Source organism: Euleptes europaea, chromosome 1 (assembly GCF_029931775.1).
Source record: "Euleptes europaea isolate rEulEur1 chromosome 1, rEulEur1.hap1, whole genome shotgun sequence".
In the NCBI taxonomy this organism is placed as follows: Eukaryota; Metazoa; Chordata; class Lepidosauria; order Squamata; family Sphaerodactylidae; genus Euleptes; species Euleptes europaea.
Window position 1 is genome coordinate 128208467 of NC_079312.1, and position 119890 is coordinate 128328356.

At 43.4% G+C, this 119890-nt stretch overlaps 2 protein-coding genes across 2 annotated transcripts; both read left to right on the top strand.

The window, feature by feature from the left end:
• The first annotated feature begins 3464 nt into the window (after nt 1-3464).
• Nucleotides 3465-61738, top strand: GRB2 (growth factor receptor bound protein 2). The gene is made up of 5 exons (XM_056857652.1): nt 3465-3572; nt 49525-49622; nt 54914-55036; nt 56182-56350; nt 61189-61738. Exons 1-5 carry the CDS (start codon nt 3495-3497, stop codon nt 61372-61374), a joined length of 654 nt encoding a protein of 217 aa, XP_056713630.1. The 5' UTR covers nt 3465-3494; the 3' UTR covers nt 61375-61738.
• A 44947-nt stretch (nt 61739-106685) lies between these two features.
• SLC25A19 (solute carrier family 25 member 19) lies at nt 106686-118495 on the top strand. Its single transcript, XM_056857616.1, has 7 exons — nt 106686-106726; nt 109519-109690; nt 110618-110773; nt 112776-112946; nt 114978-115161; nt 117529-117659; nt 118295-118495. Exons 2-7 carry the CDS (start codon nt 109559-109561, stop codon nt 118493-118495), a joined length of 975 nt encoding a protein of 324 aa, XP_056713594.1. The 5' UTR covers nt 106686-106726; nt 109519-109558.
• The last annotated feature ends 1395 nt before the right edge of the window (nt 118496-119890 follow it).

Genomic DNA, 119890 nt, shown 5'->3' on the forward strand with positions numbered 1-119890 from the left:
AACCTGGCAGTTGTCACACTTTTTTTTTGCCTCGACTGTCATTCTTTCAGCTCTGCTACCCTCAACCATTTAAAGCAGGGGTCCCCAACATGGTGCTGTGGGCGCCATGGCACCCGCCAACACCTTTCCTGGCACCTACCAATGTTATTAGAAAGTGGGCAGGGCCTGAGAAGGCCTTCGCCCAGCAAGGCTTCTGATTGGCTGTGTAGATTTTTTTAAAATGCCGCTTCACTGTGACTGAAGGTAAACTGTGGGAGCCCTTCTGTGGCTGGCTCCACCTCCTGTGGCAGCCATTTTTTGGCTGTGCCTCCCACATGGTGTCAGAATTCCAAAGATGGCCGCCAGCTTAAAAAGGTTGCGGGACCCCTGATTTAAAGATTTCCTGCCACCATAAAGGGCTCTGCCGTTTCTCTGTGGTTGACGGTTATTCAAGAGAAGTGGTGCCACTTCTCTTGCTCGTTTCAGGTCCTTCCCCAAAACCCACTTTTCCCATGAAGGCTCTAGATCCCTTAGTCCCCCTCCCATATTGAAACTTATGTATTACTGAAATGGATGTATATTTTCCCCTGTTGTTCCCACCACCCTTGCACCTCTATATTGTATTCCTTGTCTCAAATGTTGCGTTATAAAAATGCAGGAGCATTTCTGTCTACCTTTTCAGTATTCCAGTTGTTGCAACAACAGTTCTATAGTACTTTTGCTGCTTTCATATTTAGCTGTTAAATATGAAAGCAGCAAAAGTACTATAAAGCTGTTGTTTCAGTAACAATCTAGGGTGCTTTCACACATGCCGAATAATGCACTTTCAATCCACTTTCAATGCACTTTGTAGCTGGACTTTACTGGGTGAAATGGCAAAATCCCTCTTTGTTGCCAAGTGTGAGGTTATAATCTTACCTTGGAGTAAGGTTTGTCTGATTACAGCAAGATTTTCTTTAACAGAAACATGGGTAGGATCTGCTTGCACTGGCTTCGGTAAGTAACGACTTTGGAAGGGGAGAGGAATCAGCACACACTTGCGATTCTTCTGATGTAGATAGGGTTGTCAAAACCGTGGAGATAAAATGCCCTGCTCCTTTAATAGATACTTAATGTGCTGAAACAAGCAGTTGATGCTTTTCATGACATGGAGGCCAGGAACACCTCATAAAGTCCATAGTAAGGAGACAGAATAACTTTTCTCTGCATTGTTGGCAACCCTAGAAGCGGGCCATAGAGGTGTATTATCTCCAAAATGTATTTCAGTTGCAGGCATATTTTACTGCATATAACTCAAAAATTGGCTGGTGGGGGGGGGTTCTTCACGCTAGCACAGCTAGAGTTTCTCTGATAGGGTTTTATCATATTTTTCATTCTGTTAAGGGTAAGCATTTCCCTGCTATACCACAAGAACTTTCATGTGAGCCTTTAAAAAATGCAATGATATTCTCTCCCATGCAGCAATGACATACCATTACATCAACCTTTTCCCCACCCCTTTGGTGTGTTTCACCTCCTTTTTAAAAAAACTGGAAGTGTTGTGAAGCTAACTGAAGCAGTGTTAAATGAACTTATAGGAAATACTTGACCTCTTAAAATTGTATTTGTACAGTGAAAATACTAGTAGTGTACAATAAGAATGTCTCTGAATGTGTATAATTTCTTATGGCATTTTGGGTTTTGTGTCTGTTTTCAGCTTGTCTGCTGAGTGAGAGACATTTCCCCCTAATAACTCTTCTTCACATGCAGTGTTCAATATTTGATCAGTACCCACAGTGTAAACACTACTGACCAGTTCCTCGAATTTTAAATTTGACTAAGCAAATAGCAATTTGATAGGGCGCACTGACATCCCTTGCTCTTAAAATATCGTGGAATTCATTACAGGTTTCTTCTATTTCAAAACTGAGTTTTGCTTTTTAGAATATGCACCTGTTTAAGGGCTCTCTTTTACACAGCTGTTCTGTTTTTTTTTGTAACTGGTGGTATGTAAGTATGACTTATGATTCTGTCTCCTGTGAGATCAGAAGTAAAATTGGGGTTTCCCCCTGTGAACAGCAGGGTTTGGTGTATCCAGTGTGGGGTAGTGGTTAGGGGACCCAGATCCAAATCCCCACTGTGCCACAGAATCTCACTGGATGAGCTTGAGCCTCTCAGCCTAACCTACTTCAGTCAGAGTAGTTTATCAAGAAATAAAGCTGTTCCCTGTCTTGCCATCTCCCTTCTTTTTAAGACAAGCTTCCTGAAAGCCTTTTAATTAATATTTTACTGGTGAATTAAGTAGCACCTCACAATCCGACTGTTTGTTCGAAGGTTGTTGGGTTTTTTTTTAAATGCAATTTAATATACTAACTCTTCATGCTTAAGATTCTTACGTTAGTCTCCTAATAGAAACGAGGAACGCCCAGTCTACCTCGACAGAAACCAGGGGAAACCCCCCCCCCGTCGTGAATAAGAGACCATTTAGAGAGTGTCATGTGTTTCAGAAATCCAGAAACTGCACACGTGGGCGAAGATTGGTAGCTGCTTAAGATTTCTCTGGAAAAGACCAGACTCTGTGACTGACATAATGCCTTTTTTACTAAGTGATAGGGACCCCAAGGCGACATTGTCAGTGGCAAGATTTATATCCCTCCAACACTGGATCTGTGCTGCAAGTGGCAAGATTTATATCCCTCCAACACTAGATCTGTGCTGCTCAAGATCAATTGATCAAGGAGCTTCTAAGGGATAAAAGGAAAGGATTAAAAGGAAAAGACCAAGACTCCGTGCTGGACAGAAGTCGGAGGGTGGGGGTGGAAGTTAGGGTTAAAGGGGTATTGCGGCGTTTCTCCTGGGAAATGGTGGGTTGGGGAGCCTCAACGCATGTCTGGAGTTCAGAGAGCTCTGGATCTGTGGCTTGGAAGGACAGGGGACGGTCCCTGCAGCGATGGGGGAGCCGGCCAGCGTTTGCTTCTCTGCCGCCTGGCGATTGAAGCCCGGCTTTGTTTGCCTCTCCTCTGGAGGAAAAGGGTGAGCTTGCAGAGCAGCGCCCCGCTGCACAGGAAGGCTCGCTGGGGGGGCGGGGGCGGGGGCGGCGCCGGCCTGCGTTGCCCGTCTGTCGGGCTGGCCGAGCGGGGAGGGGAAATCCTCTGCTCGGCGCCGCGATTGGCCGCGGCGAGTGCCGCTCAGCGCTTCCCCGGGCTCCGCGCGGGCGAGGGGGAGAGGCTGCAGAAAGAGGAAGCGGCAGCGCGGAGTTGAGCCGGGGAAGGTGGGAGAGGCTCAGGGCGCGGCCTCTGTCATTGATTCCGGGCCGCTCGCTTCCATGTCCCCTCTCTTCCTTCCCTCCTAGGGAGGACGGGCCCTCGCTGCCGTCCCCTGCATGTGAAAGACCGGGGCCAGGAGTGGAGCGGAAAGCGGGAGCCCGGGAGAGAGAGAGAGAGCGCGCGGGCCGAACCGGGAGCGCCCGGAGAAGGATCCAGGGAGAGCCGGTCCCCCGCCCAGCCCCATCATTGCTGTCCCGGAGCGGCCCGAGCATGGAAGCCATCGCCAAATACGATTTCAAAGCCACCGCAGACGATGAGCTCAGCTTCAAGCGGGGGGATATCCTAAAGGTAAGGCTGAGCAAAGGTTGCCCTCTTCAGGCTTTCTCGGATACGATTGTCCTCTTTCTCTGGAGATTCCCACGGGATCATTCCTAGCGTTCGGTGTCAGGATGAAAAGGCTAAACTGGTCTGCTTGTCTGCACCTTTTTATAGAAGCGCTTTCCCGAGCACTTTGAATATTTAGCAGACCAAATTCCGGGAGATGAAGTAAAGCAATTGCAGCACTGTTTTGTAGATTTTTCTGTATCTTCGTTTATGATTGCTCATGTTTGTCTGGCTGCTGTTTCTCATATTTAATATCTGCTTGCTGCTTCTCTCTCTTCCTGTATTGCCAGTGCCAAACCTTTACAGGCTTAATCACCAATCACTGCTATTGTGAATGAATGACTGGGCTCTGCGTTAAAATATGAGAGATGCTTTTTTCTCTCTCACACACATGATTTTTTTTTGTTTTTGGTTCATAGATGGACAAGTTCCATGTTTCTAGTCACAGTACAACTAAATCCCATGCTCTCTGAAACTGTATCAAAGCTGTCTAGTACTCTTGTTCTGATATATTTATGTGGGTGGAATGAGGATCTGAAATGTCAGTGCGGAAGGTTTCCAGTTTATTTTTGTAAATTTGCTTTCTTCAGAAGTGTGACAATGCTTTCTTGGCAGTCTGGTATAGTGGTTAGTTTGATCTGGGTTGGCCAGGTTTCATATCCACATTTAAACATGAAGCTCACTGTGTGAGCTTGGGACAGTCATTATCTCTTACCTTAATATACTTGACAAGGATACAATGGAGGAAGTAGAACCATGTGTGTACTGTCCAGAGCTCTTTGCAGGAAGGGCAGAATAAAAATGTGGTCGGCACTGAGTTATATTAAATTGGAGGTATAGGGTTGATTTTTCAAACTTGATGAATGTGATAAAGCCCTCTCCTGCTCCCTGAAAGCTTAGTAAAATGGCAGGAAGATGTAGGTGGGTACTCAGTTGCGTATAATAGAATATGATGTGTAGCCACATCTTATTTGTAATTTCACATGAAGGCCCTCATTCGGAATCATTCCTGTGGAGGCTTGCAGTTAAAAACAATTAAAAATATATAGTGCCATAAAATTATAGGGAGGAGCACATCCAATGGATTGCCTTGGTTAATATTATTAGGAAGGGGGCAGGGGCTGGAAGGAGAGAGCTAGTCTAACATCCAATCACTTGCCTCTTGCTTGCTGGCTTCCTGCCTTCATGGAAGGCTGAATCTTAGCACTGTCATTTGGCATAATTCGGCTCTGCAGCACATATGGAATGTTTGTTGACTTTCTCATATGCCTTACCAACACAGTATAAGGCAACTTTAATTTTATTTTGTGTTTTATAAGAAGGCTTAATTAGTAGGGTTTAATATGCATAGATTCTATGCTGTTTTTGAAGGAAATAAGGCCAAGTAGATACACAGACACTGGGTGTTGAAAAGGAGTGTTCATTTCCAGTTCGCATCTGATACGATTTCTGTCTATGGTAATTGGTTATTGCAGTAGTAGTTGTCTTGGCGAAGGTGTTTAATTTCCTTTCTGAAGATAGTGAATTGAAATCTCAGCCTTGTACTGTACTGGTGCTGTTTTTCATCCTGCTGTAAATAGGAATCTGGCCCAGATGACATTGGGATGTGAAAAGAAGTATGGTGGTTAGAAAGTCGGACTGGGGAGAAATGGAATTAGATCCATGTTTGGCCTTGCAAACTTTTGTGAGAGTAGATTCACCTTGAAGATGATGGTTTGGATCCCATGGAATATTTCTTTGGATTGGAGGGGAAGTAATTTTTGCTAGTCTCCCCCATATTCTGTTCCTGAGGGTCCCATTTCCCCTAGGAGTAGCATTTGATGGAGCATTTTGGGCTGAAGAGAATGGGAGAAGTAGTCCTTCTCCATGAGCAGAAGCCCTTTCCTTCCATGGAAATCTGATGAATCCAAGCGAGTGACTTGATCAAAGACACTGATTTTTATGGCTGAGCAGGGATTGGGATCTATTGCTCTGCTATGCAAACTGAACATTTTGACACCCTCACTGATTCAGTAGGTAGAACATCCTTTTATGCTTCGCTGTTTGATATGTGTCTACATCAAGTTCAGAAAGTGTGATAGCCCCAGTCTTGCCTAATCTCGTCAGATCTCAGAAGCTAAGCAGGGCTGGCCTTGGCTAGTATTTGGGTGGGAGACCTCCAAGGAATATCAGGGTCACAGCGTGGAGGCAGCCAGGCAATGGCAAACCACTTCCCAACGTCTCTTGCCTTGAAAACCCTACAGCAGGGTTGTCAGACTCAGTTGTTACGAGGAACTGATCTGATATAAATGTCACTTGGTCAGGCTGGGCCATACCTCGCCAGCCCAGATCGAGAGCTGGGGGTGGGATGGCTGCCTTGTCTCGCTCGCAGGCCGGATATGAGCTCTCAAGGGGCTGGATCTGGCCCATGGGCCTAATGTTTGACACCCCTGCCCTACAGGGGCGCTGTAAGTCAGCTGTGACTTGACAGCACATACACAAAAACAACTAGTGCTGAGAGAGATGGAGGTTCAGTATTTTCTCCCACATGTTGAAACTGTGTAGCCTATACTGTTGCTGAAATATGAATACTGATTTCCAAAATTCAGTTAGGGCCTTGCATCCCTTATTCAATACTTCTGGAGAGAAATGACTATTGAAGTGGAACAACTTAGCCTCGCTGATTCAGATATAAAATATATAGTAGAATCTTAGTAAATTCAGAAATATTCTACTTCAATGAATAATTTTTTAAAAAAAATATAATCTAGTCAGTGTTTGCTGACTTTAACCTAGTGTTTTGTTTGAGATTCTAAAAAAGGTGTAGGTTCACCATGTCCTTTTGAAGTGATGACAGTTTCCACACTTTATATTAAAGAAACAGAAGTTTCTATTTAAGGTTTGGTAGCAAATTCAAAGTTCCAATTCCCATGCATTTCCATTTATTTATATCCCGCTTTTCTCCCCAGATGGAACTTAAACTGGGTTACAACATAATTCTCCCCACCTCCATTTCCTCACAACAACCCTACATGGTAGACCAGGCTGAGTGTTCTTGATGGGCCCAAAGTCATGCAGTGTGCTTCCATGGCAGAAGGGATTCAGACCCAGGTGTCCCAGGATCCTAGTCTGATTCTTAATCCACTAAACCACGCTGGCTCTTATGCCTTGTTAACAGTCATCTGTGTAGTGATAATAACCATTTCTCCTCATGCCAGAGATTAGTTCTCTTGTTCCTGAGCATGTCCTTGAGTTCTGGTGAGAACAGTAAGCGTTTATCAGTGTTTACTGCATATACAAGGAGCCCCGTGGTGCAGAGTGGTAAGCTCTTCAGTCCAAGCTCTGCTCACGACCTGAGTTCGATCCCAAAAGAAGTTGGTTTCAGGTAGCCGGCTCAAGGTTGACTCAGCCTTCCATTCTTCCAAGGTCGGTCAAATGTTGTTGGGAGTAAAGGGAAGATGACTGGGGAAGGCACTGGCAAACCACCCCGTAAACAAAGTCTGCCTAGTAAACGTCAGAATGTGACTTCACCCCATGGGTCAGGAATGACCCGGTGCTTGCACAGGGGACCTTTACCTTTTTTTTACTGCATATACAGAAGAACAAGACTGGGTAACTATCTGGATTATGGAAGTAACTGATATTAGATCCGTTAAACAACAAATGTAGCATACATATTTCTGGGAATTTTGCTGGTTGTAGCTTTATTGTTTTTTGCTTAATACTCTATAAACAAGGTAGAAAATGACTATGCATATTTGTAAACTGAAATGGGGGACAAATACAAATACATAGAAGTGAGTTCAGTGCTGGCTTAATGCTATCTGACAGGATTTCTCTCCCCTCCCCCAATATAGCTGCAGTGGAAGCAACTGGAGGAGATGTATATTACTTTTGCATACTTGATCATTTATTTCTTAAATGGATGTTTAGGAGTGTATATAATTGGTTTCTGATCGGGCAGAATCATGGTTCTTAAAATGCTGCCTGTATTAATAGTAGGTCCTGTTACTGTTCAAAGGATTTTTAAAGTATTAGTAACATACTGCTTTGGGGAGAAGGAAAGGTGCATGTTGACTCCTATCTGATTTTCAACAGTTAACTTGCCTATGATGTCATGGTACCATTACTGCAGTGTACTCATATATTCTGGACTTGATGGAGTTGCATTTGAACTACATCCATTAACTGCTTGCTTGTTAGTAACCTTATGGCTGTACGCCAAAAGTGAAAGAAGATAGTTAAGTTTTGACTCAAAACTGTATAAACCAGTTGTGTTAGAATGCAGTATGATAAATTTTGCTACTGATCTGGATAGTACTGGCACAATATATCTGTCTGTCTGTCTGTGTATCTTGCCTTTCCTGCATTCAGGGTGGCTCACAATAATATTGTATTTTCTTAATTTACCTATTTTATAAAAGTCACAACAACCAAGTTCGCAGCTGCTGAAATCTGTACATCAGCTCCGTAATGCTTTCTTGTAGATCTTGTGTGTGTGTGTAAAGTGCGTTCAAGTAACAGCCGACTTATGGCAACCCCTTTTGGGGTTTTCATGGCAAGAGACTAACAGAGGTGGTTTGCCAGTGCCTTCCTCTGCACAGCAACCCTGGTATTCCTTGGTGGTCTCCCATCCAAATACTAACCAGGGCCAACCCTGCTTAGCTTCTGAGATCTGATGAGATCAGGCTAGTCTGGGCCATCCAGGTCAGGGCGTTGTAGATCTTACATCCTGGTATAACAGCCATCAAATATGTGTTCTGCTCAGTCTCTTCTGAGAGACTGTTCCATAACCTCGGGGCAAGCACTAACACAGCTCTGCTTATGGCTAAGGTCATGCTGACCTCCAATGATAGAATGCAGATCTTGTAGAGACATGTATAAAGAAAGTCTCTTAGGCATGTGGATCCTTCAAAAGGCTAAAGCAGTGCAGTTGCTGCATAATAGCTTGAAAGTATGTAAAGGAGGTGAGCCACCTTCTGTGCCAGTAGATATTTTGAGTCCTCTTTAAGGGTAATACCATGTAAAGTGGTTAGTGGCATGGATGAAGATAATGACTTGCTGAGAGCCAGCGTGGTGTAGTGGTTAAGAGCGGTGGTTTGGAGCGGTGGAATCTAATCTGGAGAACCGAGTTTGATTTCCCACTCCTCCATATGAAGCCAGCTGGGTGACCTTGGGCTAGTCACAGCTCTCTTATAGTTCTCTCAGCCCCACCTACCTCACAGGGTGTCTGTTGTGTGGAAGGGAAGGTGATTGTAAGCTGGTTGGATTCTTCCTAAAGTGGTGAAGAAAGTCAGCATATAAAAACCAACTCCTCTTCTTTCTAAAGATGAGCACAACCTCCATGTTTCATCAGACTGATACAGGGTACCTCTGGCCAGTGATACCATGCCTCTAGGTTCAATACTGGATGCAACACCACCCCTCATCCTTAAGTTATTAGGATGCACCCGTAACCTTCAGTATATGCAAAAGATGTTTCCAAAGTAGTTGGATCATTTCCCTATATATATAGAGAGAGACAGCAGATAATTTATTGTCTGAGATATAGTAATATATTATGTGATTCTGTCTTAATGGTCTGTGTTCAGATGCCTGTGGTTTCTGTGTTTACCACTAAGGATCTGGCTATTTTATAACCCTAGTGTGTTAAAATATACTTAAAATAAACTTAGATTTCTCTGATGGCATATTGTTTTTTGTTAGCTATAGCAGGGATCCCACCTCTTAGTATCTGTGTTCACTATGAACCTACTACACACTGTCTTTGAGAAATTGTAGTATGCTTCTGGTAGATTTTTGTTCTGTGTGGTGTCTTTGCCAACTGGCAACTGTCCAAATACAAACTATGATACTTGGTTTTGGTTTGGAATCGGGTGGAGAAGAAACAATAGATGGTGTGAGTCCTTTGGCTGAAAATAAGGACTCATAATTCCATCCTCACTCTCCCCTTTAAATACAGCGTGCTAATGTTTATTATGTAAGTCATCTCATAACGGGAAAAGGTGGCAATCCTATTGTCTCTGCTTTATAATAACATAAATAAAGTTGGCTGGATCAGACCATCTAGTCCAGCATCCTGTGTCACGCAGGATGCTGGACTAGATGGTATAACAACATAAATAAAGTTGGCTGGATCAGTCCATCTAGTCCAGCAGCTTTGTCTTGGAGGGCCAACAACTGGGCACAGAGACCAAGCCCTTCCCCTGATGTTTCCTTCCAGCACTGGTATACAGACGTTTGCTACTTCTGTGTATGGAATTCCCCTTTACTCACCATGGCTACTAGCCACAGATGGACCTATCTGCCTTGCATCTGCCTAATCCTCTTTTAAAGCCTTCTAGGACTATGGCTATCCCTTGGTCCAGTGACAGTGAATGCCACAGTTTAACTACTCATTGAGTAAAGAAGTATTTCCGTTTGTTTGTCCTGAGCCTATTTCCCGTCAACTTCATTAGGTGCCTTCAAGTTCTAGTATTACAAGAGAGGGAGAAAAAGCTGTCTCCACCCCATGCATAATTTCATAAACCTCTGTCCTTAGCTGTTTTTCTCAGACCGAAAAGTTCTGGAATCTCTAGCCTTTGGTCTTAGGAATGGTGATCCAACCTCCTAATCATCTTAGTTGCCCCCTTCTGTACTTTTTCCAGCTCAGCAATATCCTTTTTGAGGTACGGAAACCAGAACTGCACGCAGTATTTCAAATGAGGCAGTCACCATAATGATGCAAGGGCATTACCATATTGGCTACCTTATTTTCCATCCTCTTCCTAGTAATTTCCAAAATGGAGAATATAGAATAATGCAATTAACACCATTTTTCACTGCCCAGCAAAAAATCATTAATTATATGGTCTCTTTTGTAAAGCAGTTGGAAGATAGCAAATTCTTTTCCTGACAGCTGTTTGAAAAGGTATTTAAGAGATGACCCCCCCGCCGCAACAAATCTCCACTGAAGACTTAGTTTTCCTGTACTTTATTTTATTGAACCCTTGGGGGTCATGTAATGTTCATCAGTGTAGAATATAAATCCCTTGTGGGCTCAAGGAAGGAGTGAAGAGTTATAATTTATGCAGTGTTGGTCCTCAGCCTGGCTTAATTGAATCCTCAGGGCTTCTTCCTATTCAGCACTCATACCAGCTACTCTTCTAAACTTCACAGTCAAGCGGAGTTCACGTGATTCTTTTTCAATAAGTCTGTTTGCCTTCCCCTTAGATCAATGTCAGATAAAATGGTGCAGTTCTAAAGAGATGGTGCTGATGCTGCATTTTCAGTTCCTGCACGAAAAACATTTCTGAAACTTCATTGTGAAAGAACATTTTTGTGCAGTGTGAGTTGAACGAGGTGAGCAAAGGGAAACGGGGCTTCCTATTTTTGCTTCCTCTCCCCCTCCCCAATAATATGATCTATGTGAATTTTTACAAAGTCATATTTAGGTTGGCCGCGATGTACACTCATTTCTATCTGACTGATGTTAAACTTAATGGCAAAACTAGCGTGTGTTCTGTGAAGCAAAACTATATGCTGACTCAATGAGAATTCTGTTGCATGCTTCCTCCATGTCAAAAACATTCTGCATATAACTTACTGGAAGGAATGAGGATCTAATCTTCTCGCTAACCTGCTTATTTCCAGTCACCACATGATTCAGTTCATTGAGTTGGATCCTATGGAAAAGCTCACAGAAGAAGTTGGAGGAGCAGGTAGTTCCCCAAGCAACTTCCTGTTTGCTCTGAAAATCCTCTGGGCAGTTTGAGAGAGCCTCACAGACAAAATGGATGACAGTACGGGGAGCTGCTTGTGGTGTGTGTGAGAGGGAGAATGGGTAAAATTGCCTCCTCTGCTGGAACAAGCTGCTAGCAAAGGATGAAGAACAAAAAAAATGCGTTTTTTACCAAACTCTCCTCTCTATTGCTGCAGTGCCCCTGTACTGTGGTGCATTTTGTTCACAAAGCTTTGTCAACCCTCCAAGAGGATTTTCAGAGCAAAGCTTGGTGAAGGCAGGGAAAGAACAGCTGAGCCAGCTCCTTCCGTGAACTTCTCTGCAAGGTCCAAGCCATAGTGTAGCTCAGCTTTGGGATTGGGAAAGTCTTTTGGGGCAGTGATTTGCTATAAATGTATATATTCTTGAAGAGCTGTTCTCTTAATGGGTGGAATTGCTAAACTGAAGTCTGGTTCATATATGTATATTCATCAGTTGATGATTAATCAAGTAGTGTTCTGTATGGATTGAGTCATCGATGAGAACTTCCATATCGATCCCGTTCAGACATACATCTCTGACTTGTGCATCAGTAGGAAGCTGAGTTGTACACACTCATGTGTGAGCTACCCCTGAAAATTTTCCATTATGTAACCTTTAGTTAATTAGGTTAGGTTTGAGACTAATGCAAATTCAGCTGTATTAGAGGTGCAAAAATGATCAAATAGCTATTCTGGGAGGTAGCTGAAATGTGATTTCTTTTGGCACAGAAAAATGATAAAATGAAGTAGATTTTATTGGGGACACTAAATAGGTCAGCTTTCAGACTCAGTGCATTGTCAATGAAATGAGTGTATAAACTGTTCAAAGTATACATTATGATTAGCTGTGTGTAGTAGTATTAGTAGTAATTTGAAGAAAGCATTGTCAATTTTTGTGAAGGCATAGCATACCTAAAAACATTAATCATATAAAGATATGATAAAACTTTCAGTGCCTTTCAGATTGAGCTTCTGTACCAAAATAGCAAAGGTTTTTCTATGATCTTAAACCTAAAAATGTGGTAGAACACATGAAAGCAACTTGAGTCAGACACAATACTTCCCTATTGGCTTATCTTTAAAAATCCTCATGGCAGTTAGTAAAATTATTTTAAGTACATTCCTTAAAGTAGGATTCCCACATTTTGACATTTCATGAAATCAGAGTAAGCAAAGGTATGGAATACTTGGTGTACTGGCCAGCTAATCTGAAAGAAGAAAATATGAAGTAACGTGCAGTGTAATCCTGTGTAGAATTAATTGCATAGCCTGCTGAAATCAAGTTAGTCTGTCAGCATGTTTCAGATCCAAAGTGTGAAGCAGCCTTTGTCTCAGAGTCTTGTATAGAAGTTGATTTCCATTCACAACTCTCATGGGAAAATGGCTGCTTTGTTCCTTTATTTAGGAGACCACTGTGTTGGCCCTCAAGGGCTGTCACTGAAAGCAGAACGATGTATTTGGATTCAGCTGGGCAGACAAACTCCAGGACTAGCAAAAACATAGTAGTGGTAAACAATACCTTGGTCTATATGCATAAGAACAACAGATTTAATTTTTAAAATTCGAGTGTGCAGGAACATATATGTATACCACAGTGCAGTCTGGTGTTTGGTATAAATTGGTGATGTGATAGAGATGTTTTACTTAAAATGAATGTAGTTTTTGCTTAAAGCCCTCTTTGATCAGCAGCTAAAATTTCTGTTTTGAATTGAGCCAGGGTTGTTAGGCCATAAAACTGGCTCTGTCCTTGACTAACCAAGCCAAAACACCAGCAAAATGCTCTATAAACTAGCCTTCAGATCCAGGAGATTAAAAACAGCATAATCAAGCGACAAAATGATTACTGAAGTCCTAATTGACTTTATTACTGTTTTAATGCTTCCCCAGTTATTCCCAGTTCATAGAGGAATATGTTGGAGAGAAAACAAGACTGAAATTTTCTCCCAGACAAATTAGTTTTTTAAGCGCGGGGTTTTGTTAATGAGTAAAAATTCATGTGTGCAGTTCCTCCTCTGCAGCCTGAAATGGTACAATCCAAGAAGAGCTTTACCATTTTTCACTGATTATATCAACCGGAGTAAGAATCCACTGGTGGAGAAAGACCCCAGACTCTAACGGAGCCTTGCTGCAATTTAAACTGAGGGGAGTGCTGAGGAAACCTTTGCGCCCATATCTCAGCTTGTCTTGCAGGGGAAGGGTGGCGGCAGATGAAGTTAATAATTAAAGAACAACTCTTGGGATTTGGGGCTGTATTAAGCCTTCTGAAAAGCCAATATCACCCGATTAAGGAATAAACGAATGACAAGCAAAATATTAAATGGAGTTTAACTTAGCTTTAGCCAAGTGAGCTAGAGGATATCAAATACTTAAAACTTGGATCCTGCCAGAAATTTCTGCTGGTGGGAAGATTTCAATCTGTGGAACATAATTTCCTCACTTCTCACTGCAATCCAGTGTGAACTCAGGAATGCTGTTCTTGGGAGGCAGGAGACCCCCTGGGGTGTGTGTGTGTGTGTGGGGAAACTGGTGAAAAATTGCTTCCCCATTAAAAACCCTCTGTTGGATCCAATCCTGTGGTAACTGGAACAGCATAATCATTTTGGCCAAGACTTTTACATATTAGAGGATAAAAGTTAACATTCAGTGTTCCACAGATGCGCTTGCTGATGGCAAAGGAACTTTCCCTCCCTGTTGATCTGCCTTTTAATGCGAAGGAATTTGCTGCACTGCACCTTTAAAAGCTCACAGCTCTTTTCATTTTAAGCAGAGCTTTTCTGTGTGTCAAAAGCATTGTCTTTGGCTGTCTTTTCTGCTTCTTTTTCCCTGCTGATATCTCCTAATTTGGGGGGGGGGGTAGTAGCCGGCCCGCACAAGTACAGCATTCTACTTACCCTCTGCTTTTGTGTATCTAGCAGAACAGAGTTTCTTTTAAAAAAACTGAAATCAGGTGTGATACTTTTTCAAATCCAGTGGCCAGGGAAGTTTCAGTGATGTTCAGGCAGATCATATGCATGTTTACTTAGAAGCAAGTCCCACTGGATTTTGTGGAGCTTACTCCCAGGCAATGTGCATAGGATTGCGTCCTTAAACATATGAAACTGCATTATACTGAGTCAGGCCATTGATCTGTCTAGCCCAGCATTGTCTTCACTGGTGGTACTCAACTCCATGGCTCACCCAGCCATATCAAGGTTAGCATCAGCCAAAAGAGCCATGCGACTGTTTGCCCTGTGTGCCACTGTAGCAAACACACATGTACAATGATAAAATGTGAGTCTGTGTAAACTGCCACCAAGTCACAATTATCAGAGTACCTCTGAGCATGTAGGGCTGTCCCTTGTCACCACCACTGAGCTTTAGCCAGCCCTTGTCCACCTGGAGATAATAAATGTTTTCCTACATTAAAAAGTTTACTTCCAAGTTGAACTCTAATGTTGCAGGAAATGTGGTGGTTTGAACCTCTCCCTGTGGAAAGCTTTCTACTTGCAAATAGTTTTGTTTTATGGGCTAGATTCACCAGTGGTGTTTTGCATTCATCCAATTCACTGAACTGCATATGTTGATTCACCATCTTACACAGAACCTGTACATCTCCATAACATTGATATAATCGTGACAGACATGTTGTGGTGTGGTTTAAAAAATGAAAGAGTTTTAATATTGGGCCCATATTAATGATGCAATAATCCCAGTTTCTGAAGAGATTTTCTTCCTCTCCTCATCATCATCCTGGATAGAGCTGGTTAGCTTGAAAAGGCACCAGATTCAAAGATTCCTTCCCCCAACCAGCTGCCCAATACCAGCACCTTGAACTGGGCCCAAAAACAGATTGGGAGCCAGTGTAGATGGAACAAGACTGGAGTGATACGCTCTGTATGACCCACTCCAGTTCAGTTCAGTTCAATTTGTTACCGTCCTTGACCAGCAAAGCCCACTTCGATCAATATTTTGGCTGCAGCATTCTCTACCAGCTGTAGTTTCTAGCCAGTCTCCAAGAGAAGCCTCCCATACAGCACATTGCGATAATCTAATCTAAATGTTACCGGAGCATGCACCACAGTGGCAAGATCCCCCCCAAGGAATGGCCACATCTTGCTCATCAGCCAAAGCTGGTGAAAGACTCCCCTGGTCACCCACTACTACCTTTTATCCAACAAAAGTCTGGGTTCCAGCTCCACCCCCAAACTGTGGACCTCATCCAGAACAGGAGATAACCCATTATGTGGGTCAGACCTTCTCCCTACCAGTAGTACCTCCATTTTGTCAGGATTGAGTTTCAATTTGTAGCCGTCATACATTCAAAAACTGCCTCTGTGTACAGTTTCTACAGCCTCCTTGAGATCTGCTGGAAGCACGAGATAGAGCTGAGTGTCATCTTCATATTAGCGACAACTCTGCCTAAATCTCAGAATGCCCTCTTCCAGTGGCTTTACACAGATGTTGAAAAGCATGGGGGATGAGTTGGAACCTTGTAAACATCCGTAGACCAGATACAAGTTTCAGAACAGTGGTCTGCCAGCACTGCACCCTGAAACCTACCTTTGAAGTAGGACCAGAACCACTGCAGAACAGGGCTGCCCAATCCCAATCTCAAAAAGCAGTCTGGAAGGTTGCAGTGATCAAGGATATTGAAAGCCACTGAGAAGTGCTGGAGAATTAACAGGATTGCACTCCTCCTGTACCATCTCGCAATGGATGTTGTACCCCAGGGTGACCAAGGCCGTTTCAGTCCCCCAGCTGTGCCTGAAACCAGATTGGAATGGATCCAAACAATATGTTTCATTCAGGAATCCCTTTGGTTGCTTGTCCACCACACTTGTTCAGTCACCTTGCTCAAGAATGGTGCATTTGAGACTGGACAGTAGTTATTCTTGTCTCTTGGGTACAGAGGATGTATCTGCCTCTTGTGGGCAGGAATTTAAGCATTATACTAGGCATTTCAGTAGCAAAACCATAGTATTCATAATTTTACATCCTGAACAGCTTGTACAGTTTGTGTTACAAACAAAGCCCCCAGTATAATGAAGTTACAGACTGACCTAAATTTCTTTACATATTTGAAAGAAACCTCTTTCACCAGAAAATACAGATGCCGTACAGTATTTGAGCATGTTGTAAAACTTATATATTCCCTGAACAAGAAAAAAATGAAATGGCAAATAGGTGGGGAAATTACATAATTAGATTAAAGGCAAAATTAACCTAAAAGGTATTCATTTATTTAGGTAGCAAGCACAGACAGTGGTGTGTTTTTAACACAGTATACTGTAAGGTCTGACCAGTCTAGGAGTTGTCTTATTACAGGTAATACTGTTGTGGTTGTAGGTTTTACAGCTGGCTAGTCAGTTGACTAATATTTGTTAAGATATTTGGTAGTAATATGGCATGTGTGACAGTATACTTTCGAAATGTTTCACTAGTATAAAACAATCAGCTGAGTGTGAGCCTAAACAGCCAACCCTACTGCTATTTTCTACTTTAAAAAGAAATCTTATTGACCAAGCCTGCAATGAGCCCTTTAACTTATCACATCACGCTTCACTGTGTGTCTAGTGCAAAATGGTTTAGATGATGCTGTAGAACCAAAAAAAAGGGGGGGAACTCAACCAAATATGTATACAGAGCTTCAAAGGTTGAGCTGCAAACTAGACAATATAAGAAAATAATTACATTTATTGCAAGGTGTACACAGTAAAATTGTTAACACAGGGCCGGGAATACAGGCTACGTATAAAAATCAGTTATAAAATTCTTATGCACAGTTGGTATACAATGTAAATGACCAGTGCTTGACCAGTTTTGGCCTGAGTAGGCCTTCCTCAGTGGCCATAAAATTATAAATGACCAGTGGTCATAAATACATAAAAAACACATCCAGAAATAAAACTTACAAAATATTTTTATCTAATATTTTGTGTGGCTTGATGTAAATTCTTAAGCCAAATTGTGGGTCTTGCCACATGGACAGTTGCTCACACAATCTGATTCAAAATGAACAATGCTTCCGGATCTGTGATGCATCTGAATTGGTACTTCTAGGCAAACCATTCTGCTTCTTTCTCTTTGAAGGATTTCCAGCTGTGTTTTGTATACTGCAGTATTCACCATAAGTAGGTCATCATAACTTGAATTGTAGAATGTTGGAATATCTCTCTTGTTCCATGGATGCAACTATCTTGGCAGGGGAATTCTATGTTCAAATGAACGTGAACGCTCAGTTTGGATGTTCTACACATTGCAAGGGGGATAGGGGAGGATGGATGGATGAGTTCCAGATACTTTTCGGATCTTGCTGGGTGCTGAAGTAAACAATTCTCCCTGAATCTCCCTACTTTTGCAAGTAATCAGCCATGAAGATGCAAGGATGACCTGGGAAACCTTCATTCAGAGATGGCTTATCCAAGTGTAAGCTAATTATTTGTTGCCTTGATTGATGTTGGTAAAATATTTGCATATTTGAAGTCTTTTTGCCAGCATCAGTTAAACTTTTGGTACATGCTAATTACTGATATTATTCTCTAAGAAGACAGTGTGATTTGGCAACCAGATTTTCACCCTCTTTAGATATTTAACATTATAGGCTAGTAGCAGCCCCCCTCCTATGAGTGTACTGATTGTTGACTCACACTGCAGTCTTTTCTTTTATGCTATGCATGCTTTTTGTGTTGTCTCAGAGTCTACAGTGGTTTTATGAGCAGTGGCCTTCTAAGAAGATGGACCTAATGCTTGACTAGCAGTGACTCTGCATATCCTTGAAGCTTTTATTATAAAATGAAATGAGGGTTCAGTTCTTAAATGCTATTACTAAAGTCACAGCTTTGTTACCTGACACTTGATTACTTAGTTATTGGGTACTGCCCAGAGGGCAAGTTCCTTCCCCTTAGCCCCCATACTCCTTCATCTTCAGGCGCATGTGTGCTCCGCTCCCACCTCTCCAACTGGCCAGCTTGATGCTTCTGGCAATTGCTTGGCTTCTGACAACTGGCACTACTAGCTGATGTCACCCTTGGGTGTCTCCTTCACACTGGGCCTGCCTCAAGCTGTTGGGAGCCACCTCTTGCCAGAGGGCTCCCAGGCAGGTAGTCCACTTGTCTGTCTGCTGCCTAGGATGGCTCAGGGGTGGCCTACTGGGTGTGGAAGCTGTCACCATGGTGTTAGCATTTGGTCACCACAGATTGCTCTGGTTAGGGACTGGGGCAGAGCCATTAGCTTGAGTATCCAGTGCTTCTGGTTAAGTGACAACCCTCATTCCCTGTGCTGGATAAGTGACAATCCTCATTTCCTGAGCTGAATAACATTTTTTTTTACTGTACTGCTGAATTTCCTTCATTCTTGACTGTCAAAATTTTCTACAGTATGCTACAATTTGAGTTAAAATGTCTGAGGAATCTAGTTCCCATGATGGGAGTCCGGGTACAACTTTTCCTAGTTTAAATGAGGCTCGTTATTAGTGGGGATGGGGAAGCTGGTTGGCACAGAAGCATTCCTCTTGGAAAAAAGTTACATCTGTTAAATTGCATCTGAGCCAGCAGGTTCTACTATTTATAGTGAACACAGATGAACACATGAAGCTGCCTTATACTGACTCAGACCCTTGGTCCATCAAAGTCAGTATTGTCTACTCAGACCGACAGCGGCTCTCCAGGGTCTCAGGCAGAGGTCTTTCACATCACCTACTTCCCTAGTCCCTTTAACTGGAGGTGCAGGGGATTGAACCAGGGACCTTCTGCATGCCAAGCAGATGCTCTACCACTGAGCCACAGCCCCTCCCCGATCTGAACAAATCTGTTCTTCTTTAATAGCAACAGTACTTTACCAACAGTGGCACTTCAGATGGATGTTTACTTGGTTCTTCTGTTAAGTTTTCAAACTAACTTTACCTGTTAGACATTTCTTCTAATTGTAGGGTTGCATATTTGTCAGTTTGGCTGCTTACTGTACTTGCCAAATATTACATAAAGCCAAGAATTCCACACTGTAAGTGGCATCCTTTCTTTTTTTTTACATTTCATTATGTTGTCACTTGTTAGCAAGGGTGGGAATGAGGGATGCTTTCCCTCTCAAGCCTGGCAGCAGTTCAGGGCAAGCATACCCACATAATAATTTTTTTGCTAGCCGCCTGCTTCGAATGCCGCCTTCTGCAAATAGGACCACAAGCGGATTTCTATCTCCAATTTGCTCCTTTCAGTTTGTTTCTAACCTCTGTTGCTGCATGGCTCATAATTCCTAAATCCCCAAAAGTTGGTCTTTATATTTAAAACATTCTGTGCTGGTTTCATGTTAGTCTTAATTAAAATGTAGCATGCAGTCTCCAAGCAGTTGTGTAGCCAGTGGGCTCTTAAGAAATTGGCTCATGATTTTTAAAATATCATTTTTAATCAAAGGCAGTATATTATGACAGTCTGAGGAATAAAAAACATTTACCGGTAAATCACCCCCTTCTCTGCCTGATGTCTGGAGGCTGCTCTTGCAGGGTTTTTTGGGAATGCAACTATAGAATAATTAAATTATTCAGCTGCAGTCTCATTATGAAATCAGGTGTCCTGCTTGCAAGATCGACCAACCTTTGTTCCCTGGAAGTGTTCTCTTATACACTTCACCCTACTAGGGCTTGTCTACCAATCTCTTAATATAGTACGAATCTCTTTAAAATTTCTTCTAGTGGAGATGGTGTGCCATGCTTGGGGTAACAGTGGTTAAATTATGTGTTAAATATGGAGTCTAGTATTAGAACCCAAGTACTATCTTTCTTAGCTTAAATGGCTCTTACAAAAAGCTTATTTTTCAAATGAGGCTATTAGTGACTAAGTAGGGACATTGAACTGAAGCTTTTGTAGAGGAACTGGCTCTCAGACAGCTGTTTGACACTCTGTTTAATTGTATAGCTATATTTCTAATGAGTTTTATTGTTGTGTATTAGCAATGTTGTGATTAAACCATCTGGGACCAACTGGCATCTTATCATAGTGTAAAATATAGATGTGTTCAGGGGTTTTATTTGGGTGAATGCAGATCCCTGCATTAGAAAGCTCCAGTGACGTGAACCTGGTGCATGTTTTTAAATTAAATATTTGCAAGAGTATACATGTTTAGTGAATATCCAGTGAAGAAAACTTGAATTGTCCATTTGAGAGCTATCAGTGAGCTTTTGAAGTTAAGGCAGGACCATGGGGCAAATTTAGTAACAAAAGGTTTAATTTTGCAGTGATATAATAGACGCCAATCCCCAAGCTAGAGTGGAAACGCTATTCTCATGTTATACCCTAAGTAAGCAATCTCCCCTTTAGTTGGGGGAATTAGCTGGGGAGATGGAGTGAGAGGGGGTAACTGGGATCGATAACCTATGTATACCAGGATAATCCTGCGTGAAAACTCTCAAATGAACCCTTTAATTTGAATAAGGTTTATTAAAGAATAAAGAATTGAATGGGTTTTATTAAAGAACAAAAATAGTAAAACAAGAAATATATTTCAACCAATGAACGTACACATGCAAAGCAAACAAGAGCTGAGTAAGAGAAAAGAGAGCAATTTGGATAGGGTTTCAAGGATGGGTGATATTTACCAGTCTTGAAGGGATGTCTAGGGAAAGCAGTGCTGAAGAGGAAAGCAACCAGCATTTCCAGGTGCAAAGGAAAGAGTCCACATGAAAATTAGAGTGCATGCACGGATCCAGAGCACACACTATGAATGGTCGAAGGACCAATATTTATACCCAAAAATGAGTCCTGAGGCAGTAAAAGGTAAGCTGAAATGAAAGCCAGAGACAAAGAATTGATTGCTTTTCTGTGATTCGAAGAGCAAGATGGAAGAGGTTTGATGAGTCATTAGGACCCAAGAGAATGCCTGGGCTATTCTCTTGAATAGTGATTGATTGCTGGGATGGGTGCAGATAGGATTAATAATGGTCTGCTTGGAGCGCTGATTAAATCACCTTAGGGTAACACAGTGAAATTAGCTGGCCCCATTGTCCAGCCAGGCACACCCTAGGGCCTGGGGAAAGGTTCAGCAGCCAACTGCCTTCCTGCCCAGGCTTGACTCACAAGATGGATCTCAAAACTCTCTGAGAAGCATCTGTTTTGCGGAGAGCAGTGTCTTGCTCTTATGCTAGTCTTTGGCCCTTGTGCCTCCGTGGCACCCCTTAGCAGGAGGAGGAGTCCAACTGCTTACAATATTGGCTATGTAGCTTGTGGTTATTGATTTGAATTCTGTCTAAAACAAAAGTCCAGTGGCACCTTAAAGATTGACAACATTTATTTCAATATCAGTTTTTATGAATCACAGCTCACTTCCTCAGGAAGGGAAATCAAACTGGAAATTCTATTTAAAGGGAAGATTACAGGGGGGCGGGAGATGACCCACCTCTCTGTCTCATCGTCTCTCCTCCCCTTGTAGCCTTCCCTTTAAATAAAACTATCAGCTTGCTTTCCCTCTGTATATCTGAGGAAGTGAGGTGCAATTCATGAAAGTTCTTATTTATGTTGTTAGTCTGTTGTAATGCTGTTAGCCTGTTATATTAAAATAAAACAAAAATTCAGGGGCACCTTGAAGACTTCTATGGCAACCCCTTTGAATGCTGACTACCAGAACTCAATTACTGCTTACATTTGAGAAATAAAAACTTTTATTAATGGATGTTTGTAATAGAAAATAATGGCTCCAAGCTTGCAGGTATGCATGTTTAAATGCCATGTTTATGGAATAAAGCCGAATTTACATATGTGCCCATTCCGCAAGCAAGCTTAGAATTTCAAATAAGTATTTTCAAGGTTATACACAGACAATGTATGTTCTCCACCATTGGCTTACAGCAGTGGCTCTTAAACTTTGGCAACTTTAGTTTTAAAAATTGTGCTGTTGATGGCGGTTGAATGGCATATATCTTTCTGCTGAAATCCTTTACATGCGAAAATAGAATGAGAAATCTCTTGAGTTTTATACCAGCTGCAGTGGATTGCATTACTGCTATACCTACTAGGAGCTGCTCAACCATTCCTAGGTCTGAACTATCGGTTTGTAGTAAACCATTAATGCCATTTCTGCCTCGTGTTCTGAGGTGCTATGGAAGCTGAATGACCCCAGGTGGGGACAGTTCTGTATGATCCTGGCCTTCAAAAGAGGGGAAGCTGGTTCATTCCAGTTCCCTGAGGAGGGGGAGTCCCTGTCCACATTCATAGAAAACTGACAGGGCTCTATTTTCATGTTATCCAGATGGGAGTGCACAGGGCTTTGCCCTCTGTCCTTACATAGGACTTGCCCCCAGGGGTCCATAAATCCCAGTTTGGAAAAAAAATTGGCCTAGGATACTTTGTGCTTTTGTTATGACCCTACCTGGTTTCTTAAGTGGAGGAATTAGTGGGCTCTTCTTTCGTAAGCAAGTTATCCAGTAGGAGAGCAATATAGCCTGCTGCTGCATAAATGTTGAATTGGCTCAGTTATGCTCTAAGAATTTGCTGCTTCATCTCTATGGCTAATCAGGCTCTTGTTTGTTTGGGTTATTATTTGTTTTTTGTTTTGTAAAACTTACACGCAGTCTCTCCTGAAACCTGCTTGAGGCAACTCACAAAGTAAAACCAAGACCATAAAATCATAAAAAAACAAACACAAAATGAACAATATTGAAGCAAGCCATTCATTGCCTGTGTTGCTGCATTGTTCAGTTAAGATCGATCATTTTGCATCTTGAAATTACAGCACAAGGTAGTGTATTATCTGGAAGTCTTATGGTACTGTTGATTCACAGATGTCTTTAAGTAGTCAACATATTTCTTCCCTGTAATTTTAATTTTTGTTCCTCTCACAGGTGTTGGGTGATAAGGGAGGACTGTTTTTATTACTTCTGTTGTTTTAAAACATCCTCCCATTATATTGAGCATCTTTGTTTTATTGGCTTTTCTATCTGTGTGTCACGGAAACGATATCTGTGGGTGTGTTTTGTGATAATTCTTATTGGCTTATTCAATAGTTGGCTGCTTGTAATATAAACTCAGTGTGTCGGTATGTTGCATATGAATGTACTTCCCGGTAGGCTGTTTGTTTGTCTTTTATTCCATTCGCTGTTAACGTGAAGGAAGAACTTTGTGCACAGGGAACGTTTTGCCAAAGCTCCTATTTAACCCATGTGTGTTGTCGGCCTGTAGAATACTGTTTTGCATAGTGTAAAAGCCTTGTACACTAAGCTCTTTTAAAACACAATGAAGTATTGAAACGGGTAATGGTGACGTTCTGTTTGCAACTCCTTTGTGAGTCTATGGGCTTTATTTTGTGTGCGTGTTATAAACTTTTGCAGCCATGTACTGTGGTAGCAGATTTGTTGAAAACATTGGACAAAGTGTTCTTGGGGCTTCTGCAGAGAAAAAACCATCACTACTATCAAGTCTCCTTCTGCATACGTACAGCATGAAATTGCCCCTGTGTTTGTTTGATCTAGGACAGATTCTCATTGTGTTGGTAGCAGAAGGTTTTATGCGCTCATCCAGCTCTTTTTTAGGGTTCAGCATCTGATCAGTCAAAGAATGGGTCAAGCATTAGCTTCATTTAAAGCAATAACAAAAATAGTTAACAGATTTGATACATAACAATAAATACAAAACATCAGTTCATTTTATTGTTTTACAGTTGTTAATTACAATTAAATATTTTACAGCTCTTAAAATAGTGGGTAACTTTTCTATAATGTGAATGATTCATTAGAACAGTTCAGCTGAAGCAAAATAATAGCTGGTGTTATTTATATAAAACATTTCTATACTGCCTTTCCAAATAGGATTCCCAAGGCAAACATCAAAATTCTATTTGAAATGTATATGTAAGCTGTTAAACAATACAATGACAACATATAGACATACAACCAACAAGGCTAAGGAGGAGGACCAATAAGAGTTTACTGGTGGGTACTCCAAGCAAAACAAAGTCTTCACCTGCTCGCGGAAGACAGTGACTGAGGGAGACAGACAGATCTTCCTGGGGAGGAAGTCCCAACATTTTGGTGCCACAACCAAGAAGGCTGTTTCTTGGGTTGCCGCCCCTCTAGCCTCAGATGGCGACAGTATCTGAAGCCAGGCCTCTGAAGGTGACGGGAGTGGACAGGTAGGTAGGTTCATATGGGAGTAGGCAGTCCTTAAGGTGTGCTGGCTCCAACCTGTATAGGGCTTTAAAGCTCAATACCAATACCTTGAATTGAAGAAGAAGAGTTGGTTTTAATACCCGGCTTTTTCTCTACCTTTTTAAAGGAGTCTCAAAGCGGCTTACCTTCCCTTCCTCACAGCAGACATCTTGTGAGGTAGGTGGGGCTGAGAGTGCCAGTTGACTTCAATAGACTTAGAAGGACGAAACATTTTTACTGTTTGCAGATACCTGCAGTTGGAAAAATCGAGGAACCCATTCACACAGTGGCATTCAGGGCATATTTGGCAGTATTTGGTTAGTTAACTGGATTGGGCCATGGCTTAGTGGTAGAGCATCTGCTTTGCATGGTGAAGGTTCCAGGTTAAATTCCTGGCACCTCTCGTTAAAAGACTTAGGTAGTAGGTGATGTGAAAGACCTCTGCCTGAGACCCTGGAAAACTGCTGAGAGTCAGAGTAGATAGCATTGACCTTGATAGACCAATGGTCTGACTCAGTATAAGGCAGCTTTCTGTGTGTGTGCGCACAGGAACTACCTTGCCTCATAACATATACTCTGAATTCTTTAAAACAAATACAGCAACTCTGTGGTTTACTGTGATGCCACTCTTTGTTCTAATGTTCCAGTTGTTTCTCTGTGCCTCCGGCTTAGTGCAGAACCATAGAAAACCAGCATGTGCTCTACTCTTCTACTTGACAGATTTTAGCATCTTGAAATTACCCTGATAGCTTCATTTAAATTTAAGATGCCTGTTAATGAATTAAATATTAAGCTAGACCACTGTAGTGGCCTTGATGTATATTTTAAACAAATTGTCTTATGTTTTCCCTTGCTTGAAAGACTAATATTAATATGCACGTACAATTTCAGAGCTGTTAAGAATATGAAAGAAATATCTAGACATTTTGGCTACTTGCTGAGCATGTATACTAACTGAGCTGTAGTTATATAGAATATTAGTTACACCATAGTGCTAAAATATCAAAGTAATGTTTTTCCTTTTAGTGTTTGTGTTAGCCTGGTGAGATCAGTTTTCACTTGAGGCTTCTTCCTTAAGCTGTTTGTTGATAAATATTCTGCTAAATTGTGCTTTGTTTAGGTCAGTGGTTCCCAACCTTTTCAGTATGAGGACCCCTTTTTAATATGAAACCCACACATGATATCAGCTGTACTATTGGTATTTGTTGATTGAGAAAATACATTGTGACAAAAAAACTAGTTTGAATTCAGGAACACTTTAAAATTAATTTGTATCTTATTAATCACAACATCCTCTACATACAACTGAAAAATTGTAGTACATATATTGCAAGGAATATTGCTTATTTGGGCTGCAGAAGGTATGTTTGGTTATTATACTGCATCATTTAATGAGACAGCTGGTGCTGTTTTGCAGCTTTTAGAGGTTGGAAGTCTGGTTGAAGCAATGAAAGTTGCACCTTTAGATCTGGTTCCATATCCAGCTTGTTTTGGTATTTAGATTTCAATACAACGAGTGCAGAAAGTCCCCTTTCACAAGCATGTGTTGTAGGAAAAAGCATCAGGTACTTCAAAGCTTTATCAGACAATTCTGATACCCAGAAGGAACATGTAGCCAGAAGTCAGTCAGCCAGGTGCTTTTGTGTGAATATTACTTTAAAAAAAAAGTCACATGAAAGTTCTTTTAACCTGTCTTGTTCTTTTAATGTCAGATCTAGGGGTATGCTGTCATTATCAACATTCACAATCTCCCATTTGCTCTGCTTACCAAGTCCTTCTCTTTCCCTCCTGCACTCGTGCTGGTGTAGGAGAAAGGCAGGCACATGCACCGAGGGCAGACCTGAGCAGGGGGTTTTCTGCCCTGGCCCCCGCCTGGCAGAATAGCCTCCCAAATGTGATCAGGGCCCTATGGGACCTTAAGGATTTCTGCAGGTCCTGCAAGATGGTGCTATTCCGCCAGGTGGGTGAGGACAGCTACAGTTTTCTGTCAGTGCTGGCCCCTCTATCCCCCCCCCACTTTTTAACATCTCTATTCAGTTTAATTACTAGGTGGGGGGATTTACTGCCTGTAGGCCCTGCAAGGCGTATACCACTGAAGAGCGCCATCCAATGCACTTATGTATTTTTATTCTGATCTTAGTGGCCTGTTGATTTGGGGGCTGGATTTTATTGTTACGTAATATTTTAAGAGCCCTGTGGCGCAGAGTGGTAAGCTGCAGTACTGCAGTCCAAGCTCTGCTCACTACCTGAGTTCGATCCCAATGGAAGTTGGTTTCAGGTAGCCGGCTGAAGGTTGACTCAGCCGTCCATCCTTCCCAGGTCGGTAAAATGAGTACCCAGCTTGCTGGGGGTAAAGTGTAGATGACTGGGGAAGGCAATAGCAAACCACCCCCGTAAACAAAGTGTGCCTAGTAAACGTCGGGATGTGACGTCACCTCATGGGTCAGGAATGACCCAGTGCTTGCACAGGGGACCTTTACCTTAATGTTTTAATACATTTTAATAATTTAATATGTTTTTTTGTAAGCCACTCTGAGCCCAGCTCCGCTGGGGAGAGCAGAATATAAGAATGATGAATTAATTTTAAAAATAAGACATGCTTGACATGGGAGGGATGATATTCCCCTCCTCCCACAGCTTCAGTTGCCCACAGGTAACGACAACAGAAAACCGGCAGGGTAGGGCTCCTGAAGTTTGCACTTAAAGGGCTTCCCTGGCTCCATCACCCCACCGTGCCGCTCCCTGTCCTGGAGGCACCTGTTCTTGTTCCAAATACAGACATGCTGAACAGGTACCTCTCACCAACAATATCTGAGCACTGCAATCGCTCCCATTGCTATGGTTGTGGGGCGAATCAAAGTTTGTAAAGGAATGTAGGCAGCGAACAGCTTCCCATGTATGCAAAGTTCCTCACATTCTGATCTCTACTATATGGGAGAAACCTGGTGAAATGCAGAATCGAACAATGCCAGAGGGGGGTAGTCCTGTTGGTCTGTTGTAGCATAATAAAGGGGAAAGTTCTGTGACTCCTTAAAGACTAACAATGTTTATTTTCAATAGGGGTTTTCCTAGGTTAGTGCTCTGGGGAAGGCACTGGCAAACCACCCCGCAAACAAAGTCTGCCTTGGGAATGTCGGGATGTGACGTCACCCCATGGGTCAGGAATGACCCAGTGCTTGCACAGGGGACCTTTACCTTACTTTACCTTTAGGTTAGTGCTCACTTCTTCAGGTTTGTGGAAAGGAAATCATTGTGTGAAAATTAGGGAAAATTACAGAAGGAGGGGGAAAGGAGGAGTTGAGGCAAATATATGGTGTGAATCATGTCATAAATATCTCTCCCCCTTCTGTAATTCTCCCTTAAAGAGTTCCCATAATGACATCTTCTTCACATAGCTGGGACTCAAGAAACGGCATGTTGAAGTAAACATTGTTAGTCTTTAAGGTGTCACTGGACTTGTCAATATCAAACAAGTCGGGCAAGTGTCTGTGTCTAGCATGAGAGTGGGAGCTCATAACATAATTTATTAATATGGTCACTGGCCAGCAAAAAAACACCAAAAAAAAAAAAAAAAAAACCCAGCCACAACAGATAATAAGAAAACCACAACAACAGCTACTACTTCTACTACAAATAATCTAAGCCTAAAAATCACATACCACATGCACAAACAAAATTCATACAAACATCGTATAACTTGGTGTGACCCCCTTAATACTGCGTAATAAAATATTTCTGTTACTCTTATCCTGTTAGGGTATGACGTATTTTAATAGCTGCAGCGCAGAATTTAGCAGTCAAGAGTGTAAACTGTGGTTTTTCATCAGTTAGGCGCTTCTTAGCCAGAAACTCATCTGGTTGGTCAGGGAAAATGTTAAGCAAAGGGGAAAGAACCTTTGTGCAGACTTCCTGGTAGAATGAACAGCGGATCAAGACATGTTCTGAAGTTTCTAGATTCCCTGACCCACAAGGGCAAAGCCTTTCTGCTATAGGGACCTTCTTATATCTTCCCTCCAATACCACCGAAGGTAAGACCTGGCACCTAGCAAAGGTGAAAGCTTTCCTATGATAAGTTCTAATTGGGAAAGATGTGCTGTGGGGGAGACGATGTACCTAGATTTTTCAGGTGATAGGAAAAAAGAGTGGGAGCTCCATCTCTTCTCTGCCAGTATTCATCAAACTTCACTCCATATGCATAAGGGTTTCCCTTTTATGGTAGAAAGCATCCCTCCAGATTGTGTGCTAGAAATGTCAAATATGCACCAAAATGACCAGCACAGTTTGTCCTTCAGTGTTACTCCTCTAAAGATGCCTGCCACAGCTGCTGGCGAAACGTCAGGAAAAAAAATACCAAGACTACGGTCACACAGCCCGGATAACCTACAAGAACCAATGAACTCTGACCGTGAAAGCCTTCGACAATATTTTGACCAGCACAGCTTCCATCAGCACAGTTTTGAGAACTGCTTCTTAGCTGAAGGGGTGTCGGTGGTGTGCGGACTCCATTTTTTGCGGCTATTTTGAACCTAGCCTTGCTTTCCCCACAGAAACATTAATTTAAACCCCCAACAACAAACATTTCCTTACAGTGTGTACAGCTTTCCCCACACAATAGCGACTTCTAGGCACTGCAAGGAAAAGGCACTGTCTTTAAGATGGCATGTTGTATAATCAGGCCTAGGTTGGCTGGTTTGTTTCTTAGTCAGATCTATCCTGAGGTTGGGGGGGAAGAGAAATAAACGGAGGCCTTTAAAGAGGAAAAAAGGAAGGCAGTGAACTAATAGCGGCGCCTGGGAGGACCCTGGGGTGAGCTACCTCAAGGTCATCTATTGAGGGTTAATGTTTTAAAATGAGTGCTGGGGTGTCTGGTTGCATGCAGTTCTTCTGATCCAAAAGGCCTCCTTGTGCTAGTCTGTGGGGGGGGGGGAGAGCCTGGTTTTTAATGGACAGTAGCTCTGCTCGCTATAAGTTCTGTGGCAAAGCACTGGCTTATTTCGTTTCAAGGGGAACGTGCACACACACAAGGGAGGAAATTGCAACCAAGACAAGCTGCCAGCTGCTGCTGTGCACGTCCAAGGGAGGAAGCCCACTGTGATGAGGAAAAGAATGCCTGCAATTGGGTGCATGTGCATACGCAGGAATCAGAGGGACAGAGACAGCTGCTATTGTTGCATAGGCTGCGTGCCATGCGGTAAAAGGTGCATATGACACACATGCTCTTTTTGTGCATGCTTGTCTGGAGAGGGATGGTTGGTGGCTGTTGGAGGGTCAGAGTCTGGAGCAGTGGGACTGAACAGATTGTATCGTAGTGCTGCAGTGGTCCAACTGGAGAGCCTTTCCAGCCAACATTTGACCTCATCCACTCTTATGGGGGGGGGGGAGCCCAAACTGCCACCACATGGGGTAGGTGGGGGGAGAGTGAGAGGAGGAACCTATTTTTCCTCTCACTTAGCTTAAGGCTAGAGAAGATGTGGTTCTCCTAGCCCAGTGGTTGGCAAACTCATTAATCAACAGAGCCAAATATCAACAGTACCACGATTGAGATTTCTTTTGAGAGCCAAATTTCTTAAACTTAAACTATATAGGTTGGTACACTGTTTATTAACTTAATAAACTTTAATTAAAGTTTTAACTCTTAATTAAACTATAGGTACACTGAATAAAGGGGCTTTAAGACGCCCCTTTTATCGCCGGCAAGGCACCCTGCGGACCACCCATGCAAGGCAAAGCCCAGACCTGTGGGCAGGAATGTAACAGCGCCTCATTGCGTGCCTGGCAGACGAGGAGACCAATTCCTTTCTCTCCCCTGCTTACTCAGAGCTCCAAGAAAGAGATGCAGAGCAGGAGCCGCCGCCGCCACTCCCTGTCGAGTTGTTGTCTCCACACGCGTCACAGTCTTCGGCTGGAGACTCCCGAGGAGTCTCAAAAGAGGGAGCTGGGACCACTTTCTCCATAGCATGGCAAATGCAGCTCCACTACGCGGTTCAGCAGTCAGCCGCTGCCATGACAGCAACAGCAGGAAGCCCGTGACCCTCACACGGCGCCTCCATAGGCTGCAGTGGAGGAAGCCATGGCAACAAGAGAAGCTCTACTGTACACTCAACTCGTGCATGAGTCGCGCGTGCCTTCCCCGCGCCGTGTACCCCACGGCCTGCCTGCGCCACGTCTCCCGACCGACACCCCTGCGCGTGGTCATTTGTGGCAGAGCCGCACTCAAGGGGCCAAAGAGCCGCATGCGGCGCGCTAGCCGCGGTTTGCCGACCACTGTCCTAGCCCCAACTGGCAGCCATGGACCCCTTGTGATAACTCCGTGGCCCACAGGTTTGGAGCCACTGGTTTAGATCATCAGCTTTTCTTCACGCTCATTTACTTGTAGGAGTGATATTTTAAAGCACAATCTGGAGACCAGCTGTATGTTCAGAAGTTGGTATAGGTTCCAGGGAAGTGAACCAAACCTCTGCATTAGGTTATCCATGCACTCTGTCTTACTTTTTCAAAGATACGATGTAGAGGTACTATTAACTAGGATTTTGGGCTTCGGGTAGTTTCAGAATATGCCCAGATTTCTTTAACTTAGATTGACTGTGGTGACATAAACATGCGGAAGAAGCCAGGAGCTGAGAAAGAATGCACATAGTCTAATCCCAATTGCTAAATTTGCTGTGGAGATATAATGGTGTTTGAGAGTTATATCTTTCTGGATGTGTGGGATACTCCAAAATCAGATAGAAATGAAACTTTATGATTCGAAGCCCCTACAGAATTTTTGGTTCTCTTGTATAGCAACATCCTGCTAATACATGTGGGCAGAACATCAGACTAAATATGTTTCTGCCTAGACAGCTTAGAGTCATCTTGAGTCTTTGCCCACCCCTAGCTGCTCGAGCAGTGCTACTGTGGTTTGTAGTCAATGAATTGACTTACTACACTATCAACCATCTTACACCTCCCTTTCAACATACCTGTGGTTTTCAATGTAAGAGCCACTGGGTTGGTTCTCTGACAATTGTCAGCTCATGCCTAATGTTAAATTATGGAAATACCTTTGCTTGTGTTCATCCCTCCCCTTTTTTTAAACGATCCTCCCTTTCTTCCACTGCCTCCACTGCTGTAAATGTAAATAGTCAGCTTCTTGGGGCAAACACTTACCTTACTCTGCAGTAAAATTAATAAATTCTAACTGCAATAAAATTACTGGCTTTACTGGCCTTTTGTTCTTCCCTTTAAACAAAATGCACTTTTTCCCATTTCTTCTGCCACAGAAGTTTTTATTACCACACCAGAATTTCATATGCTGAGTTGGTGTTTTTCCTTGATATGCTGCCACCCAACACACACAGTAGTTTAATTTGTACTGGGAAAGGAGTAGCATAGGAAAAACATGTTGGGTTTTCCGTATGATCCTTCTTGTAGAAATTTGGTGGTGCCTGACAGTTTAAACTAATTGCCTCTCTAACACAATAGTGTGAACAAGCATTTGTGACTGACAGTTTGTAGCTGAACAGTCTGCCATCCTGCTGATCTCCTCTAAAGTGCCATCTTAACATCTCTATGGATAAACTTACAGACTTTGCTTGCTAATATACTTTATTACTAATGTGTACAGAGGGACAGTGAGAGTAATAGCACTTGTGGTAACTTTTCTAGTCTTTTCCTGTGCCTTGGTGTGTGTTTTGCTTTCATGTGTTACTCTGGCCCTGGAAATTCCCAGATTGGCCTGAGTTAAGGTCTCCATCTTTACACTTATATTGCTTTGCCACTATTTTTATAGACCAGTGGTTCTTTTATATTGTAAACTGTCTCTGTTCCACAACGCGGTGTAGTTTATCAGTATGTAACCAGTGTGTCCTTTAATAACGTTCTTGCCTGAACTAAAGTCACTTTCTAATTGGGGAATCCATATTGGTATTTCAGTTCTTAGTTTTGTGTTGGACATATAAAAGAGAGCAGAAAAGTTAATAGCTCAGTATGTCCACACATTCCTGTGTTAGTTATCTGGGGCAAATTGACAGCCATGAAAGGAAAAGATCAAACTCTTCTGAACTAGCGTTATGCATTCTTTCCTGCTTGATCAGTAGCATGTTATAACTGGCATGTTATACATTCTTCCCTGCTTGATAAATATGGAGTGCGGAACTGATAGCATTAAAAAGAAATAGTTAACACTGGATAGACTTAAGTTCCACAGCTCCAGCAAGCAACTGCTCAGCAAATCTGCATATGAATTCTGCTATCAGACTTTGACTCAGTGGGAACTCCAATGGTTAGCACATTACAAGAAGTGATTGTTTATCCCTGCACTATTATCTACACTATTGAGATTCATCCAGCTTCGCCCAACCATCAGCAGTTGGAAGTGGCCCACACCCATTGTGACTGGATTGTTTATTTTTTGATTGAATCTCATTTTCACCTGTACTCTGCAATATAATGTAGCATACCTTGTCTAGAAAAATGGGCCTTCTGCCCTCTTCATGATAGTTTTTCTTCCACTCTCCATCACCTTCCTGAGCATAAATTTCTCTGCTAACATAATATAACACTCTATACATTTAATGGAGTGGGCTCCAGCTTGCAAAAGCTTATGCCATAATATATTTTTTTGTTCTTTAAGGGTTGTACAAGATATTTGACCTGGCTGCAGTTGACTAATGTGGATATCCCTCTAGAATTGAAATATCACTAGTAGGCAAAGAAGGTTCTATATTTGGTGGTGGGGGGAATTAAAAGTTTCATTCTATGAAAATACTGATGCTAATGAAGTTAGCAAGATTCAAGGAATGGTTTAACCTCCAGTAACTTACTTGTACTTCTTGTTTCTTTCTAATTATCATAGATTGTAAAGTTCAGTCTTGAGATTTGTCTTATTTGGCCTTAGTTGTAAACATCTACTCTGTTTAGCCAGTTTCTGTTTTACCTGTTTTATCTGGCATACTAGCCGCAAATAAAATTTATTTATTATTATTATTTATTTAACCTATATGGTCTATGCCAGGGGTGTCGAACTCATTTGTAAGGAGGGCCGGATATGACATAAATGTCACTTGGTCGGGCCGGGCCATGTGCAAATAAATAAATACTAAAGAAAGAAAGGGAGGGAGGGAGACAGAGAGAGAAAGAAAGAGAGAAAGAGAGAAAAGGAGGGAGACAGAGAAAGAAAGAAAAAGAGGGAGAGATAAAGAAAGAGGGAGAGAGAGAAAGAAAGGGAGAGAGGGACAGAAAAAGAGGAAGAAAGAGAGGGAGAGAAAAGAAGAGAGGGACAGAAAAAGAGGAAGAAAAGAAAAAAGCCTCACACACACACACACACACACAGCCAGGTTAGAGGCCCCACGGGCCAGCGCAGCCGCAGCAAAAGCTTCTACCCAACCCCCGGCTGCCCAGCGGCCCAGCACCGCCACAGCAAAACTTCCCTCCTCCCCCACCAGGTGCCCCGTGGCCCAGCGCAGCTGTGGCAAAACTCCCCCCCCCCGCGGCGCAGCCGCAGCAAAGCCTCCTTCCCCACTCCTTCCCCGGCCACACATGGGCCCTGGGAAGCCCAGAAAAGGCCGGTGGAAAGGGGGACTTGGTGCCTCGCCTCCACTGGCTGGATAAAAGCCCTCTGGGGGCCGGATCCGGCCTGCGGGCCACATGTTTGACACCCCTGGTCTATGCACCAACCGACCTTCTGGAATTCAGGAATTCCTTCTGGAATTCAGGAATTCTGTGGCATTTGATTACAATGGATGGCAACATATTAAAGGTTAAGTAAGAACCATTGCACTAGAGAATAGGACACATTTCACCTGGCTGTTAAGAGACATGGTGTCAGGCTAACATGCTTAACGAGAGTCTGTCAAAATCTGCGTACCGTCCCAGAAAAAGGCCACTCTGGAAAGCACCAGACTCACCGCTGCAAGTGAGGGTGCATGGAGAAAGGTCTTAAGCAATTATTTTAACTTGTAGGCAGGCTAGTACAGAAAGCAAACCCAAGACCGAAGCCATGAAGGGTTTTAAGTGTTAACACCAGCACATTCAGTGATTGCTTTTGTTTGTTCATATGGCTCACTCTGTTTTGAGAAGTTTCAGCAAATACAGAGCCCTTCTCATCATGCCTCTGCTCTATTGAGGTAGAAAATCTAAAATGGAGGTTAATTTGGCTCAACTTAAATAGTTCATGTTTTTCACCACGTTATTTTGCTTTTATTGACATAGATCTGTAACAGTCACAAGGGAGGAGTTACATGATACTGAGGAATGCCACACAAGCATGGCCATGATATAACACATTCAACACATGCATTATGAAACTGAACTACAAATTCCAAGAATCAGTGCTATAATGAGCATGCTTCCAAGTAATTAAATAGCAGTGAATGTAAAAATACAAAATCATATTTCCTAATGCTTATTTCATCGCAGATATAGCACTAACCTGCCTCAGCAGCTGGTAGGACATCTTCCATTGGAAGCTATCAGGAAGAGGTTGTAGAGACATCTATCACAAATACCTGTGGTGCCGGTTATCCGATCATAAGACAGGTAGCTAACTAGGTGATCCCATTTCTGTGGCTGTAGGATAGTCATGACTGACATATATATGCAGGAACCGTCACATGGCACTGTTTTCTTCCAATAGAGAAACTTGTGATTGTTTGTGGGTAGATATTTAATTTAATTTATTTACATCATTTATAGTCCACCTTTCTCACTTGGGCTCAAAGCGGATTACACACTGAGTCAACACAATCAGCAGGATGGAGTATTCAATATAAACAATACAAAAGCAATAGGGTTGCAGAACCAATCAGAAATCTAAAAACAGAACTGAAGCAAAGCATAAGTTTTAACATGACACATAAAAGATATAAAAATTTAACATAAAAGATATAAAAATTACATAGTAGGATCCTAGTTTCAGTAAGCTAAACACAGTAGCATAGACCACAGTCCCTAATAACTTATCTGAGTAACTTTGTGAATCATTTAGTACAGTGCAACTGTATTCCTGCATAGAAAAGCTCTCTTGAATAATTCAGTTTTGCATAGTTTGCGGAAAGCCAGGAGAGTGGGAGCCTTCCTGACCTCCTCAGGCATAAGGTGGGGGCCGCAACAGAGTACACATACATACACATGAAGCTGCCTTATACTGAATCAAACCCTTGGTCCATCAAAGTCAGTATTGTCTGCTCAGACCGGCAGTGGCTCTCTAAGGTCTCAGGCAAACGTCTTTCACATCACCTACTTGCCTGGTCCCTTTAACTGGAGATGCCGGGGATTGAACCTGGGATCTCCTGTATGCCAAGCAGATGCTCCACCACTGAGTTACGGCAGTTGTTGATTTTGCCCATTTGCAGGTTGTCACCTGCAGACAGACTTGCTCAGATGAGCGAAGCTGCCATGGCAGTGCACAGAAGGAGAGGCGGTCTTGTAAATATGAGGGTCCAGGACCTTTGTATGTAATATCCCAGTAACTGATGGGTAGATGCTCTACCACTCAAAAATTGTAGCTTATTTTTATAGTTCAGTATTTTAGAGCTATTTTTCTGCTATAACAAAGACAATAAATTATTTCTTGTTAAAATAAACGAAACCACCTGCTTTTTTCCTTTTTCAAAAATACAAATGCCCACTAATTCTCAAATAAAGGTAAAGGTCCCCTGTGCAAGCACCAGGTCATTCCTGACCCATGGGATGACTTCACATCCCGACTTTTACTTGGCAGACTTTGTTTACGGGGTGGTTTGCCAGTGCCTTCCCCAGTCATCTTCCCTTTACCCCCAGCAAGCTGGGTACTCATTTTACCGACCCCGGAAGGATGGAAGGCTGAGTCAGCCTTGAAACCAACTTCCATCGGGATCGAACTCAGGTCATGAGCAGAGCTTGGACTGCAGTACTGCATCCTAAAATTCTCAAATAGAAGGAGTTAAATAAGCTCTCTAGTAAGAGGGGGCCACCTAAACTAGCATTTGCTACACCAGAAACAATAAATCTCTAAATGACAGAGGAGAAAGGAGTATGTTGCTCTCCAGGACATCTGCTGCAAGTGGCTGACTAAAGAGATTGGTTCTCCTCAACAGTTTAATCATCAGTTATAAAGATGCTAATTTCTGCAGCAGTGTCACAACGTTATTTCTCCAGGAACAGCCAAAACCACTACTTCCAAAGAATAGAAGCAGATGATTCATCCCAAAAGGTGTTTAAAAAGAATTACTGATGTGTTTTAGTAAATCTTAGTTCCAAGTGTTCAGTAGTCTCTTAGAGTGTAGCTGTCATACTAGGAGCCCATTCCTGAGCCTTTGGCGGCTGGGGACGGCGTGGCCGAGGCGCCACCGCGATGCCTCCAAAGCCATTCCCCAGCCGCCAAAAGGCTTTGAAAAGCCTTTCGTGGGTTTTTATTTTTTAAATGGGGCATTTGTCCCATTGAAAACAGCGAGGCTGCTCCAGCAAAAAGCTGGCGCAGCAACACTGTTCTCTCCATCGGCATACCAGGCCGAAAGGGGTCAGGAAACTGCTTACTGGCAGCTCAGTCCCTCGAAACGCCCTGGGAATGCCCCCGGGTTGCGGGTGTGGGGCTTTGCGCCGGTGGGACGGCAGCGGAATGCCCAGCCGGCATCCCAGGCGGCGCTGCCGTAGCAGTGCTGGGAGAATGGTGTCCGGGTCCTCCCACTTCGTCTTGGCCACCCTGGTCGGCATAAGTGGCACGGTCGCAGGTGCAGGGGGCACGAACACTGGCGCAGCCCCTTCCTGGCCTCCTAAGGACTTTAGTCTTTGGGCTGTAAATCTAATGTAGAACGGGCTGTAAATCTAATGTACCACATGAAGGGAAACAAACTTTCCAACTGGTGCTCCAAACAGTTTATATATTTTTTAACAATTATGAAATTTATTAGTTTTCTAATTATATTAGATACAAAATACAGGTTTTCTTGTTTCAAATTGAAAATAAATTCCAACTTTATAATTGAATAGTATTAAGTGGAGGGGTAAATCTGCTGAAAATAAACATTCCATGTAAACATACCAGTCATTCTCACTCAGCCTAACCTATCTCACAAGGTGGTTGTGAGGATAAATAGAAGAGTGAATAGCCATGTATGCTGCCCTAAGCTCCTTGGAGGAAGGAAGAGATAAAGATGCAATTAATAATAAGATGCCAAGCAGTACAGAATGCATACGTTTTATTGTATAAAGCATTCCCTGTTGCAGTTTCCACATGCTCCCTCTTCTTCATTTGCTCAGTAGAAGCTTCATCCTTAATATGGCCTGTTCTAATGCAGCCATTTAACAGCAAATATGAAAGTATTCAACTTGTTGCTTGGCTGCAGATTTAAGGGCATGGATCTAAACGTTATCTTGTGCACGGAAGAGCGCTTTCGTTTGCATATCAGTCCAGTCTTGTTCCATCTACACTGATTCCCAATTTGTTTCCAGGCCCAATTCAAGTGTTTATATATAAAACAGAAATTAAAATGTGTGTTGTTTAAAGTTGGTTTAACTGTTTGCTGGCTTGAGGGCCCTAATTGGATAGAAAATTGGGATTAAAATGTTTTAAATAAGGAGGGGATTTCCCTTCCTTCTGTAGACTCGTGTGCCATGTTTCATACTGTCTTTAGGGGTCCCCCTGCCTTCAGCACCTGTTTTCAGAGCACACACGGGACTGCAGCAGGAAGAAGGTGGGGAAGCCACATTCCTTCAGTGGAGCTCCTCTCATTGATGTACACTAGTGTTTGACAAGCGATACCAGTCTCTTAGAAGCAATCCTTTCCATTGCTTAAATGTGTATATACCTAAAGCATCAGGAATAAGTATATTTTCTGTTTCAGACTGGTGATATGGGCAAGGAACTGGAAAACATGTTGATTTGCTTTGGGGGTGAACCTTGAAAAGCTGCTTATTCTAGGAAATTGGCTTATCTCTGTCATACTTCTCCATTTGTCTTGGAATGGATTGATTAGACAAGATACCAGCTGTATATGTGTGAGGCAGATTGTAGTAATCATATTATTCTAATCTCATTCCGTTAAATTTTCTAGGTTTGGGAAGGGGCGCCTTGTTTTAACCCTTTCCTAAATCCCTGTGAAAGTAGTGATAATCTAGGAGTGGCAAATTTAGTTCATGCTTCCTTTTAAAAATACATATGCAAGTAAACTCCCCCAGATTGTGTTGGTAGAGAGTGTCATGAAAATGTGCTGGGGAACTGTAGCACCTGTTACGGTGGGTAGATCAGTTCCAAAGGATGTTAGGTGATACTAACTTTTGAAGTCGTCCAAAGAATATATTTAAGAGTGTCACACTTTGCAGTGTGGTCCTGCATGGAAGGAGGGATAAGCAAGCAAAGCAGATCTCTCTTCAGACAAACTGTCAGAATGCAGTATCCAAACTGTAGAACTGGACGATGCATCCTTGGGTTGGGTATTAAAATCCAAAAACTGTTTGTGGGTCAGATACTATTCTATGTCTAGCTTACTCCATTGTGTAAAACTTGCAGATTGTTGGGGTGAGGTTGCTTGAAATGACACTTGATTAATGGTTGCCTTATGTGTAAGCATGCATGGCTCCTGAAATTTAATTTTTCAGCTTTCAGTTGTTGCACGTTATGGAATGCCCCTCCTTGTCTTTCCACCGAGCACTAAGCTTGTTATGCTTTTTGGCACCCTGTGAAAACTGGCTTATTTTATTCAGGCATTTTGAGTTTTTACATTCCCCCCCCCCCCCCACTGATTAAAGATCTGTGTAGATATAGTGTAACGTACAAAGACCACCAAAGACACCCATATCCCACATATTTAGCTTTGGGTGGTGTACATGAATTATTCTCCCCTCCTGCATCTTAAGCTCACAATAACCCTGTAAAGTAGGCTGGGATAGAAGAGACTGACTGGCGCAAGGTCATCCAGTGAGCTTCATTGTTGAATGGGAGTTTAAACCTGGATCTCCCAGGTCCCTGTCTGACAATGTAACCGCTACGCAATACTGATAAGAAGTACCAACCCCCTCCCCCAACAACAACAACTAAAGACACTTAAATTAGTGGCTCAATGCCATCTTCTTAAGGATATGGGTGGAAGGAGCTGGAGATGAGGGACAGGACACAAAAGATAAGTACTTTACATAGCTGTGCAAAAAGAGAATCTGATGACATCAGTGTCATCCCAAAAGTCACTGTGTTGGCAAGAGAAGATAGACAAGAGTTGCCGAAGCAAATGGGAAAGGCAAATCCCAGAGATTCACAGTGGTATCTGGAAGCGGGATAGCTGTTACCTGACCCAAGTATCCTTATTGCATGGACCAGCTGTTTTTTAATTAATTATATTAAATGAGCCTTCATTCCTGATGCAATCACTACAGATTATGGTGGCAGTGTCTTTTTCTCTAACCTGCATGTTCTGTCTTGTTGAAAATGCGCCACAAATCTGAATACTAGCCCCATCAAATACAAAACTGTAATAGAAAGTCTTTAATAAGGTCTAAGGGGAAAGACATTCTGGGCCTTTGCCACGATCAGCAGTCCAAAGGCCCCTAGGAAGCTGCACACTCTCCCTTTCCTTGAAGATCTTCATCTTGAGGGGAAGACCTCCTGGCTCCAGCCATTAGCCAGAAAAGTAGCAGCTGTTGGAAGCTTGCTTTTACGCCTCCTTACCAGGAAGAACTCTGCTCCAAATGCAAATTGCCCAGAGGATCCAGATGCGAGGAAGACAATCTGTTTTAATCTGTTGTCATTTGATTGAAAGTGGGATATAAATCTAAAACATACATTCTAGCAGGGAAAGGAGAGGTCAAGCATTCCGACTACTGAAATTAAGAGCTGGTAGGAAATGAGTTTGCCCTGACCTGGATGGCCCAGGTTAGCCTGATCTCGTCAGATCTCAGAAGCTAAGCAGGGTCAGCCCTGCTTAGTATTTAGATGGGAGACCACCAAGGAATACCAGGGTTGCTGTGCAGAGGAAGGCACTGGCAAACCACCTCTGTTAGGTTACTGCATTATGTATTCCCAGCGATGTAATAAGAGTTTGAAAAGGTTATAAAAAACATCACTTTAAAAGGGTTTTTGGATGCCACGGCTAAAAAATGGTTGGAAGACGTCTTCAGAGCCAAAGGGACCAAATAAAGTGCGAACAGTATTTTTTATAACAGTTTCAAACTCTTAATACATCGGTGGGAATACATAGAAAGTGCGAACAGTATTTTTTATAGCATTTTCAAACTCTTAATACATCACTGGGAATACATAATGCGGTAACCCAAGTCTCTTTAGTCTCTTGCCATGAAAACCCCAAAAGGGGTCGCCATAAGTCGGCTGCGACTTGACAGCACTTTACACACACACACACACACACACAGAGGAAATTAGTTTAACTAAGGGGGTTACCGCACTTTGTATTCCCAGCAATGTATTAAGAGTTTGAAAATGTTGTAAAAAACATCGCTTTAAAAGGGTTTTTGGATACCACGGCTTATAAATGGTTGGAAGACATCTTCACAGCTAAAGGGGCCAAACAAAGTGTGAACAGTATTTTTTATAACGTTTTCAAACTCTTAATACGTCAGTGGGAATACATAGAAAGTGGGAACAGTATTTTTTATAACATTTTCAAACTCTTAATACATCACTGTGAATACAAGTGCGGTAACCCCCTAACTTTGCAACTAACTGGTTTCAAGCAAGGAACTAAGAGCTTTAATTGCAATAAGCACATTTACAAATTTTAAAAATTGAGTAGATCTTCACAGTTTTAAAACGATCCTAAATGTATAGAATTAGTGTTGATTTCATGATGGTATTCATTTTCAGTTAGCAACTAAGCCTGGTTTCAATGTATAAAGTAAGATAAGATCTGTTTTATCCCCAGCTCATCTGCTTGTTTGCCTGTTTGTTACTTTTGCTGCTACTGTTGAGATAATGATTCTGCTGATAACTTACACTCATTGTTTTCATCTTGTAAATGAACAAAAAATAGATTCCCAGACAACACTGTCTTTTGGAGGATCTCGGTCTTTACGCAACTTGCATTTATTTATTTAAAATACTTACATGCCTGTTTTTCTCCTGAAAAAGTCAGGACTCAAGGCAGGTTACAGTAATGCATAGTAACAGCACACAATCAATCTTTTAAAAAACTACAGAAAAACACATCTAGAAAGACAAATCAGTGGGTTCTAGATCAGATCACACCTTGAACTCTCCCTAGATGCTAACATGACTACACTGAAGCTGTCGTACTTCTGCCATGTTATGAGAAGACAATAATGCTAGGAAAAGTTGAAGGCAGCGGGAAAAGAGGAAGACCCAACATGAGATGTATTGACTCAATAAAGGAAGCCATGGCCCTCCGTGTGCAAGATCTGAGCAAGGCTGTTAATGTAGGATGTTTTGGAGTTCATTCATTCATCAGGTTGCCATAGGTTGGAAGCGATTTGATTACACACACAGTATAAAAAACAGATATAATTAGCTAAACCTGGGAATAGATTCCTCATGGTGCTCCAGAGGACCTTTGGAACAATTCTGGTTTGCAACTTTGCTGGAAGGTCAGGAGAGCAGGAGTTTTCCTTACCTCTTCTGGGAAGCTGTTCCACAAAGAAGAGCAGTAACAGACCTCACCTTGGTTTGTTCCTCCAACAGGATACTAGGGCTCTCAATATTGAAATACAGTAACCCTTGCCTAAGGTTACTCATGTTGTGCACCAGTTTGTGTAGTCCAATGCTATCTCCTTGGCAGACAGGTGTGGAAGAGTATTTCAGCTATCCCTTTCTCATTTTTTCTGCTCTTCAGAGATTTAAAGTATGTATTGTGTCCCTTGCAATTTCAAAGCTGCAGAGGACTCAGTAGTCCTATTTTGGATAATAGTCTTCCACACTGTTTTGCTGGTTCTACCATCACTCCATTCATGAATCCCCTGAATCTCTTTGAAAGAGTTCCTTTCCACCCTCCCATTCCAGTCATCTCATTCACAATAGCCCCAGTGGCTAGTCTATTATATGACACTAAGTGGGAGATGCTGTCTTAAACTATGAGCAATAGTGTTGGGTCACCTACCTGCCCTAGGCCTAACCTGGCACCCATGGGAGAGGGGTGCAGGGATGGAGTGAAGCTGCCAGGGACAAAATGGAAGTCACTTGGCACCCATATCGGGATAGCTCTCAACAGGGGGCCAGATCAAACCTCCTTTGGGATTCACCCCAGGTCAATGCCAGGTGCAAACCTCACACAATAGAAAATATATTACCTCCTTTGCATTTGTGTTCGAGCTCTTCTTGCAATAGGAATGCTAATCATGCTGGAGTTTGGAAAACAATCAAACTTCCTTTAGTCTCCCTGAACCTCCCCCCTCAAGGCCAGAGGGCTTGGTAATCTCATCAGCACACCCATGACTCTTTGTCTCTGCCTGGGAACAGGTCTTAGAATATCTTTCTCCATCTAAAACTCTAAAAATACTTAACTATACTTAATCATAACCACTAGGGTATTGTCCCACACCTTCCCTGGTCTCCTGTGTCCATTCTCAGTGACCACCATTGCCTGTGTAGTCACCCTGCTCCAGGGCAGAAATTGGGTATAAATATAGCACCATTTGCGATGGTTCCTGTCACTTCGTTCTGATCCAAATGCTGTGCCCTGCACTACTGCTGTGCGGCTCTTTCCTAGCAAGAGACACTAGTCATTGATCACTCCAAGCAGCTGCTACCCCAGAAGTCCTCCTCCTTATTGGGTAGCTATAAATCCCCTGTATCCATTTTACCTATATACCTTGTGCATATGTATGCTTTTACATTGTGATTTGGTGTGTACCCCTTTAAATGCCTTTAATAAAACACTTTCTTTGGACACAAATGTTCCTTTATTGAGAGCTTTTTCCACTGAGCTAAGATTCTCCCCATGGTTAGTACCCCCTTCCTCAGTCTCAGAATAGCTTTCACCTCAATCCACTTTCAAACCATGCCAAAGGCTTTGTTAGCTGGATGTAACTCCCATACACCGTGGGCCTCTTGTCTATGCGTTTGTGGAGCCGCAGTTCCAGAGGACCCATTGCACTATATTTTATTCTGCCCTCTTTACACAGAGCCCCAGAACTAAATTTCTTACAGTGCTTTTAAATTACTTAAATCTCTTTTCAGATTCAGAGATTTCTCCTCTGAGATGTCGAGCCATTTGTTTCCTATAGAGTGTCACTCTTTTCCTTAGCTGCCAAGAAAATTGGCTGTATTTAATGAGGGCATTTAATGTATTTAATGACTAGCATTTTTTGGTCAGACTGTTTTAAAGTTATCATGTATGACTTGGTTTTATAAGTCAGGACCAAATTTTCCTCCAGGCCAGATTGGCCAGGGATCCTGGAGGGTTCCCCCCCCTCCATCTTCTGGGCATAGAGTAGGGGTCACTGGGTGTGTGGGGAGGAGGTACTTGTGAATTTCCTGCATTGTGCAGGGAGTTGGACTAGATGACCCTTCTGGTCCCTTCCAACTCTTATTATTATTCTATGATTCTAAGTATCTAGGGTAAACACTGCAAACATAGTATTTACTTAATAGTGTGACTATAGATTTAGACTTGAAAAAACATATAGACTGAAGAAAGGTGGGTATTTCAACAAAGACTGATTGCAGCATTCCCTAAGAATAAAAACAAGCTCTGTAAATTCTGTATCCCTCATTTCCACTGTTAAACAGAGACTGAAATAAGGAAGGATGTTCTGTCTTCTGTTTCCTTGATAACATCCTGAGCGCAAGTAGTAGCTAGTTATAAAGGGGCTGGTGGCTCTCAGTCAGCACTCACAGTAAACTCTGTTCTTTGTCCGCTGAAATGTCCTGCTTCCTCTTTTTTAAGAAGCTGCTGTGGGTTGGGGGAGCTCATGGGATTTAATCTGCAAGTATGATGAGTCACGCTACTTGAAAGTAAACCTGCACTAAAGGAATAAAAAGCTGGCGTGTATAAACAGGAGCAGAGTGCAGTGAAGAAAAATGGCTTGGCAGTTCTGTAACATCCAGGCGTATGCAAGACTTGTGGCCAGAAACAATTAAAAGTAGTAACTCACTGATCCTGATTTTTCCCAAATGTTAACAGCTAATGTGTGACCAGTGTATCATTATGTTCCTTGGTTATTACAAACTTTGCTCTAATCATATTCTGTAATTCTATAGTGTGAATACGAATTTTCTGTCCTTTACACGTGCTTGAGGTCATAATAAGAACAGGTATACATGCAACTGCACATTTCTAAATAGTGTTTTACCGAGCCTCCCTTAGTAACTGAAGCAAATTGGCTTTAAATATTACAACATGCTCTAACTATGCATGTGGCTTTCTTACACATGCGCACATGCATGCAAATGGCGTTGTTGGATTGTAGCTCTAGATATTTTCCCTCTGATAATTTATCACAAAATAGAGCAGTCCATTAACCAAAGCAGTGGAGTGTTGCTGAAGCTGAAGTCAATCACTTTTGTGATGTTTCTGTTGCGGCATTTGGAATACTCTGATTTTCAGTGTTAGTTATATGTCTACTTTTTGGTTGCTAATGAGCAACCCGCATCCAACAAAATATCTGCTACTTTGCAAGGTTTAAACCCCTCCAGACCAAAAGACTGATTTGAAAGACAAGCTGCCTCTTTATAGTGACATAAGCTTTCTTTGGCCAGTTAAGTTGAATGTGGGAGTTTTTTAATAGACTACATTTGGACTGGCACCAGTACAGCTGCATATATTGTAGGTAAGAGAAACTACATATACATTTCTCAGACACAGAAGTGCAAAATTTGAAAATACTATCAATCACGTTGTGATCTGTTTTTTGTTAAAAGTTTATAATAGCTAAAGCAATCTCTCTGATGGGAGTTGTTCTAAGCAGAGAAAGACACTCTCTCCTTTTTTCCCTCCTCAAACCTTTTCATGGTATATTTTTTTGAATGTGAAAATGTTTGTCGTGAGAAGCATTTTTTCCCCATTCTAAATGAGAAAATATTTCATAGGAGTTTCTTTTCAGAGTTCTCCCAAATTTTCCAGCGGTGTACATCTGCTAATGAGAGTATGTGGTGTGGTTAGGGTAGGGTGGAATAGAAATCAGATTTTAAAAAGCGAATTGTGTTACGCAAAACATATGATCCATTTGAATAAATTGAGCATAGAAATACATAGCTAGCGAGACTGCTTGGTTGAGGCATTCTGGTTTCTTTTCAAAATTTTTAGCATGTTGGAAATTGATAGGCTGGAGGAAGGGGGAAGAATGTAACTAGATTCAGAAGGACTTATGAATGCTACCAGTGCAATTTGCAGTCTTTAAGTGAACATCTTCCCTCAGCCCTGAGGGCTAGAAACATGTTTTTGAAAGAAAAATGCAGTGTGTGATGTTGGATTCTGCAGTCTTAATTCTACTGTTCACAGTACAACTTTGTCAGGCAGAGTTTCAGACTTCCCCATATGTGCCTCATTTCCCGGCTGAGGGGTTTGGCAATTTTGCAGCGAGGGTGACCTGCGCAGTTGAGTGGGGATGAGGATTTTTCTAGTTCATGATAAGAGTAAGAACCTCTTCAGTTTCTTTAGTGTGTTTTTTTGCTGAAAAAGCTGCCTTTTCTCTGTTGCCACGGAAGCAGATGGGTTTGTATTGATAATGGATCTCTTATCAAACTGAGAACTGACAGGCTGCCATCTTGAGCCTCTTTACTGCATTACTGTAGTGGAGGGCTGGATACAGACAGAGGCCATATCGTGGCGGTCTCTGTGTTGAAATGTTAACTGCTAAAAATAGCTGTCCCTTCAGCACAAATGTTCCAACATAAAAGAAACAGTTGCTTTATTTCCCATCAATTTGGCTAGATTAATTACTGACTTGGCTCTCAGCACCATAAGAATTTCAGCTTCGTGTCTGACGCCTACAAAGAGACGGGATTCTCTCCCACTGTTGATGAATCAGGATGTTTGGCTTTGAGATTTCTGCTGACACCTTCCGTCTGATCATAAAAATTTAGGCCTTGTCCTGAACAGGGCTATTAAGTACTTACTCCTGCTGTCAGGTTAATATATGATACAGGAATACCCATAGATTAACCTGTATGAAGTGCACATGAAATGAACTTAAAATACCCGTAGAAGAGAATTATTGCTGATGGGAGCTTTTCCTTACTTGCATTTTGTATGGGTAAAGTGATGCAGAATTTGTAGACACCAGCATTTGGGATATACCATATTTTTCGCTCCATAGGACGCACCTTTCCATAAGACGCACCTAGTTCTTAGCTCCTCTAAAAACTTGTCTTATGGAGCGAATGTCGGCTGGGCACATGCACGTTGGGACGGCGCGAGCTGGCGTTCCCCGCTCCGACGGCCAGCTGGGAGGCGGGCAGGGCCGCACAGAGCGAGCCGGTGCACACGCCCGCTGGCTCTGTGTGGCCCCGCCCGCCTCCCACCTGGCCGTCAGGGCGGGAAATGCCGGCTCGCGCCGTCCCGACGCGCACGCGCCCAGCCGGCTCTGTGCTCCCCACCTACCTCCCAGCTGGCCGTCGGGGCGGGGAACGCTGGGTCGCGCCGTCCCGACGCGCATGCGCCCAGCCGGCATTCACTCCATAAGAAGCATGGACATTTTCCCTCACTTTTGAGGAGGAAAAAAGTGCGTCTTATGGAGCGAAAAATACGGTACCTATAATAAGAGGAGATCAGAAAGCATTAATCTCTATCTGACCTCGATGCTGATACCGAGAAAATTTACCAGATTGCGCAATATCTAACACTTGTATTGGCCTTAAAGTTGTCTCAGTAAAATGGTTCTATTTTATACCACGCTTTAAGGGATCATGCTGTTTTTGTAAAACTTTTTCTATACAATGTAAATGCTTAAGATTCTGTCATTGAGCAATAAAGGTGGTGGTGGTTGAAAGCATTAATCAATTGCACCGTCAGCTAATTTTGCAGATTAAAATTGAGTAAAGCCCTTCTCAGGAGAAATCATTCATGGTTTTGGAGTAGGTTGTTGTCAATATGCTGATGACATCCAGCTCTATATTCTTTATCCAAATTGCCTGACATGCTGTTGAGATCATGAACAGGTGCCTTACTGTTGTGGTTAAGGGTAAACAAGTAATGTTGTTTGGGAAGGCTGCGGTACTGATGGGCACTTTGTTTTGCACATTCAGTGGGGTCCAGGTGATGTTCACCGACTCAGTTACGAGCCTTGGGGTTATACTGGATACAACATTATTGCTGGAGAAGCAAGTTAACACAGCTGCAAAAAAATGCATTCTTCCATCTTCATTTGCTTCCTACAGTGACTCGGCTAACCTGGCTATATGTACCCCTGCCATGGCGACCTTGAGGCTAGACTGTTGTAATATGCTATACACGGGTCCGCCCTTAAAGGCAACTTGGAAACTCTAGTTGATGCAGAACGCCACAGCTCGGTTGCTGTTGGGCACCAGATACAACCCATTCGGTAGACTCTGTTAGTTACCAGTTAGTTACGAAGTTCTGTTCAAGGTTCTGGTTTCACCTACAAAACCCTGAATGGACTTGGACCCTCATCCCTGCAGGACCATTTCCCCTGCTGTACTCTGATCTGAGCAAAGCCTTCTAAAGGGGCCACCCTACAAATGGCTAAGATCAGTAGCTGTCTGTTCACATACAATTAAGGCCCCTGCCTTGTGAAATGGCCTGCCTAGGATTTCAGGAACGCTCCCACGCTTCTGTCATTCCGCAGAATGTGCCGAATAGAAGTGTTCAAGGGGGCATTTTTTAAGAAGAGGTTAGAACTGTAGTAGAATGTAACATCCCAGAAGGTCACCTTTATAGTGGAATGGGATTGTAGTCCACTGCAGTTATTATTGTAGGCACCACCTGCTTTTTCTGCATTTGTCTTTACCTTGTCATCTACAGTATGTATTGTTTATAATGTACTTTGCCTTAGATAGTTTGTTGATTGCATAATTCTGTCATGGTAGTGCTGTTGCATTATTCATTGGTTGTGTTTTCCCCAGAGCGGCAAACATCAGAACATTAAAATGGCATTTAAAATAATATATAAAACAATTCAATAAAAACATGTAAACAAACACACAACATGAATCTTTTGATGTAGGTTTGCTTATTTGGAAAAGGAATTCCTTATGGGGAAGGGGCACAAATGTATGTGAGCTCTTAATTTCCCATGGGGAGGGCTGGAGGGACAGGGGAGATGAGCACGTTCCCACTCATTGAAACAAAAAAGCATCAATTGTGGTAGCAGTTTAAAGGCTTCTAGAATATAGGTTGAGAGCCAGTGTGGCATAGTGGTTAAGAGCGGCGGACTCTAATCTGGAGAACCAGGTTTGATTCCCCACTCCTCCACATGAGCAGCGGACTCTAATCTGGAGAACTGGGTTTGTTTCCCCACATGAAGCCTGCTGGGTGACCTTGGGCCAGTCACAGTTCTCTCAGAACTCTCTCAGCCCCACCTACCTCATAAGGTGTCTGTTGTAGGGAGGGGAAGGGAAGGCGATTGTAAGCCGCCTTGAGACTCCTTAGAGGTAGAGAAAAACGTGGTATAAAAACCAATTCTTTTTATTTCAGCACAATGACTAATTATTTTTTCTCTTGACTTGATTCTGTTTAATCCCACCCATTCTCCAAGGGGTTCAGGGGTACATGGCCTATCCTCCAATTGTTATCCTCCTAGCAACCCTTGAGGAATGTTAGGCTGAAACAGCGGCACCCAATCACCTTCATAGCAGAGCGGGGATTTGAACTCAGCTGCCCCGGGTACTAGTCTGACATTCTTAACTACTATACCACACCTGCTTTCTTAAAAGCTACAAAATGGAGCCTAGCATTTATGTGAGTGATGTATTGGTCTCTTTATTCTCTAAGAATATAGAAGATATGCTCTCTTACACCTAAGTTTCATAGTGAAGCGTCAGATCTACTTTAGACAAAGTTCAGTTGGAGACCTTTGTTGAAAGATTAAATATAGAATTGCCAAATTGTACTTTTTAAATAATTTAGTAGGATAATCTTAGACTAGCACATTTTGGTTGTCGGAGCAGGATGGGACAGAACTTGGAAACCACTATTTTTTAGCAAAGCATGTTTTAAAAAACTGTATCAAGGATATGTTATTCAGAAATATAACCTCCCCCTCCTACTCTCCCAGGTTTTGAATGAAGAATGTGATCAAAATTGGTACAAGGCAGAACTCAATGGCAAAGATGGCTTTATTCCCAAAAACTATATTGAAATGAAACCACATCCGTAAGTATACCATTGTGACTTTTGTGTTTCTGGTAAACATTATGTTTGTTGTAGTGGAAGGGATACTAGAGCTTTCCCCCTTTTGTTGAAAAGCAAAATTACAAACCTTGAAAGAAGTAAACAAATCCCTACTGAGGAGGATGTCAGAAGTGAGATGGGAAAAAATGTTTTCTTAATAGTAGGTATCTGAAGATGAAGTTAACCAAAATGTAGTGCAGTAACCACTGTTTTATAAATAACCATGAAACTACACAGGTTCTTAGTGGGAAATTCTGCTTGGTATAAAAAACTGGTGTTCATTTCAGCCATAGTAAATTACTTTGAAGTCCTGTTTATGTCAGCACAAGATACCAGGTACGTGCCTTCTGAACTGTACACCTCAAAAATGTGTCTCTATGGATATGAGAGTATAGTCTTGTATAGCATCATTCAAACATACAGTAACTATGTTTTTGGTGTCAGAGATGCCATCGAGCTAAATTAAGGTAGAGCAATGCTAATAGAAATGCCAGTTGTTGGTATTAGCTACAAAGAAATTGTTCATGTGTTCTCTGTCAGTGCATTCAGTGTAAGCCTTGCAGAATCAGCAGTAATGCCCAGATTTTTGTTGCTGTAGTTCTGATTAGACTTGCTTCACCCAGCACAGTGTTTTTGGTGTTGCTGTGGCAATTGTTCCAGCTTTAACTATTCAAAAAGAAACCTGTGAGAATGCTCCACACACCTGGAATAGGATCGCTAACCTACAAAAGGAGTTGAGTCTTTTTTTTCTTTTCACTGATTTTGGGCTGAATCAATATGGTCTATCTCAATATTAAACATATTTGGGTTAAGTTTATTGTATCTTTAATCTTGGGTTCTAGCAAATGATGCAGGTGTCAGTAAGAAATGGGTATAAATTAATTGAAACAATGCATAGAAATCACAGCATTGTTTAAAAAACTACTCACTTGTACCTTTTTACTTGTTGTCTTCTTCATGAACAGAGACGATAGAAAAACAGCTTGCCTAGATCTGCTTGTTAGTACTAAACCCCAAGGTCTTTGGCAATTCCACTATTTGTGGTGCGTTGTTGAAATGTGGTACTTTATCAATATAAGTGGCTGGCCTGTGACTCAGTCCTGTGTACATCATCTGTGTACAAACTGCTTTACAGAGTAATGTAAGCAAAAGAGAGATCCCTCTGAGCTTACAACCCAATTGACTGTGGGGGAGGGGGGAATAGGGCGAGAGACAGGCAAGGTTAACAGGAAGAATATGTGCAAGCGTGGTTAGGAGCCAGCATGGTATAGTGGTTAAGAGCAGTGGTTTAGAGTGGTGGACTCTAATCTGAAGAACCGGGTTTGATTCCCCACTCCTCCACAAGAGCAGCGGAGGCTAATCTGGTGAACTGGGTTGGTTTCCCCACTCCTGCTCATGAAGCCAGCTGGGTGACCTTGGGATAGTCACAGCTCTTAGAGCTCTCTCAGCCCCACCTACCTCACAGGGTGTCTGTTGTGGGGAGGGGAAGGGAAAGTGATTGTAAGACCGTTTGATTCTTCCTTAAGTGGTAGAGAAAGTCAGCATATAAAAACCAACTCTTCTTCTTACACTGGGATGGCTCCGACTCCTGTCCTGCCACTCCACTGAAGAAACCTTGAAGCCTTCCACCAGTAGACTCAGCAAATGTCTCCAGGTGCCAATAAGTTTTTTGGGCATTTGCTAAGAAGCCTTCCCTCTAATTGACTCAGAACAATTGCACTGTTAAGTCCACTCCACTCTTGTTTAGCTGAATTCAAACACTATTTCATTTGTAATGCCAAAGTCCTCCAGCTTCGTAATCTTCCACACCAGATCTTGGAGTGCCTCCATTTATAAGGGAAAGAATGGCTTTAAGGCATCACAAATGGGCCTAGTTAAAGCAGCTGAACACATCACAACCTCAGCCTCTCTTTTCATTTAATGCAGGGGTATAATTTTTGGCTTCCAAACTCTTTGCGTTGCCCAACAGTAAAGGAGTGTGCTGTGGTTTTGAATTGGCTGACTCCAGTAATAAGGAAGCATGCCTAAATTACATACCACTGACATGCTTCACATGCTGATTGTAAAACAAGTCAGGGTCTGCATAACATGGCTCCATAGCGACTGGCCAGATATTCCAGGGTACCATGGTGATAATTGGCTGAAAACTGTGGTTGTAGATCTTGCTGAGCCAGGAACTTAGGCCAACGTCTATATGGAGATGGAGCAACAGTATCTCCATAGGATTCTGGCTGAGAATCCCTCAGCTATATGTGCACCAGGGTTTTTTATTCACTTTCACAAACTTTAGCTTCTAGCATGATCATCTTGAAAAAGCCACTGTTTTGCCTGTTTTTAAGTAAGTGTAAAAAAAAAAGGGATTTGTCTAAGCCTGGTATGCTGGCAGCCAAGATGGATTTGATTTAAATCATGATTTAAATCAAATCCATCTTGGCTGCCAGCATACCAGGCTTAGACAAATCTAGACAGTAAGACTAGATTTAAATCATGGTTTTCTACACTCTTTTACAGCCTACTGCCATTATAGGTTTTCTGTTCCAGGGAAAGAATAATATGATAAACCTCAGGCTATACACACAGAGATCTCAAGACTTGTGGAATATTCTACTCCAAAAGTTTCACTGTCATTTTTACTGCTTGCCCCTCCCTCCTCAAACTTCGCTCCTTGTGCAGATCTATTCCACTCCAAACAATCTTCAGTTCATTGAATTTCTTGAAATTTAGCAATTAAGGGGTTGATTCTGTAAACATAAATTTGCAAAGGAACAATAGGATTATGGTCTTTTTCTCAACTTTGTATGTTTATTTTATAACATTCTTGCTGTGAAGAAGAGGTATGTTATCTCTGCAGACACAAATTCATAGTTTTGAGAACTGCAAAACCAAGCATCTGTGACAATATCTTCTAGACAGAAAAACTGCCTGAAATAATCTTACAGAAATCTTTGGAAAAGCATGACTTTGTGAATGGATTAATGGAATTCATTTACCAACAAATTTAAACATTGCATGAATATACAGCCTCATGCTACATAATTAAAAACTAATCCTTATTTTATTATGAATAACCCTTGGACTAAATAATTTATCTTAAGTAGAAAACTATATTTAAATACATTTTTTCCTCAAAAGGCATTTTTTTTATTTTTATTTTTTGATTATTATTTTTTAATGATTTTTATCCACTCTGCTGGCAGCTGCTTCCCTGGAATACTAAGGCATTTTAAAATGCATTTACAGAACTCCTCAACACACAGGCTCGCAACCAGTGGATGACATCACTCTTGAGTAGTCCGAACAGTTCATATATTTTGAAAGGAAGCTTTATTTTTGAAAGATTAAACCATTTTATGCAGCAGATATAAAAACCAGTTGGCTTCGTGGCAGTTCCTACACTCTCTGGCAGTGAAAGTGAAATGGGAGGTTGAACACATGCAGCGCTTTTTTGTAAGGCAGTGTGCCTCTCATTGTGTCCAGTAAGAGCCAGCCGTTTTAAAAACGCCTACAGAGTATACATATATATATAGTGATGAACTTCCATATTCAGTGCTGGTAACTCTTCAAAGGGAAGGAGATAAACCTTTAAGATGGATTTGTGCGACCTCCCTTCCATGAAAATGGGTCAGTTCCCACTATATGTCAGTGTAAGGCACTGATGTTGAACACATGAAGCTGCCTTATACTGAGTCAGACCCTTGGTCCATCAAAGTCAGCACTGTGTACTCAGACCGGCAGTGGCTTTCCAGGGTCTCAGGCAGAAGTCTTTCACATCACATACTTGCCTAGTCCCTTTAACTGGAGATGCCGGGGATCGAACTCGGGACCTTCTGCATGCCAAGCAGATGCTCTACAAACTGAGCCACAGCCCCTTCTCCTAATATTGTGGATTGTTTCCACATTCTCCTTCCAAACTCAGGAAAGTTGATTCCCAAGGACCTGTATGGATTAGTAGCCTCGCAGGCCGGGAGGTTGCAATGGGAAGGGGATGAAACCGGCCTTTCTGCCACTTCTGCTAGGTGCACTGCACTGATGGAAAAGGAGGTAGTGAGCAAGATCACCCTTCCCCCTGCTCAGCCTCCTCCCAGCTTGCATTGCTGTTAATCCGCAAGGATCCTGCAGCCCTGGGAATGAATTTTCCTGGGTGGGAGAGGGGGAACACTGGAAAGATTCATAGAATCATTGAGTTGGAAGGGGCCATGCAGGCCAACCCCCTGCTTAATGCAGGATCAGCCTAGAGCATCCCTGATAAGTGCTTGCCCAGCCTCTGCTTAAAGACTACCAGTGAGAGGGAGCTCACCACCTCCCTAGGTAACTGATTCCACTGTTGAACAACTCTTACTGTAAAAAACAGTTTCCTAATATCCAGCCGGTACCTTTCCGCCCGCTATTTAAACCTATTTTGCGAGTTCTATCCTCTGCTGCCACCAGGAACAGCTCCCTGCCCTCCTCTAAGTGGCAGCCCTTCAAATACTTAAAGAGAGCAATCACTTCCCCCTCAGCCTTCTCTTCTCCAGACTAAACATTCCCAACTCCCTCAACCTTTCCTCATAGGGCTTGGTCTCCAGGCCACTGTTCATCCTCGTATCTCTCCTCGGCACCCGCTCCATTCTGTCCACATCCTTTTTGAAGTGAGGCCTCCAGAACTGCACACAATACTCTAGGTGCGGCCTCAGCAATGCAGTGTACAATTCATAACCCTTGCATCTGTGGGTTGACCCAAGCCAGTGGATTGCCAGTTACTAAAATTGATAAGGCTTGAAAAATCATCTTAGTGGGACTTAAGAGACTAACAATTTATTCCAGCCTAGATTTTTGAGAATCAGAGCTCACTTCCTCAGATGTATCCATAAGGACAGCTTGTTTTATTAGCAAGGCTTTAAATTACACGTTTACCCGTGATTTCATTGGCTCTGAAAACTTATCGCCATCCTGTGAACTTATCCAGTGCCCCCCTCAATTTCATAGGTCATTCATCTTATGTTCAGCAGTATAATCATTAAAAGATAATTAATCTGATTCCATTAGGCAAATTGACCACATCTCCTTTCCTCCCAAGTCAGTGTTTTTCTGGCTTGGTTGCAAATTTTTATAAAAGTGCTTACCATCAGGAATTATAAGTTAACTACTGTGGATTTCAGCAAAGATTTGAAGAGGAGTCTCAGAACAGTTCAGTTGATTATATCTGGTGAAATTGTTTTCCAGCAGTGCAAATATCCATATTTGCCTCTTCCATGGTGTTTGAATTGAGCTTAATTTTCAACATTTCTGCACAGGTGGTTTTTTGGGAAGATTCCCCGAGCAAAGGCAGAGGAGATGTTGGGCAAACAGAGACACGACGGTGCCTTCCTCATCCGGGAGAGTGAGAGCGCTCCTGGGGACTTCTCCCTTTCTGTCAAGTGAGTACTGCACATGTAGTAGGTTGATGTGCATTCTGCACCCAATCCCAGTGAATTTAAGTACATTTGAATTGCTTCCCTAAGTGGTATAATTTTTGCCCCAAAACCTGGAGCTTTTTTCTGGCTGCAGTAGCTGGAATTTGGGGGGCAGATTTTAGCTGTGGTGGAAGAAAGTAGGACATCTTACATGATTATCACGCAGCGATATGGGATGCTTACTCATTGGCCTGAATCCTCTTTCTCCTTTTTTCCCTAGCTACTGAATGTTTTCCTTCTAGAAGCTCTAGCTTTTTAGCTTTCTGCTTTCACTGCTTGGACTTGGTGAGGTTGAAAATGCCTTTCAAAACTACAGTCCTTATTTACTCATCCTTTCTGGGAAAATTGGCATCTTGATCACAGTATTCTACATTTTTAATCACTTAACACGAGCAAAAGGTTGATTCTGATATGTTAACTTTAAAAAAAAAAAATTTCCTAAGTGCCCCTCTGGTTTAAAGCATTCTTATTTTTGGCTTAGTCACATGAAGCCCTTATCTTAGAAGTAGCCTGCAGCAATTGATACGTTGGCAAAAAAAGGTGCAGTGGCCACAGAGGTCCATTCAAAAAGTGTGGTTACAAATTTGGCAGTATACAAACAGATAAAATTGATATTCTCTTCCATGCAATCTCACATAGACTCTCAAATATTATTATCTAAGTGTAGGAGGGCTTTAGTGTTTTGTTTTTAGCTGCAAGTAGTCCTTCAGAAAGGCTATTTTGTTCTCAAGCTCCCCAAAAGAGTTCACTGTTACACAGTAATAGGTAAATCTTTGGTAGAAACTATAGTGCTGGGAGTTGGGAGTAACGAGAAACAAGATCCTCATTTCAGACCGCTTATGTCTTTACCACAAAACCAGTCATGCATTTGTGAGTATTGAGCACCACTGACACATACTGACTTCTGGTAGCACAGTACTGCCCCCTGCTGTTCAAGAATCCATTAAATTCACACTTGCATGCCTCTGTCTCAGGTAATATTAGCCAGGTATAATGTACAGCCTGACATATGTTTGTAACAACACAAGACCACACCTGTTGTGCATCTGACCTTAAAAGCTGGAGTTGATGCTAAGTTTGGGTATGTCCTTCCCTTTCCCTCTTCTTAGATTTGGCAACGATGTGCAACACTTCAAGGTGCTTCGAGACGGGGCTGGCAAGTATTTCCTCTGGGTGGTAAAGTTCAATTCTCTGAATGAGTTAGTAGACTATCACAGATCAACCTCTGTCTCCAGGAATCAGCAGATATTCCTCCGGGACATTGAGCAGGTGCCTCAGGTAAGGGAGAACAAGTAACTGCATTCATATCTGGCCTTTCTTCTATTGTGAAATCTAAGGCTTTCCTAGTAAGGGAAGAAGCTAAACTCAGATGTTCTGTATTTGTCAATAATAATTATATATGCATCTGTTTTTGAGCTATTTCATTTAGGATGTTAGGTTTTACACTAACTTTCTGTTTGGATTAAGAGTGCACTTTGTTAGGAAACTCATATTCTAGTATACATAGCACCACTCAAAAGTTCTGGTGATTCCTCTTGCTGGTTTCAAGGAGCTTCAAGTAAAATGCATAAACCAAGTTATTCAGACCTGCATGTTTCTAGTCTGGCAGTGCTATATTAAATTCTAATGGGCCTGAAACCTCAGATTCTAGATGGGTAAAGATTGAACTTGTCACTCATTGGTTCTTGTAGGTTATCCGGGCTGTGTAACCGTGGTCTTGGAATTTTCTTTCCTGACGTTTCGCCAGCAACTGTGGCAGGCATCTTCAGAGTAGTAACACTGAAGGACAGTGTCTCTCAGTGTCAAGGGTGTAGAAAGAGTAATATATAGTCAGAAAGGGGTTGGGTTTGAGCTGAGTATTGTCCTGCAAAAGTATTGTCCTGTAAGTATCAAGATAATGTGCTAATGAGGGTATGGTATGTTAATATGGAACCATTGTATCCTGAAGTGATCTGTTAATGTGTGTAATCCAAAACTAATCTGTATGGCTATTGTTGAATGTTGTCTTTGTCTGGAGGTGTTTCAGGGCAGGAAGCCAAGCCTTATTCATTCTTAAACTCTCCTCTTTTCTGTTAAAGTTGTGCTGATGTTTGTGAATTTCAATGGCTTCTTTGTGCAATCTGACAAAATAGTTGGTAGAATTGTCCAGTCTTTCAGTGTCTTGGAATAAGACCCTGTGTCCTGTTTGTGTCAGTCCATGTTCAGCCACTGCTGATTTCTCAGGTTGGCCAAGTCTGCAGTATCTTTCATGTTCTTTTATCCTTGTTTGTATGCTGCGTTTTGTGGTCCCGATGTAAACTTCTCCACAGCTGCAAGGTATACGATATACTCCTGCAGAGGTGAGGGGGTCTCTTTTGTCTTTTGCTGATCGTAGCATTTGTTGTATTTTCTTGGTGGGTTTAAACACTGTTTGTAGGTTATGTTTTTTCAAAAGTTTCTCCATCCTATCAGTGACTCCTTTAATAAATGGCAAGAATACCTTTCCTATGGGAGACTGTTTTTCTTGAGTTTTCTGATTTTTGTTTGGTTCAATGGCCCTTCTGATTTCATTCTTGGAGTAGCCGTTTGCTAGCAGTGCGTGATTTAGATGGTTAGTTTCTTCCTTGAGAAACTGTGGTTCACAGATCCGTCTTGCACGGTCCATTAATGTTTTGATTATTCCTCTTTTCTGTCGGGGGTGGTGGTTGGAGTTTTTGTGTAAGTAGCGATCTGTGTGAGTTGGTTTCCGGTAGACCTTGTGACCTAACTGAAGGTTTGATTTACGGATGACAAGGGTATCAAGAAATGGGAGTTTACCCTCAATTTCCTTTTCCATGGTAAACTGAATGTTTGGATGGATATTATTAAGATGGTTTAGAAAGTCCATTAATTTTTCTTCACCATGGCTCCAAATGGTAAATGTATCATCTACGAACCTGAACCAGACTGTAGGTTTGTAAGGTGCTGATTCTAATGCTGTCTTTTCAAAATATTCCATGTAAAAGTTTGCTATTACTGGACTGAGTGGACTTCCCATAGCTACTCCATCAATCTGTTCATAAAATTCTTGATCCCATAGGAAATAACTTGTTGTCAAACAATGGTGAAATAAGGCTGTTATATCTTCTGGAAAAATCTGGTTAATCAATGAGATTGTGTCTTTAACTGGAACCTTGGTAAAGAGGGATACAACATCAAAACTGATTAATATATCCTTTGGATTGAGTCTTAACGGACTGATTTTGTTGATGAAGTGAGTTGAATCTTTGATGTAAGAAGTGGTTTTTCCAATGTGGTCCTGTAGGAGGGTGGTCAAATATTTAGCTAATTCGTATGTTGGGGAACCAATGGCACTCACGATGGGTCGGAGTGGAACGGAATCCTTATGAATTTTAGGTAGTCCATATAATCGTGGTGGTTGTGCTTCAGTCTTGCATAGTTTTCTGTGTGTGTCGGGATGAAGAGTGGAATTCTTGATCAGAATGCTAGTTTTCCTGGTAATTTTGCAAGTTGGATCTCGTTTTAGTTTTTTGTATGTGGCAGGGTCCAGAAGTTCCTCAATCTTCTTTTTGTATTCTTCTGTTTTCATGATCACTGTGGCATTGCCTTTGTCAGCTGGTAGAATAATGATTTCTGGATCTGCATTGAGGGTCTTGATGGCGTTTCTCTCCTTGCGTGTTATATTGCTGGTAGGGGGCTTTGCTTTTCGTAGAATTCTTGCTGTCTCTCCTCTTATTTCCTCAGCATCTTCTTCAGGTAGATTACGAATGGCAGATTCTACATTTGCAATGATGTCTTCCACTGGAATTTGGGTGGGAGTGACTGCAAAGTTTCCTCCCTTAGCTAAGATGGAAGTTTCTTCAGGTGAGAGTTGTCGGTCTGTCAGATTGAAGATAATCCGTTTGTTGTCAAGTTTTGGACTGTTCTGTCTTCTTTCCTGTAATTTGTTAAACTTTTGCTTCTGTCTGGAAGTATGGCTGGTTAACCCCTGTTCCATTTTTCTGTAGTTATTTCCTATGGGATCAAGAATTTTATGAACAGATTGATGGAGTAGCTATGGGAAGTCCACTCAGTCCAGTAATAGCAAACTTTTACATGGAATATTTTGAAAAGACAGCATTAGAATCAGCACCTTACAAACCTACAGTCTGGTTCAGGTTCGTAGATGATACATTTACCATTTGGAGCCATGGTGAAGAAAAATTAATGGACTTTCTAAACCATCTTAATAATATCCATCCAAACATTCAGTTTACCATGGAAAAGGAAATTGAGGGTAAACTCCCATTTCTTGATACCCTTGTCATCCGTAAATCAAACCTTCAGTTAGGTCACAAGGTCTACCGGAAACCAACTCACACAGATCGCTACTTACACAAAAACTCCAACCACCACCCCCGACAGAAAAGAGGAATAATCAAAACATTAATGGACCGTGCAAGACGGATCTGTGAACCACAGTTTCTCAAGGAAGAAACTAACCATCTAAATCACGCACTGCTAGCAAACGGCTACTCCAAGAATGAAATCAGAAGGGCCATTGAACCAAACAAAAATCAGAAAACTCAAGAAAAACAGTCTCCCATAGGAAAGGTATTCTTGCCATTTATTAAAGGAGTCACTGATAGGATGGAGAAACTTTTGAAAAAACATAACCTACAAACAGTGTTTAAACCCACCAAGAAAATACAACAAATGCTACGATCAGCAAAAGACAAAAGAGACCCCCTCACCTCTGCAGGAGTATATCGTATACCTTGCAGCTGTGGAGAAGTTTACATCGGGACCACAAAACGCAGCATACAAACAAGGATAAAAGAACATGAAAGATACTGCAGACTTGGCCAACCTGAGAAATCAGCAGTGGCTGAACATGGACTGACACAAACAGGACACAGGGTCTTATTCCAAGACACTGAAAGACTGGACAATTCTACCAACTATTTTGTCAGATTGCACAGAGAAGCCATTGAAATTCACAAACATCAGCACAACTTTAACAGAAAAGAGGAGAGTTTAAGAATGAATAAGGCTTGGCTTCCTGCCCTGAAACACCTCCAGACAAAGACAACATTCAACAATAGCCATACAGATTAGTTTTGGATTACACACATTAACAGATCACTTCAGGATACAATGGTTCCATATTAACATACCATACCCTCATTAGCACATTATCTTGATACTTACAGGACAATACTTTTGCAGGACAATACTCAGCTCAAACCCAACCCCTTTCTGACTATATATTACTCTTTCTACACCCTTGACACTGAGAGACACTGTCCTTCAGTGTTACTACTCTGAAGATGCCTGCCACAGTTGCTGGCGAAACGTCAGGAAAGAAAATTCCAAGACCACGGTTACACAGCCCGGATAACCTACAAGAACCAATGAACTCTGACCGTGAAAGCCTTCGACAATATTTTGTCACTCATTAATTTGTCATTTCTGTAGAAGGGATAGGTGCTGTTATGAACCAAGAGAACAAAGACTAGCATTGGAATTTAGGTTTTTTGTTTGTTGTATCCTTTTTTGAATCACCGCAGAGGTGGAACATGTTGCCGGCTTGAGGGATCAAATAGAGAGTGATTAAATAATGGATCAGGAAATCGGAACAGAGTGTTAAAGTTGGAGCTAGCAAGTAATAGTTATTACAGCTGACATGTAAGTTGCAGTGATGTGAAGCAAAATAATACAAAGCTCCTCCTTTTTTAAATTAAGACAGTAAGCATCAGGAGAAGAAGAGCAAGGTAGATGTAGATAACAAAGATGCCAAGGACTGGCTCTCGCACCATCAATAGAACTGGCTTTCGCACCATCGTATCTATTTGAGTTTACACAAGTCCGCAATATGCCATAAAATGTCTGCTCCCTATGGAGATATTAATGGATGAAACTGGTACATTTTGAGTATCCTTCGTGTGAAAAGCAATTCATTTATGCACGTCTTGTCAGAAGCTAAGCAAGCATTTACTACTCATTACCGGACACTGAACAAAGGTTTATTTTATGTTTGAACATGTCATCCTGAGCCTAGTATGCAAAAAAAAAAAAGAGAGAGAGAGAGAAGAGAAGAGAAAAAAAGGTGAAATGTCAACAGCATGAATATCTCCTATCTTTTGTTTTCCTTGCAGCAACCCACATATGTCCAGGCTCTTTTTGATTTTGACCCTCAAGAGGAAGGTGAGCTGGGCTTCCGCCGTGGAGACTTTATCCAGGTCCTTGACAATTCTGACCCCAACTGGTGGAAGGGAGCCTGCCATGGACAAACAGGCATGTTTCCACGCAACTACGTGACCCCGGTGAACCAGAACATCTAGAGCAGATTATTAAAGATTATTTAAGGAACGAGAGAAACAATAAAGCACCCATTCAGAGTCTAACTGCAACCAGTGATCTCCAGTCGTCAGGCCATAAAATCTGAGTCACCTCTCTGGCACCAGGGGGGGAACACTTTTTTTTACTCAGTATGGAACTTTGTGGGGAGGGGGCAAGAGAAGGGTCCAATGTATGCGCCAAAACTTACCTTTTAAATTAAATAGATATTAACAGGTTTCTTCGTTGCTCCTGGATTGGCCCCTTTTGTTCACTCTTCCTTTCTCTCCCAACACTGACACACCAGTTCATCAGTGCATGAAGTTTTAACGCTATATGAAGTCTGTTCTGTGCCATTCAAGGAAGAGGGAGAAAACTCTGCTGGTGTTCGCTGTTTCTGTAAACAGTCTTCATGAAGGGACTAAGGGGAACAAATCCACAACCTAGTCTTTTAATGACAAAACATGCACTCAAACACACACACACACACACAGATCCCATTCCGCTTTTGCCTCTAATCGCCAGTGTTTTGCCTGGAAAACATAGATCCTCCATTTTCTTCTCCCTCTGGAATTGCAGCAGCCTTAGAGCAGAGGGAAGGGCTGATGCATTTTCTTCCCCCACGGGCTGCAGGGCTGTTCTGAGAAGTTCTAAACTGCAGCCAGATCATGTTCTCATCAGTGACCGCTATTTTCCCCCCATGTGTGTGGTTGAGCACATTCTTGAATTATTTTTTTCCATTAGTGCCTTTTCCTTAAGTTAAAAGGACAGTCCAGAGCTTTTCATATCTCCTCCCCCTCCCCTGCTTCTGTGTAAATATTTTAGGGGTTTAATGGCTAGGAGGTAGTTCTATTAAATATAAAGACCTCCATAGACCAGATGCAACGTTTAAAGCTTGTATAGGCATCTGATATTCTTTAATACCAGGTGGGAAAAGGCGTTAAGTGTTCTCTAAAAGGCATGGTTAGGACCTGTAGCCAGGAACCTTTTGCAAGAAAAGCTAGAAGATTATAACTTTATGAAAATTGGGGTATATTGTATGAAGCTACATTAGGATGGAGAGTGAATATTCTGGAATGTCCTGTGAAATATGTATTTTCCCAAATACTGCAGGGAAGCCTCAAGAAATTGTGCTTAATCACATCTAGTGAATGTTCAAACATGATGCTCAGTGATTTGTTGTTCAGTTCCCTTTTTGCAGCTGGCTGGGGCACAAATGCAATCAGTGACTGCTTCTTGAAAAGAAAGTTGGTATCTTTGTACTCCAGCAAATTCCCTACCTCCTCATGTCAGTGTTATCATAGGTGGAGGAGTCAGTGTTGTGCTCCCAATGCACAGCAGGCTGTGTCGGGGACTGCATTTCAGGCCTGTACCCCACCCCCACCCACCCCGTAACAACACTCACTGATGCTATATAGGGCTTCATCAGTGCTTTAAAGTAAGATGGGAGAGAGCACGCCACAGAGCTCTTTGTGCCAATATTCATCTTATTTCCTGTTGCTGCACCACACAGCCGAAACTTTCGTCCCAATGACAACAAATCCCAAAGCCTCCGCAGAGATCTCCTGTTCCGCCCAAATGGAGATATTCCTGTGCTGGCGGGTGCCTTTTTTATACTAAGTGTTACAAGTGTGTTATTCCTGAGATGGACTCTGCCTTACACTTGTTTCTCCAGCAGATGAAAGAGAGCTCTCCTGTAGCGTGTTAATTTCTCCCCCTTTCCTTGCTATCTTTCTCTCCCCCCCACACTTTCTTCTTTCTAAAACGATTGGAAAATGAATCTATGGCATTCTACACTTGGACCATTTGATTGTTTTCTTATTTTGGAATTGGTGTATATCATGCAGCCTTGCAGACATAATGTCTTGTGTGTATATATCTATTAAAAAAAATCAGTGTTTAAATAAAAAGGCCTATGTACGTAATCCTTTAACTCTGCAGCAGCATTTGGTAGATAGTAATTAACTGTGAATAATAAATATACAACAAATTCTTCACTTGAATATTGGTGTCTTTTTCTATTTGATATTAGCAAGAATTTTTAATATAGAGGTGATGTACCTTCAAATGCTGTTTTCATCCAACATCTCATCTCGTCGGGGTATCTAGCACACCATGGGATTGGTAACCGCTAAAAGCTCGCCAAGAAATCAGAAGGAGATTGAGACTAGGAAGGGCAGCCATGAAGGAGCTAGAAAAGATTTTGAAGTGTAAAGATGTGTCACTGGCCACCAAGACTAAATTAATTCATGCCATCGTATTTCCTATTACTATGTATGGGTGTGAAAGCTGGACAGTGAAGAAAGCTGATAGGAAGAAAATAGATTCCTTTGAAATGTGGTGTTGCAGGAGAGTGTTACGGATACCGTGGACTGCCAAAAAAACAAATCAGTGAGTTATAGATCAAATCAAGCCTGAACTGACCCTAGAAGCTAAAATGACTAAACTGAGGCTATCGTATTTTGGTCACATCATGAGACGACAAGAGTGACTGGAAAAGACAATCATGCTAGGAAAAGTTGAGGGCAGCAGGAAAAGAGGAAGACCCAACAAGAGATGGACTGACTCAATAAAGGAAACCACAGCCTTCAATTTGCAAGACCTGAGCAAGGCTATCAAAGATAGGACATTCTGGAGGGACTTTCATTCATAGGGTCGCCATGAGTCGGAAGCGACTTGACGGCACTTAACACACACACAAAAGCTCAAAATCTCCTGATGTTTCTTCTCCCCAAGCCATCCAGTAGCACAATCAGATCAACGTTGCTTCGCTTCCAGAAGATGCCTTCTGCTGTTTAGAACTTGAGCTTCTCAAAATAGTGAATTCCAGACTGAAGAAAGTTAGAATGCATCTAGACTATGCTGGCATGGTTCACAGTGAATGAATGGACTGCTGTGGATACTTCTAAGAGGCTGAGACTGTATTGACTGATGGGTTGAGGGTGTAGTTGCTTGGGTATGAAAGGCATTAAGCCGTGTTCAATAGCCCTGTAGCATGATGGTTTCAGCAGGTGGGCAGATATGGGGGAGAGGGTCTTATATAGATTAAACCACACACACATTATTGATTCTCTAGTTAGCCAAATATTTAAAATATGAAGTGTACTTTTCATGACCACATTTTGCCATGTTGCAAGCACAGAGATTGAGGGCTGCAACACACATTGTGTGGGAACACAATTGCCAGAATTAAGAAGACTTGAATATTATTCATCTCTCCAAGTGGCACTTGTGAATGAGGGTCTATTTTTTTCCTCTTACTTAGCAATGTAGTGCTGAATGATGTCCAGAAACAATGTGTCAGAGCAGCCATTAGTGCCCATGAACTAGGGCACTATGGTATGAGTGATAAAAGCAAGATTTTTGACCTGTATATTGATATGAGATTCTGTTGCTATTATTTATGCACAGAGCTCACTGCATGGTCTTTATGTCCAGGACCCATGATTCTGCACAATAGCAAACTTATTTCCATCCTGCCATTCCGGCACAACGTAGGTAGCATCTCTTGGAAGCCATTGGGTGTGATCAATTATTGTGGATTTCACTGCAGGGGAAGCATTTCAGTATAGATAGCCAGCACCCTCACTGACTTTTAACCAAATGTTACCTGCAAAGCTGAAAGGTGTCTTTTTAAATATATATATATGTTATTTTAATGTCAGATTTATGTCCATTTATTCTTTTGCATAAGGACTGGTCTGTCTGTCCAACACAGAGAGTAGAAGGACATTGTTTATACTTGACGGCGTATATACAGTAACACTGAAAAATAAGCAAGTGAATGAACCTGAGATGGGGCAACTAGTAGTGTTAGGGTGTATATGTGAGAAATTGTGATTGTGGTGTTAGGGGGTATATGGGGGGAATGTGGTCAGTCTTTTAAGGTGCTACTGGACTCAAATTTTGTTCTAATATGAACTAACACGGCTGCCCACATGAAACTGTTTTCATACATGTTCATATTTTGTGCTATCCTGCAGGATCCTGAGGTATCCATTAATTAATTTATTTTCAGTCTCTTCCATTCATCATCTTTGTTATCAGATTAGGCAAGTTATAACCCCCAAATTGGAGTGCAAAAATGGGCTTGATGTATGCCCTTTTAAATGTGCTCTATGTATTCTAAGAAAAAAGCCTGGACATTTTGCAGATAACACTTTGCTCAACCTCAGTGGTGCTGTTGGCTGCCTAAATCCATGGAGGAAAAAAGTTGCACATGCTGAAACAAAAATCACTTTCTGAGCACATTTTTCCTGTTTGTGCAATGGCCTATTACTGCTTATCTCTGCCTGCCCTGCTGTTCATGATGCTCATCTTTCTGTACAAAATTCTTTTGAAGCAGATATTCTCTTAAGAGGTGTCACATTCCATATACATTTCTATTTTAAAAAGAAAATCTGCATACCTGACTGCTGTGTTGATTGCTGGCAAGCCATCAGCCATCAAGAGACATATGGTTCAAATTTTAGATCTTGGCTGTCTGTCAGCTTCAAAAGGTCTAAATTTAGCCAACAAGTAACCACAGCAACAACGGACTGCTGTATTGCCCTAATAGTAAAGCAATCTATGTGAACACTTCAGGTGTACAAAGAATGGATCTTTATACTATGGCCTATGCATTAAGATGCAATTTTATCTGTTTAGAAGTTAAGTTTTTATGGCCATTGAAGAAATTAAGTATTTAAGAGCTTCCTCGTGCATTTATGAAACATTGATTCTTTGCTCTAGTTTCAGACTTCAGTCTGTCATATCTCTTCTAGACACACATTTTAAAAAGAATTGGCACCTATTGAGGTGACTGAGTGTTATTTATTCAAGGCGGCTTACATTGTTCTCCATTTTAGCCTCACAACAACCCTGGGAGGTGATAGCGAGAAGATCAAGAAAGGCGGTGAGGGAGGCTGGGTCCCGATTGTCCAGGAGCACACGGCGGGGGGGGGGGGGAGGGCGCTGGCTACTCAAGGGTCTTGGGAAGGAAGGGGGACAGTTGGCGTGCTGCCTGGATGCAAAAGCACGGGGGGGGGGGGGGTTGCTGCCGCCATAAAGGCCAACCCTGGGAGGTAGGTTTGGCTGAGTGTGTGTGACTGGTCCAAGATCACCTAGCAACTTTCATGGCAGAACAGAGATTTGAACCTGGGTCTCCTAGATCTTCATCTTACACTGCAGCCACTGCACCACAATATTGATTGCCCTTTTGTCATCAAATATGTTCTTGCAAGGTAGATATGCTGTTGAGGATGTTGTAATTACTCTCCGTGTATTTTGAGCTCTTGTGGCAGAGAATCACGGCAGGTATAAAATTCAGGGGATAAAAAATAAGGCCAAGACCGTTGGTGCAAAAGACGCAACAATATATTTTATTAATTAAAATTTCCTATGTGTTTCGCCCAACAGGTTTCTTCAGGGGAATCTGTTAGTCTTGCAGTGGTTTTTCAAAGAAGAGTATAAGATCAGTAGCGTGATCTACTGATATTATACTGTTCTTTGGGAAACTACTGCAAGACTGATTCCCCCGAAGAAGCCTCTTGGGCAAAATGTGTACGGAATTTTAACTCAATAATAAAATATATTTGTATCTTTTGGCCTTATTTTTATCTCCTGTGACTGGTGCGACCATTTTATTTCTCCTTATTTTTCCTACCTATAACATTCAGACAACCATGGGGGAGAAAAGTGTGAAAGTAAAACTGGATTTCAGCTTTCAGCTGCCATAAGATATTTCATCAAACACATTAAAGTGTGGTTATGCACTGGAGGATAGTTCAGATTTAACAAGGTCATAAAACATTGGATGGTATGCTGTGCATAGTATTGAACTTGAATTTGTGGCATCTGAGATCATGTCTTTGGTCTATAGGGTTGCAAGCTCTGGGTTGGGAAATACTTGAGATTTTGGGGGCAGGGCCTGAGGAGGGCGGAGTTTGGAGAGGGGAGGGACTTCAATGCCATAGAGTCCAGTTGCCAAAGCGGCCATTTTCTCCTGGTGAACTGATCTCTATCAGCTGGAGATCAGTTGTAATAGCAGGAGATCTCCAGTTTAGCCGCATCAGATTCATGAAGAAGCCCAATTAACACTGGCTGGAGATATTTTAACCTGGCCTCCTTGTAATATGGACATCTCAGAAGCATGTGCTCTGTAGTTTCCACCTCCCCCATCGAGCATAAAATAGTCTTTCTGAGTAAGGGATCTTTTTGAATCTCCCTACCAGCATGGCAGAAGGAAGTGCCGCACACATTGCCAAGGTAAATGCTCTTCTGCTGTTGTTAAATTCTAGATAAGTTAAATAAGCTGCCGAGGCAACCACATATTTAATGCTCGGCTGACATTTAAAATTTGGGGCCCTAGAGAGGTCTCAATATCTTCCACCCTCTGTCGAATAATATCTTTCCCACGTTCATGCCCACTTTTCAACAGTGCCTGGGGGATAATCCCAAGGAATTGGGACAGGGTAAAAGCCGGAACGGCCCAGAAGGGGCATTAAACAAATAATAGTTCTGCAAAAAACAGTGGCATGCGTTGCAGATACTCCAGAACAATATTTTAGAAATCAAAACGCAAAGAGAGTGCGCATTTATTAACCCTTTCCAGGCGAAAATGCCTCCGGAACACCCCGGAACGGCCAGGAATGGGCATTAAACAAATTATCGTTCTGCACAAAACAGTGGCACGCTTTACAGACACCCCTGAACACTATTTTGCAAACCAGTTCTTCTGAACTTCTCAGTGGCTTTCAATAATACCTTTGGTCACATTATGTTTCTGGATCAGTTGGGCACTACACTTTAGTGGTTGCATTCCTACGTGCATATAGGTTTCAGAATTGGTGCTGGTGACTGTTTCTCACTCTCCACCGGTGGTGAAGAGGGACCTGACAACCCTAGTCGCATGGAAAGATATGATGTGGGCTTAACATAACCTTGTGATGTAAAGAGGAGGATTGACATCTTGGCAAGTATATAATCTTATGTTGGACTAAAAGTGGTTGCTTCTGCTTTGGACTGGAGCCTGTTATTCAGCTGAGTAATAAATTTTTCAACTTTCTCCCGCTTGGTGTGTTTTTAATTGGGCTAAAGGACACCAAGGAACAAAACCTGTTGGTTGTAAAACTGTCGCCAGTCAACATCTCCAGGCCCAGCCCAGAGGCTGTAGAAAAGCTGCCACAGGAGGCAGAGCCAGGAGGATTGCCAACCTCCAGATGGTGGCTGGAGATCTCCAGGTTTTCCAGTAGAGCTCCAGGCAACAGATCACCTGGAGAAAAGGGCTGCTCTGGACCGTGGACTCTATGGCATTATGCCCCATTGAAGTCCTTGCCTCCCCAAACCCTGCCCTCCTTAGGCCCCACCCCTAAAATCTCTAGGTATTTCCCAACCCAGAGCTGGCAACCCTCGAAGCCAGCTGCAAAATAGCTGCTGCAGGGTCCTTGTTCGAATCCAGGTTTGAATCCCCACTCTACCATGGAAACTCGCTGGGTGACTTGGGGCCTGTCACTCACACACACTCAACCTGGCCAACCTCACAGGGTTGTCGTGAGGATAAAATGGAGGAGAGGAGAACAATGAAAGCGGCTTAGATTCCCGTTGAGGAGAGAGGTGGGGTACAAATGAAGCGTATCATATATAAATCTCTTGTAACTGCAACGGATCCAGTTCTGAGCACCTGGGCAGGCCCATCCGTGGTGAAGAGAGGCATCTTGCCATTAAGCACTTTGGGGCACAACTCATCTTCATCTTCCTCCTGAGCACCTGGACAGGAGAGGCGGAGGGACTGGAGAGGAGGTGTTCTCCCTGGGGAGTGGCGTGGGGCCGGGAGATGCCAGGCAGTCACTGAGAAAAGTCGCTGGAGGCATGGAGCCCCAGTCGGTTGTTCCATTACTTTATTTACACCCCACCTTTCGCCCCGGGCACCCAAGGCAGCTTACAACATTCTCCTCTCCTCCATGTCATCCTCAGAACAACCCTGTGAGGTAGGATAGGCTGAGAGTGTATGACCGGCCCAAGGTGACCCGGCAGGTTTTTGTGGCAGAGTGGGGATTCGAACCTGGGTCTCCCAGATCCTACACTGACACTCCAATTGCTAAGTCACTCTGGCTGTCATGTCTGGTTCCTCTCCTGCTTCCAGAAGACCAGTATGGGGCAGTGGTTCAGAGTATTGTACTCATATCTGGAACACCCGGGTTTGAATCCTGAGGAAGGCATGGGACGGTTTGCTTTTAAAAGAGAAAAACGTTTATTCAAAAAGACCCACGTGGCTGAGGTAAAAAGGAGCCACCAGCCAGGAGTTGTGGGCTGTGAAGGTTTAGTCGGTACAGGGGCATGGGGGGTTGCGGTCAGGCAGGTTCATCACATCAGTGATCAGGGGAGGGGGGATTTATTGAGGAAGGGGTCCCTTTGCCCCCCTTCCAGAGAACCTGCTAGGGGTGGCAGGTTCTAGATGCTGAGGGGTTGATGCCGGTTGCCATGGTTCCCTGCCGGGACCCTCAAATGTAGTGCCTCTGAATCCCCCTTAATAGTCCAAACAGTAATTCAGAGAGAGGTTATTTCATTTCAGTTCTTTTATTGGCCAATAAAGGACAGCAAGGCGCGTGGAGGAAGCTCTTAAAATGTCAGCGGTCTTCCACACCAAACAAAGGGATACAGCTTGTTTTATATTCAATTAAACAGATAGCACTAATTATCATTGCGTGTAACAAGCGAGCCAATAAACCATTATAGACGTATCAGCAACTATTTGCATGTCCAATAGAAAGTGCTCTTCAAGGCGTTCCCTAATGGTTAGAAGATCTTAGTGAGGAAACGAAAGCTAAGATTCCTGGCTGACACTTCTTGTCTTAAAGCAAAGCTTCAGGCCCCCTCATTAAGGGGCCTGGCTGTGCCAGCAAAGGGAGAGATAGAGAATGATCTCACTTGACTAGAAGTGGTGCTGGGTCAACCTGACCCAGGGCTCACACTAGTGAATCTCTTGACCAAAGATGTCTACTTTACCCATCGTGCATAATGTCTTTACATATGTATCAGAATATATGTGTCTGATGCCTAAGCTCTTATATATGAGCATGGCATCTTATATTAGCTTGTGAATATGAATACGTGTGAAAGAATATATGTTTCCCCCATATTATCAAGTTAATAAGGCATTACACAAACCGCCCACGAGCTCAAAGGAGGAAGACCCTGGTGGCTTCGTCTCCTGCGGCTGGAGTATCATCCCCCATCTTCAAGGTGAGGGCAGAGCCTTTGTGTTGGCTTTGGGGGGCCCTTTCTCCCCCCAGGGGACAACGTTTGTGTCCTCAGGACATTCCTCTTTGTGGGGCTCATGGTCTGGCCACAGGGCCCCCGACCTCCCCTCCTTCTGGCCCTTCAACTCCCCTTTTTGACCTGAGGGTGGGCGGGGGAGACACCTCGAGGTTGTGCCCGGTATCTAGAACTCAAATGTCCCTTGTTTGCCTTGTTGTAAGCTTTTATTTAGGGCTTTGCTGCAGCCCTTTTCAGTTTATTAAAGTTCTTATCATTCTTATCTTTCTTTGTAGTTTTATGGTCGCTGTTCCCAGGTGTGAGATTGTAGTCGCGCAGAGTTTTAGCCTTATCCTGTTTGACATTACACTTTTACTTTCTACTTTTCACCTAGCCCAAACCCCCTGCACAATGCAGGAAACTCACAACTACCTCCCCCACACCCCCAGTGACCCATACTCCATGCCCAGAAGATGGCCAAGGTGCCCTCCCTCTCATAGAATCATAGAGTTGAAAGGGACCACCAGGATCATCTAGTCCAACCCCCTGCACAATGCAGGAAACTCACAACTACCTCCCCCAGTGACCCCTAGAAAATGGCCAAGATGCCCTCCTGCCCATGAACTGCCCAAGATCATAGACTCAGCATTGCTGACAGATGGCCATCTAGCCTCTGCTTAAAACCTCCAGGGAAGGAGACTTACCATCTCTCAAGGAAGTCTGTTCCACTGAGGAACAGTTCTTTTAAATCTTTTAAATCCTTTTACACCTCCATTACACTTTTACTTTCTACTTTTCTCCCTTCCTCCCATTCCCCGGCCCTTTTCCTATTTTCACTTAAGTTTTGAACATTTTAAATCTTTTAAATCCTTTTACGCCTCTGTTAACTCCTTGGTCTCAGCTAGTTTGTTGGTTCGTCGGGCAAAAGCGGAGGGGGCGTTGGAAGGCTGAGCTCCGCTTTCGGGGCTTTGGTCTCTCTTTTACCTTGACTGTTTCAGATGAGCCTTCAGCATTTTATTGGAGTGATTTTTAGAGCTTCTGTGCTGGCTGTTTTTATCTTGTCTGGGAGGACTCTTGGTTTGAGAACCCCAACAGCTGAGTAGTGAATTAGCTGGTGCAGCAGCATTGGGTGTTGGTCTGCGAATCTACTGCTACTCTACTACTGCTGCTCTAGCTTGTTGACTACAATGGCGTCTTCTACTGCCTGTTGGAAGCGTGTTTTCACAGCTCCGCATGTCATTTATAGATTTTAACTAATTGTAGGTAATATAGAGCCTTAAATGTGAGTTGGGGATGGTTGGAGGCTAATCTGTATCTTATCTGGATGAACATTACAACTTTGAAGCCTTATTTCGATGTGAAGCCCAACTGAGCATTCATTAACTAGAACAGCTGTGTTGGATGTTGAGTGGAGGAGCTTTTCTTTCGAATCCTAATGGCCTTAGAGTGGTAAAATAAATGTTCAACTCCCTTGAGCGAGCAAACGAAGCTAGAGGACTGTTTCGCTCCCTATAGGCATCCAAATAGATTCGATTATCTTAGGAGAAGACTTGTGGCACCCCTAAGGAATTAATGACTGTCAACAATAGGGTTGCCAACTCTGGGTTGGGAAGTATCTGGGAATTTTGAGGGTGGAGCCTGAGGAGAACGGGGTTTGGGGAGGGGAGGGACTTCAATGCCACAGAGTCCAATGGCCAAAGCGGCCATTTTCTCCAGGTGAACTGATCTCTATTGGCTGGAGATCAGTTGTAATAGCAGGAGACAGGCATGATGAAAATTGAAGCCAAAATCCATCTCATGTCCTTTTACACGTGGGCTAAACTAAATATACAAAAACCCGGCCTCCTTGCAATTATTAGTCTGGACGCGTATCAGTCCAAATGGTCAGAGGAGGTGCAATCAAACCTAAGAAAACTAGGATTTTCACCTCAGGCCCTACTGAGTCTGAGCGGAGATCAATTCAAAAAAGTAGTAAGGCAGAGAGTGGAAGAAACTGAGAGACAGCATGACCTTGCAAGGTCTCCTGGTTTCATAGCCTCACAGAAGTTCAGACACCTGATGATGGCAGCCCCATATATGATGACACTGGAGGTGAACAAATTTAGAAGGGCTTTCACGTTAGTCAGATGTGGAGCTTAGCCATCGGCGGCTGTCTTAGGCAGATATAAAAAAATTCTTTCTGAGAGAGTCTGTCCATGCAATGGTGAAGAAATTGAGACCCGCGAACATGCCTTCTTATACTGCCCTCTCCATCATGAGTCAAGAGCTAAGACTATTCAAGAAATTTTAAGAAATAATATAGGACTACCTGATAAAATTTGCATCCAATGACTACTGGAGGATAGTAAGCCACAAACTTTGAGATGTGTGGCTAATTTTTGTGTTGCTATATATAAGGCCCGAAGGGTTGCTATTTATAAATAGATAAAATCTGATTGATAAACATTTTAGAAACTAGTGTATTTGTCTTTATAGTTATGAGATTTTATTGATATATTTTACTTTATGCATTTTTTTACTTATTGATACTGTTTTTATTGTAAATTTCTGTTACTTCTGATTAGATCTGTTCTTTTTTTGGTCAAATGGCCGTAAAATAAATGATTGATTGGCTTCCTGTTGAGCCCTGGGTGGTATCACTATTGCCAGCAGACTCTGATCCAGAAATAACTAGATGTGTGGCAAAATATCTGGCAATAATAGTTTCTTTAGCGTTATGTTAAAATGATTTTATTGTTGATTATATACGGATTGGATGGGTCTATGTATTTATTTTCTTATGTGCTAACTGGAGGTATCTGTTTTATTGTTTATATTTGTAATATTATAATATTTTAAGTCTTTAAGGTGTCTGGCCATGCATGGCAAGTTGAGGTCCAGCTTCCCTCCATCTCTGATGCGTTCCTTTTGCCTTGGGGCACCCCCTTCTGGAGTTGATACTGCTGAGACGGGGCTTGGGGTTGGGGGACAGCATTGGTCCCTTGCAGGGCAGATCCCTAGGGAGTCTGGGGTGGGATGCTTCAGGGGGTGCCTTTAGACCTTCTCTGGGAGTGCAGAAGAGTGTGCAGAGTCTCAATGTCTGTGGTCAGGACTGTGTAAATAAGGACCTGTGAATACGGAACGGGGAGCCAGCATTAGCCTGTCATTTCTTTGTGGGATGGGGGACTCTGAGGAAGCCAGTTCTGGGGTGCGCGTCCACCTGTGCACTATGAATGGTGCCTGCAGTGTGGCGGAATGCCTTGTCGAGGCGTCCAGGGCCAGGCGTGTGGGCAGTCTGGGTTTCCTTGGCTGAGCCCAGGGGAGGGTCAGTCTGGATTCCTCCTCTTTCGCCATCTCCTCTTCACTTCTGCTTCACACAGTCTGGGATGCCTCTCTCAGCCAGCGTGGTGTAGTGGTTGGTTTCCCCACTCCTCCACACGAAGCCAGCTGGGTGACCTTGGACTAGTCACAGCTGTCTTAGAGCTCTCTCAACCCCACCTACCCCAAAGGATGTCTGTTGTGTTTGCTTTGAGAGCCAGCATAGTATAGTGGTTAAGAGCAGTGGTTTGGAGCGGTGGACTCTGCTCTGGAGAACCGGGTTTGACTCCCCACTCCTCCACCTGGGTGGCAGAGGCTAATCTGGGGAACCGGGTTGGTTTCCCCACTCCTACACACGAAGCCAGCTGGGTGACCTTGGACTAGTCACAGCTCTCTTAGAGCTCTCTCAGCCCCACCTACCCCACTGGATGTCTGTTGTGGGGAGCGGAAGGGAAGGTAATTGTAAGCTGGTTTGATTCTTCCTTAAGTGGTAGAGAAAGTCAGCATATAAAAACCAACTCTTCTTCCCTCCTCCTTTCCTGTTGTTCTTGTGGCGTCTGCAGGCAAACATCGGCCTATCATTAGGGCTGCCAGGTTCCTCTTTTCCTCTGGCGGGAGGCTTTCGCCTTTAAGCATGTGTGCGTGCGTGCGCACGCACCGACGCACACGCGGCACTTCCAATTTAGAACCGGAAGTGCCGCCTCGCAAAGGGCCTTTACATCTTCGTTTGAGTGGTAAAGCTGCCCTTTACCACTCAAACTAAGAGGTAAAGGCCCCTCACGAGGCGGTTCTAAACTGGAAGTGCCATGCACGGTATGTACGCGCGTGTGCACATTTGCCCCCCGACCCTCAGGTGGTTGGTGGGCAGAGGGGTCAATTGCCGGGGGTTTGCCCGCCACCAGCGGGTACCTGTCAACCCTACCTATCATGGGAGTGAATAATTCTGTTCTGAGCTCAGGCCCCTTCGGTGGGGAATAATTTCATGCCCACCCCAGTCTAGAGATGTCTTCCTTTGACACCTGCTTGTCCTTGAAGTAAAAGGGCTGGACCTTAAAGGGAGTTCTTTCCAATGAACCACACCAGGTGAAGGAGGCGACATCTTGTAATGCCTGAAATCATTATAATCATTATATCATTATATTATATATTCCCTTAAGTTTAAACTAGTGTTAAAAGGCATGTTATTTTTTCTGCTGCTCTACGCACAAGGTCACTAAAAATTTTATTCTGTGTCTTTCTCATTGTTGTTTCTCTATTTTAATATTGTAAGTTAAACATATATAAAACCACCTCTCCATTTTTTTTAGTGACAGTCCACATTCTGCTCTGCTAATAATGGCACTGGGCATATTACAACGTTAAGAAGTTATGTCCTTGGTTTTTTTTAAGCTGAAATTTATAACCTCCTTCCTTGGGTAACGTATAATGTAATATATTTTATTTTTTTACTAAGAACCTGCCATGCCTAAACGTTTCACAAATAGTATTATGGCTCCAGCACTTCATAAACCGTGTTCTTTTGTTATTTTTATATGTGTTTGTTCAAAGTCTTAATTTTCAGTGTGCATTTGTTTTCCATTCTGTTTAAACCCACTGTTTCATTTCAAACTCCCTCAAAGCACAACTGTACTTGCCTCTCCCTTTCTCCTGCACAACGGGGGGCAGGGTGACCAAAGCAGGTCCTTCTTTTTATTTCTGCAGTCATGGTTTACAAGTTACATATTCCTATTCATGTTAGCACAATGTTTTTTACCTGTATATGCTTTTTCCTTAATGCTTCTTGTTTGCTCACCATAGCCCACTGGGGCTCCTGCTCAGTCTGTGCTTCTTCCAACTGTCTCTCCTGAGTTTGTCCACCTTTTGGACTCTTAATAAAGCGGTTTTAGGGACTTCCACAAATCTCCAGGAATCACTGAAAATCACCCTAAAATTGACAAGCATGTCAATTAACAAGAAAAGGGGGGAGGATAACATGCCTCCAATAAAGGTTCTTTACCTGTGGCACTGCCCCTGTCTACATAAACAGGTGCAAAACAAACATCCTCCTTTTAAATGTGACACCCATGTATATAAATGCGTGTCAAAAACATCCCCTCTCTCTCTTTCTATTTAATTCTATTCACTTAAGTCTGCATAAAGCACGCACTCATTTCTTTAACTGCAATAAGTTACAAATACCGGCATTAAGCTCATTATTTAGTTACAAAGGGATTCTCTGTCTGGACCTAACACGTGAGCAATTAAACAATTACTGCTACAGTTTTTAAGTTGCTGGAAGATTTTTTAATTCTAGGAAGAAGACTGAATCGTGGCAGAAGACATCAAAGAAAGTTTAAAAAAACATTTACCCCCACAAGTGGACTAAATAACACAGGCTTAAAATAACCTTCATCCAGCCTTTAATGCCAGAAGTATGACATTCAGGTACCCTTATCTCCATCAAAGACAATAATCCCTTTGCAAAAACCCTCTCTCCAGCCTCTTCATTATTGCACTGGCTTTTACCCAATAATCATATAGCTCACTGGTTCCCAACCAGGGGTCCGTGGACCCCCAGGGGTTTATGAGAACTAAACCAGGGGTCCGCGAAACAAAGTTATAAACCCATAATAAATTAATATTTATGCGGGCGGCATGGTGGCGACTCGCGGGCGCAGAGTGCGGTGGCATGCGGTGGTGACTCACAGGAGCAGCGCACGACAAGTAAGGAACATGCGGGGGTGGGGAGGCCGGGGGAGGGTGCGAGCCTCACAAAACCACACACAATAGGAGAAACACTTGTCAAACCTTGTTTGATGATAGCTGTCGAAGAGGTTTTAGGGATGGAAGCCAAAAAGAAAATACAAGAAATACCTCTATCGAACAACACGGTAAAAGCTTGAATTGAAATTATGTCAAATGACATCGAGAAGCAGCTTGTTTCGAAAATAAAAAATTCGCCATGTTTCGCTTTGCAGTGTGATGAATTGACAGACATTTCTAATTGCAGTCAGTTGTTCGTATTTGTCCACTTTTTAGACGACGACAACACTATTAAAGAGGAATTATTGATTTCGCGGAAACTGGAAATGACGTCAAAAGATATCGACATCATGAATATAATAGCGGAGTATTTCGAGAAACATAGCATTATGTGGAAAAAGCTCGCCGGCTTCTGTACGGATGGCGCTCCAGCCATGTTAGGATCACGCACCGGTCTAGCAACATTAATAAAACAGAAGAATCCTTCAGCAATAACAACTCATTGTATCATACATCGTCAGGCATTAGCTTCCAAGACTCTTCCTAAAAGCCTTGTTAATACCATGGAAATGGCCATAAAAGTGGTAAATGTTATTAAAAGCAGCGCCTTAAATACACGCCTTTTTAAAAAACTGTGCTCTGAAATGGACTCTGATCATGAGACTCTTCTTTTCCACACCAAAGTTCGTTGGCTATCGAAAGGCAATATGCTGGGAAGGTTATTTGAACTAAGAAAAGAGGTTGAGCTGTTTCTAGCCGAGAAGAAAATTAAAGATTTACTAGAGCTGTTTTCTGATTCGAAAAGTCAGATGCATTTGGCTTATCTTGTGGATATTTTCTCACATTTGAATAAACTAAACTTACAGTTGCAAGGTTCTGGAAACATAAATTTAGCAGGTGTGGGAAACATTTTTATGTTTGAAGATAAACTGCGTGCCTTTATTTGCAAACTTCAATTATGGGTAGGCGAAAACAATTATTCTGCATTTGTGACATTAAAAGCACTGGTCGATGATAGTAAAGATGACATGATCACCACAAATATACAAGACAACATCAGAAGTCATCTGCAAATGCTGGTCGATTAATTCCACTGTTACTTCCCGGAATATAACCAGACAGAATCAAAAGATACCCAAAAGCTGATTCGCAATCCTTTTGGTATTGCTGTTGAAGAGGTTGCAGAAGGACTTCCGGGTCGGACGGCCCCCCCGCCGCAAGCGCGAAGCCGCGCTCCTGCTGCCTCGCTGCCGCGGGGGAATCAATCGCCCCCTAAAAGATCCGGCAAGCGGCACCCCTCGGCGCAAGAGGGGATGCAGATTCGGGCGCCGGTTGCAGACCCGCCATCCGAGCGATAGCCGCCCCGAAATCGGCGGCAGTCGCTCTGACGGGACTCTGCTGAATGGCCGGCGCCATCTTCAAGGAGCAGCAAGAAGCAAGCGAGGTGGGATCCGACTTTCTTCTAATCTTTTTTTTAAAAAAAAAATTTTACATTTAAAGAATTAACTTGGGGTGTGTGGCAGTATTTTCTTCTAAAGACTCTACTTAGAACTATCTATAGTTCAGTTACGCTTGGTTTTGAGACTTTTGGCTTTTTGCCAGTTGTGTGACGCACTTTAAAAAAAAAAGTTTTTCACTAAGCTAAGAATTTGGAAATAAAAACAAAGAGTTAGAGAACAATCAAGTGACATGGAATAATATCAATCAAGATGTCATAGTGATTGCTTTCTCTGATTTGGATTCTTTCATCTGAAATAATTTTTGTGCAATGAGATAAAAGAAAATTTTTGCCCCCCCCACTCTCCTCTGTTTCTTTGGATTACAAATCCCAGCTGTTTTGTCTTCAGCCTTCACAGCTTATCAATGGGAGAAAAAGAGAAACACACCAAAGACATTCTTAAAGACACAAAGTTGGCTGTACCATTGCCTCCGAGAAGGCCTTCAATAACTCAAATTCCAGCTAAACAGATAACATCTCCAGTTACGTCAACATCTGTTAGTGCCAAGATGCCTCCAAAAGTGAAACCTGAAGTAACTCTGACTTCTGTCTTTGAACTTTGAACTAAGACTCATCAAGATGTTATAGAAATGAAGCAGGAGTTATCCCAGAATACAGTAACAACATCTCAAAATTCTGCTGCAATAGCTACCTTGCAAGACACAATTTCATCCCTGACCATCAGGCAAGATAGAGTTGAAACCAAGCTCAAGAAAAATACACAGGAAATCAAAGAAACCAAGAAGAAGGTGGATTCTCTCGAGATGGCAATAGCATCCTCATCTGAAAGAGACGACAGACAACAAGACCAGATGGCTATGATTGAACTTAAGATAAAAGAATCTTCGCTACGCATACGTGGTTTGAAAGAAAAAGTGGAAAATCGGGATCTACGTGGATACCTGTCAACTCTTTTGGCTGATTTTTTACAGGAAACTGAGGAAGTAACTGCTGGGATGATTGTGACAGCCTACAGAATCAACTCTGCATACGCAACTAGAAATAAGGTACCCAGGGATTGCCTGCTTCAACTATTTTCGAGGAGTCATCGGGATCTGATACTAAATACACATTACAAGACTCCATTAAAAATAGAAGATGAGCCTTTGAGATTGATGAAAGAAATACCGGCAAGACTATTGAAGAAAAGGAAAGATTTCATGGAGATTGTTCAATGTTTAAGACTTAGTGGAATCCAATTCAGATGGGAATTCCCACAGGGTATCTCCTTTACTTTCAAGGCAAAAAGGTTTAAGTACACAGAAGTGGATAAGGCGGAGCAGTTTCTGAGAAGATATGAGGCAGACCTGGTTAAACCTACCAAATCAATCAAGCAAGTTCCAACTAGAGAATCTACAGAAGAAGAAAAGGCATCTGAAGCAGCTGGAGGTGGAGATTTACCAATAGACTCCTCTGAGGACTCTACAACTGACGACTGAAGACTAAAGAATGGGGAGAAGGGGGGCAATAACTGACATGGTTGTTTATGTTGAATGGGGAAAATTATGGGAATTAATTGACTTTTGATATGTTACAGGTCCTATCTTGGAACATTAATGGATTGAATTCTCCTAATAAAAGGAGAAAAATATTTCACCATCTACGTAAAAGCAATGCTAACATTATTTGTTTACAGGAAACGCATATACTCCCAAAGGACATATCCAGACTGGAACATGTAAGGTTGGGTACACTCTTCACGGCTTGTAATAGTGTTAAAAAGACTAATGGAATAGCTATGTACATACCTATCTCATTGGAACCAAGAGTTGTTTATCAAGATACGGAGGGAAGAGTTTTGTTGGTTGAAATAACATCTGGATTTCAGAAGATAATGCTTGTGGGAATATATGCTCCTAATATAAATCAAAAAATATTTTATGATAAATTAGCAATTATACTAGCTGAGTTTGCCATAGAAAAAATGATATGGATGGGGGATTTTAATGGGGTTAAATTACCTAAGATAGATAGATCTGGGAAAAAGAAAAAAGCGGTTAATGAAGGAAAATTACCAGGGGTTTTTGATACTCTTATTGATCAATGGAATATGTTTGATGTTTGGAGACTGGCACATGGAAATAAAAAAGGTTATACTTTCTTTTCACAAAGACATTTAACATATTCCAGGATAGATATGTTGTGGCTTTCGAAAGGCCTAATAGAGAAAGCGGAAAATCCAGAAATTTTACCCAGAGTTTTGTCAGATCATAATGCTGTATCAGTTAAAATCCAATTGGGAAATAGAGGATATAAACCCTGGAGAATTAATGATTTACTCTTAAAAAATTCTAAAATAGTTGATAAATTGAAGACCGAAATACAGAATTATTTTAATGAAAATATAGACAAGGGTACTCGTCAAGATATAGTTTGGGATGCTGGTAAGGCAGTAATCAGAGGATTACTAATTCAACAAAATACAAGATGGTATAGAGAAAGGGAGAATAAGAGAAAATATGTATTAGATGAAATAAAACAAGGGGAAAGATACTTAAGTAGGTTGCAAGATAAAGCAAGTAAATATGAGCAACTGGTGAAGATTAGAAATTTGCAACAGCAATATGAATTTTTAATTGCAGAAGAAATTGAAAGAAAACTTATGTATAATAAGCAAAGATTTTTTGAACATGCAAATAAACCGGGAAAAATGTTAGCATGGCAACTTAAGCAGAAGGAGAAAAAAATACCAATAACTCAAATTAAAAGGAAGGGCAAGGTTACAAGAAAAAAAGAGGAGATACTTGAAACATTTGTAGATTTTTATACAAACTTATACAATAAAAAGACATCTCCAGAGGTAGAAATGGATATGTATCTTGCTAAAGGAGGTTGGGGAAAAATAACACAAGAAAATAAAGATTCTTTGGATTTGCCAATAACTAAAGAAGAGTTGGAAGAGGCAATAAAGAAAAGTAAATTAAATAAATCTCCCGGTCCAGATGGATTTAACGCATCCTATTATAAAATATTTAAAGACCAGCTAATCCCATATTTATTGGAAGTAATGAATTTAGGATTGATAGAAGGGATTATCCCTCAAACTTGGAAGCAGGCAAACATAGTATTAATACCAAAGGCAAACTCTGATACATTGGAAGTTAAAAATTTTAGACCAATATCATTATTAAATACTGATTATAAATTATTTGTAACAGTTTTAGCTACAAGATTAAAAAGAGTATTAAATCAAGTAATACATGAAGATCAAGTTGGTTTTTTATCAGGAAGGTTGATGAGTCAGAATGTGAGGGTAGTAATTGACCTCTTAGAATATGCAGAGCAAGATACAACACCTATAGCTTTGATTTTTTTGGACGCTGAAAAAGCTTTTGATAATGTTAATTGGCAGTTTATGTTTAAGGTATTAGATTCTATGGATTTTGGTAAGAATTTTAAAACCGCTATAAAAGGCATATATACACAACAATCTGCTAACTTGATTATAAATGGGTCATTATCACCCAAAATTAAAATTCAAAGGGGAACGAGACAGGGGTGTCCTCTTTCCCCTTTACTGTTTATTTTAGTATTAGAACTATTATTGTATAATCTTAGAAATAGTGATGTAGTTGGTGTACGAATTGGTAGAAATCATTATAAGTTTAAAGCATATGCGGATGATGTAGTATGTTTTTTAACCGACCCGATTGAACAAATTGACAGATGGAATAAAATTTTGGAGGTTTATGGAAAGCTTTCAGGCTTTAAAATTAATAAAACTAAAACTAAGATTATAACTAAGAATATGACTCTCTCACAACAACAAACACTAGTAAAAAAGACGGGGTTTAATATTGAAAATAAAGTTAAATATTTAGGTATATGGTTATCAAACAATAATCTTAATTTATTTCAAGATAATTACGTGAATCAATGGCAACAGATTAAAAAGGATTTGATAAGTTGGGAAAAATTGCCATTATCGCTATGGGGAAGAATTTCAGTAGTAAAAATGATGTTATTACCTAAAATGCTTTTTTTGTTTCAAAATCTCCCAATAATCAAGGGCGTACAGATATTTGATGTTTGGAAAAAAGATATTATGAGATTTCTTTGGAGTAAAGAAAGACACAGGATTGCATACAACAATTTAATTGAGCAAAAAGACACGGGAGGATTTGGATTACCAGATTTGAAATTGTACTATCAAGCAGCATGCTTTACCTGGATTAAAAATTGGATTCTTTTAGAAAATCCGAAACTATTAGAATTAGAAGGTTTTAAATTGAGATTCGGATGGCATGCTTACTTGTGGTATGATAAAGAGAAAGTAAATAATTTAATTCTCATATAATTAGGAAAAATTTACTGCAAATCTGGAATAAATATAAAGAAATTTTTGAAAGTAAAACACCCAGTTGGATTAATCCGATAGAAGCATTTATGAGAAGAGGTGCACATTTAAATTTGGATTGTGGTAATTATAGAGAAATAACGGAAAATAAAGATGGTATATGGGTATTAAAATCAAGAGAAGAAATTTTGATTAAAGATTGGTTTATGTATTATAAATTAAGAGATGTTTTTAATAAAGATAATAAGTTGGGTTTTAATCAAACCAAATCAAAATTTGAGGTTATATTAGCTAAGGGTAATAAAGGACTGATAGGTAGGGTTTATAAATTACTCATAGAGATAAATTTAGAACAAGAAAGGATTAAATCAGTGATGCTGAAATGGATGAGAGATTTAGGTTATAATATAGACTTGGAAATTTGGGAAAAGTTATGGAAAAAAGAATTTAAGTTTACAATTTCAAATGAAATAAGAGAGAATTTATATAAAATGTTTTATAGATGGCATATAACTCCAGTATTATTAAGCAAAATGAAGAAAGATGGAGAAAATATATGTTGGAAATGCGGTACAGAAATAGGTACATTTATGCATGTTTGGTGGTTTTGTAAAAAAATAAGGAGGTTTTGGAGATTAGTTTTGAATGAAACGAATGATTTGATTAAATTAAAAATCAAGAAAGATCCTGCCTTTTGTTTACTGGGAATACCAAAAATAGATCTGGATAAAGGTGATAGAGTCATATGCCAATATAGTTTTGCAGCAGCAAGAATTATAATTGCTAAAAAATGGAAGCAACCAAATAAACCTTCAATTAAAGAATGGCGAGAAAAATTGTGGATGTATATGCGGATGGCCAAAATTACAGCATTTTTACATGATAAAGATATGGAAGAATTTAAAGGTACGTGGGCTAAGGCCACCGCATATTGGGATAAAGTGGCAAAAACGGATTTTAAAAGTATAGTTAACGAATTATAGTATAAGATGTTTTTTAATATGATATAATAATAGTTTTTTCTTTTTATATGCCATAACACTCCATCGGAAGTTCAATGGTGGAGGGCACTGGTGGGGGGATGGGTTTTGTATTCGGGGCACATGGTTTATAAAATGATTTGAATATTGTATTAACGGAAATTGTGTCATGAATATGTAATTTTTGTTTTTTTTTATATACATGTATTTTTTTTGTTCTTTGTTTTTTGTTTTTGTTTATTATGAAAATAAAAAAAATTTATAAAAAAAAAGAAGAAGAGGTTGCAGAAGAAATCCAGGAAGAGCTCACTGAATTCCAAAATGATAGGCACTGTAAGGATACGTTTGAATCAGTTTCTTTTGAAGAGTTCTGGTGTAAAAAAGCAATTTCATATCCTACAGTTCGGGGATTCGCCTTGCGATATCTTATGCTCTTCTCCACAACTTATTTATGCGAACAAGGGTTTTCTGCTTTGCTTATAATTAAGAACACAACAAGAAATCAATTGGAAGCAAGTGATGATATTCGTGTAGCTCTGAGCAACAGTATTAGCCCCAGAATTGCCCAGCTTGTAAAAAGGATGCAAGCTCAAAAATCACATTGATTTACAATTAAAAGTTCTCTATTATAAAAAATATATTCAAATATTATTCTAAGTTTAATGTTTAACTAACAGTTATGATTAAAGTTTATTTTCAAATTCTCTGAATTTTTATTTTGAACCTTGGGGTCCCTGCACCGAACAAAAAAGCCCTAGTGGTCCCTGGTCAAAAAAAGGTTGGGAACCACTGATATAGCTGGACTCCCCTTTAAGTAAGGCTTAGACTTTCCTAATGCTGCAAGGATGTTTTGTTTTAATTATCTCTTTTAATACAGGTCAAGAAATTACAACGCTTAAAAACTCTTGAGGGCCTGTGCCAGATATAATGTCATTCCAGGCAAATGGGTACTGACCCAAAAATTCTGTGGCCAACAACTGAGGTAAAGCAAATGTTCCAGGTACTGCTCAATTACCTTTTACAGTGGTCAAAAGTCGCAGAAAACGGTGGTGTGGAAACATACTAACCATGTGGAAAAAGTACCCCAGATGCCTGATGCGGCATCTATAATAAACATCTCAGGCCCTAAACCATCATGGTGTTCTGCAAAGAGGAAACACAGCCCCTCTAAATAATGAGGGCCCCTTCCTGAGTATTTCCAATGAGATTTCTGAAAGCAATTGACACTGACTCCAACAGTTACAAAAAGATCAAGCTTTGATGTTTAGCAGGTGCCTGTCAACCCTGTGTTATCAAAAACTGACTATTGAACTAAACCCATCAGCACAGATGCACTAAAGAGATTGTGGGGATATCAACAGCACGGGGTTTCTACTCATCATAACCAGGACAGATTTGGACTTAAAGACATTTTGCCCACTCCGATACTCTTGATGGACAATGGACAATATTACAGGTGCAAGTGTCTCATAATGCATGTCAAGTACAAAATGGGAATTTATGAGGGGGCTCCTTAATAGGTTAACATGAAAAGTTGTTTATGGCTTAATGATGTTTTTGTTTCAAAGCATATGTTTTTATTGTATGAATTGCTATTCTCTGAGCGTTCTATTAAGTGCTACAAAAAGAAAAATGCATGGGACTTAACTCAGTGAAATAATTCTCTTAAAGGAATTTGGTTAAAAGAAATATTGGTTTTTCCTTACTTGTGCTGTATGTAAAATCATTTCTCTGTCCCGTTGTATTTCTTGTTTCATGCCACCCATTTAAGCTGTTCTCAAAAGCTCACACATGGTTACAATGCCCATTGATAAGCCACCTTCCAAAGCTCCCAGAAGCATTATAGTTTTACGCACTTTGCCCAAAGAACTTCGCTAAGCCCTGCCCACCTGACACCTGTTGTGCCTTTCTGATATGCCTTTGAAAGAAATCAAAGTTTCATGAAAAGGGGGGGAAATGTAATGCCTGAAATCATTATATACTATGGGAAATGTATTGGAAATGTATGCTTTTGTGTTCAGTCTGCATACTTGCTTTTATGGAAATGCTAGGCCTAAAGTATAAGAGCTCGTTTGAAACACTATGCATTCATGTGCACACACATGAAGGCTTTGGGAAGGTGGCACCCAGGAGTCATGAGTCAGTAAATCAGGCTCTCTGTGTCTGGTACAGCCTTCCACCAATACATGGCCCAGAATTACCTACAGCCTAAGGAATGTTAAGTTTCAGTTCCCCATCCCAGATCATGTAGCCACCTAAGTGCCCACCTCAACCCCCACTGATAGGCCTATGCTAATCCAAAGGTGTCCATTATTGGGTCTTTGTATGTCTATGCTCTGTATTGCGTGTATTGTAACACCCCTGACCAGAGGTTATAAATGTTGTGGTAATCCTTTGTTCTGGTGTGTGAATTTACCTGCTTGTTTGAGGTAATCACACCCGACTGCTTTATTTTGGCCACAATAAACAGATCGTTAATCTTCCAACCTCCGACTGTATTATTTATCATTGGCTACTAAGTAATACAGGAGCATTTCAATCTTGATAATCACCACTTAGCAACTCTCCAGGAAAACTTCCCAGGCTAAAAGTTGAAATGTTTCTACTTAATAAGCTATAAATCTGCGATCACAACATTTACTTCTACCAACTCTCTTGCTAGGAATGACTTCTAGATGTAAAAAGCAGCAGGAGAATACTGAGACAAAAACACAGACTCATGGTTTCTATCAGGAACGTGTCACACTCTTCCCCTACAAGTAGTGGCTGCTGCCTAGGCTTTGAGGGATGGGATGGAGCTGGATCCCACCCCTCTGAGAAGAGCAGAGAGGTCATGCCCTTCAGCCAGGACTAGCCTTGCCCCCGAGAGCTTCTGCCTGTCTCACCGCTGGCCAGGAAAAGAGTGCCTCTCCCTTGGAAGAGGTTTCAGGCATGGAAAGGGGCACTTGGGGCTTCCTCAGGGGCCTGGAGCTCAAGAAAGTCCCCAGAGCAATGCTGCAGACCAGGCTGACCTCGCAGGGGCAGCGGGAAGGGCCCGTTTAATTCAGAGCTGGCAACCCGGTCCCTTCTTTATTTCAGTCAGGGGAGGGGGGCTTTATTGAGGAAGGGGTCCCTTTGCCCTCCTTCCAGAGAACCTGCTGGAGGTGGCAGTTGGAGGGAAGGTTCTAGATGCCAAGGTGTTGATGCTAGTTGCCATGGTTCCCTGCTGGGGCTCCGAGACCCTCAAACTGCCCACGAGCTCAAAGGAGGAAGACCCTGGTGGCTTCGTCTCCTGTGGTTGGAGTATCGAACCCCATCTTCAAGGTGGGGACAGAGGCCTGGGGACCCTTTTGGATGCTTTGTGTTTGCTTTGAGAGCCAGCGTAGTGTAGTGGGTAAGAGCAGTGGTTTGGAACGGTGGACTCTGACCTGGAGAACTCGGTTTGATTCCCCACTCCTCCACATGAATGGTGGAGGCTAATCTGGTGAACTGGGTTGGTTTCCCCACTCCAACACATGAAGCCAGATGGGTGACCTTGGGGTAGCCACACACTCTCAGCCTCACCTCCCTCACAGGGTGTCTGTTGTGGGAAGGGGAAGGGAAGGTGATGGTAAGCCGGTTTGATTCTGCCTTAAGTGGTAGAGAAAGTTGGCATATAAAAACCAACTCTTCTTCTCCTCCTCCTTCTCCTCCTTTTTATTTTTTGCATCTGAAACCTCTGAAACTGCTCCCCCTCCTTCTTTTTAATTTATATGTTTGTAAATAGTTCTGTGATTGTTTAGCCCTTCTTTTTATTTTTTGCATCTGAAACGTCTGAAACTGCTCTCCCCTCCTTCTTTGTAAATATTTATGTCTGTGTAAATAGTTCTGTGATTGTTTAGCCCTTCTTTTTATTTTTTGCATCTGAAACCTCTGAAACCACTCTGCCCTTTTTTATAAATATTTATATGTTTTTAAATTGTTCTGTGATTGTTTAGCTCTCCTCCTCCTCCTCCTCCTCCTCCTCCTCCTCCTCATGTTTGGATCTGAAACTGCTCCCCCCTTCTTCTTTGTAAATATTTATCTGTGTGTAAATAGTTCTCATTGTTTAGCCCGTCTTCTTCTTCTTCTTTTTATTTTTTGCATCTGAAACCTCTGAAACCACTCCACCCCTCCTTCTTTGTCAATATTTATGTGTGTGTAAATAGTTCTGTGATGGTTTAGCCCGTCTTCTTCTTCTTTTTATTTTTTTGCATCTGAAACCTCTGAAACCACTCCACCCCTCCTTCTTTGTCAATATTTATGTGTGTGTAAATAGTTCTGTGATGGTTTAGCCCGTCTTCTTCTTCTTCTTTGTATTTTTTGCATCTGAAACCTCTGAAACCGCTTCCCCCTCCTTGTTTGTAAATATTTATGTGTGTAAATAGTTCTGTGATTGTTTAGCCCGTCTTCTTCTTATTTTCATTTTTTGCATCTGAAACCTCTGAAACTGCTCCCCCTTCTTTGTAAATATTTATGTGGTGTAAATAGTTCTGTGATTGTTTAGTCCATCTTCTTCTTTGTATTTTTTGCATCTGAAACCTCTGAAACCGCTCCACCCCTCCTTCTTTGTAAATATTAATGTGTGTGTAAATAGTTCTGTGATGGTTTAGCCCGTCTTCTTCTTATTTTTATTTTTTGCATCTGAAACCTCTGAAATCACTCCACCCCTCCTTCTTTGTCAAAATTTATGTGTGTGTAAATAGTTCTGTGATTCTTTAGCTCTTCTTCTTCTTTGTATTTTTTGCATCTGAAACCTCTGAAACCGCTTCCCCCTCGTTTGTAAATATGTATATGTATGTAAATAGTTCTGTGATTGTTTTGCCCGTCTTCTTCTTTTTCTTTTTTGCGTCTGAAACGTCTGAAACCGCTTTCCCCTCGTTTGTAAATATTTATGTGTGTGTAAATAGTTCTGTGATTGTTTAGACCGTCTTCTTCTTCTTCTTCTTCTTTGTATTTTTTGCATCTGAAACCTCTGAAAAAGCCCCCCTCCTTCTTTGTTAATATTTGTGTGTAAATAGTTCTGTGATTGTTTTGCCCGTCTTATTCTTCTTCTTCTTTGTATTTTTTGCATCTGAAACCTCTGAAACCGCTCCACCCCTCCTTGTTTGTAAATATTTGTGTGTGTAAATAGTTCTGTGATTGTTTAGCCCGTCTTCTTCTTCTTTTTATTTTTTGCATCTGAAACATCTGAATCTGCTCCGCCCTTCTTTGTAAATATTTATGTGTGTGTAAATAGTTCTGTGATTTTTTAGCCCTTCTTCTTCTTCTTCTTCTTCTTCTTCTTTGTATTTTTTGTATCTGAAACCACTCCCCCCTCCTTCTTTGTAAATATTTATGTGTTTGTAAATAGTTCTGTGATTATTTAGCTCGTCTTCTTCTTCTTTGTATTTTTTGCATCTGAAACGTCTGAAACTGCTCCCCTCTCCTTCTTTGTAAATATTTATCTGTGTGTAAATAGTTCTGTGATTGTTTAGCCTGTCTTCTTCTTCTTCTTTGTATTTTTTGCATCTGAAACCGCTCCACCCCTCCTTCTTTGTAAATATTTATGTGTGTGTAAATAGTTTTGTGATGGTTTAGCCCGTCTTCTTCTTCTTCTTTGTATTTTTTGCATCTGAAACCTCTGAAACCGCTCCACCCCTCCTTCTTTGTAAATATTTATGTGTGTGTAAATAGTTCTGTGATGGTTTAGCCCGTCTTCTTCTTCTTCTTTGTATTTTTTGCATCTGAAACCTCTGAAACCGCTTCCCCCTCCTTCTTTGTAAATATTTATGTGTGTGTAAATAGGTCTGTGATTGTTTAGCTCGTCTTCTTCTTCTTCGTTCTATTTTTTGCATCTGAAACCTCAGAAACCGGACCCCCTCCTTCTTTGTAAATATTTATATGTGTGTAAATAGTTCTGTGATTGTTTTGCCCATCTTCTTCTTATTATTATTATTATTAACATCTGAAACCTCTGAAACCGCTCCCCTCTCCTTTTTTGTAAATATTTATGTGTGTGTAAATAGTTCTGTGATTGTTTAACCCCTCTTATTTTTTGTATTTGAAACTGCTCCCCCTCCTTGTTTGTAAATATTTGTGTGTGTAAGTAGTTCTGTGATTGTTTAGCCTGTCTTTTTCTTTTTTGTATCTGAAACGTCTGAAACTGCTCCCTTCTTTGTAAATATTTATGTATGTGTAAATAGTTCTGTGATTGTTTAGCCCGTCTTCTTCTTATTTTCATTTTTTGCATCTGAAACCTCTGAAACTGCTCCCCCTTCTTTGTAAATATTTATGTGGGGTAAACAGTTCTGTGATTATTTAGCCCGTCTTCTTCTTCTTTGTATTTTTTGCACCTGAAAACTCTGAAACTGGACCCCCTCCTTCTTTGTCAATATTTGTGTGTGTAAATAATTCTGTGATTGTTTTGCCCGTCTTCTTCTTCTTCTTTTTATTTTTTGCATCTGAAACCTCTGAAACCGCTTTCCCCTCGTTTGTAAATAATTATGTGTGTGTAAATAGTTCTGTGATTGTTTAGCCCGTCTTCTTCTTCTTCTTCTTTGTATTTTTTGCATCTGAAACCTCTGAAAAAGCCCCCCTCCTTCTTTTTTAATATTTGTGTGTAAATAGTTTTGTGATTGTTTAGCACGTCTTCTTCTTCTTTTTATTTTTTGCACCTGAAACCTCTGAAACTGTGGGAACCTGTTTCTAAGAACCTGCTCCCCTGTTCCTTCTCTGGCCTCTTCTTTCTTCCGTTGGGCTCAGGAGCATCTTCCATTCGGTGGGCTTGCTACACTGGCTTTGTGGCTTCCCTGCCAAGGCCAGTGGGGCACCATCCCTTGCCAATGCAGGAGCCCAAAGCAGTGCCGTAGCCTCAAGAGGGTCTGAGCCACAGAGGCCCTGGGGGACAGTGGATAGCACAGAGGGAGGCTGGATGCTGGGGGACACTTCCCTTCACCTGTCTGTGTTCAACTCTGGGGGCCATCTCTCTCTCTCTCTCTCTCTCTCTCTCTCTCTCTCTCTGTGTGTGTGTGTGTGTGTGTCTGTCTGTCTGTCTCTGTCTGCTCCTCCCTACCTTGGAATGCCCACCCCCAACCCTCACTTTCCTGTCTGCAGAGAGGCCGTGGGGCTCTTCTAGGAAGCCTCACAGATGCAACAGAACAGCTGGAGACCACCAGGGCAGCGGGGCGCCACGTCCCACCACATCAGAGCATGTTCTGGATGGCCCAGTTCGTGTCGGGCCGGAGTGACCCCTGTGGAGATGCTGATGCACCAGACCTTCTCACCTTGGGGCAGGCATTTGAATGGACAACCCTCTGGTCTGCTTCTTCCCCCATCCTGACCACAATATCTCCGAGCAACTTGAGCGTGAACTTTCAGCCTCCACCTCAGCAAGAGCAAGACAACCTTCCTCTCCTTCAGGAGGATCACCTTCCTCTCCCCTGTGCCACCTCCAGCAAGAGCAGCCAACTGGCCTTGAACCTTCGGGATTTGCGGTCTTCAAGGGAAAGGACTCTGTTGTGAGGATCAGTTCTCCGAGATGTCTTCTGTTCTGGTGGCCATCAGACACAACAGCAAGCTGCTCCTCTCAGTCTGTGCTTGCAACGGCCGACCGTTTAAAACTTCCCTGGGAACAAGAAAAAACGGAGAGCAACAAAGACCGGAACCAAAGAAAGGACCCGAAAAACAGAGGCACCAGTGCCAAAATGCAAGGAACCGAATGATGTACCTGTAATAATGTGTTAGGCAAGGAGAACGCAAAACCAGCAGCCATCATGGAAACATGATACATAGATATTTTTCTCAGAGGACGATGACATTTAGCCCATCACATATAGAATAAGTCTTAAAATCAGAGAAGCCCTACAACCATGCAGCTTCAATTTAAACCTTCCAAAAATGAAATGCAGCAAAGTAAGATCTAAAAAATGTACCAACAGGGGGTCTTGTTCTAGAAGCACAGGGTGAAGTGTCAGTTTGCCCCAGGTGAAATGTTCAAAACACCTTGTCAGATTTAAGAAGGGGAAGGAGATGAAAGCAAGATCTGCATCAGTAATCACTATTGCCAATGAAATCTGGCAAGCCCACTTGGTGGCAATTAGGGGGGCTGCCAGGGAACTCCAAACCCACATTCCAGGCCTTGGTTAGTGTTGGGGGCGGGGAGGTAGATGAAAAAAAAGTGGGAAGGAAAGTAAAGATGTCGGGAGGAGTCAAAAATGGAAAAAAAACTTTAATTGGAAGAGGAGGAAAGACAAAGGGGTGGGAGAAGGGAGGGAGAAACTGCCAGGGGGAGGAACGCTTAAATGGTGGGGAGAAACAGAAAAGGGTCAGTCAGTGGGTGGTAGAGAAGGAAAGGGGAGAGGATACCAGGAATTGGGGTCACTAAATATGGTGGAAACAAACAGAGGGAGGCCAGTGAGGGGAAGAGAAGGAAAGGGGAAAGCCTGCCAGGAAGAGGGGAGGCTAAAGTTGGGGGTGGGGGGAGAAAGAGGCACAGCCATGGGTAGAAGAGGAGAAAGTTAAATGTGGGGGGGGGCAGAAACAGGAAGCTCAGTGGGTGGGAGTGTCGTGGTACAGGCAAGGAGCGAGGGCTGGAAGCGTAGTCTGGGGAACAGTCCAAGGTCATTCACAGTTCAGGCAAAGTCCAAGATCTCAATACCGGCAAGGGAAGCCCGAGGAGTTAGTCAGAGCCAGTCCAAGAAGTCAGGATACCAGGAATCCAAACGACAGCAGGGAAACAAGGCCAGTACACAAGGAGGTTGGTGACAAGTTGCTTGCACAACAGCCAAGCCTAACTGATGGCTTAAATCCCTTCCCTTGTTGCTGTAGCAGCCAGCTGATGCTGATGAGGCTGAGTTCACAGGTGGTGCTTCAGCCCTCCTCTTCCTCATCACTGCTACTGGGGAGGTTCCTCTGTAAAGCCTTCAGCCTAGCACTCTGCCATCTCTGCTGCATTGCCAGACGGACCTGTTTTCTTCTCTGCTCCAGTGGCCCTGGCGAGGCCTCTGGAGACACTGCATGTTGCAAGGTGTCAGGTCCAACTGGAGTCTTAGAGCTGGCAGGCTGCAGACATGGTGAGTCATCTCCTGACTTTGGCTGATCCTCTATTCTGGCCTCTACTTCCTCTTCATCAGAGGAGGTCTCTGCAGGCTGACTCTCTGCAGGCTGACTCATGACAGAGAGAAGGAAAGGGGAGACGATCTTTGGGAGACAGAAAGCTGTACATGCGATTGAGACAGAAAGAGATCGGTCAATGGGGCGGGGTGGGGGGTGTTAGAGGATGCCACAGAGGAAAATCTACAGATACAGGAAAGACTCAGAGAGGCACTGGAAAAGGAGGGCGGTTTGCCAGAGCTGGCAGAAGCAGGAGCCAAACAGCAGTGAGGCTGCCTCCTTAGTGTAGCATTGGGGGGGAGGGGTAACACCTACCCTCGGCAAGGGAGACACACGCCCGCCCTTTATTTCAGAGTGGGCGCAAGCTGGTCGCCCGTTTGGGGGCCGAGTAGGAATTTTCCCTCCTCCGGCAGATTGGCACTACGCTAGACTGGGGTTTTGCCTACTCCTCTCTGAAAAGGATCAAAGGCAACGGGCAACTGTCATGCCTGGGCATTAGTCTTCCATGTTGGCAGTAGCAGTGTGGGTCTTGACTCTCAAGAGGGATCGCCCAGAGCTGGGGGGTGCCAAACGTGGCCTGGTGGAGCCCTGCGCTGTGGCCTGTCCCCGTGGCCCTTTCACATGGGGGGGGTGAGAGGGACGTGGGCTCTTTGCATGCAGGCCCCACCCAAGACGTCCTCGGGCATCCTTGGCAGACCCATTGATGCCACCAGAGGTTTCCCTGCCAGAATGCTGTGTCCCTCCCAGCTGAGAAAGAGTGGCACCCCAGAGCACCTTGAATTAATTAATTAATTAATAGATCGATTAATTATCTGTCTGGAATCTTGTGAAGGAAAAGGGGATGGGTCTTCTGTGTGCATATATGATTGCCCTCTTCTCTATCTGGGGAAGGAGGTCATCTTATGTTGGGTGCTTCCGTCCTCTGCTACTCTGGGAGGCAGGTGAAAAGAACTTCCTGTCCATTCAAGGGAGCACCCCTCCCCTTCCAGTTCTTTCCTGCCTCACTTGGGAAGAGCAGCTTATTCGCAGTGCTCTGCAATTATTATAGGAAAGGAAGGCAATTTACCTTAAATCGCCTATTCTTCCTTCTTCTTCTATCTTATTCTTCTACTTTATTCTTAACTAACCTATTCTTGTTTCTGTCCTGTTTTTTTTCCCCCTTTTAATCTGAGGGAAGATTTCTGAGGGGAAGTATTTTTCCCGCCTAAACAAAATGGCGGACAGCCAGGACAGCTATTTAGTCCCGGGAGATCTGGATCCTGGTCTCCTCATCACATTGTCCCAGAGCCTAAAAGAGCCCTCTGGAAGTCTCTCTGGAGACTCTAAGGGGAAGGGCAAAAAAGCAGGGGCGGCCTCCCTTAAGAGAAAACATGCCGGCTCGGCTAGAGGCACAGTTCAAAAGCCTAAGCTTCAAGTGCAAGCCGCCTTGGCTAAAAGCACAACTACAACTACCGTGCCTGCCGCCTCCAGCGATCTTGCCACCGCAGTGCCTGTCGGAGCCCAGCCGAGCGAGTTTGTACTCAGGCCGCTTCCAGCGGCGGCTGTGGCTTCTGCGGCGGATATCGCTCCCTCCCTGATTGACACTGTGGCGGCTGCCGTTTTTCCCCTGCCGACGCCTGAGGATGCCAGAGGGTATTGTTACACCAGCTCCCCGGGGTTTAGAGGTGGGAGGACTGGCACAATTAAGAGTGGAGCTTGCCGCACTTATTAAGGACGCCTTTTCAGACGGCCTGAAGGCAATGCAATTGGCCTCCCCCACTCCATCAGCGGAGTTAATTCTCCTTTTCGCACTGACGACCCAGGGGAGGGAACCAGTTCCTCATTCCGCCAACCTACTGAGGGGGGTAATCCATGGCCCACCAAGGCGGCGCGCAAAGCCCCACCATGAGAACAAGTGGTGCACATTACTCCTTCCCCCGATTCCTCTGACGAGGAGAAGGAGGAGGGAGAGTTTTCTGATTCTGTGGAACCCTTAGCCGAAGAGCAGCAGCTCAGGCTATTCAGTCCAGAGGATTTTCAGTCTCTTATGAATAAAACCCTATCTGCCCTTGACCTTGTTGGGGAACCTGACTCCCAACCTAACGAGAAGCCCTTTGGGTCAGAGGAGTTTTTCCATGAACATAATGGTTCACCCAAAGTCATACCCGTTCCTGATTACTTTTTGACTTTAATTAAGGCAGAATGGGACAAGCCCATGGCATCTTGCCAGGCTCCTGCCCTAGCCAAAAGGTTTTACAGCCTGGCTGACAATGCAGCTGAAATTTTTTAAATTCCTTCTGTAGAAAGCCTGGTCACTGTCCTTCACTTTTCTCGCTCTGAGGGAGGAGGGCGTCTTCAGCTTGGGTTCTTTTCCGCCTGTTGCTAGGGAAGGCAGGAATAAAATTTTTTAGGTCTTCCTGTCTCTCGGAGGAAATGACCCCCTCCTTTCTGAGAGCTCCAGTTAAGTTTCCTGCCTTGTTTGGGAAGCAGTGCGGCAGCGTCTCACTGCCTCTTTTGACTAATAGCTTATTAGGCTTAGAGTAGTTAGTTTACTTGTATTTCGTTTGCTTGATACTGTTTTAGTCTGTTGTCGTTTCCCCCCTTGTCCGTCCTTCGTCTCTTGTTTTTCAAGCTCCTCGTAAGTAGGGTCCCCTCTTCCCGCCAAAAAATAAAAATAAAAAAAATGGCGGAGTTCCCCACAGACGAGTATATCTCGTCAAGGGATTTAGATCCCGGGCTTCTAGTGGCCGCAGATCAGTCAGAGCAAGCCCCCGGGGCCGATTGTTTAACAGGGAGTTTAGAATTTCCTTCTGCCTCTGAGGCAAAACGTAAAAAGGCTCCTACTAACAAAAGCAAGGGAGGAAAGAGGAGGAAGATCGGGAGCTCCAAGGGGGCTCCTGCAGTATCTTCAAAAAAGGACAGGAGGGAAGGGAAAATGAAGAACAAAGGCTCCACTGGAGCAACCTCAAGTGATGGCGCGGCTTCTAGCCGGGCGCCTGGATCTGCCGCCGCGATTTCAGTGGCGGAGTGAGTTAAAATCGGCGCGGCTGCTAGCTGGTCGCCAGTTGCAAGCGCCCCGTCCCCCAGAGCCAGATCTGAGGGCAGGAGCACGGGCGCGGCTGCTAGCTGGGCGCCCGGGACAAACGGCGAGGCTTCCAACCAGCCCAATACAGCGCCGCAGGGAACTGCTCAACCATCGGAAGGAGCTCCCATCCCACAGCAACAGACAGTTCAGAGTTCCAGTGGTAAAGTACAACCGCCCGCGTTTGCTTCACAAGAGGGGGGGCTGGCCATGCTGAGGGCTGAGCTGATGGACTAGGAAACTGGCCCAACTCATACCTGAAGAGAACAAAAATGCCCTAGAGGGGGTCTCTAGAGTCCTCAAAGCAGTGTCTTTTCTGGCAGATTCCACCCTGGACACCATGTCCTTTGCAGCCAGGGCATTGTCCACCACTATTGCTGTTAGGAGGTCCCTGTGGTTACACCCCTGGCCCATGGAACACAGGTCCAAGTCTGTGTTAATGGGGTTTCCCTTCCAGGGTAGAAAATTATTTGGGGACAAACTAAATGAGATCCTGGTTGAAACCAAAGACAAGAAGATGGCGCTCCCAAAAAGCCTTCACAGAGGCTCCAGAAATTTTTCACCTCAAAATTCCTTTCGCCCCTTCCACTCCAGACCAGATTCAGGCCTGATCAACGTAGGAGTCAATGGAATTACCGTAATTCCTTTCGTAGAGGTGGCCGTGGATCTAAGCCTGCCCGCTTCTCCAACTTTCAGTCCAACTTTCAGTCTGACAGGGGAGACAAAGGCCTACGACTGGCTAAACAGTGACGCCCGCTTTCCGCCTGTGGGGGGCAGGCTATCAGCATTCCTTCACCAGTGGGAATCCTCCCTTGCAGACCACTGGGTCTACCAAATAATCACTGCGGGCTACAAGATAGAATTAGACAGGTCGCCTCCAGACCACTTCGTAGCCTCTCCAAATTTTTCCCACAAACAGAAACGACTAAGGACTGCGGACGCTGTCCAACATCTTTCAGAAATACAAGCTATTGAGCCAGTGCCTCCCCTGGAACAATCATCAGGGGTTTACTCTGTTTTCTTCACCATACCAAAAAGGAACAGAGACTGGAGAGCAATACTCGATCTCAAATTCCTGAACAAGTAAGTCCACAAGAGAAAATTTCGAACGGAAACCCTTCATTCAGTCTCAGAGGCCTTATGTCCAAGAGCCTTCCTCACGTCCATCGACCTGAAGGAAGCATACCTGCACATTCCAATCCATCCTATGCACCGGAAGTTCCTTCGCTTCTGCTTCCTCAGCTGACATTACCAATTCAGGGCCCACCCATTCGGTCTATCTTCAGCACCACGAGGGTTTTCCAAGGTCCTCGTGACTCTGGTGGTTCTGGCCAGAAAGAAAGGAATTTGTCTTCATCCTTATCTCGACGACCTTCTGATATGTGCTTCAACGGAGAACCTCAGTCTCTTACACACTAACATAGTTATAGATATCCTGGAGGACCACAGCTTCATCCTGAACAGAGAAAAAAGCAATCTGACCCCAACTCTCACCCGGGAGTGATTATAGACACAACGCTGAATACCCTGTCCCTTCCGGTGGACAAGATCAACAAGTTTTCATCGCTCACAAATTCCATCATACGATCTCCAACCTCACAACTCATGTTAGCAAAGCTACAGGGACTCATGATCTCGGCCCTTCCAGCCATGCCTTGGGCTCATCTTCATGCAAGACCGTTGCAGGGGTTTCTCCGGCCATACCAAGAGGATATCTCCAACAAACGACGCAAGGCATTATTGCTCCCCAAATCGGTCAAGACCAGCCTCAGGTGGTGGACCCATCACAGAAACCTGTCAAAGGGCCTACTGTATATTCACCAACCTCCATATCAGTTATTCACGGATGCTTGCCTCACAGGCTGGGGGTCCTCCCTCAACAACCAATCTGCCCAGGGTTCTTGGAGTCTCCAGGAGAGAAAAATGAGTATAAATGCCCTGGAACTCCACGCCATCTTCAAGGCCATCCTTCATTTCCAAGACCTACTCAAGGGCCAGTTCCTGCTAGTGAGAAAAGACAACATAGCAGCGAAGGCCCACATGAACAAACAGGGAGGATCTCGATCTCCTGTTCTTCACCGGGAAGCCACACGAATACTCACCTGGGCGGAAAGGAACCTTGCCTATATATCAGCGGAACACATCAAGGGGGTCTTGAATACACAGGCAGACTGGCTGAACTGCCAAACTCTGGAAGAATCGGAGTGGGCCTTGCATCAGGAAGTCTTCCAACTTTTAACCACACGACTAGGGATGCCGCAGGTGGACCTCTTCGCTTCGGCCTCCAACCACCTACTGCCGTGGTTTTTCACACGTTTCCAGCACCCCAGGGCGGAACAAACGTACGCCCTGGTGGCTCCCTGGCCTCCCATCCTGTTATATGCCTTTCCGCCGCTCCCGCTGATTCCAAGGGTCCTCAGAAGGATCAGGTTACTGAAAGCAACAGTACTACTCGTGGCCCCCTTCTGGCCCAGATGCCCCTGGTTCCCAGCTCTATTGGAGATGTCGATCCGGGATCCCTGGCCCCTACTCAGACAGGGACCCATTCTCCATCCCGATCCAAACGGGTACCATTTGACCGTATGGTCATTGAAAGGAACAGGCTCCTAGCTGCTGGATATGACACTAACATCACGGACACCATTTTGGAATCCAGAAAACCTTCCACAAGGAGAATTTACAACACCATGTGGAAGACATTCGTTCGCTGGTGTTGCCGCAAGGGAGCAGACCCACTACGACCACGCATAGCGGATCTGTTGGCCTTCTTGCAAGACGGTCACAAACAGGGCCTTAAGCCAGCCACACTACGATGGCAGTTGGCAGCCATAGCCACTGTGGTGCCTAGAGTCTCCGGCCTCTCTATTACTACACACCCACACATCAAAACCTTTTTAAGGGGGGTTACCTTCACCTCTCCTGCGGTGGTTCATCGCTACCCAACATGGAGCCTACATACAGTGCTCACAGCCCTTACCAGGAGCCCCTTCGAACCCTTGCTTACAATAGACCTAAAGTGGTTACATATGAAGACACTCTTCTTAACAGCCGTCACCTCCACCCGTCGGGTCTCAGAAATGGGCGCTCTATCCGTGAGCCCCGGGTTATGCATTTTTCATAAGGATAAGGTTATCCTCTGCCCTGACCCATCCTTTCAGCTCAAAATCAATTCCCCGTTTCATAGGGAACAGCCTGCCCTCCTTCTGTACTAATCTGCAACATCCAAGGGAGGAGTGGCATACCCTAGACTTGAGAAGGGCATTAAAGATCGATATCAAGCGCACTGAGAACACTAGGACTTCAGATTCCCTGTTCATAAACTTTTCCCCTCCTAACAAGGGAAAACCCATGTCTAGGGCCGCCATTAGTCGGACCATTAGGAATTGCATTGACCAGGCTTACCTTCATAAGCTCTTTATTGAATCTCTTTATTGGAGAAGACCTGGAGTCACAAGGAGAGGGGTGTGTTGGACGTGGGGGAAAGAAAGATGCACTCAGAGGACGGGGCTCCAGGGCCTTGAAGAGTGGGCCGGGACCGCTGCAGCTGCTCCTGAAGGACTGGGGGAAACCGTCCTGACTCCAGGGCAACGCTGGCTGCTGAGTGCAGGAAGCCTCTCTGCGGTTTGTCGCTCTCCCTCTTCTTCAACGGCCCTTTGAGGGACAGGCAGCCAGTTGAAGCCCCAGGAAGTTCTCCGCTTCCTTTGTAGGGAGGCTGAGACCAGCTTCTCCTTAGCAGCAGAGGAGGGAGGAGGGCCAGTCCAAAGGTAGCGCAAGACGCAGGCCAAGGGGGCCATGCTGGAAAGAGGGCAGAGTGTAGTATTGTGAACACAGGACACATCAGCTTTGCTTAACTTAAGAAGAGTTTTATTTAAGTTCTTTGGGCTGTCTCACTTTCTGCTTGGCCTTCTCTCAGTCAGCCTCTCCATTAGCTGCCTCAGCCATCCTCTAACTACAGGAGCCCTGCAGGGCCAAAACTAACAAACATGCAAATCAGAACTCACCCCCTAGAGGTTTCTTGTATACAACATCCCCCCCCCATTAAGTTTTAACTGAACTCCCCAAACCAGAATATAATAACAATAATAGTAATGGGCAAAACATGAAGAACTTCATACAACATAATCTTTCAAATGAGCTGGTGTAAATCTCTGCTGTGTAGAACGACGTAGTGGCAACTCCACAGGTGGTGGTGTTTTCAGTATGTCTGTAATAGTGGGAGACACAGGATAATCAGAGTCCCCCTCGTTGTGAACAACAGGTGACACTGTTTCTTCCAACTTCTCAGTCTTAGTGACCTTGCTCCCAAGTAGATGTATAGTTGGTCTGTCTAAGTCTGCAAGAGACCCCAGACAGTTAGGGCCAATGGCTTGCTCCTGGGATGCAATGCTAAGTGCAGTTGGAGACAAGACAACACGCCTTCTCATTTGGTCCACATGTCTCCGCACAATCCTTCCATCTTGTAAGGTGACAGAATAAGACACAGGGCCTATAACAGTTCTCACAGTAGCAGGTATCCACAAAGGACCTGAGCCAAAGTTTTTAACATAGACTGCATCTCCAAGCATTTAAAAAACGTTGTTTTGCTTGTCTGTCATGTTGCTGCTGCTGTTGTTTATGATGCATACGTCCTGTCAGGTGTGGGTGTAACAAATCAAACCTGGACCTCAATTTCCTGCCCATTAGCATTTCAGCTGGAGATAACCCTGTGGTAGAATGTGGTGAAATTCTATAATTGAACAAATACTGAGCAAGCTTTATATTTAGACTGTCACCTTTAGTGAAATACCTTCTTTAAAAGACTGCACTGCATGCTCTGCTAGGCCATTTGATGCTGGATGGTATGGTGCAGAGGTAACATGCTGAATGCCATTCTGTTCCATAAACTGTTTGAACTGTTGACTAGTAAAGGAACTTCAATTATCTGTCACAAGCATTTCCGGTAGCCCATGCATACTGAAACACATTCTTAACTTTTCAATAGTAGCTTCACTAGTTGCTGTAGACATAGGAAAAATCTCCACCCATTTCAAATGCGCATCTACCAATACTAGAAACATCTTACCCAGAAAAGGACCTGCATAGTCTACATGTAATCGCCTCCAAAGTTGATCTGGCCGCTCCCAAGGGTGGAGGGGAGCCACAGCAGGCATTTTACGGCCTTCCTGGCAAACATCACATGCCTGTACCATGTGCTCAATTTCATAGTCCATTCTTGGCCACCACAAGTAGCTTCTAGCTAAGCCTTTCATTTTAGTGATTCCAGGGTGGGCCTGGTGTAGGTCTTGTAATATGGTCTCACGTCCTTGTTTTGGAATCACCACACGGGCACCCCACATCCTTCATAGACACTCAGTTCCCATCGACGTTGGTAGAATACTACAAGTTATTTGTTGTCCAAAAACTGTGGCCATCCCCTTAATATAAATTCTTTGACTTTGGTCAATACGGGATCTGTATCAGTCCATGACTTTATCTGCCTGGCTGTCACTGGCAGAGTGGCAAGACAGTCCATTAGTAAGACACGATCATCATCATGTACTATTGTAGGCACTTCAGGTAATGGTAGGCGGCTCAAGGCATCTGCATTGCCCAGTTCTTTTCCAGCTCTATATACAATATTATACTCATAGGCTCACAAAGTGACCGCCCATCTCTGGATCCTAGGTGAAGCCATCTGTGGTACTGCTTTCATTTCATTAAATAATGAAATCAGAGGTTTGTGGTCTGTGCAAATTGTAAAATTCCATCCATAAATATATTTATGGAATTTTTGAACTCCAAACATAACAGCTAATCCTTCATGATCCGGCTGTGAATAATTGTGTTCCGCAGGGGTCAGGGTTCGTGACACAAATCCTATGGGTTTCTCAAATTCATCCTCCATCTGATGAGCCAGAACCGCCCCAATTCCGAATCGTGAATTAAATTTAAAACGCTCCACTGTCTCACTGGGAGTGGGTTTAAAGTGGTTCTGCAACAGATTCACTAATTCTCCAAATGTTTTTATCACTGGGTTTTTCAGGAAGTAAGAGATTTCTCATTAAACTATAAGTGGAAGGTCCCACACTGCTGAGCAAAATTGCTCTCTTCTTTCCCTCATCTGTGACATCATTTGCAGTGAAAAACTGTGTGAGAATTTCAGAGTATTCCTCCCAAGTTTGTTGCTGCTGATCAAATTGTGATACAGTCCCCAGGGTGGCGGCCATTTTCTGTCAGCTTCAGGAATACAAAGGAAAAGCAGCTGCTTCTTTGCCAAAATGCCTTCAGTTTATCCTCATCGCCAAATGTAGTATCGTGAACACAGGACACATCAGCTTTGCTTAACTCAAGAAGAGTTTTATTTAAGTTCTTTGGGCTGTCTCGCTTTCTGCTTGGCCTTCTCTCAGTCAGCCTCTCCATTAGCTGCCTCAGCCACCCTCTAACTACAGGAGCCCTGCAGGGCCAAAACTAACAAACATGCAAATCAGAACTCACCCCCTAGAGGTTTCTTGTATACATTACAACACAGAGCCCAAGGAGAAAGGCGTTTCAATGGTCAACCCTTGCTTCCAGAGCACGGCAAGGGGGAAACAACGATTCTCCAGTTGGTTTTGGCAAGTGGGGAGATGGTTCCTTGAGTGAAACATTTCCAGGATGCATCACTTAGAAAAGGGATCCCCAGCAAGGTGCCAACACTTTTCCTGATGCCCGCCGAGCGTTTTTAGGAAGTGGGTGAGCCTGCCACCACATCACAAGAATTATGCTGTATTTGACATGAAGCTAGCCACCCTGAGCCTGGCTTGCAGCAGGAGGGCGGGATACAAATAATTTATCATCATCATCATCTTCACTGTGTGCCTGAAGGTCTGCTGTGACCCTCCCTTTCTGTCTGGCTCCGCCTCCTGCAGCAGTCCTTTTGGATCTGCACCCCCCACGCTGTGTCAGAATTACCAAGGTGCCTGTAGGCTCAGAAAGGTTGGGGGACGCCTGACCTAGAGCAAAGCTTCTTAAAATGTGGGTCACATAACTGAGTGTGGGGGTTGCGCAACATTTAGCAACAGTAAAAGATTTCTTCATGATTTATTATCAGTAAATGTTTGATTTGTATACCTATTTTATATACCTGTATACCCGGGGTCATGTAACAATTTCTCGGGCAAAAAGGCGTTGTGAGTGGGAAAAGTTTAAGAAGCCCTGACCTAGAGTATGGGATGGGGTTTTCCACAGAGAGACTGAGGAAAGGGTGCTCTGGATTGGTGGTCAACCGAGTGAGCAAAAGTGCGCATGACGCATCATGGGAAGATGGAAGGACATAGGACTGGACCCTGGGAATGGAAGGGGGACGAAGGTCAGATTTCTACTGGTCAACAGAGTCTGTAGCTTGTAGTGTTCTTGGGCTGGAATGACAGCCCCACAAGTGGATTGACAGCCCCTGGGACTAGCCCAAGTGTTCTGGGTCTGTCAATCCACTTGTGGGGCTGACATTCCAGCCCAAGAACACTTTTGCTAGTCCCAGGGGCTGTCATTCCAGTCCCAGAGTAGTGTATCTGGGCTTCGAGACCTTGTTGGAAAATCCATTCCACATTTTCTTTACAACTCTTTTTGTGCTGTAATGTATTTCAATGGAGCCAATGCAAGTCAATGGACACTCCAGGCTCCTATTATCTTAAACGGGCTGTGCAGCCTCTCCCATTGTTGCTAATGGGCTAGCCGGTCATTTGTTTTAGTACATCCCTTTGACCGGAAAGCCAGAGAGTCTGCTCTAGAACAGCTGCATGCAAGAGGGAGGAGTGTGAGCCCTGGAGGGGGAGGGGTCTTCCCAGCAGCCCCCCCCCTCGCCTCCTGAGACCTCAGCCTCACCTAGGTTTGGGCCAGAATTGGGCCGGGCCGAGGCGCACACGCCCTGGTTGGAGCTCTGTGTGGAACGGTATTCATCAGTGCCCACAATACATATTGATTAAAGATGTTAGCCTATAAAGTCTTAATGTCTGTGGTAGGAGATCTTTAATGTTCTTAAAAATTAACCAGGAAGCCTATGGCATCTTTTTTTAATAGACAAAAACAATTCTAAGGAGGGCCCCCTGAAAGTTTTGGAAGGCATGGGACCCCAGGTAGGCTCTGGGAGGTGGAAGTGCTGTCAAGTCGCAGCCAACGTCTGGCAACCCCGTGGGGTTTTCAAAGCGACAGCTACTCAGAGGTGGTTTGCCATTGCCTTGCTTGCTCTGCATGGCAACCCTGGACTTCCTTGGGGGTCTCCCATCCAAGCCGTAACCAGGGCAGGCCCTGCTTAGCTCCCGAGCTCAGAAGAGATCGGCTAGCCTGGGCCATCCAGTTCAGGGACATCTTTGATTCTGCAACCAGATTTTATGTCTCTAGACCTGATCCACTTTGCTTTCTACAAGACATGAATGACGATTACCTCGACTCACCCATTTCAAGTCTGTGGTAACTTTGACAGGCCTGAGAGCTTTCTCAGAAAGGTTCTTGAAGCAGAGACCAGCCTTCTGCTGATGTCTTTGATCAAACCCTTGGTGCTTCTGTGCTCAGCCAGGATGTCTGCTTTCTTTGCAGGAGGGATCAATTCGGGAACAGCCAGGATGTGTCTCATTACCAGAGCTGTGGAAGCTGCCTTCATCGATCTCAACCGATTCTATCAGCATGGCTTTCCATATACCAAAGGTCAGGTCTATATATGTGACATATGCCCCATTTTTCCATTGACCAGCTATCCAATCTGACGTCTCTTTCCTTGGAACTTCTCTTGGCATTCAAAGAAAGTCCCAACGTTTAAGAGGAAGCAAAATTTCAAAAGGTGAACACGACCACGTTTAGATATAAGCAAGATTAAACTGCTCAAAGCCATGTATTTTAAGAACTTTGGGTTGTTTTATTTTAATATCTCATAATAACATTATAGCAATGTTCTGTACAAAGATTAAACAGTTATTCATTTTTTTTTTAAATCAGGAAACTGATTTATACATTTTACATTCTCACCAAAGGCTGGAGACAGTTTAATTGTTTATCACCGTAGTTGCTTGAATCAGCAAGCTGGTCAGAAATAGAAACAGAGATCTAGAGCTGGAAGGGACATCAGGGGTCACCTAGTCCAGCCCCCTGCACGATGCAGGAAATTCACAACTGCCCCCCCCCATTCCCCCAGTGACCCCTGCTTTATGCCCAAGGAAGGCAAAAACCCTCCAGGATCCCTGGCCAATCTGGCCTGGAGGAAAATTCCTTCCTGACCACAAAGTGGTGAAGAATAGTCACACATCGTATTTTTAGCAAATGCTTTTCTATCTTCCACGCAACTCAAAACAGCTCGAGAAAGTATTTTATTAATTTCAATACAGCTCTGAAGTTATTTAAAGCTACATCTTTAGCTCAACTTCAACATGGTTCCTTCTTGGGCCCATCAGCCTCTTGCTTCTCACCACTGGAGAGTGCAATCCAAATTTCTAAGAGCAGCTCTCCAGGTTCCCAAAGGCGTCCCAAATGCCTGGATCAGATTAGAAACCGGAATGCTGAAGGTGCAAGCTAGATTGGTTCTTGTAGGTTATCCGGGCTGTGTGACCGTGGTCTTGGTATTTTCTTTCCTGACGTTTCGCCAGCAGCTGTGGCAGGCATCTTCAGAGGAGCAACACTGAAGGACAGTGTCTCTCAGTGTCAAGTGTGTAGGAAGAGTAATATATAGTCAGAAAGGGGGGGGGTTGAGCTGAATCATTGTCCTGCAAAAAGTATCAAAGGTAATGTGCTAATCATTGTCCGGTAAGTATCAAGATAATGTGCTAATGAGGGTGTGATATGTTAATATGAATATGGATAACCTACAAGAACCAATGAACTCTGACCGTGAAAGCCTTCGACAATATTTTAGTGCAAGCTAGAGTTTGCATCTCATCCATCCAGCTATGGTTGAAAGGAATATTGAACCCCCAAGGGCTCTTTCCTTTGATATTCCAGGATAAATTTCACGCAAGTTGGCTGAGGACTGTCGGTAAAAGAATCAACTCCTGCGTTCCAGTGGCACCAGAACGCAGACAACATTGGCAGGCTTCGAGGCGATATCTGATTTGAAGCCAACCCTACTGCAAAGGCTCTGGCTTTAGCGGATGAGAGTTGCCTCTACGACCAAGAAGGAAACTCCAACTCAACACTGCACGAAGCTGGACTGAAATACTTCACTTGATGAAACCTGTTACTTTGAGGTTGTCTCTAAAGTACTCTAAAACAAAGCTTCTTAAACCGTGGGTCACGGAACTGAAAGTGGGGGGTCACCAAAAAGTTGGCAACAGTAAAATTTCTTTATGCTTTATTATCAGTAAATGTTTGATTTATATATCTATTTTCTATACCTGGGGTCGCGTAAACATTTCTCAGGCAAAAAGGGGTCGCAAGCGGAAAAAAATTTAAGAAGCCCTGCTGTAAAATGCAGGAAGGAAGGCGTGCCTTTTCCCCTTGCATTCATGGCCCATTACCAATGCTGATTTCTCCACACCCATCTCTCCCCTGGACATCACAGACTCTTCTGCATATCACACCTAATCCCATCAAGCCTGCTATTCACATTTACATACTGTTCCTCTACTTAAAGACCGATGGATTCACATCCTAGCTGTATCTGAAGAAGTGAGCTGTGGCTCACGAAAGCTCATACACCCTGCCAGAAAATATTCTTGTTAGTCTTTAAGGTGCTACTGGACTCTTGCTCTTTTCTGAAGAAGTGAGCTGTGGCTCACGAAAGCTCATATCCTGCCAGAAAATATTTTTGTTAGTCTTTAAGGTGCTACTGGACCCTGGCCCTTTTTGACTACTGCAAACAGACTAACCCACTGTGAATTTTCCCCTTCGGATATTCTTAAAATTAATTCAGAACCGGAGCAATCTAGGCCATTTCTAATCGGGATGGTTTTGCAATGAGCAGAGGCGTGCCACGAAGCGGCGATTAGACAGGGCTGCCAACTGCAGACCGGTTGACTTAATCCTCCCCCTCCCGCTCTCCCGGGCTAAACCGGCAGCGAACGCTCGGGGCTTGCGGTCCACTGCGGACTACATTTCCCAGAAGGCTTAGCGAGCAGAGGGACTCCCTGCCTAGGGAGCCGTGGAGCGAGCGCGGGTCGTCGCCCGCTGCTGGCGGTTGTGCTTGCGTGGAGGAAGCCGCCTGCGTAGCCGCGAGGGGGTGAGCAGATGCCAGCCCAGGGAGGGTGGGTTGCAGGGTGGGGGCGCCGGGGGAAGTGGGGTGCTGCAGATGCCCAGGGTTTAATTCCCTATATGTTGATGTGTCTCTTGGAAACCGATGTTGCAAGCTCTTTTTTCCTGCCCGTCGTCTGCTTGGGCTGGGAATGCATGCTCAGCTGTACTTCCTGCTGCTTTACTGCTTCACCAGTTCCAGATATGAAATGCGGGCTGCGGTTAAGCCGGCTGAGCCAGATCGATCTTGGTCTTTCTTTCCAGTTAAAAGATCCCTCGTTGAGTCACCTCGTTGGCCTCGATGATTATGATAACCGGTGTTTTCCAGCGTAAAAAAAATACACATTCTTGTTATGTAATATGTTTATATGGTGTTGCTGCGAGTTTTGCTTGTGATCACTTAGAGTAATAGAAAATACAAAGGCCAATGTGCTATGAACAGTGGTTAACCGCTGGTCGGGCAGTCTTCGTATCTTTTTGGGAGCAACAGCTAGTACTCAAAATAATTTGTATCTTGCGATGTTGGACCAGTATCGTGGGCTCTTGCTAGATCATTCCCGTGACTCAGTGAGAAGCAGCAGTGAGTCACCAACTTCATGGAGGGGGGAAAAAAACCATCCTGTCCCTTTAGTAGAGGTCTAACGGGATGTTATTTCATGCCATGAAAAGCTCTTCAGCTGCCCATTTCCGCACGTTAAGCCTCGGTTAAAAGGACAGGGCATTTTTCTCCAGGCCTGTTGGTAACCCTAACTGGAAGAAGGTATTCCCCATTCAAGCAAGCAGGGGTTTGCTCTCAGCAGAAGCTGCAACTATCAGTCTTTGAAGAGGTTGTAAAAATGTGCTCCATCGCTGATCAGAAAGTCCCCACTTCACCTATAAGCTGACACTGAAATGGTGTATATGAACAATCATGTGGAAGCCCGCCCCTCCAGTCTATAACAGGTTTTTTTCTTAAAGAGAGGATAATTCTTTTGTGTCCCATTGCAAACCAGTGACATTAGCTTTCTGTTCAGTGCCCAAACAAATGAGTACATAAGAACATAAGAAAGGCCCTGCTGGGTCAGACCAAGGCCCATCAAGTCCAGCAGTCTGTTCACACGGTGGCCAACCAGGTGGCCAACCAGCCACAAACAAGACGACTGGAGCAGCACCATCCTGCCTGTGTTCCACCGCACCCAAAATAATAGGCATGCTCCTCTGATACTAGAGAGAATAGGTATGCAGCATGACCAGTATCCATTCTAACTAATAGCCCTGAATACCCCTTTTCTTTTATCAAGTAACCTTTTCTTTTATCATTGTCAGACTCTGCTCAAACTATTCGCTTTCCGCCCAGCACTGGAAAATAGTCCAAGCGTACCTGTATCTGAAACATATTATCTCTGTAACCTTTTCCTTATAAAAGTTTGGTCCCATCGAGTCCCAAATTCGCCCCCCCCCTCCTTAAATCAGACTGAATGGTCACCTCATACCACCTCGTGGAGCCGTAGTTCAGGGGCACAAGTAGCAAGGCTTGGAAAGACCCTGCTTTAAGGCCTTGGCAAGCTGCTGCCAGTCAGTGTACATAATGCAAGTGATTAATAGGTCAGTGATTTGGCAATAGGAATGTGGTATGATCTGGAGACTGCCAGTGGCTTTAAGAGCTCGAGGTCAGTGAGAAGCTGAGGCAGCAGAGACTTCCCCGCCTGGGTTCTTGGATAGTCTGTTGATTAATATTTCTGCCCCACTGCTGCTGAGCAAAGCCTGGCAAGAGGAGAGGGTGGACAACAGATGATTTCAGAATTAGGATAGGAAATGCTGCTCCTGCTGCTATAGTGGAGAGCCAGCATGGTGTAGTGGTTAAGAGCGGTAGTTTGGAGTGGTGGACTCTAATCTGGAGAACCAGGTTTGATTCCCCACTCCTCCACTTGAATGGTAGATGCTAACCTGGTGAAGCGGGTTGGTTTCCCCACTCCTACACATGAAGCCAGATGGGTGACCTTGGGCTAGTCACTTATAGCTCTCAGCCCCACCTACCTCAAAAGGTGTCTATTGCAGGGAAGGGCAGGTGATTGTAAGCCGGTTTGATTCTTCCTTAAGTGGTAGAGAAAGTCAGCATATAAAAACGAACTCTTCTTCTTTCTTGTCCTGAAGCTTTTAAAATTTTTGGGCAGGATCTCAGGTCTATAATTTGAACTGTGGTGCATGGTATGTATGAACATAATAATTGTCTTGATTAACTCTACCACAGCTGTAATATGGACCAAATCTGTATTTGTTTGGGTTGGTTCGAATAATATGGTTAAATATGGTTGAAAATGCCCTCCTAGTCTTGTACTATTATTACATGTCATTTCTCAATATCGTGTTATATGCTATTGAGCAGAAATGTGTTTGTCTGTTGGCTAGTTTTTGTTGAAAGGTTGCCTTTATAGTATGACTAAAACAACATGGGTACAGTTTCAGTGTGCTTCCTTCTAATGCCCTATTTACATATACGTGCATACAGAGAAAGTGGGACGCCCGGGCACACCTGCCCTCCAGGTTTGTCTACCAGGTAACCTTTTTAGAATGTGTGTTTTAAATGTCACATAGATAAATTTTGTGTTCATCGAACGCTACATTCACAAACCCCAGTTATCCCTTCATCCAGTGCATGGACGACAGTCATGTTTGGGGGCAGGCATTGTCTAGCTTCCCAATCATGAATAGACCCAATTTACACCTTTTCTGTTTTTCAGTTTAAAGCAGAATTTGCAGCTGGAATTCTTATTTTCTTGCTGTCGATGGCATTGTTCACAGGAGTGGATGGATATTGAAGCGGCCTTTGGATCCTGGAGGGATGGTTGGCTATGATCCCGATTCCCAGTGCACTTCCCTCTCAGCAGTGGAAATAGCAGTAGCAGGATCTGCATCTGGGTTGGTCACTCGGGCACTGATTGGCCCCTTTGACGTTCTAAAGATCCGTTTTCAGGTACTGCTTTCTGCAAATTGTGTGGCAGCCTTTCAGCGATATAGTAGATGGTTCTGAAAAGTTGTCTTTTCTAGTGTTTCTAATACAGTCCTAAAGTTGGTAATCAACCCTGCATATTACTGCTTGGGTTAACTGTTCTTGATACTGGATCTTCAGCATGTAAACAGTTCTGACTATATGCTTAGTTATATAATTCTCTCAGCAGATTATTGTTGAAGCTGGTAAGAGGCCAAGACCCAAGTTAGGAGGGCAGTATGTGGCCTTATTGAGTGAGGCGCCTAAACCCTTAACTACTCAAAGTTATGTTCAGCTGAGACTGTGGTTGGAATGCAGGTGTGGAAATCAGCAATGAAGAGATCAGAATAGTTGAGATTCAAATAGTAATTCTTTCTGATTTTGTTAACTAGCCTTGCCTTTCCAGAGGGTCACCCAGTAAAGTGATAACCTGGGCTATAATTAGAGTTGCTGTCTTTTTCCCCCAGCTGTTCTTAACCACTGCACAACAGGTGCAACCAAACTGTTTCTGGGCACAGAGCTCCAGTGCAGCTTTTAAAGGAGCAGGAAATTGTCCTTAAAGCAGTCCTTGGCACAGCCTCATGTAGCTCCCTTACCTAGGTCATGGCACCCTCAACTGAAATGAACTCGCCCTTGGATCAGAAGGCATAGCCTTTTTTTGTATTTGATTATAGCTGTGTCCTGGTTTAAGGTTTGGCTTTCCTCCTGTATCTCTGAAATTCTTCATGTCTGTTTATCCTTTTCATGTATTCATATATATTTTTCATGTAAAACTTTGTTTTGGTAGCTCACCCCAAGATACAAGATTGGGACCCAATTTGTTTTCTTCCTTAAAAAAAAAAATTGTTCACACCCTCAGATGCTTTAAGTTTCAGACATTACAACTGAAAGCTAACTTTCCTCTTCCTTCAGCTTCAGATAGAGCAACTGTCTTCCAGAAATCCACAGGCTAAATATTATGGTATCTGGCAGGCTGTTTGCCAAATTTTGGGGGAGGAAGGGCCGAAGGCTTTCTGGAAGGGCCATGTCCCAGCTCAGCTCCTCTCGGTCAGCTTTGGAGCTGTCCAGGTAAGAATCTGAAAATGCTTCAGGTTAACTCTTTACTTTGGAATATGGTAGTTTCTCCAGGTTTCTTCTACAGCCAGCCCTCTTTTATTGCAGCTGCATTTCATTTGTCGGTCTCCAAAGACTAATATCACGATTCTGTGAGTTTCTTGCCACGATTAAGATGGGGGGGGGCAAGTATTAAAGACTGGGTCCTGGGTCCACCGGAGTGTTTCCGCAGAAGGAGTTCTTTTTGTCTGCGAAGCGTGAGTTTTTCTCTTCCCACCCCCCACTGTAGCTCCAGTGCCCCTCCAAAATGCTGCTTCTGCAGTGGGAGCAGGGAGGTGAGGAAATCGCACTCCATGGATGGAAATCCTTCCGTCGGGTTCGCGGGGTTGGTTAACGTAGTTAGGCCTTAGGCACTTGCTTCCCAAGTAAAAGAACATCTGTTTTCAGATCCAGACAATGGAATTCTTTAATATATAACACTAACTTGATAACAATAGAAACACGCAGAACTGACCTTGTTCTTATTCTATATGTTAATTCAAACGTACAATCCTCTGAGGCTTTTCTGCCAGCGTTCTCATGGGGAGGGGAATCTCCTCTTCCCTGGACTTCAGTGTAGCAGCTCCCTTTGTGGACTCCTTGTAGACTGGCTGTAGTCAGGCTGCTGGGGTCTGGCTCTCTCCACAGCTATTCGGCCATCCCTGCTCTACATCTTCCGCAGCTCTCAGAAAATATTTTTGTTAGTCTTTAAGGTGCTACTGGACTCTTGCTCTTTTCTGCTACTGCAGACAGACTAACACAGCTACTCACTGTGAATATATACAAATATATACATTTTAAAAAAATGTTTTCACATCTTCCCTCTATGGAAGCGCTCCAGTGGACCCACACCAGGGTGCTGTTGTCAACTGGGATTTATGAGCATGATAGTTCCAAGCAATTGCATTTTTTTCTTGTCCTGTAGTTGTGAGGTCATTTGATCCTCCTCTGACCGTGATATTGCTGTCATCTTTCCACTTTGCTTTCTTGTATGTTGTGGGAAGAGGCCATAGTAACATCTTGTTAGGATGCAGGTGGACCTTGTTGTAGGGCACTGGAGGTTCTGTAAACCATATTATGACAAGGGGGCTCAAGGAGGAAGTTGAAAAGGAAACATTCCCCAAGAATAGCCATATCAGCAACAACAAAAGCCAAAATAAAACGGTGATCTTGCCTACTCACAGGTAAATTTAATATTTACTGAGTTTTCATAGGCAAGAGCCTATTTTCTCAGATGTTAAGATGAAGCATTCACATAAGGGCTTTCCTGTAAATTGCCCTAATTCTGTTCTCTAAGAATCTAGAACCAGTTGATGAAGCTAGAGTACTCTGATTGAAGCAAAGTTAATCAATGGGACTAGTGACCCAATAGCATGTACTTAAATCCTAGTGTGGTCAGCCAAGATTGCTCCCAGGGTAAGTGTACATAGTACAGTTGTCTAAAGGGTTGCTCAGATACCACTCTTAATTTGAGGGGGATATTGCTGGAGCGGCCCTGACCTGGATGGCCCAGGCTAGCCTGGTCTCTTCAGATCTCAGAAGCTAAGTAGGGTCCGCCCTGATTAGTACTTGGATAGGAGACCACCAAGGAATACCAGGGTTGTTATGCAGAGGAAGGCACTGGCAAACCACCTCTATTAGTCTCTTGCCTTGAAAACCCTACTGGGTTGCCATAAGTCAGCTGCAACTTAATGGCACTTTGCGCGCACACACATTGCTGGAGCATATGTTGCACTTGTGGATGTGGAATGGTATGGTATAGCCTTATCTTAGAAGATAAGCAGGGTTGGTACTTGGATGGGGGACCACCAAGGAGGACTCTGCAGAGGAATTCAATGGCAAACCACCTCTGCTGCTCACTTGCACTTGAGAGGCCTCATTCTCCACACTTATTGGGAGGCTGTGAGTAGCGCTTGTCTTTCTTCACCTAAGTCAAACGTACTCATTTCTGTCGTTTGTTCTTTTCTTCCTATGCAAGTTCGTCAGCTTTGAGTTTCTAACCAAGTTGGTGCATGATGGCACATTGTACCACGCCCGTGACTTTGGTGTGCATTTTACCTGTGGTGGTTTGGCTGCTTGTGCTGCCACCATAACTGTTCAGCCCCTTGACACACTGCGAACCCGCATGGCTGCCCAAGGAGAGCCAAAGGTAAGAGGTGTTTGAAGAGGCTTTCCAGTCTGGTTCCAATGTTATGTACCTTTCAGATCCAAAAAGCCCCCTTCCAAATTGGACAACTCTAGGACAAATAAATAACATGGTCCTTATTAGAAGATTTGCAGACTTAGAAGAGGAAGTTGGTTTTTATACGCTGACTTTCTCTACCACTTAAGGGAGAATCAAACCAGCTTACAATCACCTTCCCTTTCCCACAACAGATACCCTGTGAGGTAGGTGAGGCTGAGAGAGTGTGACTCGCCCAAGGTCACCCAGCTGGCTTCATGTGTAGGAGTGGGGAAACCAACCCGGTTCACCAGATTAGCCTCCGCTTCTCATGGGGAGGAGTGGGGAATCAAACCCAGTTCTCCAGATCAGAGTCCACCACTCCGAACCACCGCTCTTAATCACTACACCACGCTGGCTCTCCTTACCCTAGAAATATTAGACTGGGGAAGCGTTTGGGAACTGACAATGAGGAGTGGAGCTGAGTGTGTTAAAGGCTAGTTGAGGGACAAGAGGTGGGACTCACATGGGTCAGGGAAAGCTGTATTAAAAATCTATGTCTTGAGAAGGGGCTTGAAGCATGAGGGGAAAGCAGCCTAAATACAGAGCAGTTAAGGGTTATTCTAATAGTATAGCAGGAACAGGAGAAAGAAGCAAAGAGAGGAGATGGATGATCTCAAGGAACAGGAAGGTAATAGGAACTGAGGGGAGGGTTCTTTTTCAGGGAGGAAACAACATTAATTCTGTACTGTCCTTTGAGGTGTTGATGGGCCTTTTGCGATCATTTTTTGACTTCAGTTGCTTTGCATAGTTTCTAGCAAACAGTCCCAAATGTGAACTTTTCCGTTGGCTGATATCCATTTTTGTATTGTTGCACATGGTTGTTGTTTTTTGCTAACGCTGGAAGCACCATTTTGCGCGTGACGTTTTTGGCCTGTGTAAACCAATCTGTGTATGGAGCATGGAGTTTTCTCACATTACTCTCTATTTTGCAGCCCCTTCTGATCCCTAAGAAGATCATCCTCAGGGAGAATAGCTGGGCAGGTTGGGTAGCTGGAGAGAGGAGGGTCAAGGGGATGAAATCGCTTCTCCTCCCACCTTTTGCAAGCATACCTCTGCTGAGAGGAGGGTGCAGTTTCATTCCGTTGTCCCTCTTCAGCCCCATTGGGGAGGGGCTGTGGCTCAGTGGTAGAGCATCTGCTTGGCATGCAGAAAGTCCCAGGTTCAATCCCCGGCATTTCCCGTTAAAGGGACTAGGCAAGTAGGTGAGGTGAAAGACTCCTGCCTGAGACCCTGGAGAGCCGCTGCCAGTCTGAGTGGACAATACTGACTTTGATGGACCAAGGGTCTGATTCAGTATTGGGCAGCTTCATGTGTAATCATGCAGCTAGTCCTGTGGGCGGGTCCTGCAACCCTGGGAAGGAACTGCCGGAATGGAGAGGAATGCACTGTCCTGCGATCTAAATACAATCTCTCTTGACCATGTTGAGTATTTACAGGAGCAGCTAGGGTTGGAAAATATTAGATGAGGTGGTGTCAAAACAGGCTGGGCTGAGGAAAGGATGCAGGAGGGGCCAGAACACTGAACTTGTGGTTGTTCCTCCTCAAACACACATCCAAATCTTGTGTCCAGTGATGCTTTCTTCTGTGCCAGTAAAAACATTCTGCACTCGAAATAAGTTATGCAAATCAATGCCATTTATGCAAATTTGCTATTGTTTCAGTGTCCTCTTTTTTTTTGCATGGTTAATCATATAAAATTGGAGATTTGGGGAGGTAAGGATTAGTATGCTGATCTGAGTGTTGGAGCAAATGCCTAGAATAGGGGGATGTGGCTGGAAACTGAGGTAGCATTAAGTAGCCATGCAACCTACTTTTAGAAGAAGTTCAACTCCCTGAACCATTTGTGAGCATTGGTTGAAATCTGATGTGCAGTGGAGAATGGGGAGTAGTATCGATATTGAAAGCCTATACTAATTGCTCACACAAAGCAACTTGTTCCCTTTTTTATTGTTTTAGATTTACAGGAACCTCCGCCATGCTGTGCTCAACATGTATCAGAAGGAAGGGCTGCTGACCTTTTATCGGGGCCTCAACCCGGCAATGATTGCAATTATCCCCTATGCTGGCCTCCAGTTCTCCTTATATAACTCTCTGATGAGACTGCACAAATGGATTGTTCCAGGTGATGGATCAAAAACAGGTTAGTCTTTGGTGCTGTGTATGCAGAGGCAGATCTACTGTGAAACTAATGAAGCTTAAGCTTCAGGGCCCCTCATCCTGGAGGGGGCCCCTGAAACAACTTTTTTTTAAATGAGTGAATTTCTCAACAAAATTGAGTTTTTTAGTGATAGAATCATAAGCCAATGGGTTGAAGTACTTGAGAATATGCTCTAATACCCATTTCATATGGCTTGAAAATGTCCCTGTAATTGGTCAAATTTCAAAATTTTCTCGGGGGCTTGCAGCACTCGAACCCCCAGCTGTAAGGGCTCACTGAGCTGGCCAGAATCTATTCCCAGCCTACATTTTGGTAGCTGGATCCTCAAATCCTTCGTTGGTGCATGGCTTAATAGTTTTGTAGTTTTATTTTGTCACTGTATGGCCCATTTTCAAGGACTCCACCCCCACCACCCTGTTCTCTGCCATTTGGGCCTCAAGGTCCTTGCAAGGGCAGCAAGGCCCTTTGGACATTGTTGGAGGTTGCCCTAAAAGTTCAAGCTTCAGGGCCCCAAAAATGTCAGTCCACCACTGTGTGTATGCAGGGAGAAGGGATAGAGGTGAACTTGGTCCCACTAGAGATCCAAGATAGTTTCAGGTGTGTATCCATGTTCGCCCGCAGTAGAAGAGGAATATTCGAGCCCGGTAGCACCTTAAAGGCCAGTGAGGTTCGTAGGGTACAAGCTTTCTGTTAAGTCCGCGTGGGGAGGACACACGAGGTCGAGACGGAGTTCCAACAACAACACAGCTTTATTGATTTCAGCAATAACAGACGGAACTGGGGAACTATACAACCTGGCCCTGCTTATATGCTCCCCTGGCCCCAGGTGGCCGCTCCCCCCCTGATCCGTGATAGGGGGAAAACAACCCCCAGGTCACCAATGGCATGACCTGGCTTAGGGCCAATAGGATGTGTTGGCTGTGGCCAATCATGCGAGCAGGGCTTAGGATCCTTCGCCTAGGACTCAAGCTCCTGGGCTTCCTTCGCTATGGTCTTAACTGATGCCCATACATTACACTTTCAAGCGTCAAAGCTCTCTTTGTCAGGTATCTGATGAAGGGAAGTTTGACTCTCGGAAGCTTATACCCTGGAAATCTTGTTGGTCTTTAAGCTTTGGCTGCTGGACTCAAATCTTGACAAGGATAGTTTGTCACTAAGCGGTACACAATCCTGCTTGAGGGCTTGCTATGAAGATTAATGCACTTTAGGTTCAAATCACCACATACCAAGACTGCTGTGTAAATAGCTAATAATACAGTTGGATGCTTTAATAGTTAACTCTTCTCCTGTACCACCCAGTCCCTTGCTGTTGTGGTTCCAGGTGTTGTGATATCTTTTCTGATGACTGGCCATTCCCTGTGAGTAATAGTGAAGTACAGATGCCAGATCACCACAAAATGTTATGTGTGTTTTTTTAGATTGTCCAAGGATGGCCACAATGGTGTGAACAGTTTGCCGTGGTCATAAAACAACTTGGGCCCACTTTTCCAGTCATCCTGAAGGCTGTAAGAGAGTGACCTGCTCTCTGACAGCCCTGAGAAGGGCTGGAAAGGTGGCGTTGATCCCACATTCCTAGTGATCCACAGTGATGAGAGAGCACAGAACACCCCCCCCCCCAGGATGACTGTCAAAGGTAGGACTTTTTCCACCTTTGCAGCCATCCTCGGGTTAAAGAGGAGCTTCTGGGATTGAAGAAGAAGAGTTGGTTTTTATACCCCCACTTTTCTTGACCTTTAAGCAGTCTGAAAGCTGCTTACAATCGCCTTCCCTTCCCCTCTCCACAACAGACACCTTGTGAGGTAGGTGGGGGTGAGAGAGTTCAGAGAGAACTGTGACTAGCCCAAGGTCACCCATCAGGCCTCATCTGCAGGAGTGTGAAAACCAACCTGGTTCACCAGATTAGAGTCCGCCGCTCATGTGTAGGAGAGGGGAATCAAACCCAGTTCTCCAGATTAAGATTCCGCCACTCTTAACCACTACACCACTCTGGCTCCAGTATCCACTTTTCTTTGACCCCCCCCCCCCAGTTTTCCTCCCACTGCTCACCCTACCCTCTTTCTTCTCCTCTGCTCATCAACACACTTTTCCCCACAATCCCCCCACCCAAAATGTCATCAAAAGGTGTTTTTCTCAGCGCCATCTGACAGTGTTCAAATCGTGCTTTGGCGCGGGGGGGGGGGGGAGGAGTTAACCCTGCAACTATTTTTCTGTTTAATTTTCAGATTTTTCAGCAAAAATCACCTCCACTCCCCTCCGGCAGAAGTAACTTCTGCCAGCAGAAAGCATACTGAGGAACCACACCGTGCTTTTGAGACACACTCCTCTCTTTCTATCTTCTCTGCTTTTCAGGTAGCGTCAAAAGCTTTGTGTGCGGCAGTTGTGCTGGAGTCATCAGCAAAACCCTCACTTACCCATTCGACCTGTTCAAGAAGCGACTGCAGGTGGGAGGCTTTGAGCAAGCCCGGGCAGCCTTTGGGCAGGTGAGAGATGTCTCAAAGCGCATGCAGCCTTTCTTTTCTCCTGCCTCCCTTTTTGCATACTAATATAGTCTGAGAACATAAGAAAGGCCATGCTTGATCAGACCAAAGTCCATCAAGTCTAGCAGTCTGTTCACACAGTGGCCAACCAGGTGACTCTAGGAAGCCCACAAGCAAGACAACTGCAGCAGCACCATCCTGCTTGTGTTCCAAAGCACCTAATATAATGGGCATGCTCCTCTGATCCTGGAGAGAATAGGTATGCATCATGACTAATATCCATTTTGACTAGCAGCCATGAATACCCCTCTCCTCCATGAACATGTCCACTCCCCTCTTAAAGCCTTCTAAATTGGCAGCCATCACCACATCCTGGGGCAGGGAGTTCCGCAATTTAACTATGCATTGTAGGTGTTGTGCATGTGTTAGATCAGTGTCACCTCCTTGGATGAAAGCAATTGAAAATCCCTGCCTGTCTGTCTTCTTGCTCTCATTCAGGGAGAGACTAGGGTTCCCAAGAGTCTCTGGCTGTGGATGCATCCCTTTGGCTTCATTTCGCCATTTCCCCTTGGTCAACAAACCTGCACATGACTTCCTACGGTGGCTGGATTTGTGCTGTTGCTCCCTCTTCTCTCCAGGTGCGGACGTACAGCGGTTTAATGGACTGTGCCCGGCAGATTGCGCAGGATGAGGGAGCCAGGGGATTTTTCAAGGGCCTCTCGCCAAGCCTGCTGAAGGCTGCGTTCTCGACAGGCTTCACCTTTTTCTGGTATGAGTCCTTCTGCCGCCTGATGCGTGCCCTGAAGGAGGCGAACAGCTCTAAGAGGCGGGAAGACTGACGGAAGCTCAACCGAGAGCGCTGGCCCTCCGCAGCTGCGGTCCCTCCTGCCTGCAGCATGAACTGCTGCCTGTCACTGCCCCCATATAAGAGGCACAACTTAATTCTAGGGAAAGTTTTAATTAAAAAAAACCCCGGCTCTTGGGAACTATCGAAACCCATCTGATTTGACGAACTTTGCTCCGAGAACAAAGGATGTTCTTGTCCTGTTTGCAAAACTCTGACTGCTCTTTCTCCCTTTTGCAACTGGTGCTGTACTGGATGCTTTGACCTGCTGGGCACCCTACTTTAGCTCTCCAGGGACACAGTCCTTCCTCCCATCATCAAAGAGTCACGCCTCCACAAGCGACTCAGTTGCCGGCTGGTTTTCCCCGGCATTGCAAATTAGCAGTGTGAGCTGCAAGCCGTGCTCCTTGGCGTTCTTGAGTTTGTTGAGGGAGTGTCTTACCTGCTGAACGGTTGGAGACATGGCACAGGCAGTGAAATTGCTGTGTCGTCTCCAGCCCTCGGTCTTGATTCCGGTTGGTAGTTTTATGGTCCATAACGATGTCACAATATTTCATTAGCGGTTGAGCAGGCTCTGTATTTTTCCCTCTCAAAAGGCATGCTCCGTAAGGAAGAAGGGGCTACAGAAATGCTCCAAGAAGCATCCACATGTTAAAAGAGTGGGTGTGCAACCACTCCATATAGCCCCTGTGTCAGTGGTGCCTTCGGTGCTGGTGTTCTCTTTTCCTCCCACATGCACACCTCTCCTTGCCTAGCCAAACTGCAGGTGGTGGGAAACATGCACCCACAACAGTCACACAAGGTGCCTGCATTTTTTAAGGCATTGACTTTTATGCTCCTATTTTTAATGTGTCCTAGATGCACATGCACCATGCTGTGGCAAAGGTTCGCAGCAGTGTGCCCCAGCCGAAATCCCCGTTCCCGTGCCTTGTCACCTGTAGCGCTTCTGCTTATCTGTTTATTTGCACTAGCGGATGTCGGTCTCTTGCAGAGCCATCCTAAGCAGAGTTCTACCCTTCCAAGCCCATTGAAGGGTGGGAATCTGCTTAGGGGGTAGCTCTGTTCGTTCCTAACCATTACATAAGAATGAAGAAGACACGTGTGAGCGCGCACATGTTGCAGATTTTATTATTCAGCTGGTCTTTTTTCGTTAGTACATTTTTACTTCTCTGAAATAATTGTATCCCCTTGGCAGCTTGTCTTGGGTCAAAGAAGCTGACTTCTTCAAACTAGCCGTGAGCTAAAAGTGGGTGAAGTCCACACTTTGCAAGCCAAAGGGCTAAACTGGACACTCCTGTTGAACCAAGGAAATCTGCCAGGAAACTGGGGTGAGTGATTGCGAGCAGAGTCTGGGGTACGAGGGTATCGAAGGACTGCTCTTGTGTTCTTG

What these genes read in the sequence shown, in the direction of transcription:
- GRB2 (XM_056857652.1), top strand. Translation starts at nt 3,495, where the DNA reads ATGGAAGCCATCGCCAAATACGATTTCAAAGCCACCGCAGACGATGAG. An exon ending in ATTGAAATGAAACCACATCC is followed by an intron (nt 49,623 to 54,913) that starts GTAAGTATACCA and finishes ATTTCTGCACAG; the next exon opens with GTGGTTTTTTGGGAAGATTC. An exon ending in ACATTGAGCAGGTGCCTCAG is followed by an intron (nt 56,351 to 61,188) that starts GTAAGGGAGAAC and finishes TTTTCCTTGCAG; the next exon opens with CAACCCACATATGTCCAGGC.
- SLC25A19 (XM_056857616.1), top strand. Translation starts at nt 109,559, where the DNA reads ATGGTTGGCTATGATCCCGATTCCCAGTGCACTTCCCTCTCAGCAGTG. An exon ending in TTCTAAAGATCCGTTTTCAG is followed by an intron (nt 109,691 to 110,617) that starts GTACTGCTTTCT and finishes CTCTTCCTTCAG; the next exon opens with CTTCAGATAGAGCAACTGTC. An exon ending in TCAGCTTTGGAGCTGTCCAG is followed by an intron (nt 110,774 to 112,775) that starts GTAAGAATCTGA and finishes TTCCTATGCAAG; the next exon opens with TTCGTCAGCTTTGAGTTTCT.